The following is a 136,348-nucleotide window of genomic DNA, read 5'->3' as shown; positions in this document are numbered from 1 at the left end:
TCTCACTTACAAATGGTGTCTTCCCCTCATCCTTCAAACGTGCCTCGATGACACCCATCCTGAAAAAGCCCTCCCTCGACTCATCCTCTGTGTCTAGCTATCGCCTGATATCTCTTCTCCCTTATGCCTCAAAACTACTGGAACAGCATGTCCATCTTGAACTGTCCTCCCACCTCTCCTCCTGCTCCCTCTTTGACCGATTACAATCTGGCTTCCGACCGCATCACTCAACTGAAACTGCTGTAACTAAAGTCACCAACGACTTACTAACCGCCAAGAGCAACTGTGGACCATTCCCTCCTGATACAGATTCTCTCATCTCTTGGCATCACGGACTTGGCAATATCCTTGATCTTGTCATATTTAACAGAATGAACATTTTGTCTCCCTGTCTCACACCACCTCCTCACCACGCCCCCTGTTTGTTGGTGTTCCCCAAGGCTCCGTTCTAGGACCCCTACCTACTCTTCTCTATCTACACCTTCAGCCTGGGACAGCTCATAGAATCCCACAGTCTGTAGTATCATCTCTATGCCGATGACACGCAGATCTACCTATCTGGACCTGGCCTCACCTCCTTACTGACCAAAATCCCACAATGTCTGTCTGCCATTTCAGCTTTCTTTTCTGCTCGCTTTCTAAAACTGACAAAACAGAATTCATCACCTTTCCCCATCTCACTCTACCCCTCCACCAGACCTATCCATCAATGTCAATGACTGCTCACTTTGCTCAGTACCACACGCTCAGTTCCTTGGGGTATCCTCGACTCTGCCCTCTCTTTCAAGCCACATATCCAAGCCCTTGCCTCCTTCTGCCGACTCAAACTCAGAAATATTTCCCGGATTCGTGCATTCCTTGACCATGACACCATATAAACACTAGTACACGCCCATAGCATCTCCCGCCTCGACTACTGCAACCTCCTACTCTCTGGCCTCCCCTCTAGCACTCTGGCACCCCTCCAATCTACCCTACACTCTGCCGCCCGACTAATCCACCTGTCTCCCCATTATTCCCCAGCCTTTCCTCTAAGCCAAGCCCTTCACTGCCTTCCTATTGTCCAGAGGTTCCAGTTCAAAACCCTAACTATGACATACAAAGCCATCAACAACCTGTCTCCTCCATACATCTGTGACATGGTCCCCCGCTACTTACCTACACGCAACCTTCGATCCTCTCAAGATCTCCTTCTCTACTTCCCTCTTATACTTCTTCCCATGACTGCATACAAGACTTCTCCAGTGCTTCCCCCCATACTCTGGAACTCTCTACCCCAACATATAAGACTCTCGCCTACCACTGAAACCTTCAAAAAGAACCTGAAGTCCCAACTCTTCCAACAAGCCTACAACCTGCAGTGATCCTCAGTCTACTGAACCACCGCATGACCAGCTCTACCTTCTCCTGGTAGTATATCCTAACCCATCCCCTGTAGACTGTGAGCCCTCACGAGCAAGGTCCTCTCTCCTTCTGTAATTGTGTGTGCCTTGTTTAGCTTATGTTTGTTGTACTTGTCTGTATTTGCCCTTTCGTATGTGAAGCGCCATGGAATAAATGGTGCTATAAAAATTTATAATAATAATTTTATAAATGCATCCTATAGTCCTCCACTGCCACTAGTGGTTTTGATGTCTGTACTCTCTAATGTACACTTGGTCTCTTCCGGATCTATAATGGATCGCTCCCAGGACAGCCTCCAGATTTTCGTGGCCCCGGGCAAAAGAGTCTCAGTGGGCCCCTTTAACACATACCAAAATTCATGATACACAGATATGGCAGAGAAATATAGGTATAGTACAATGCCAAAGATTTCACGTCTTACATGAGTGACACCAATAGCTCAGAAACTGGACAGTATGGTCCTCCATACAGTGTTATGGGCACCACATAGTGCTCCATAGAAAATGAGCCCCATATATTGCTCCATACAGTATTATGGGCACCACACAGTGCTACATACAGAACAATGAGCCCCATATATTGCTCCATAGAGTATTTTGGACATCACATAATGCACTGTACAGAATAATGAGCCCCATATATTGCTCCATACAAAATTATGGGCACTGCATAGTGCGTCATACAGAATAATGAGACCCCTATAATGCTCCATTCAGTATAATGAGACCTATATAATGCTCTATAGAGGATATGATGGGCCTCATATATTGCTCTATACAGAATGGGCCCCATATATGTTGTGTTATACAGTATAATGGGCCCCATATAATGCTCCATACAGAATAAAGATCCCCATATATTGCTCCTTACAGAATAATGAGCCCCATATATTGCTCCATACAGAATAATGGACCCCTATAATGCTCCATTCAGTATAATGAGACCTATATATTGCTCCATAGAGGATATGATGGGCCTCATATATTGCTCTATACAGAATGGGCCCCATATATGTTGTGTTATACAGTATAATGGGCCCCATATAATGCTCCATACAGTGTATGATGGGCACCATATATTCTCCAAACACAATTGGCCCCATATAATTCTCCATATGTAATTGGCCCCATAAGATTCTCTATACAGGTCCTTCTCAAAAAATTAGCATATAGTGTTAAATTTCATTATTTACCATAATGTAATGATTACAATTAAACTTTCATATATTATAGATTCATTATCCACCAACTGAAATTTGTCAGGTCTTTTATTGTTTTAATACTGATGATTTTGGCATACAACTCCTGATAACCCAAAAAACCTGTCTCAATAAATTAGCATATCAAGAAAAGGTTCTCTAAACGACCTATTACCCTAATCTTCTGAATCAACTAATTAACTCTAAACACATGCAAAAGATACCTGAGGCTTTTATAAACTCCCTGCCTGGTTCATTACTCAAAACCCCCATCATGGGTAAGACTAGCGACCTGACAGATGTCAAGAAGGCCATCATTGACACCCTCAAGCAAGAGGGTAAGACCCAGAAAGAAATTTCTCAACAAATAGGCTGTTCCCAGAGTGCTGTATCAAGGCACCTCAATGGTAAGTCTGTTGGAAGGAAACAATGTGGCAGAAAACGCTGTACAACGAGAAGAGGAGACCGGACCCTGAGGAAGATTGTGGAGAAGGACCGATTCCAGACCTTGGGGAACCTGAGGAAGCAGTGGACTGAGTCTGGTGTGGAAACATCCAGAGCCACCGTGCACAGGCGTGTGCAGAAAATGGGCTACAGGTGCCGCATTCCCCAGGTAAAGCCACTTTTGAGCTACAGAGAAGCAGCACTGGACTGTTGCTAAGTGGTCCCAAGTACTTTTTTCTGATGAAAGCAAATTTTGCATGTCATTCGGAAATCAAGGTGCCAGAGTCTGGAGGAAGACTGGGGAGAAGGAAATGCCAAAATGCCTGAAGTCCAGTGTCAAGTACCCACAGTCAGTGATGGTGTGGGGTGCCATGTCAGCTGCTGGTGTTGGTCCACAGTGTTTCATCAAGGGCAGGGTCAATGCAGCCAGCTATCAGGAGATTTTGGAGCACTTCATGCTTCCATCGGCTGAAATGCTTTATGGAGATGAAGATTTCATTTTTCAGCACGACCTGGCACCTGCTCACAGTGCCAAAACCACTGGTAAATGGTTTACTGACCATGGTATTACTGTGCTCAATTGGCCTGCCAACTCTCCTGACCTGAACCCCATAGAGAATCTGTGGGATATTGTGAAGAGAAAGTTGAGAGACGCAAGACCCAACACTCTGGATGAGCTTAAGGCCGCTATTGAAGCATCCTGGGCCTCCATAACATCTCAGCAGTGTCACAGGCTGATTGCCTCCATGCCACGCCGCATTGAAGCAGTCATTTGTGCCAAAGGATTCCCGACCAAGTATTGAGTGCATAACTGAACATTATTATTTGTTGGTTTTTTTGTTTGTTATTAAAAAACACTTTTATTTGATTGGATGGGTGAAATATGCTAATTTATTGAGACAGGTTTTTTGGGTTATCAGGAGTTGTATGCCAAAATCATCAGTATTAAAACAATAAAAGACCTGACAAATTTCAGTTGGTGGATAATGAATCTATAATATATGAAAGTTTAATTGTAATCATTACGTTATGGTAAATAATGAAATTTAACACTATATGCTAATTTTTTGAGAAGGACCTGTATGTTATTGACCCCATATATAATTGGCCCAATATACTGCTCCATATGTAATTGGCCCCATAAGATTCTCTATATGTTATTGGCCCCATATATAATTGGCTCAATATACTGCTCCATATGTAATTGGCCCCAGAAGATGCTCCATGTATAATTGACCCCATATACAATTCATAATGCAGATACGGCAGATAAATATAGGTGTAGTACAATGCCAAATATTTCACTTTATACATTACATGAGTGATACCAATAGCTCAGAAAGCGGACAGTATTATGGACATCACATAGTGCTCCATACAGAATAATGCGCCCCATATATTGCTCCACACAGTATTATGGACACCACATAGTGCACCATACAGAATGAGCCCCATATATTGTCCCATACAGAATGATGGACCCCATATAATGCTCCATACAGAATAATGAGCTCCATATATTTCTCCATACAGAATAATGAGCCCCATATAGTGTTCCATACAGAGTAATCGACCCCATATAATGCTCCATACAGAATAATGAGTCCCATATATTGCTCCATACAGAATTATGGGCACAACATAGTGCTCCATACAGAGTAATGGACCCCATATAATGTTCCATACAGTAGAATGAGACCCATGTAATTCTCCATACGGTATAATGAAACCCATATAATGCTCTATGCAGGACATGATGAGCCCCATATATTGCTCCATACAGTATAATGGGTGTCATATAATGCACCATATATAATATTGGCCCCATAAGAAGCTCCATATATAATGGGCCCCATATAGTACTCCATATGTAATTGTCCCCATAAGATGCTCCATATGTAATTTGCCCCATATACTGCTCCATATATAATTGGCCCAATATACTGCTAAAAGAAGAAAAATGTCCAGCTCCACCGAATCCGTGAAGATAAAATTTCTTTATTCACAAACTTGTAACATAGAGGGTACAAACTTCAGCACAAACCATGTGGGTGTGAATCTCAATGTGTTTCTGGAGACTAAGCTCCCTTAATCATGACATTCTAAATAACCCATGTATCCCACTTAATCATCTGATATATTTTTATACTTATCTTTGTTGCTGTAAATTTTTTATATGTTCATGTTTTCTTAAGAGATTACTATGTCAAGCAATCTCTTTACTTGTCTGTTTTATGCCCACACCCCACATCACTAGTATTAATTACTTATTCTACAGGTGTGTTCACAGGTCTAGGGGTATTTAAGTGGGATACATGGGTTATTTTATCTTCACGGATTCGGTGGAGCTGGACATTTTTCTTCTTTTGGACTTTACACATTTTGACATAACGGGTGCGTGCTCCCAAAGCTCAACTAATCTATCACGGGTGAGCTGGTTTATTTTTCTTTCCAATATACTGCTCCATATGTAATTGACCCCATAAGATTCTCCATATTGTGATGCTGTGACAGCTAGGGGGTGCTGTGAGTGCTCTTTGGGATGTGCATGGAGGCATATCTATTGTGATAGTGGTGGTGAAACAGTGACTGGCTGTGTTGTGAATGGCCAGTATGTGTCGCAGAGGGAGTCTGCGTGGTAAGTCTGATGCAATGTTGTTGTTCTGGGACCTGTAGTCCCTCGAGTGTGTATATGTATGGTGTAGTTGTAAGGGAGACTTACTAGGCTAGTTGTGTGAGATGGGCGGGACAAACTAGCCACACATCCACATTCCCATCCAGGGGAGTGGTTAAGGGTATATAATGTGACCAGGGTGTGGGTCACATGTTCCTGTGTGGTTCCAGTGGAAGGTCCTGGAGAGCCTGTGTGTTGGGAGGTCCTGGGAGTAGGACCAGATCCCTGCATAGCACACTGAACAACCTGTGTTGGATTTCCTGGGAGTAGGAGTCCTGAAGAGCACGTGGTGGGGCTTTGGACCTTTTGGCCTGGGGTGTTGGATAGAGGTCCTGAATAGCACCTGGACAGGTCACATGCTGGTGTGTTGGATTTCCTGGGAGTAGGAGTCCTGAATAGCACACTGAACAACCTGTGTTGGATTTCCTGGGAGTAGGAGTCCTGAAAAGCACATGGTGAGGCTTTGGACTTGCTGGTGGCCTGGTGTGTTGGTCTGACGTCCTGAATAGCATCTGGACAGGTCATATGCCTGGGGTATTGGACTGATATCCTGAATAGCACCTGAACAGGTTATATGCCTGGGGTGTTGGACGAGGTCCTGAATAGTACCTGGACAGGTTATATGCCTGGAGTGTTGGACGAGGTCCTGAATAGCACCTGGACAGGTCCCATGTGCGGTTCATGTGAGGAGGAGATGCCAGTGTGTTGGATTTCCTGGGAGAAGGAATCCTGAATAGCACACTGGGCAACCTGTGTTGGGAGACCTGGGAGTAGGAATCCTGAAGAGCACATGCTGGTGTGTTGGGAGGTCCTGGGAGTAGGACCGGATCCCTGAATAGCGCATAGAAAGACTATGATTCTGGATGGTCTATGTGGGGGGAAGCTACCGTCCTTCGGTGGGTGTGGACTGACTAAGATATGCCGCCCAGGCAAGTTGGTGATCCCTGTGAGGCAGCTTTTCCGGAGGAGTGGACTGACAAGGAGTCAGCAGGTGGAGCAGGAGCTCCCGTCAGGTACCTATACAGACTGTTGGTGCTTGTAATGTTCTATGAACTGTGTGGTCTCCCACGGTGACTGAACGGAGTGAGGTTCGGCGTGTTTAGAGACCGCGACCCAGTGTCATAAGCACTGTATGTGACTTGGAACATTAGTGAAGTGTACGGCGTACGGACACCCATGGTAACTTGGCGAAGTGAGAGGTCCAGCATGTTTAGTGTCTGTAAAACAAAGCCGTAAACGAAGTGTTTAAGACAAAGCTGCAAGTTAATATCACCAGTTGCTGCCTGTTGTGTTTGATGAAATGTATAATGTGAACTGTGCACAACCCGGTTTATGACACTTTAATAAACCGTATAGACTGTGTCTATGTAAAAAATCGTGCCTGACTACATTAATCCCGTGCCAAGCGAGTGTCCCCCAATACACTTAGTGAGAGCAATCTTACAATATATAATTGGCCCCATGTGCAATTGGCTCCATAAGATGCTCCATATATAATTGGCCCCATATACTGCTCCATATACAGTTGGTCCCATATACTGCTCCATATACAATTGGCCTCATAAGATACTCCAGATATAATTGGCCCCATATACTGCTCCATATGTAATTGACCCTTTATACAAGTGGCACCATAAGATGCACCACATATAATTGGCCCATAAGATTTCTCAATATATAATTGGCCCCATAAGATGCTCTATATATAATTGGCCCCATATACTGCTCCATATATAATTGGCCCAATAAGATGCTCCACATATAATTGGCTCCATCAGATGCTCCATATATATTTGGCCCCATATACTGCTCCATATATAATTGGCCCAATATACTGCTCCATATGTAAGTGGCCCCATAAGATGCTCCACATATAACTGGCCCCATAAACTGCTCCAAATATAATTGGCCACATGTACAATTGGCCCCGTCAGATGCTCCATGTATATTTGGCCCAATATACTGCTCCATACAGTGGGGAAAGAAAGTATTTAGTCAGCCACCAATTGTGCAAGTTCTCCCACTTAAAAAGATGAGAGAGGCCTGTAATTGACATCATAGGTAGACCACAACTATGAGAGCCAAATTGAGAAAACAAATCCAGAAAATCACCTTGTCTGATTTGGCAAGATTTATTTTGCAAAGTATGGTGGAAAATAAGTATTTGGTCATTAACGTCTCCCGAGATCTCATTCTGCGCATACGACGCCTCCGACGGCCATTTTCATGGAGACCAACTCATTAGAGCAATAGAAGTACGGGGGCTCCAGCCTTTCACAAAATGTTGGCGGAGCCCCCGCCCTATCAAGCATCTACAAAAGTGCACGCACCAACCTGCAATGGATGTGTGGGGGCTCCAGGAGTTCCACAAATGCCGGCGGAGCCCCCGCATCACAGATCATCTGCGAAACTGCCGCACATCAGCCTGGGATGTGTCTACTGGTAAGTGCATCCGGCCTATAAGATGCATTTTCCCCAAAAAAATTTGGGAAAAAAAAAGAGCGACTTATAGTCCGAAAAATACAGTATGTGTTTACACGCAGTGACAGTTTAAATGCATGATGAACATAGCATGTCATTGTAAGCAGAAGACCCGGATCAGGCGTTCCTACTCCGTGACGGGTCCAGAAATGTCGGGGTTGTCACAAAAGTTGCATGGAGGAAAACATAAGGCCCCGAACCTACCTTTGCATCTGGGTGTAGGGGGCGTGGCTAAGTTAAAAGAGCTGCTGCGCGCGGGAAAGCAGTCAGAGCGCAAAGGAGGACAGTGTCAGGGCTCTTACTGTTGGACCTCCTGACAAGGCAGACCACAGTCAGACGGGTCTGTGAGCCGTGACCAGACACTGCCGACAAGGACGTAGCTGGTCCTTCTTGACAGCATTGACCGTGAGTGGCAAGCCCCATAGTCATGGCGTAGATGCGTGCACTTATCTTCGTTTAAGTTGAGACACCTGCTGTGAGTGGTTTTCCGTTACACCTGCTTCCAACCAGTTACTGTCTATGGCCCCTGACAAGACAAAGTACTGTGTTCCTTCCTGCTCATGGCTTCTAGACCCGCTGATCGCGGACAGGATCACAAAGATCACTGCCGCTGCCAGGATCCAGGACGCCATCTTCTCCAGGACTGCACCGCACCCCTCATGCTCCAGGGCCCTGGCGCCAACTTACACCGCTTGGAAACTGCATTCTAAAGTCGTTGGACTGTTAAGTTTTGCCTTACTTCAACTTACTATCCTATCCCCTACACCTATTACCCTGAGTTTCAAATCCCTTGTTCATATATTCTGTTTATTATATTTTCTCCCTGGGAGGAGTATATCTGTTAAAGTAAACCCCACGTTAACCCATGCTCTGCCTCCGACCCGTTACTGCATCCCGCAACCTGCTTACATCACGAAGCCAGAACTGACACCTGCTCATGACGTGCCATGTCTGTCATTAAGGGCAGATCTATGGCTTCTTCCTCTTAGGCGGCATGCAAGTCTCTTTCAACAAACTGTTGGGTCTTATTTCCATACTCTTATTGATACAGTCCTACAGAGGCTGTATGTAACGAACGACTGCAGGAGAAGGACTGTTGGATTTCAACCATTTCCTTGCTGGTGTCATTGTCTTGGTGCCATAGAAACCTGGGATTTCTGTGAACTTGTTGTACGATAAAACAATGGAGCATTTGTTTGATGTCAGCAGTAATAGCGACTGGATATTTTCTGACTCTCATAAACACTCCCACCAGGTGAGGAAAATGTCATTCAGAGATACACCATGATTATAAATGCCCAATAAACATGCCATCTTGGTAGTGGCATAATTGTGATTGACTGGCTGCATTACCACATCAGAAGTTATAAAAGGACAGGCGCCGCCACGCTCGTCACACTGATGGCACTGCAGGGAGAGAGCAGTTATTCAGGCCTGTGTGTTCACAGTTTAATCAGAGTCCTCTAGTGTCTGAACCTGATTCTGAGCCATTATAGTAACAGTCATTCTAAGGGCTAATCTTGTGTTTTGCTCTTTGTATCAGATATATTTTGCATTTAGCCTAGTGACAGTTGGAGAAGCAGGGAGAGTAAAGGTACCTTCACACATAACGATATCGTTAGCGATATCGTTGCTTTTTGAGACGTAGCAACGATATCGTTAACGAAATCGTTATGTGTGACAGCGACCAACGATCAGGCCCCTGCTGGGAGATCGTTGGTCGCTGCGGAAAGTCCAGGACTTTATTTCGTCGCTGGATCTCCCGCAGACATCGCTGAACCGCGCTTAGTAACCCGATGTTTACCCTGGTTACCAATGTAAAAGTAAAAAAAAAAACACTACATACTTACATTCCTGTCACGTTCCTCAGCGTCAGCTTCCCTGCGTCCCCCAGTGTCAGCGCCGGCCGGCCGTAAAGCAAATTACAGCGGTGACGTCACCGCTCTGCTTTCCGGCAAGCGTGCTTACACAGAGCAGGGAAGCTGAGGCCGGGGGACGCGACAGGAATGTAAGTATGTAGTGTTTTTTTTTTTACTTTTACAATGGTAACCAGGGTAAACATCGGGTTACTAAGCGCGGCCCTGCGCTTAGTAACCCGATGTTTACCCTGGTTATCCGGGGACTTCGGGATCGTTGGTTGCTGGAGAGCTGTCTGTGTGACAGCTCTCCAGCGACCAAACAGCGACGCTGCAGCGATCGGCATCGTTGTCTAGATCGCTGCAGCGTCGCTTAATGTGACGGTACCTTAATAGAATACAGCCTCTAGGCAAAGCTAAGGTCTTTGTAGTCCATTGCTTAATACACTGCTGAAAAAAATGAAGGGAACACTTAAAGGGAACCTGTCACCCCCAAAATCGTATATGAGGTAAGCCCACCGGCATCAGGGGCTTATCTACAACATTCTGTAATGCTGTAGATAAGCCCCCGATGTATCCTGAAAGATGAGTAAAAGAGGTTATATTATACTCACCCAGCGGCGGTACCGCTGCGGTCTGGGTCCGAAGGGCGTCACGGTCTGGAGCCTCCCATCTTCATAAGATGACGTCCTCTTCTTGTCTTCTTGCTGCGGCTTCGGCACAGGTGTACTTTGTCTGCCCTGGTGAGGGCAGAGGAAAGTACTGCAGTATGCAGGCGCCAGGAAAGGTCAGGGAGCCCCGGCGCCTGTGCACTGCAATATTTTGCTCTGCCCTCAACAGGGCAAACAAAGTACATCGGAGCCGCGGCAGGAAGACAAGAAGAGGAGGACCGGACCGCAACGCCCATCGGACTGGACCGTTCCCCCAAGTGAGTATAATATAAGAGACAAGAAGAGGACGTCATCCTATGAAGATGGGAGGCCCTGGACCGGACCGCAACACCCATCGGAGCGGACCACAGCGGGAGCGCCCCTGGGTGAGTATAATCTAACCTCTTTTTCCCATCTTTCAGGATACATCAGGGGCTTACCTACAGCATTACAGAATGCTGTAGATAAGCCCCTGATGCCAGTGGGCTTACCTCACATACGATTTTGGGGGTGAGAGAGTCCCTTTAACCAACAGAATATAACTCCAAGTTAATCAAACTTCTGTGCAGTCAAACTGGCCACTTAGGAAGCAACACTGATTGACAATCAATTTCACATGCTGTTGTGCTAATGGAATAAACAACAAATGGAAATTATTGGCAGTTATCAAAACAATAAAGGAGTGGTTCTGCAGATGGGGACAACAGACCACATTTCGGTACCAATGCTTTCTGGCTGATGTTTTGGTCACTTTTGAATGTTGGTTGTGCTTTCATACTCGTGGTAGCATAAGATGGACTCTATGGCCGGGGTCACACTATCGTATTGCATCGGATGCAAGAGCATCGGATGCGATATGATAATGACACTCAGCTCCTGCTCTGTCATGCATCTGTGCTCCGAGCCTCTCGCAGAGAGTGGATCGGAGCACAGCTGCGGAGGAGGCGGAGAAATTAATTTCTCCATCTACTCCATTGCCGGGGTCAGCGTATAACGCACATCACTTGGATGATATCTGAGTCATGTGCGTTGACTCACTCGCACCTATTGACTTATATGGATGCGAGTGAGCAGAGACTCGGCCGAGTGTCGGTGACAATCGCAGCATGCTGTGATTTCACTCGCACACTGAAAACGGCCGAGGAAAAAAAAGGGTTATGTGAGCTGCCCCATAGAAGAATACTGGTCCGAGTGCTATGTAATTTTTTTATCTCATAGCATTCATCCGTATTACGCCGTAGTGTGACTCCGGCCTACAACCCACACAAGTGGCTCAGGTACTGCAGCTCATCCAGGATGGCGTATCAACGCGAGCTGTAGCAAGAAGGTTTGCTGTGTCAGTGTAGTGTCAAGAGGCTGGAGGTGCTACCGGGAGACAGGCCAGTACACCAGGAGACATGGAGGTGGCAGTAGGAAGGTAACAACACAGCTGCAGGACTGCTACCTCAGCCTTTGTGCAGGGAGGAACAGGAGGAGCACTGCCAGAGCCCTGCAAAATGACCTCCAGCAGGCCACAAATGTGCATGTGTTTGCCAAACGGTTAGAAACCGACTCTATGAGGATGGTCTCAGTGCCTGATGTCCACAGATAGGGGTTGTGTTCACATCCCAACACCATGCAGGACGCTTGTCATTTGCCGCAGAACACCAGGATTGGCAAATTCGCCACTGGCGCCATGTGCTCTTCACATTGAGCACGTGACAGAGTCTGGAGACGCTGTGGAGAGTGATCTGCCTGCAAAATCCTTCAGCATGACCAGTTTGGCATTGGGTCAGTAAGGTGTGGGGTGGCATTTCTTTGGAGGGCCGCAAAGCCCTCCATGTTCTCGCCAGAGGTAGCCTGACTGCCATTTGGTACAAAGATTAGATCCTGAGACCCCTTGTAAAACCATATGTATGCTGGTGCGGTTGGCCCTGGGTTCCTCCTATTACAGGACAATGCCAGACCTCATGTGGCAGGAGTGTGTCAGCAGTTCCTGCAAGATGAAGGCATTGAAGCTATGGACTGTCCCGCCCGTCCTCCAGACCTGAATCCGATTGAACACATCTGGGACATCATGTTTCACCCCATCCACCAACGTCACGTTGCACCACAGATTGTCCAGGAGTTGGCAGATGCTTTAATCCAGGTCTGGGAGGATATCCCTCAGGAGACCATGCACTGTCTCATCAGGAGCATGCCCTGGCGTTGTAGGGAGGTCATTCAGGCACGTGGAGGCCACACACGCTACTCAGCATCATTTTGTTGTCTTGAGGCATTTCCACTGAAGTTGGATCAGCCTGCAATTTGATTTTCCACTTTGATTTTGAGCATCATTCCAACTCCAGACCTCCATGAGATATTAGTTGTGATTTACATTGATCATTTTTAGGTTTTACTGTTCTCAACGCATTCCACTATATAATGAATAAAGATTTACAACTGGAATATTTCATTCAGTGATATCTAGGATGTGGGATTTTAGTGTTCCCTTTATTTTTTTGAGCAGTGTATATAGCTGCTGCGCGTAATCTCATTATTATTTTGGGGTGAAAAAATGTACTATATTGTCATGCATACAGTTTAGCGTACTACTTATTGTTAAATTTCAGTGGTATGTAACACTCTACAAATGCGTTCAAAAAATTTTCTGCATTCAGTTTGTCAACCATAGAGTATTGCATACTTTGTGTTTCATTTTGGTGGTATATAACACTCCAAGAAAGGGTTCAAACATTTTTCTGGAGTAAATTTATTATCCATAAAGTATTATGTGCTTTGTGTTACATTTCGGTGGTATACAACACTCCAAAAAAGCATTCAAAACTTTTTTAGGATTTTGTCATCCGTAGTGTATAATGTGCTTTGTGTTACATCTTGGTGGTATTTAATAATCCAAAAAAGGGTAAAAAAAATGTTTCTGGAATCAGTTTCTTATCCAAGTATTATGTGCTTTGTTTTACTTGTCGGTGGAATATAACACTCCAAAAAAAATTGTTCCAGAATATTTTTGAATTTAATTTATTACCAATAGATGCTTTGTGTTGCATTACGGTGGTATTACACTCCAAAAAAGTGCTTTGCCTGTTGCAAATGACTTTTTTTTTAAATTAAAAATAAACTTGGTTTCCAGAAACTTAGCAATTAGAAAATGCATAAAGCATGAGGTAAGGGATGGAGAAGTGGAAGTGCTGATGATGGTGCAAGCAAACACCAAGGACATGGGGCAAGTGTGACTACAGCTGTTGCTGGAGCACAAGAATCACGCCCATCCATGACACATAGCTTCCTGTTCCACTTTGCTGGGAGGCAGGGTATACCACTTCCGAAGCCACATCAGTACAAACAGGTGGTTGGTTGGATAACAGTGTGGTATGGCGCGTGGCCATGTGGTTAATGGGCAGTATGTATCACAGAGTTGGGTGGCCCTGTGATGGAAGACTGGGCTTATTTTGCTCAGCAGATCTACTGCTGAGGGTTACTATACATTGGGAAGGCTTCCAGGTGACTTGGAGAGATGGGTAGGTCCAGTCACCTACATACCCCACCAAAGGGGGTGTGTCTGAACACTCGAGATGGAGTCTGTGTGTTTGTGTACGGGCAGGGCTGGCTAGGCTGAGCCAGAGAGAGGGGACATGTGGTATACCTCTGGAGAGGACGCCTCTGAGGATAAGAGGTATCCAGAAACCTGTGCGGTCGTCACAGACAGTTAACGGACACTAATCCGTGTTAGGCACACCAAGACTCATCGAGGACCGTGGGTACTGTGAAGCCAAACGGGGTCGGACGGTACACTGGGTGCTGAATGTCACCTAGTACCTGAGATTTGGTTTATGCTGTGTATTAATAAACTGGATGGACTTTTGTTATAAAGGGAACCTGTCACCCCCAAAATGGAAGTTGAGCTAAGCCCACCGGCATCAGGGGCTTATCTACAGCATTCTGTAATGCTGTAGATAAGCTCCCGATGTATCCTGAAAGATGAGAAAAAGAGGTTAGATTATACTCACCCAGGGGCGCTCCCGCTGTGGTCCGCTCCGATGGGTGTTGCGGTCCGGTCCAGGGCCTCCCATCTTCATAGGATGACGTCCTCTTCTTGTCTTCACGCTGCAGCTCCGGCGCAGGCGTATTTTGTCTGCCCTGTCTCTGACCTTTCCCGGCGCCTGAGCACTGCAGTACTTTGCCCTGCCCTCAACAGATTTTTCTCAATTCATGAGCAGTTATTTTGCGCCTTTTTTGCCCAACACACTTTTTGCGACCCTGTTGGCTATTTGCCATGAAACGCTTGATTGTTTGGTGATCTCGCTTTAAGGCCGGCCTCACACTCAGCGTTGAAAAATACGGTCCGTATTTTACGGCCGTAATACGCTCCAAAATTAGAAATACGGTGGTCCGTAAGAACTCCGTAGGCAAGGTGTGGTCGCGTATTTTGCGCATGTAATGTTGCGTATGTAATCCGTATGCCCACCGTAATGCGTATTTTTCACGCAACCTGACAAAATGGACATATAACGGTTTTGGCGGATGAAATTGATTTAAATTACCCTCAGCAACCCTATTTAAGGCCTCTACAACAGGTGTCTCACTCCCATATGGTCATTTTGTGGTTTTGCAACTGTTGGAGTGTTGTTGTAACATTTTGACCATGTCTGACCACCTGCAGTTCACCCCAACGCAGCGTGTTTTGTTTAACTGGCTATTGTCTCGTCGGTTTGGGCACCCATACCCTGTGATTGTGGATCCGTGAAGGAGGAGCAGAAGAATGTGGGTGCATCCTCTTCTGACTAAACGCCTCACTAAAGGCCATTTTCATCGGCTATATACAGCTCTGCGGGAACATCCAGACAAGTTTTATCTGTACTGTCGCATGTCTATACAAACCTTTGACAGATTGTTGGAGATATTACGCCCAGGAATAACATTTCAGGACACAAGGCTGCGCAAAGCCATCTCTGCTGAGGAGCGTCTTCTCCTCACGTTACGGTATGTATTCTCCATCCTCACATACTGTATGTTGATGATCTTTTTTATAAATGTTTCTTCTTTTTTAAATTTTTACCCATAATATGTGTACATTAAGGCCAAAGCAGATGTGACAACGTGACGTAACTGTTATATTTCAGCCCCTTAAGGCCATTTTTCCCATTTCAGTGTTAATTTAGTAGGCCACAAATGCAAATATGATTGTGCTTATTCATGTTTTGTGTGCACTCTTGAAACAAACCTAATTTATTGTGTTTGTTTCACTTACAGATTTCTGTCCACTGGATTGTCCTTTGCGGGTCTCCACCTTGAATTTTTGATTGGCCGCTCCACCATTTCTGGCATTGTGCGGTTAACCTGTCACCAAATATGGGATAGACTTAAGGACCTTGTGATGCCTGAGCCCAAACAGGCTGATTGGCTCAAAATAGCCCATGGGTTCAAGGTCAATTGTGACTTCCCAAACTGCATTGGAGCGGTGGATGGGAAACATATCAGGGTACGTAAGCCGCCGAACTCTGGCTCCCAATTCTACAACTATAAGCAGTTTTTCTCTGTAGTTCTGTTAGCTGTAGTTGACAGTAACTACAGGTTTATAATTGTAGACATTGGGGCCTATGGATGAACTGGAGACTCTAGGGTCTTCAATTCGTCTATAATGGGTCGGCGGCTACGTGAAAACCAGTTAGACCTCCCACCACCACAACAACTCCCAGGCTCCACTGCAGAAGCCCTGCCTTTTTTTTTTGTTGGAGATGAGGCCTTCCAACTCACCAGACACGTCATGAGGCCTTATCCCCGGCGCAACCTGGACCACCGTCGGAGGATATTTAATTTGCGCCTTTCTAGGGCGCGCAGACTGGTGGAGTGCGCCTTTGGTATTCTGGTGGCCAAATGGCGTGTCCTACAGACTGCCATGCAGCTCAGTGAGGCTACAGTCAATGAAGTCATCAAAGCATCTGTAATTTTGCACAACTATACCCGCATACATGATTGCTTCTCAGATGGTAATGATGAACACATGTTGCGTAGTGTCAGTAGTCCAACACCACATGGCCCACCTCCGCGCCGTCCCCTTTCTGGTATCAAAGTTAGGGATGTATTGACCAATTATTTTGTTTCTCCTCAGGGTTCTACTCCCTGGCAAGATTATGCTGTTTCTCAGTTGTGATTTTTGTTATTTTAAAGATATGTTTTTGTAATATATTATTATCAACCACTGAAAACGTACTGTGTGTGTTTTTTTCCTTAATTACCATATGTTTCTGTTCTCTGAATATGTGTGTGATGCAAAAATGATTAGTCTCCAAACATCAATTGGCTTTTTTGTAAACTTTTTACTAACTTTGCAACCCTTTTTTTTTGGTTGTTAACCCCATATTTTTGCCATATGGTTTTGAGAAGCCTTTTTTATGGGTTGCTTTATACCAAGGATCCACAACAAAGTAGAAATGTTTTGAAAACGTTAACATGGTAGCCAGCTACCAAAACAAAACACAAAAAAAAACAAAACTAAATTACAGATCCCTGTAAGTTGGTGGGGGAGATGTTGGCAGCTCTGGATCCTGGTCTGGTGGCCTTTGTTGGGCCGATGGCAGTTCATCCTGTGAGGATGCAGTGGCTTGCGGCCCAGAATACTGGCCTTGTCCATATTGGCCAGATGTGTGTTGACCAAAAGCCATTTGGCTCTGGGCATCATGCTGAGGTACAGATTGCCTTGCATCATACCCCAACCCAAAATGGCCATGTTGTCCAAACCCAGGTTGGGACCAGCCAACATCACTGGGTCTGGAGAAGTGGCCATATTGGGATTGGGGGTTGAAGCCTGCCATTTGGTACTCTAATGGCCTTTGTAGATTTTGGGATGGGAGGGGTTGAAGGGGAGGCATACGTGGAGTAGGTGCAGCAAATCCTGATTGATTTGGCTCCTGTTGAGGGAATTGAAGGCGCAAGAGGTTTGTTTGGCCAAGCTGCCTTCGCTCCAGGTATTCAAAAACCTCATAGGGGTTATTTGGAGGGGTGCTTAAATCAATCAGGATTTGCATACACCCTCTCACACGTAGCCTCACCTCACGGGGAAGGGGTCTAAGGTATCGGGCAAGGCTGCGGGCAAAGGCCTCCTCGCCATCATCTGTGGCTGCCCTGGCCAAATAGTTGAGGACCCCAGCATCAACTTCACTTCTTCTGCCTTCAAGCTCTCTCCTTCGCCGTGATCTCCATAAAGGCCCAGCTGCCTGTGGGGATGACACCAGTGGGCCTGTAGGGCTGCTGCTGTGCCCATGTTCCACAGGCCTTGGTACATGTGCTGCTGAGGGTGGTGGTGCAGCATCTTCATCACTTGCTGCTGCCTGCAGTGATGATGCTGCTGATGGGTCCTCAATGATGGATCCTGATGCAGCCACAGATGGTCCTGCAACCTCTTCCTCCACACTTACAGGATCAATGATAGGGTCTGATTCTGATCCGGTTTCCCTCTCTGTGAGGTTTGACTGTGTTCTGTAAAGAAAACAATAAAATAAAATTTTTATTTTTACATTGTTTAATTAGACATCGGTGTGCAATATTAAAACAAAAAAAAACAAAAAACACAACATCTCCTTCTCTACTCCCCTATTATCTCATATTCACACAAGAATATCCAAGATTTGTCTTGTAGAGCCCCACAAATGTACCAAACACTATCACGACACATCATAATGTGGCATACCATTTCAAGCTACACAAAAACCAGGCACAACCACCTCTTCAAACAATAAGATACCATGCAGTAACAACCCATACCACAAAACACTGCCTGAACATCTCTAAACTCGCATACTACATTCTCACCCATCCCTTGTTGAATCTTGGGATGCTTGGCGGCCAGGGTCCTCTCTCCTCCAGGACACTTTTGGAATTTATGCTTGTTTACATTATTGTTGGCACTATATTGACACATCCTTACATGGAACTTGCAATGTCATAACCCTAATCCACATAAAAAAAATTAAATTTAGCTTAATTACAAATGTCTAGAGTGGTTTGTACTTACTGCCTAAGATCCATACTGGCATCCAAAAAGGAAAGACGGTCGTAATATATATACTTCCTCTTCTTCAGTGGGGCTGCTGACCCACTCCTAGCCCGCTGCTGTCTTTCCCGCCGGTATTGGTCCCGGATGCTGCGCCATCTTGTCATAACATCATCCACTGCAATTACAAGGGCACAAATAATGTTCTATATCATTCTGAACATAGCTTAGTCCAGTTGTCAGACATATTTGTATTGTTAAAGCAAAAAATGGCTATAGCACAATAATTTCCATGGTGAGTCAGATGATAAAGGGGTTACATGCAGAGGTCTATATATCGCCCACAGTTAAGAACTTGACAGTATCAGACTGGTAGAGAGGGGAGAGAACCCTGTTCTTGCAAACATACATTAGGTAAGATATGCTAGGATAGGAAAGGAAAATGACTTGTGCTATAATGAGAATAATGCTCAAAAATATCTAAAAATAAGACAAGGGACAACAACCCTCTGGATGGAGTATGAGGCCAAGAAAAATAATTAGCAGGGCAAGATGAACATGAACTATGTCCAGAAACACTTTGGCATGTTACTCAGCTTTTGAAAATGACAAATAAGGCCATAAATGACATATAAAGATAAAAATGATTGCTCAAGTAATCATGTAGGGAAAGCATCTTTTAAAGTAAAATCTTGTGAATACATGAGTGTACTTACATAGACTTGTCTGCTCCGCACGTGGCCGTTGGGCATAATCAGGGAATAGTAGCCCACAGATGGCCCTCCAAGCTGCCTCTTTCCTGGCCCGGTTGGAGTAGTTGGGATCCCTCTGGTCCCATATTTCAGGCCTTTCTTGGACCAGGATGAGGAGCATATCAACATTGATGATGTTTGCCATGCTGCTTGGAACTCTGTGGAGGCGAGCACCAGACTTCCGGGATGTCTGTGTGGCTTTTTGAGCTAATTAGCATGTCTGAGTTTCATGATTGAGGGCTTGGCTCAATTCCTTGCACCTGGCGATGTCTGGAGATGTCTGGCGTATTTTACGCAAGTCACACTGTTGGTCCGTGTGTAATCCGTATATTTCTCGCCCCCATAGACTTTCATTGGCGATTTTTTTGCGCAATACGGTGACAAACGCAGCATGCTGCGATTTTCTACGGCCGTAGAAGACCGTATAATACGGAACCGTAAAATACGGCAGATAGAAGCTTGGCCATAGAGATGCATTGTACCGTGTGCAATCCGTATTTTCTGCACCTCTCTTACGTCCGTAAAACTCGCGAGTGTGAAGCCGGCCTAAAAGTTTGGCAATTTCAAGACTGCTGCATCGCTTTGCAAGACATCTCACAATGTTGGACTTTTCTGAGCCTGTCAAATCTCTCTTCTGACCCATTTTGCCAAAGGAAAGGAAGTTGCCTAATAATAATTAAGCACTCCTTAGGCTATATTCACACTTTGCGGATTTTGCTGCGGATCCGCAGCGGATTTGACCGCTGCGGATCCGCAGCAGTTTCCCATGAGTTTACATTTCAATGTAAACCTATGGGAAACAAAAAACGCTGTGCACATGCTGCAGAAAAATCCGCGCGGAAACGCTGCGGATTACATTCCGCAGCATGTCACTTCTTTTCTGCGGATTTTCAGCTGCTCCAATAGAAAACTGCAGTTGAAAATCCGCAGAAGAAAACGCAGTAAAAACCGCGATAAATCCGCAGTGAAAACGCGCTGCGGTTTTCACTGCGGATTTTGGAATTCTGCTGCGGAAAAATCCGCAGTGGAATCTGCAAAGTGTGAACATAGCCTCATATAGGGTTTTGATGTCATTAGACAACACCCCTCCTCATTACAGAGATGCACATCACCTGATTTACTTAATTGGTAGTTGGCTTACATGCCTGAACAGCTTGGAGTAGGACAACATGTATAAAAAGTATCATGTGATCAAAATACAACTTTCCTAATAATTTTGCACACAGTGTAGTGCATAGCCTAATTTGAACAGGATGTGTATGAAGCCCTCCTTTATGTCTAATACAGGGTGTATCTCTGCCCATCTTCCATCTAATTTTTGTCAGTTATTGCTTCCTTCATAAATTTCACTGAAATTTCCATTTTTTTTAAATAAACAATTAATAAAAATGTATTAAATTAATTAAAAAAAAATAAACTTTGGTTTACTTCAATGTATTATTTTTTATATCCTTTTTAAATGTTGCCTTATATACAAGTCATTATACAGGAAAAAATGTCTTCGATTTTGAATGTTTTATTGTCAGTCCTTAAAGTGGAGTAAAAGTGTGACACCATTGTTCTCAGCAGCGATCTGGGAGTCAAAGATGCTTCCAGGGTTTTTTCCCATGCTGTTCTTCTTCCATTCAGCTCTTTTTCCACCTGTTTCAACATTTTCACTGCCCTTCCGACCTCCTTGTCGGGTCTGCCAGAAAAATGCTTTGATTTCCCATTGATTCCCCTTCTACTCGTTACTCGAAACGAGCATTAGGAATTGCTCGATTTGAGTAACGAGCATCTGAGCATTTTAGTTTTCGTTCATCCTTACTTTTTATCTGAGCACACAAGTTATAGAACACTGAAAAGAATGATACATGCATGTATTAGAGGCCTTGTTACTGAGAAATCATCTCATCACTTTATATTAATGACCTCTTCCAGGCTATGGGAAGGATGTTGTATGGAAGATAACTCTGCCTCCAGAGCTTATTTTAAATATAAGGGGGAGTTACAAAGTGGGATATGTAATGGCCGCTCTCTGTTCTCCTCATCTCACTGCAGAGCTGTAAGTGGTTAAAACTATCACATACACAGGTTCCTCTCAGTTTCAGCTCCAATCTCACAGTCAGAGTTGCAATATTATAGCAATACAGTAGAGATTAAAGAGAAGCAAAAACTGTGTTTTTAAGAAGAAAGTTTAATTTCTCCTGTTCTGTGATAGTTACATGTCTAACTTCCCTTTTATTTAAAATAAGCTCTGGAGGCAGAGCCATCTTCCAGGAAACATGCTTCCCATAGCCTGTAAGCGTTCATTTATATAAAGTGATAAAAGATGATTTCTCAACAACAAAGCATCTGGTAAAAGGCAAAGAGGTAGGATTTTTTCAGCAGTCTACAATGTGTATGTCCATATTAATAGTTTAATGTCAAATTTGGTGACAGATTCCCTTTAACTGGGATTCCTTCCTTTTTTGTTGAGCTCCAGTTCCTGCATTTTTTTTAATTGGGCTTCCTTTTCCTGCTTTTTAAATTGGGCTTTTGCTTCCGGCTTTTTAAATTGGGATTGTGTCTCAATTCTTTGAGGTTCTGCTTCCATCTGGTTTCCATATGCTTCTACTTCAGCTTCCTTCCTGGCAAAGGAACTTCTAACTCTGGATTACTCTGCATGTCAGACTATTCCTAGTAGCCAGGGCCGGCGGTAGGGGCAGGCAACCAGGCAGCTGCTTGGGGCCCTGCTCGTCTTGGGGCCCCCAGCTGAGCCAGTGGCATGCTGCTAATAGCAGCACACCACACGGCTGCTGAGGGGCCTGGCGCCGCCCCCCATCACTAATTCAACTTATCGGCATCATAGACGCTGATACAGTTGAAAGCAGTGATGGAGGAGAGAGTGTCTGCTGGCGCTGCCTCTCCCATCACTCCCCCTGTGACTCAGTAGGCGCACGATGACGACACTTCATCGTGCGCCACGCTGTGTCAGCAGTGGAGGCGATGAGACTGGAGCAGCAGAGCCTGGAGCAGGCCGGGAAGCAAGGAGAGGTTAAGTGTTGTGTGAGTGTGTATGCATTATTGTGTGTGTATGAGAGTGCGGGGCCTGCATTATAGTGTGTGTCTACACTATACTGTGTGTTGGGGGACGGAGCTGCACTGTACTGTGTTGGGGGACATAGCTGCACTGTACTGTGTGTTGGCAGGGAGCTGCACTGTACTGTGTGGGGGAGGGAGCTGAACTGTACTAAGTGTTGTGGGAGCTGCAGTATACTGTGTGTTGGGGGGAGCTATACTGTGTGCTGGGGGAGAGCTGCACTGTATGCTGGGGAGCTGCACTGTACTGTGTGATGGGAGGGAGCTGCACTGTACTGTGTGTTGTGAGGGAGTTGCACTGTACAATGTGTTTGGTGGGAGCTGCACTATAGTTTCTGTTTGAAGGGGGTGCACTAGACTGTGCGTGGGGAGCTGCACTACACTATGTTTGGGGGGAACTGCACTATGTGTGTGGAGGGGGCTGCATTATTCTGTGTTTGGAGGGGGCTGCATTATACTGTGTGTGGGAGAGATGTACTATACCAAGGGTATCAAACTGCATTCCTCGAGGGCTGCAAACAGGTCATGTTTTCAGGATTTCCTTGTACTGCACAGGTGATAATTTAATCACCAACTCATTATTTGTGTAGGTGATTAAATTATCACCTGTGCAGTACAAGGAATTCCTGAAAACATGACCTGTTTGCAGCCCTCGAGGAATGCAGTTTGACACCCCTGTACTATACTGTGTGTGTGTGTAGCTGCAGTATACTCTGAGGGAGGCTGCAGTATACTGTATGTGGGGTTGCAGTATATTCTGAGGGGGGCCTCAGTATACTCTGAAGGGGGCTGCAGTATACTGTTAGGGGGGCTGCATTATACTGTATGGGAGCTCTATTATACTGTATCGAGGACTATGTGTCCCCATCATTCTTCCTCAGCCGATGTAAAGAAACTCGGGAACAGGTGTCTAACAACTTCAATGCCACTGATCACTGCTCCATACACCTCGCACACATGCGGCTCCGCTCCGTACACCTCGTACACACACGGCTCCGCTCCGTGCACCTCATACACACACGGCTCCGCTCCGTCCACCTCGTACACACACGGCTCCGCTCCATACACCTCGTACACACACGGCTCCGCTCCGTACACCTCGTACACACACGGCTCTGCCCCGTACACCTCGTATACACACGGCTCTGCTCCGTACACCTCGTATACACACGGCTCCGCTCCGTAAACCTTGTACACAAACACAGCTCTGCTCCGTACACCTTGTACACACACACAGCTCCGCTCCGTACACCTCGTACACACACGGCTCCGCTCCGTGCACCTCATACACACACAGCTCTGCTCCGTACACCTCGTACACACACGGCTCCGCTCCATACACCTCGTACACACACGGCTCCGCTCCGTACACACACGGCTCTGCCCCGTGCACCTCGTATACACACGGCTCTGCTCCGTACACCTCGTATACACACGGCTCTGCTCCGTACACCTCCTACACACACGGCTCCGCTCCGTAAACCTTGTACACAAACACAGCTCTGCTCCGTACACCTTGTACACACACACAGCTCCGCTCCGTACACCTCGTACACACACGGCTCTGCTACATCCACCCTGCACCTCCCTCCTGACCTCACACAGAAACTTCCCCTCATCCAGCACATAACAACCAGCACAGCAGAGTCCTGGAGACACTGAAGCCCCTGATCATGTGACCCCTGACTCCTCCCCTCCAGTGACCTCATCACAGGTCCTGTGTGCACACAGCAGCCATATATGTGGTGTGCGGCTCTGCAGGTGGAGGTAGGTGCTGGAGATTCCCCATTAGGCTTCTTTCACACTTCCGTCGGGACTCTCCCATCCTGCTGCGTCGCCGAGACGTAGCGACGGACGTGTTTCAAAATGTACGTGACAGGTGCATAGCCGTCAAGGCTATGTGCACCTGTTGTGTATGCGTTTTCGCAACACAAACCAGGTTAAAAATAATTAAAAAAATTAAAAATTGCAGTATCCTCACCTACCGGCGTTCCCGCGCAGCGATGCTCCCAGCAGCTAGCGTTCCTAGTAATACATTAGAAGTCGCGGTCCCGCGAGACCACGACTTCTCGATTTCGAGACTGTGACTTTTCGCAAGATTTCGCAATGTATTACTAGGAAGTGGAACGCTAGCTGCAGGGAGCATCGGTATCCTGCGCGGGACGCCGGTAGGTGAGAATATTGCGATTTTTTTTTAAAATTATTTTTAACATTATATCTTGTGACTATTGATGCTGCATAGGCAGCATCAATAGGAGAAAGAGAGCGAGCGAGAGATAGTTTCCCTGATGGGAAATTCTTCCACGCATGCTCAGTGTGAAAAGACTGGACCCGTCGCTGGATTCTTGCTTTTCACAGTCAGCGACGCATCCTGCACCCATAGGCTACTATTGTAGCCAGTGACGTCGTTGACCGATTTTCCGACATGCAGAAAAAACGTTCCTCTGAACGTTTTCTTTGCCCGACGGACCGTTTTTTTACGCAGGATCCAGTGCACGACGGATGAAACGGATGGCCATCCGTCACAATCCGTTGCTGATACAAGTCTATGAGAAAATGCAGGATCCTGCATTCTCAAAAATCGACGTATCGCGACGGGAGCTGGAAGACGAAGTGTGAAAGAGGCCTTACTGGGTGGGCGCAGGGAACATATGTATTTTTACTGACCTGAGCTGGAAGATGAAGTGTGGCCTTACTGGGTGGGCGCAGGGGACATATGTATTTTTACTGACCTGAGCTGGAAGGAAAATACTAAAACCCTATGTGTCATTTGTCTATACCTATGCCTATCGTAGATTTTGCCTATGGTAGATTTTTTTAGTCATATTTGTCTATACCTATGGTAGATTTTTTACAGTGTGCGGGAAATCAGCGATTCCGCAGAATTAATGAACATGTTGATTTTTTTTCCGCGATTTGTTTTTTTTCGCGCAAAAAAATCGCAACATTTGCACAAGTTTTGCGGATTACATTGAAATGATTGGGAACCATATGTAAGCGTTTTTTTCACGTTTTTATCGCATTTTTATAGAAAAAAACCGCGAAAAATACGGAACGTGTGCACATAGCCTTACAACTCCCTTCTCTGTGTACCTGAACTGGGAGAGGGAGGAGGATGTTTTGAGTGAGATAATATTAAGGCTAGGTTCTCATTTTGTTTTCGGGTGAGCGCTAACAGACAGCGTTGCACGGCGAAATTAACGCCGTGCAACGTGTCCGTTAACGCTCCCATTGCCAGCAATGTTAAAGCGCATTGCTAGTGCGTGCCATTTTCGGCACGCGCTAGCGATGTGCCGTTCTTTTGTGGCGCGCCTCGGACGCTGCTTGCAGCTAGCGCTAGCGGGGACATTTAACGTGACCCCTAAAAAGACATTGCGTTAGCGCAATCCACTAGCGCTTAGCGCTTAGCGCTAAACGGATTGCCCTGACGCAATGAGAACCTATCCGCCTAATATTGTTTACCTTGAGATAGTTTATAAACCCTCCTCTCACACATCCAGTACCTAGCAACCACAGAATGCAGAGTAAGTGGACATGCTGGCTGGGGCATATCTTAAGGTACCGTCACACTCAGCAACTTTGCAACGAGAACGACAACAATCTGTGACGTTGCAGCGTCCTGGATAGCGATCTCTTTGTGTTTGACACGCAGCAGCGATCTGGATCCCGCTGAGCCATCGCTGGTCGGAGCTAGAAGTCCGGAACTTCATTTGGTCGCTAGATCGGCGCGTATCGTCATGTTTGACATCAAAAACAACTATGCCAGCAACGTTTTACATGGAGCGAGAACAATAAGCGAGTCGCCGTTACGTCACTGGATCGCTCCTGCATCGTTCTGTTTGACGTCTCTACAGCGACATAAACAGCGACGCTCCAGTGATCGGCTCGTTGTCTATATCGCTGCAGCGTCGCTATGTGTGACTGTACCTTACTGAAGTCAAGCATCAACACCAGGCTCTCCCATCATCACTTTGGTAAGAATTACGAATAACGGTTTTAAGCTCCGTTTTTTTTATTGGAATAAGTTCATATTAGTACAACAACGTTATCTTCCAAGTTTCATTAAGATCATTTTAGGGATTCAGTCGTTATGCGCCATTTTCTGCCATACCTATGCCTACAGTGTTATCACGGTTGGAAACGGAAAAACGGTTTTGAGCTCCGTTTTTTTTATTGGAATATGTTCAAATTAGTACAACAACGTTATCTTCCAAGTTTCATTAAGATCTTTTTAGGGATTCAGTCGTTATGCGCCATTTTCTGCCATACCTATGCCTAGTGTGTTATCACGGTTGGAAACGGAAAAACGGTTTTGAGCTCCGTTTTTTTTATTGGAATATGTTCATATTAGTACAACAACGTTATCTTCCAAGTTTCATTAAGATCTTTTTAGGGATTCAGTCGTTATGCGCCATTTTCTGCCATACCTATGCCTGCAGTGTTATCATGGTTGGAAACGGAAAAACGGTTTTGAGCTCTGTTTTTTTTATTGGAATATGTTCATATTAGTACAACAACGTTATCTTCCAAGTTTCATTATGATCTTTTTAGGGATTCAGTCGTTATGCGCCATTTTCTGCCATACCTATGCCTAGTGTGTTATCACGGTTGGAAACGGAAAAACGGTTTTGAGCTCCGTTTTTTTTATTGGAATTAGTTCATATTAGTACAACAACGTTATCTTCCAAGTTTCATTAAGATCTTTTTAGGGATTCAGTCGTTATGCGCCATTTTCTGCCATACCTATGCCTACAGTGTTATCATGGTTGGAAACGGAAAAACGGTTTTGAGCTCCGTTTTTTTTTATTGGAATTAGTTCATATTAGTACAACAACGTTATCTTCCAAGTTTCATTAGGATCTTTTTAGGGATTCAGTCTTTATGCGCCATATTCTGCCATGCCTATGGTAGTTTTTTTTCTAAAGTTGAATGTTTTTAATCTATTTTTCCTTTCCACTTCACTATTTAAAAATAAATTAGCGGAGGTTAAACTTTAATTGCGTTTTCAACAAGGCAAACCCATACATTTCTATAGAGTAACTTTACATTTGAAATAAACACTGAATCCCTAAGTATATCTTTATCGAAAATTTTTGCCTTAGGCCGACCTCACACCTGCGAGTTTTACGGACGTATGAGCAGTTCATAAAATACGGATTGCATACGGTACAATGCTTCTCTATGGCCAAGCTCCTATCAGCCGTATTTTACTGATCCGTATTATACGGTCTTCTACGGCCATAGAAAATTGCAGTATGCTGCGTTTGTCACCGTATTGCGCAAAAAATCCACTAATGAAAGTCTATGGGGGCCAGAAAAATACGGATTACACACGGACCAACAGTGTGACTTGCGAGAAATACGCAGCGGTGTTAGAGAGAAAAGCTGGAAATTCAGTGCGGTGTACAGTAAAATCACACTGACAGCTTACAGTAGAATAGGTGGAATAAATGTGTACACATAGAATAGGCATATATATATATGTAGATATACTAGATGGTGGCCCGATTCTAACGCATCGGGTATTCTAGAATATGCATGTCCACGTTGGTTATTGCCCAGTCACGTAGTATATTGCCCAGCCACGTAGTATATTGCCCAGCCCACGTAGTATATTGCCCAGCCACGTAGTATATTGCCCAGCCCACGTAGTATATTGCCCAGCCACGTAGTATATTGCCCAGCCACGTAGTATATTGCCCAGCCACGTAGTATATTGCCCAGCCCACGTAGTATATTGCCCAGCCACGTAGTATTTTGCCCAGCCACGTAGTATATTGCCCAGTCACGTAGTATATTGGCCAGCCCACGTAGTATATTGCCCAGCGATGTAGTATATTGCCCAGTCACGTAGTATATTGCCCAGCCACGTAGTATTTTGCCCAGCCACGTAGTATATTGCCCAGTCACGTAGTATATTGGCCAGCCCACGTAGTATATTGGCCAGCCACATGGTATATTGCCCAGTCACGTAGTATATTGGCCAGCCCACGTAGTATATTGGCCAGCCCACGTAGTATACTGCCCAGCCACGTAGTATTTTGCCCAGCCACGTAGTATATTGGCCAGCTCACGTAGTATATTGGCCAGCCCACGTAGTATATTGCCCAGCCACGTAGTATATTGGCCAGCCCACGTACTATATTGGCCAGCCCACGTACTATATTGGCCAGCCCACGTACTATATTGGCCAGCCCACGTACTATATTGCCCAGCCCACGTAGTATATTGCCTGTGACCACAACGTCATCACAGGTCCTGCGCTCATACCAACCCTGGGACCGGAAGCTGCCGTGGACTACAAGGGGCCCTCAGAAAGGTGAGTATATTTTTATTTTTTTAAATGTGACAAACCTGGCTGGGCAATATACTACGTGACTGGGCAATATACTACGTGACTGGGCAATATACTACGTGGGCTGGGCAATATAGTACGTGGCTGGGCAATATACTACGTGGCTGGGAAATGTACTACATGGCTGGGCAATATAGTACGTGACTGGGCAATATACTACGTGACTGGGCAATATACTACGTGGCTGGGAAATGTACTACATGGCTGGGCAATATAGTACGTGACTGGGTAATATACTACGTGACTGGGCAATATACTACGTGGCTGGGCAATATACTACGTGGCTGGGAAATGTACTACATGGCTGGGCAATATAGTACGTGGCTGGGCAATATACTACGTGGACATGCATATTCTAGAATACCCGATGCGTTAGAATCGGGCCACCATCTAGTGTGTGTGTGTGTGTGTATATATATATATATATATATATATACATATACACACACACATACTATGTGTAGACCTTTATCTTAGCTATTCTATTCTAACCTGTCAGTGTGATTTTACTGTACACCGCACTGAATTGCCGGCTTTTCTATAGAACACCGCTGCGTATTTCTCATAAGTCACACTGCTGGTCTGTGTGTAATCCGTATTTTTCTGGCCCCCATAGCGGCCCTGCACTTAGTAACCCGATATTTACCCTGGTTACAGGTGAACACATCGCTAGATCGGCGTCACACATGCCGATCCAGCGATGACAGCGGGTGATCAGCGACCAAAAAAAAGGTCCTGATCATTCCCCACGACCAACGATCTCCCAGCAGGGGCCTGATCGTTGGTCGCTGTCACACATAGCGAGATCGTTAGCGGGATCGTTGTTACGTCACAAAAAGCGTGACGTTGCAGCGATATCCTTAACGATATCGTTGTGTGTGAAGGTACCTTAAGGCAAACATTTTCGATAAAGATATACTTAGGGATTCACTGTTTATTTGAAATGTAAAGTTATTATATAGGAATGTATGAATTAACATTGTTGAAAACAGAATTACATTTTTAAGCTCTGTTTTTCTTGCTGGAATAAGTTCATATTAATGACAAACTTATTTTCAAAGTTTCATCAAGATCTTCTTAGGGATTCAGTGTTTATTTCAAATGTAAAGTTACTATATAGAAATTTATGGGTTTGCCTTGTGGAAAACGCAATTAAAGTTTAACCTCCGCCAATTTATTTTTAAATAGAGTGAAGTGGAAAGGAAAAATAGATTCAAAAAATTCAACTTTAGAAAAAAAACTACCATAGGCATAGGTATGGCAGAATATGGCGCATAACGACTGAATCCCTAAAAAGATCCTAATGGAACTTGGAAGATAACGTCATTGTACTAATATGAACTAATTCCAATAAAAAAAACGGAGCTCAAAACCGTTTTTCCGCTTCCAACCGTGATAACACACTAGGCATAGGTATGGCAGAAAATGGCGCATAAAGACTGAATCCCTAAAAAGATCCTAATGAAACTTGGAAGATAACGTTGTTCTACTAATATGAACATATTCCAATAAAAAAAACGGAGCTCAAAACCGTTTTTCCGTTTCCAACCGTGATAACACACTAGGCATAGGTATGGCAGAAAATGGCGCATAACGACTGAATCCCTAAAAAGATCCTAATGAAACTTGGAAGATAACGTTGTTCTACTAATATGAACTAATTCCAATAAAAAAAACGGAGCTCAAAACCGTTTTTCCGTTTCCAACCATGATAACACTGTAGGCATAGGTATGGCATAAAATGGCGCATAACGACTGAATCCCTAAAAAGATCTTAATGAAACTTGGAAGATAACGTTGTTGTACTAATATGAACATATTCCAATAAAAAAAACGGAGCTCAAAACCGTTTTTCCGTTTCCAACCATGATAACACTGTAGGCATAGGTATGGCAGAAAATGGCGCATAACGACTGAATCCCTAAAAAGATCTTAATGAAACTTGGAAGATAACGTTGTTGTACTAACATGAACATATTCCAATAAAAAAAACGGAGCTCAAAACCGTTTCTCCGTTTCCAACCATGATAACACTGTAGGCATAGGTATGGCAGAAAATGGCGCATAACGACTGAATCCCTAAAAAGATCTTAATGAAACTTGGAAGATAACGTTGTTGTACTAATATGAACATATTCCAATAAAAAAAACGGAGCTCAAAACCGTTTTTCCGTTTCCAACCGTGATAACACACTAGGCATAGGTATGGCAGAAAATGGCGCATAACGACTGAATCCCTAAAAAGATCCTAATGAAACTTGGAAGATAACGTTGTTGTACTAATATGAACTAATTCCAATAAAAAAAACGGAGCTCAAAACAGTTTTTCCGTTTCCAACCATGATAACACTGTAGGTATAGGTATGGCATAAAATGGCGCAATAACGACTGAATCCCTAAAAAGATCTTAATGAAACTTGGAAGATAACGTTGTTGTACTAATATGAACATATTCCAATAAAAAAAACGGAGCTCAAAACCGTTTTTCCGTTTCCAACCATGATAACACTGTAGGCATAGGTATGGCAGAAAATGGCGCATAACGACTGAATCCCTAAAAAGATCTTAATGAAACTTGGAAGATAACGTTGTTGTACTAACATGAACATATTCCAATAAAAAAAACGGAGCTCAAAACCGTTATTCCGTTTCCAAAAAATTTGACCCCTACATTCATGTATTGCAACTTTATGTCAAATAAATACATATGTAAATAAATTGGTTACTCTGCTTCAAATGGAGTGAAGTGGAAAGGAAAACTAAATTAAGAAAATGAAACGGTAAAAAAAAATCTAAAATAGGCAGAGATGAATACGACTAAAATATCTACCATAGGCATAGGTAAATTTGCCACATAGGGTTTTAGTATGCACCGAGCTGGAAGACGAAGTGTGAAAGAGGCCTTACTGGGTGGACGCAGGGGACGAATATGTATTTTTACTGACCTGAGCTGTAACAGAATAGCATCCCCATACATGTGAAAATCCAGCAGCTGTCGGCTGTACACTATAGCTAACAACCTATGGCATCAGCCACAATCCGTGTTGGCACCAACCATGGCTTTTTAACCCCTTAAATGCTGCTGTCAATAGTAACTACAGCACCTAAATGATTGACAGAGTGTGGGGGCTCCCTCTGTGTCCCCATCACCCTGAGATCATGATTGTGTGGTCCTGATTTTTGCCTTGGCAGTTCACAGCCAAAGAGCAAGGTTAGAGTCTGCCGGCTACAGTGACCTGTTAACCCCTTCATGACCGTGGGATTTTCTGTTTTTCCGTGTTCGTTTTTCACTCCCCTCCTTCCCAGAGCCATAACTTTTTTATTTTTCCGTCAATTTGGCCATGTGAGGGCTTATTTTTTGCGGGACGAGGTGTACTTTTGAACGACATCATTGGTTTTAGCATGTCGTGTACTAGAAAATGGGAAAAAAATTCCAAGTGCGGTGAAATTGCAAAAAAAGTACAATCCCACACTTGTTTTTTGTTTGGCTTTTTTGTTAGGTTCACTAAATGCTAAAACTGACCTGCAATTAGGATTCTCCAGGTCAGTACGAGTTCATAGACACCTAACATGACTAGGTTATTTTTTATCTAAGTGGTGAAAAAAAATTCCAAACTTTGCTAAAAAAAAAAAAAAAAATTGCGCCATTTTCCGATACTCGTAGCGTCTCCATTTTTCGTGATCTGGGGTCGGTTGAGGGTTTATTTTTTGCGTGCCGAGATGACGTTTTTAATGATAGCATTTTGGTGCAGATACGTTCTTTTGATCGCCCGTTATTGCATTTTAATGCAATGTCGCGGCGACCTAAAAAACGTAATTCTGGCGTTTCGAATTTTTTTCTCGCTACGCCGTTTAGCGATCAGGTTAATGCTTTTTTTTATTTGATAGATCGGGCTATTCTGAGCGCGGCGATACCAAATATGTGTAGATTTGATTTTTTTTTATTGATTTATTTTGATTGGGATGAAAGGGGGGTGATTTAAACTTTTATATTTTTTTTTATTTTTTTCACATTTTTTTAACTTTTTTTTTTTACTTTTGCCATGCTTCAATAGCCTCCATGGGAGGCTAGAAGCAGGCACAGCACGATCGCCGCTGCTGCACAACTCGATCGCCTCTGCTACATAGCAGCGATCTGCTGATCGCTGCTATGTAGCAGAAATGCAGGTGTGCTGTGAGCGCCGACCACAGGGTGGCGCTCACAGCCACCGGTGATCAGTAACCATAGAGGTCTCCAGGACCTCTATGGTTACCATCCTGACGCATCGCCGACCCCCGATCATGTGACGGGGGTCGGCGATGACGTCACTTCCGGCCGCCCGGCCGGAAGCGGTAGTTAAATGCCGCTGTCTGCGTTTGACAGCGGCATTTAACTAGTTAATAGGTGTGGGCAGATCGCGATTCTGCCCGCGCCTATTACGGGCACATGTCAGCTGTTCAAAACAGCTGACATGTCCCGGCTTTGATGCGGGCTCACTGCGGAGCCCGCATCAAAGCAGGGGATCTGACCTCGGACGTACTATCCCGTCCAAGGTCAGAAAGGGGTTAAGAAGTTAGTGACATTTAGGTGGTAAAAATAAACTCCTTCATTCCTGTCATGTCACTTTGCATTAATTCCTGAAAGCAATTTTGAATACGTTGAGGGGTGCTGTTTTTAAAATGATATCACTTTTGGGGGTTTCCAATATATAGGACCCCCAAAGTCACTTCAAAACTGAACAGGTCCCTAAAAAAATAAGTTTAGTACATTTCCTTGAAGAAATGAAAAATTCCTGCTACATTTTTAAACCTAAAATGCTAAGAAAATAAAATAACAATTTACAAATGGCGCTGATGTCAAGCAGGCATGAGGGAAATTATATTTATTAATGTTTTTCTGTGGTATAACTATGTTAAAGGCATAATCATTCAAGGTTTGAAAATTGCAAATTTTATTTTATTTTTTACAAATTTCTGATATCATTATAAAACAAGGCAAAACATATCAACCTTAGTTTACCATTATCATAAAGTATAATATGTCACGAAAAAAAAAACAGTCTCAATCAATAGGATGTATATATATACTGCTCAACAAAATAAAGGGAACACTAAAATACCACATCCTAGATATTTCTGAATGAAATATTCCAGTTGCAAATTTGTATTCATTGCATAGTGGAATGTGTTCAGAACTATAAAACATAACAATTATCAATGTAAATAAAAATGAATAATAGGTCTGGATTTGGAATGATACTGAAAATCAAAGTGGAAAATCAAATTACAGGCGGATCCAACTTCAGTGGAAATGCCTCATGACAAGGAAAAGATGCTCAGTATTGTGTGTGGCCTCCACGTGCCTGTATGACCTCCCTACTGCACAACGCCTGGGCATGCTCCTGATGAGGCGGCGGATGGTCTCCTGAGGGATCTACTCCCAGACCTGGACTAAAACATCTGCCAACTCCTGGACAGTCTGTGGTACAACGTGACGTTGGTGGATAGAGCGAGACATGATGTTCCAGATGTGTTCAATCGGATTCAGGTCTGGGGAATGGGCAGGCCAGTCCATAGCTTCAATGCCTTCATCTTGCAGGAACTGCTGACACACTCCTGCCACATGAGGTCCCGCATTGTCCTGTATTAGGAAGAACCCAGGGCCAACCGCACCAGCATATGGTCTCACAAGGGGTCTGAGGATCTCATCTCGGTACCTAATGGCAGTCAGGCTACCTCTGGCGAGCACATAGAGGACTGTGTGGCCCTCCAAAGAAATGCCACCCCACACCATTACTGAGGCACTGCCAAACCGGTCATGCTGAAGGATGTTGCAGGCAGCAGATTGCTCTCCACGGCGTCTCCAGACTGTCACGTCTGTCACATCCGCTCAGTGTGAACCTGCTTTCATCTGTGAAGAGCACAGGGAACCAGTGGCGATTTTGCCAATCCTGGAATTCTGTGGCAAATGCCAAGCATCCTGCACGGTGTTGGGCTGTGAGCACAACCCCCATCTGTGGACATCGGGCACTCAGACCATCCTCATGGAGTCGGTTTCTAACCATTTGTGCAGACACATGCACATTCGTGGCCTGCTGGAGGTCATTTTGCTGGACTCTGGCAGTGCTCCTCCTGTTCCTCCTTGCACTTGCACAGAGATAGCAGTCCTGCTGCTGGGTTGTTGCCCTCCTACGGCCCCCTGTTATGACCTGGTGGTTAGGAGCACCCGGAACGACCTGATAGTTAAACTCACACAGGACAAGCTCTGGGATGTGGGAGCTCTGCTGACCGCAACCCCTAATCCTATCACAACAACTTGAAATAGCCGTGGAGCGTTCCTGACACTCCCTAGACGCCTCTTCACAGCCTAAGAGCTAACTAGCCCTAGAGAAAGAAAATAAAGCCTACCTTGCCTCAGAGAAATTCCCCAAAGGAAAAGGCAGCCCCCCACATATATTGACTGTGAGTAAAGATGAAAGTCACAAATGCAGAAATGAAACAGGTTTCAGCAAAGGGAGGCCAGACTTACTAAACAGATAGAGGATAGGAAAGGTATCTTTGTGGTCAGCACAAAAAACTACAAAAGACCACACAGAGTGTGCAAAAAGACCTCCGCACCGACTAACGGTGCGGAGAGGCCACTCTGCATCCCAGAGCTTCCAGCTAGCAAGGCAAAATCATGAAATCCAGCTGGACAAGGAAACAATGAACAAATAATAACTAGCAGGGACTTAGCTTCTGCTGGAGTAGACAGGTCACCAGAAAGATCCAAGAGCGAACTGAACCAATGCAGGAACATTGACAGCTGGCATGGAGCAACAATCTGAGTGGAGTTAAATAGAGCAGCCAGCCAAAGGATAAACCACGTCACCTGTGGAAGGAACCTCAGAAGCAGCAGCAGCACTCACAGCCACCAGAGGGAGTCCATGGACAGAACTCGCCGAAGTACCATTCATGACCACAGGAGGGAGTTCGATAACAGAATTCACAACAGCCCCCTCCACATCTCCTGGTGTACTGGCCTGTCTCCTGGTAGCGCCTCCAGCCTCTGGACACTACGCTGACAGACACAGCAAATCTTCTTGCCACAGCTCGCATTGATGTGCAATCCTGGATAAGCTGCACTACCTGAGCCACTTGTGTGGGTTGTAGAGTCCGTCTCATGCTACCACGAGTGTGAAAGCACAACCAACATCCAAAAGTGACCAAAACATCAGCCAGAAAGCATTGGTACTGAGATCTCACCTGTGGTCCCCACCTGTAGAACCACTCCTTTATTGAGTGTGTCTTGATAATTGCCAATAATTTCCATCTGCCGTCTATTCCATTTGCACAGCAGCATGTGAAATTAATTGTCAAACAGTGTTGCTTCCTAAGTGGACAGTTTGATTTCACAGAAGTTTGATTTACTTGGAGTTATATTCTGTTGTTTAAGTGATCCCCTAATTTTTTTGAGCAGTGTGTATGTATGTATATATATATATATATATATATATATATATATATATATATATATATATATATATATATATATATATATATATATATATATATATATATATATATATATATATACATATACCTTCCAGAATTATCCCAGTCACTAAAGGGGTTAACCCCCTCACTGCTGAGCCTGTGATAGATCTCTATGATAATTTCATAATAATATTCTCTATAATGGGACTGTGTGTTATACCGGGGGCAGGACGGGGCCATGACTAGATGTAGTGATCATGTGACGCCGGTAACAGCTCCGGAGATTTCTTACATGGGATCTTTATGATGTTACATCGTCATCTTCTCCCCATTCAGGTCCCTACAATATCGGATCCTCTCAGTGAAGATCTATATAAGAGAATTATCCTGAGTGACCCAACAAAGATGGATAGGGACAGGGACAAGATGGCGGAGAGGATATTACACCTCACCCTAGAGATCCTCTTCCGGCTGACTGGAGAGGTGAGAGATTCTGATGACATCACATTACATCATTCTTATCTATGGGAATAACAGATGGACAGAACTGGAGAGGTGAGGACTCTGGAAATGTCTGTAGTGAGATTTATTAATGTGTCTCTCCATAACCAGGATTACACAGTAGTGAAGAAGACCTCTAGTGAGCGCTGTCAGGCCCCTGTATCTGAGGAACCCCTGAGCCCAATCACAGTGCCTCCACCTCACCCCCCGATACATGAGAACATCAATGACCAGAAGATCCTAGAACTCACTTACAAGATGATTGAGCTGCTGACTGGAGAGGTGACACTGCTGGGAATGCTGGGACATTATACAGTAACGCTATGGAGGGATCAGGGGATGACGGTATCATTGTATGTGTCAGGTTCCTATAAGGTGTCAGGATGTCACCGTCTATTTCTCCATGGAGGAGTGGGAGTATGTAGAAGGACACAAAGATCTGTACAAAGACGTTATGCTGGAAGTTCCCCAGCCCCTCACATCACCAGGTAATAGACAGGACTAAATACACACGGACTATAATTATCTGTATGTAAAGAATGAATTCAGTCCTTTATGTGTTTCCTCCAGTTTTATCCAGTGAGAGGACAACACCAGAGGGATGTCCCCGTCCTCTTCTTCCACAGGACTGTAAACAAGAAGATCCCAATGTTCCTCAGGATCCTCAGGTAGATGGAGAGGTGTCATGAGATCTCCCCTATGATGTGTACAAGCTGTGAAGGTCTTGTGTTCAGTCTTGTGTTATCCACCAGTATAATACACTGAATGGACAATTTATTAGCCATGTCAAGTGCAGAAAGCAGACAGCACCGCCGACTTCACTGGATCTATGCGCCTTGAGTGTGATATACAGATTTGAGCTGTGCCTCGGGATCTCAGGTGCTCCTCCGAAGGAATTCATGTAAATACAGTCCATCAACAAAGAGAAAGGCAGGTAGCACTCACCGATCCTTAAAATTCCATTCTTTATTCAGTCACGATTAAAAAATCATCATGGCCTGGGAGTGTGAGGGCAGGAGTTTGCAGGTCAGCACCTGCACACTCCTGCCCTCACACTCCCAGGCCATGATGATTTTTTTAATCGTGACTGAATAAAGAATGGAATTTTAAGGATCGGTGAGTGCTACCTGCCTTTCTCTTTGTTGATGGACAATTTTTTAGACCCCCACCCTTTCTTAACTAGAACTATTCTGTTTGGAAATTGGACAAATGATATATAAATGAGTAAAATAAAGAATTTAAAAAATAAATGACCCCGAGTGCAGCATAAAATGAAGTGATCAATTTTTGTAGTCATTCCAAAATTTAGCAATTTTAAACAGTGCATTGTTAGTGATCGATTAGCTGCGGCCAATATTTAAAAAGAAAACAAGCAAAAAACTGTGACACTCATGTTTTTATGTGCAATCATATCCAGACTATACTGAGAATATTTAATAACATTTGTCCAAAAATGCAACACGTAGGATACTAGACACTTCCAATGAAGTATAAACACACACCGTCCCTGACAGCTATGAATAAGAGATTTTATCTAAACAATAAAATGATATTCTTTATTGATACAAAAATCATAAAAAATGGACAAAACAGGGTGGGAAAATATCTCCAATGGGGTTAGGTGCAAAGAGTAAGGGTACCATCACATTAAGCGACGCTACAGCGATATAGACAACGATGCCGATCGCTGCAGCGTCGCTGTGTGGTCGTTGGAGAGCTGTCACACAGACAGCTCTCCAGCGACCAACGATGCCGAGGTCCCCGGGTAACCAGGGTAAACATCGGGTTACTGAGCGCAGGGCCACGCTTAGTAACACGATATTTACCCTGGTTACCTAAAAAAAAAAAACACTACATACTTACATTCCGGTGTCTGTCGCGTCCCTCGCAGTCAGCTTCCCGCACTGACTGTGAGTGCCGGCCGTAAAGCAGAGCACAGCGGTGACGTCACCGCTGTGCTTTACGGCCGGCGCTCACAGTCAGTGCGGGAAGCTGACTGCGAGGGACGCGACAGACACCGGAATGTAAGTATGTAGTATTTGGTTTTTTTAGGTAACCAGGGTAAATATCGGGTTACTAAGCGTGGCTCTGCGCTTAGTAACCCGATGTTTACCCTGGTTACAAGTGAAGACATCGCTGAATCGGCGTCACACACGCCGATTCAGCGATCTCAGCGGGTGATCCAGCGACGAAATAAAGTTCTGGCCTTCTAACTCCGACCAGCGATCTCACAGCAGGATCCAGATCGCTGCTGCGTGTCAAACACAACGATATCGCTATCCAGGACGCTGCAACATCACGGATCGCTATCGTTATCGTTCTAAAGTCGCTCAGTGTGAAGGTACCTTAAGGGTTGATTACCTCAAGGTGCCGCTATACATGTGAACTAATTGCAGAAAAATAACTGACGAGTAACTGAGCAATATTTAGTAGTAGACATAACCAATATCTAGAGAAAAACTGATATTGCAGAAAATAAAGCGCATAGTGCCTAAAATATAAAACAGTCTCTGCCAATATTATTGCGCATATTAGAATATAATGAATGCTCATAGCACAGGATGAAATATATAGTCATTGTAATTGGACATAGGGGAGATGCTACGCCTAGTACAATGAATAATACCCAAAATTCTAAGGTATAAATACAGAATCCACCTAAGTGGTATACCACTCAATACATGAAGAGATATATGGTATCAAGATATACAGGGTGGGCCACTTACATGGATCCACCTAAATAAAATGGGAATGGTTGGTGATATCAAGTTCCTGTTTGTGGCACATTAGTATATGGGAGGGGTAAACTTTTCAAGATGGGTGGTGACCATGGCGGCTATTTTGCAGTCAGCCATTTTGGATCTAACTTTGTTTTTTTCAATGGGAAGAGGGTCATGTGACACATCAAACTTATTGAGAATTTCACAAGAAAAACAATGGTGTGCTTGGTTTTAATGTAACTTTATTCTTTTATGAGTTATTTACAAGTTTATGACCACTTATAAAATGTGTCTAAAGTGCTGCCCATTGTGTTGGATTGTCAATGCAACCCTCTTCTCCCACTCTTGACACACTGATAGCAACACCGCAGAAGAAATGCTAGCACAGGCTTCCAATATCCGTTGTTTCAGATACTGCACATCTCGTATTTTCACAGCATAAAAAATTGCCTTCAGATGACCCCAAAGATAAAAGTCTATGGGGGTCAGATCGGGAGCCCTTGTGGCCATTCAACTGGCCCACAACGAACAATGCACTTTCCAGGAAACTGTTCATGTTGGAATGCTCGGACCTGACACCCATAATGTGGTGGTGCACCATCTTGCTGGAAAAAAGGGTACAAAGATAGTGGGGCCATTCTTCATAAATGGAAACCTCAATGCCACTGGATATTTGAAATTGCTACATGATGATGTGTTGCCCTCTTTATGCACTGAAGATGGCACGTTCCATAAGTTTTTCCAGCAAGATGGTGCACCACCACATTATGGGTGTCAGGTCCGAGCATTCCTACATGAACAGTTTCCTGGAAAGTGGATTGGTCATCGTGGGTCAGTTGCATGCCCACCAAGGTCTCCCGATCTGACCCCATTAGACTTTTATCTTTGGGGTCATCTGAAGGCAATTGTCTATGCTGTGAACATACGAGATGTGCAGCATCTGAAACAGCGGATACTGGATGCCTGTGCTAGCATTTCTTCTGCAGTGTTGCTATCAGTGTGTGAACAGTGGGAGAAGAGGGTTGCATTGACAATCCAACACAATGGGCAGCACTTTGACCACATTTAATAAGTGGTCATAAACTTGTAAATAACTCATGAAAGAATAAAGTTACGCTAAAACCAAGCACACCATTGTTTTTCTTGTGGAATTCTCAATAAGTTTGATGTGTCACATGACCCTCTTCCCATTTAAAAAATATAAAGTTGGATCCAAAATGGCCAACTTTAAAATGGCCGCCATGGTCACCACCCATCTTGAAAAGTTTTCCCCCTCCCATATACTAATGTGCCACAAACAGTAAGTTGATATCAAAAATTGTAGAAAAAAGTGGGCACTCACCATCTGCTAATATTGACATCAAGACCCGAGGAAGCGCAGCAGCGCGAAACGATCGTCGTCTTTTATATCACGTTTCTCCCTGCTATTTCTGCATTTGACATGTGGCACAATAAGGACTGAATATTAGCAGATGGTGAGTGCCCACTTTTTTCTACAATTTTTGCTATTTCATGGATTATATTTCTGTGGCAGCACCCAAGTTCTGCAAGTGGCATATACACTGGATATCTGACACACACATGTACAGGTGTTTTCACTAGCGGTTGGTGCGGCAATCTGTTTTTCCTTTTGCTTTGAAATTGAGTAAGTTGATATCACCAACCATTCCCATTTTATTTAGGTGTATTCATATAAATGGCCCACCCTGTATAGTGAATACATCACCTATAGCAGTCACTGTGGCCAGGACCTTGCAGCAAACATATGGACAGCCAAACCTCCTCGACCCCTACGCCATTTCGCTTACACTTCTGGGGGTGAGCAGTACAAAACATTGCTCAGATGAATCCAGATTTCTATTGCACCATGCCGATTGGAGGGTCAGGTTTTCATGGTATCAGCATGATCCATGTTCCCTTTTTGATGTCACGTATCAACATTTCAGGCTGGTTGAGGAGGAGAAATGGTCCAGGGAATGTTTTCTTGGTACATCCTGGGTCCTCTGATATCTGTAGATGGATATTTGGATACTAAAGTTAACTTACACATTGTGACCTACCAAGTTTCTCACTTGATGTCAGCCATTTACCCTATGGTAGGAGGACAGTGCACCTTGTCACTAGGGTCATATCTTCATGGTTTGCTTCCAGGTACCTGTCAGGGAACATGTCAGTACCTCCATCTAATGTGCAGCAACTGCAAAAAAAAGCTATCCTGTCGGCATAGGCCAATACTTATGCAACATCAAGTGGAATCTGGCATGATGAATTCCTAAAGATCTGAAGGCAAAATGATATCCAACACCCTAATACATGGATGTTTTTCATAAGGTGGCCATTCAGTGTATGTTCAGTACTTGATGGAGATGATAGGATTAACGCTTAATGGTTGAATTCCTACAGGAAATCTACAGATATTTGATTACTGCTGTCTTGTTTGCTTGTAATATTAATTGATCTTTTATGTCTTTTCAAATACTTACTTACAACTTCTCCATTTTTTGTGACTTCTATAACATTTATTGCAGGGTAAAGATCTGCCCCATATTAATACTGCAGGGACATATGTGAGGGGTGATGAGCGGTGTAAAGAGGAGATTCCTACAGATAACCGCACAGGTGAGTAGTGACCACTAAATGCTGAGAAGTAGAGTGGAGCTTGAAAATTTGTGAACCCTTCAGAATTTTTACATATTTCGGCATAAACTTAACCTAAAATGACATCAGATTTTTACAGATATAGAATCAAATAAAACAAATGACTCAAACATTTAGACTTTTTCATTTTGATATGAGGAAGATAATCAATATGACAGTGGCAAAAGTATATAAACCTTTTGAGCTAGCAGATAATTTGGTGAAATTTGTCATTTTGTGTACTGAACACTCCTGACTATCAGGAGTGGGTGCATTGCTTTTGCTCTAAGGATGAGGATCAATCAAAGACAGATCTTCACATCATGTTTATGGAAGTGTGTCATGGCACAACATTGGAGATTTCTGAGGACCTCAGAAGAAGAGTTGAGGCAGGAAAAGTTATAAAATTATCTCTAAAGAGTTTGGACAGATTGTTTACAAGTAGAGTAAATTCAAGGCCATTATTACCCTTGAGAGACTGACCAACAAAGATCACTCCAAGAGAAAGGTGCAAAAGGTCACAAAGAAACCCAAGGGGTAATGTCCCACAATTCTGTACTAATATACCCCATCCTGGTATATGTCCTTATCATGATATAAATGTACCCCATCCTGGTATATATGGCCCCCAATTCAGTTATACATGGCCCACATCCACATCCTGGTATAAATGGTCCCTTATCCCCATCCTGATATACATGTTCCTCTCATCCCCATCCTGGTGTACATGCCCCCCTCCCCATCCCTATTCTGGTGTACATGGTCCCCCCATCCCTATACTCATCCTGGTATACATGGCCCCTATGATGGTGCACACATAAAAATAAAAATTCTACTCACCTTCCTTGCTCTACTTCGCAACGCTGCGTCATGTGCTCATGCCAGCACATGATTTCAGCATGTAAGTAGCATATGACATCACTGCCATGCGCCCCCACACTCCAAGATCAGCTGCCGGAATATTCACTGCTTCATACGCCCGGCACTATGGGAGTAGGCAGCAGTGAATATTCATTTTGTGTAAGGCGAAAGCCGGCTGCTGAAGCTAACACGTGTGCCCGCTATTAAGCAGAATGAATATTCACTGCTCCCTACGCCTTTAGTACCTCCCACCTCTCGACACTGGCTTCAGTGCATAGAGGTGGGAGGGTGTATGGGCGTGGGGAGCTGTGAATATTCATTCTCTTTAACAGCGGGCACACGTGTTAGCTTCAGCAGCCGGCTCTCGCCTCCTGTGACCCTCTGCTCGGACGCTGCTGCACTCCTCACCCCAATCCAAAGCCACACTATTAACGTACATCCGGACTATAAGATGCACCTCCCACTTTCCTCCAAAATTTTGGAGGAAAAAAGTGTGTCTTACAGTCTGAAAAATACAGTAAGCTCTGGGCTCAGATTTTCAGTGACATTTATGTCCGGCTGATAGATCTTAACAGCTAATTTACATATTAAGAAAAATGTGAATTTCTGTGGAATAAGACATCAGATCGCAGATATCAAGGTATCATTTTATTCAACTTTCCACGACTTGCATGCCCATATAGACTGTTTGGGAGGGTTATCCCCACTTATAGATGCTCATGAAACTATGGAGAAGACTGCTTCAACATCTGAGAAGTAAACAATTGATAGAGCACAACCTGGTGGCCTAATATTGTAATCAATTAGGTCCTGCTTTGCAGTGTACTGTCCTAGTCAGTTGATAAATGAATTACATTACAGTTTTGTTTGACAATACTATAAAATACGAATATAAATATCAATGTAATTTAAATGCAGTGAAAAATTATAAATTTTTTTTTTTTGGCAGATGACTGTACCAGGAGCTCGGTGACAAATCTGATATTTTCAGATTTTGTATCATATGATTATGATATCATACCAGATAAATGTGAAGAACATGCCATTGTCCTAGACGTACCTCCTGCCCTTCACAGAAAAAATGTATCATCTAATCTTTTACAAGAGGTCCTTTCTTCCAGTTCATCAAGGACCAATACAAAAAACAAAAGTCACATAATAGGTGTTGAATATCAAATAGCTCACACAGAGGAGAAACAGTTTTCTTGTTCAGAATGTGAGAAAAGTTACAGTTTTAAATCAAGACTTGTTGCACATCTGAGAAGTCACACAGGAGAGAAGCCATTTTCATGTTCAGAATGTGGGAAATGTTTTATGGTGAAAGCAAATCTTGTTACACATCAGAAAAGTCACACAGGAGAGAAGCCATATTTATGTTCAGAATGTGGGAAATGTTTTGTAGTGAGATCACAACTTATAATACATCAGAGAAGTCACACAGGTGAGAAGCCATATTCATGCTTAGAATGTGGTAAACATTATAGTGAGAAATCCAAACTTGTTAGACATAAAATAATTCACACAGGGGAGAAGCCATATTCATGTTCAGAATGTGGGAAATGTTTTGTAGTGAAATCACATCTTATTTCACATCAGAAAATTCACACAGGAGATAAGCCATTTTCATGTTCAGAATGTGGAAAATGTTTTAATCGGAAAACAAATCTTGCTACGCATCAGAGAATTCACACAAGGGAGAAAACCTTTTCATGTTTAGAATGTGGGAAATGTTTTAAATGGGAAACAAATCTTGTTACACACAAAAGAATTCACACAGGGGAGAAGTTATTTTCATGTTTAGAATGTGGGAAATGTTTTAATTGGAAAACAAATCTAGTTAAACATGAAAGAAGTCACACAGGGGAGAAGCCATTTTCATGTTTAGAATGTGGGAAATGTTTTGCAGAAAAATCAAAACTAGTTACACATCAGAGAATTCACACAGGGGAGAAGCCATTTTCATGTTCAGAATGTGGGAAATGTTTTACAGAGAAGTCAAATCTTGTAAAACATCTGAGAATTCACACAGGGAAGAAGCCATTTTAGTCTTTCACATATGAGAGATTTTTAGCATTAAGTTAAGTTTATTACCCAGCAGAATGCACATTAGGAGAAACCATTTTCATGTTCTGAATGTAGGAAATGTTTTACAGAGAAACACAGAGCAGTAGGTATTTTTAATTTTATTTCATTGACAATATGTACAAGACAAAACACAAGTTTTAGGCAAGTAAATCTAGAAGAAAAAGAGAAATCAATTTAGAGCAGTAAATGATTATTAAAAATATTATATAAATAATAATAGCCATTTGCTACTAAAAAGCAATTGGTATCTAAATAATATAAATGCGAAAAGGTAATCACATGCTCACCTATGTTTCCAAGTTTAGATTTTGGAGAGCCTGGAGCCGAAACCATTGCAAGGCATTGATCAATTATAAAAAGGAGTTGGGTTTGTCCAGTTCAATCCAAGTAGGTTAAAATTAGCACTTTGTTTCATTCATGTAAAATCTATAGAAGAGTGATGACTGGATACCGACCATCAACGTGTTTCAAACACTGTATGCGTTCTTACTCATGATGAAAAGTAATAACCTATTTTGATGGAGCTGGACAAACTCACCTATCTAAATAATACAGCGATATATGAATAGTTTTTCAACCCTTCAGAATTTTCCATATGTGTAATTTTAGCCAAAAACTACATTTTATTTTCACATAAGTCCTAAAAGTAAATGAAATTGTATCAAACAAATGAGAAATATTAGACTTTGTCATTTTGTTTTATTAAGGAAAATTATCCCACATCACATACACTCCCTGACAAAGCTTATCCATGTTATGTAAATAAAAGCTTATAACCTGACGTTAAATTCATCCATTGGTTGTATAAATTATTCTTTTGAAAGCTGAAACCCTCCGAAATGTGTTTTAGGTTAAGAAAATAAATTGGCATCAGTGCAGAAATATTGATCAGTTAAGCGACACAGGTCCAATATGACAATCCAACACAACATGACAATCCAACACCATGGGCAGTACTTTCAACACATTTTATAAGTGGTCATAAACTTGTAAATAGCGCATGAAAGAATAAAGTTACATTAAAACCAAGCACACCACTGTTTTTCTTGTGAAATTCTCAATAAGTTTGATGTGTCACATGACCCTCTTCCCATTGGAAAAATAAAGTTGGATCCAAAATGGCCAACTTCAAAATGGCCGCCATGGTGACCACCCATCTTGAAAAGTTTCCCCCCTCCCATATAGTAATGTGTCACAAACAAGAAGTTGATATCACCAACCATTCCCATTTTATTTAGGTGTATCCATATAAATGGCCCACCCTGTATAATTGGCCCCATATACTGCTCCATATGTTATTGGCTCCATAAGATGCTCCACATATAATTGGCCCCATATACTGCTCCATATATAATTGGTCCCATAAGATGCTCCACATATAATTGGCCCCATATACCGCTCCATATATTATTGGCCGCATATACAATTGGCCCCGTTGGATGCTATATATATTTGGCCCAAAATACTGCTCTATAAAGTGGGGAAAAAAGTATTTAGCCAGCCAGCAATTGTACAAGTTCTCCCATTTAAAAAATGAGACAGACCTGTAATTGACATCATAGGTAGGCCACAACTATGGGAGTCAAAATGAAAAAAACATCCAGACAATCACCTTATCTGATTTGGCAAGGTTTATTTTGCAAATTATGGTGGAAAATAAGCATTTGGTCACCTAAAAATATGCAAGATTTCGTGCTCTCACAGACCTGTAACTTCTTTAAGAGGCTCCTCTGTACTCTGTAGTAATGGTACCTGTGTGAACTTGTTATCAGTATAAAAGACACCTGTCCACAACCTCAGTAACACCCCAAACTCCACTATGGTAAAGACCAAAGATCAGTCGAAAGACACCAGAAACAGAATTGTAGCCCTGCACCAGGCTGGGAAGACTAAATCTGCAATAGGCAAGCAGCTTGGTGTGATGAAATCAACTGTGTGAGCAATAATAAGAAAATGGAAGACATACAAGACCACTGATAACCTCCCTCGATCTGGGGCTCCACGCAAGATCTCACCTCGTGGGGTCGCAATGATCACAATAATGGTGAGAAAAAAATCCCAGAACCACACGGGGTGTCCTAGTGAATGACCTATATAGAGCTGGGACCACCGTAACAAAGGCTGCCATCAGTAAAACACTATGCCGCCAGGGACTCAGATCTTGCAGTGCCAGAAGTGTCCCCCTGCTTAAGCCAGTACATGTGCGGGCCCATCAGAAGTTTGCTAGAAAGCATTTGGATTATCCAGAAGAGTATTGGGAGAATGTCATATGGCCTAATGAAACCAAAATAGAAGTCTCGTCATGTTTGGAGGAGACAGAATGCGGAGTTGCATCCAAAGAACACCATACCTACTGTGAAGCATGGGGGTGGCAACATCTTGGTTTGAGGCTGTTTCTCTGTAAAGGGTCCAGGACAACTGATTCGTGTCATTGAAAGAATGAATGAGGCCATGTATCGTGAGATTTTGAGTACAAACCTTCCATCAACAAAGGCATTGAAGATAAAACGTGGATTGGTCTTTCAGCATGATAATGATCCCAAGCACACCGCCAGGGCAACAAAGGAGTGGCTTCCTAAGAAGCATATGAATGTCCTGGAATGGCCTAGCCAGTCTCCAGATCTCAACCCCATAGAAAACCTTTGGAGGGAGTTGAAAGTCCGTGTTGCCCAGCGACAGGCCCCAAACATCACTGCTCTAGAAGAGATCTGCATGGAGGAATGGGCCAACATACCACCAACAGTGTGTACCAACCTTGTGAATACTTACAGAAAACGTTTGACCTCTGTCATTGCCAACAAAGGATATATAACAAAATATTGAGATGAACTTTTGTTAGTGACCAAATACTTATTTTCCACCTTAATTTGCAAAATAAATCTTGCCAAATCAAACAAGTTTATTTTCTGGATTTTTTTTTTCTCATTTTGACTCTCATAGTTTTGGTCTACCTATGATGTCAATCACAGGCCATCCTTTTAAGTTGGAGAACTTGCACAATTGGTAGCTGCCTAAATCTTTTTTTTCCCCCACTGTATACTTTATGCGATCTAATTATGTTTTATAACTGTCACGTGACAACTTGGATCAGAAAAATTCACGGATCGTGTGCAGGCGCTGTAGTCTTCTGTGACGTCTTCTATTCAGCAGCTGCGCGTTGATATTGATTTTTTTTTACACGTATCTGTTGAAATGTTTCTATGGGAATGCTGCTTGACGCATGCATACTTCTTTGTCTACTCACCGGAGACGCTCCCGGTAAGCCACACAGCTGTTCTGTACCCTATTTGTTTATCTTGGCATATATAAACTGGCACTTGTTAGCCGTAAAACAGACCCCAGAGGAAGCCAATCTGATCAGCTGTTATCAGTACCTTCGGACATCGGCCAGAAGAACTTACTTGTGGAGCTTGGCCGTCTACTTGTAGTGGTCGGGGCTTGTTACTTCACATCCGCCTCGTATTGAAATGAATAGGAGGGGGATGTGTAGTACCCTATGGCGACCACTACAAGTAGACATGCAGCTGCAAGGACTCGAACATTGTTTTCGAGCACGCCAAAGTCACTCGATTAGCACCCAAACATGTTCAGATTACACTTCCAAGCACGTTCGCTCATCAGTAATGACGGCGGATTATTTGATTACCTATCATGTGATATCTACTCTGTACAGGAAGATGACGCCACACGCTGCCATGCATTTTTGGCGATTAAAGTTAGTCTGCTTCCTTTAAACTATATGTGGGTCACTAGGGATAGATGTTTTGATAGATTAATATGCATCTTCATAAGGTATGTGTCTTAATATATGAAAGGGAGTAGATGTGATCGTGCATTGATGAACCTGACATTATAAGGGGATAATTTTATATTGACACTGTGGCATTGCTCATACGATTGTGCTATATGATGCAATGAATATGTATATAGTGTATGTAAATTTATGTATTTTATGTTGTTTTTAGAAGAATGAGTGTGGCAAAAATTAGTTTTACCTATGTGTCAGACTGCTACTTAAAGGAGCTCCTGGGAGGAGGAAGAAGAGGAGCCATTACCTTAGGGGGCATTCTTAAATAGTGTAATGTTGTCTCTATTCTAGAGCTGTATGAATTTTTGAAGTTTTTTTTTTTAACAAAAATTTGCTGTTTTGATGCATCAGCTTTCCTGAACTTCTGTACATTTTCCTGTGAGGAGGAGAGACACGAAAATTTGTTGACCACTTTTGTGGCTTCATACTGTATTGGTAGCCACAGCGGGTACATTATACTGTAATGGGGAGCACAATGGTGGCCTCATACTGTATTGGTACACACACTGGGCACATTATACTGTAATAAGGAGCCCAAGCAGCCTCATCATGTATTGGGAGAAATGTGGTGCCTTCATAGGGACATCAGACTGTGTGGGAAAGCCGAGGAGGCCTCATTGTATAAGGGAATAAACAGTGAAGGCATCATACTGTGCATGTTGGGGGTTTACATAGGAGTAAAATGTGTATGTGGAATTGTGGGGACATTATATCCTGGAGAGCCATCTTGCGGGTGTTATACTGGGTGACTGCCTTGGAAACTGTATCATAGTGGGTGGGACACTAAAAGGCATCACTATTTTGTGTGCATAAAACAATACATTTATCTTTTTCCTGTCTTTAAAAGGTGTGAGTGATTTGAAGGAATTTTTAGTTCAGACTTTTTCTTTGACAACTCATGATGCCTCCATTACACCTATCCTCAAGCCCTCTCTTGACCCATCCTCTGTATCTAGCTATCGCCCTATATCACTTCTCCCGTATGTCTCCAAGCTACTGGAACAACATGTCTACCTTGAACTGTCCTCCCATCTCTCTTCTTGCTCCCTCTTTGACCGCTTACAATCTGGCTTCCAGTCACACCACTCCACTAAAACTGCCCTAACTAAGGTCACCAATGACCTCTTAACCGCCAAGAGCAAGCAACACTACTCTGTCCTCCTGGACCTGTCGGCTGCCTTTGACACAGTGGACCATTCTCTATTATTACAGACCCTCATCCCTTAGCATCACAGACTTGGCCCTATCCTGGATCTCATCATACCTAACAGACCAGACATTCAGCATCTCCCACTCACACATCATCTCCTCACCTCGCCCCCTATCTGTCAGAGTCCCACAAGGTTCAGTCCTAGGGCCCCTGCTCTTCTCCATTTACACCTTTAGCCTGGGACAGCTCATAGAATCTCATGGCTTTCAGTATCATCTCTATGCTGATGACACACAGATCTACATCTCTGGACCAGATATCACCTCCCTACTAACCAGAATCCCTCAATGTCTGTCCACTATTTCATCCTTCTCCGCTAGATTTCTGAAACTTAACATGGACAAAACAGAATTAATCATCTTTCCCCCATCTCACGTGACCCCCCCAACGAACCAATCCATTACAGTAACTGGCTGCCCACTCTCCCCAGTCCCACAAGCTTGCTGCCTCGGGGTAATCCTTGACGCTGATCTCTCCTTCAAACCACATATCCAAGCCCTTTCCACTTCCTGCCGACTTCAACTCAAAAATATTTCACGAATCCGTTCATTTCTCAACCAAAAATCTGCAAAAACCCTAGTCCATGCCCTCATCATCTCTCGCCTTGACTACTGCAACCTCCTGCTCTGTGGCCTCCCCTCGAACACTCTTGCACCCCTCCAATCTATTCTATCTATTCTAAACTCTGCTGCCCGACTAATCCACCTGTCCCCCCGCTATTCCCCAGCTTCTCCCCTCTGTCAATCCCTTCACTGGCTCCCCATTGCCCAGAGACTCCAGGACAAAACCCTAACCATGACGTACAAAGCCATCCACAACCTGTCTCCTCCATACATCTGTGACCTCATCTCCCGGTACTTACCTACATGCAACCTCCGATCCTCACAAAACCTCCTTCTCTACTCCCCTCATATCTCCTCTTCCCACAATCGTACACAAGATTTCTCTCGCATATCACCCCTACTCTGGAACCCTCTACCACAACACATCAGACCCTCGCCTACCATCGAAACCTTCAAAAAGAGCCTGAAGACCCACCTCTTCCGACATACCTATAACCTGCAGTAACCACCGATCGACCAAACCGCTGCCTGACCAGCTCTATCCTCACCTACTGTATTCTCACCCATCCCTTGTAGATTGTGAGCCTTCGCAGGCAGAGTCCGCGCTCCTCCGATACCAGTTATGACTTGTATTGTTTAAGATTATTGTACTTGTTTTTATTATGTATACCCCTCCTTACATGTAAAGCGCCATGGAATAAATGGCGCTATAACAATAAATAATAATAATAATAATTTCTATGTATGCCCCGGGTCTCATCTTATTATCGGATCACTCATTGAATGAGACAAGTGGGGCATTGAATGGTTTCTCTTGCAATTGTCTGGATGATGTATAACATCTCTCCCTGGTCAATGTCAAATTGGATGGAAAAAAAAGCATCAGCAGACACCACTTTTATACTGTAGTTATATAAATGAAAATACATACTTTGTTCAAATATGGGTGTACTAGCTATTGATCCTGTTCTACACTTGAGTAGCAAACACTTTATTTGGTACATTTCCAGAGCCATTTTTTTTTTTTAAAACAGTGTTTGTGAATTTGCATATACAGTGTCTTCAATAAAATGGTGCCGATAGCGTGGTATGCTGACTCGGGCACCATATTATTTAAGTATTTAACACAGACAACGTGCTGCTGGAAAGCGAGGAAAAACTGAGCAGGAGTGTTTATTGTTTCTTTTGTTTGCATGTATTGAACAACAGCAGCGTAGGCAAGATGGGGGAGCAAATAATAGGATGGGGGAGCATATTTTGTTGAAGACACTGTGTGTGACTGTGTCTTCAATAAAATGGCTCCAGGGACCATGATATGCACTGGTGCTGACTCAGGCATCACACTCCTCCTCCAGCCTCATCCTCATGGTGCCACACTCCTCCAACCTTGTCCTCCTCTTTGTCACCTCGAGGCACTGGACCGCTGGTGTATTAATGTTGGATGCATCCTTCTGACTCAGGCATCAAGCAAAAAAGTAGAGGAACACTTAAACAACACAATGTAACTCCAAGTCAGTCACACTTCTCTGAAATCAAACTGTCCAGTTATGAAGCACCACTGATTGTGAAACAATTTCTCCTGCTGTTGTGCAAATTGAACAGACAACAGGTAGAAATGATAGGCAGTTAGCAAGACAACCCTATGGAGTGGTTCTGGAGGAGTGGACTGCTGCTGGAATGTTTGCTTTTTGTGAGAAGCACCTGTATATATTACACATACATACAAACCTATATACCCACACTACCTATGAACATGTTCTACGCCCAGGTGGCAAGTCTGTGTCTCTCTCTCCCCCTACTCCCACACACTGGTGAAGCTGCTGCTGCTCCAACCGTTATCCTGGCATTCGCTTGAGGCTCCGGACAGAAGGACACATCTCCGGTTATATAGGTATATTACTTTATTCTTATTAGTTGTCATTAACATAATAACAAATGGTAACTAGCAATTTTATACATTTTATAATCAATTAGTGAACCAAATTGTTTTATATTTTTTGCAGATGAGTAACTTCCTATAACTTATATGTTTTTATAGTACATATTGTCAATAAAACAATTAAAAAAAATAAAATGGCTACTTCCCTTTGTGAGTTCTCTGATGTATTCTAAGTTTTGCTTTCACACTATAACATTTACCACATTCTGAACATGAAAATGGCTTATCTCCTGTGTGAATTTTCTGATGGGTAACAAGAATTGTTCTGGTGGTATAGCATTTCCCACAATCTGAGCATGAAAATGGCTTTTCTCCTGTGTGACTTCTCTGATGTATTACAAGTCGAGCTTTTAATCGAAAACATTTTCCACATTCTGAACATGAAAATGGCTTTTCCCCTGTGTGAATTCTGAGATGTTTATCAAGACATGCTTTCCAATGAAAACATTTCCCACATTCTGAGCATGAATATGGCTTCTCCCCTGTGTGACTTCTCTGATGTGTAACAAGGCTTGTCTTACTACTATAATATTTTCCACATTCTGAGCATGAAAAAGGCTTTTTTCCTGTGTGAATTTTCTCATGTAGTGTTAAAACTGATTGCCGTTTAAATGATTTCCCACATTTGGAGCATGAAAATGGTTTTTCTCCTGTGTGAAATCGCTGATGTATTTTAAGGTTGGCTTTCACCCTATAACGTTTCCCACATTCTGAACATGAAAATGGATTATCTCCGGTGTGACTTCTCAAATGGGTAACAAGAGTTGTTTTCAGGTTAAAACATTTCCCACATTCTGAGCATAAAAATGGCTTTTCCCCTGTATGAATTCTCTGATGGTCTTCAAGTTTTGCTTTCACTCTAAAACGTTTCCCGCATTCTGTACATGAAAACGGCTTATCTCCTGTGTGAACTCTCAGATGTGAAAGTAGACTTGCTTTCCAATGAAAACATTTTCCACATTCTGAGCATAAAAAAGGCTTTTCCCCTGTGTGAATTATCTGATGCTTAACAAGATATGATTTTTCTGTAAAACATTTCCCACATTCTGAACATGAATATGGCTTCTCCCTTGTATGGCTTCTCTGATGTATAACAAGGCTTGATTTACTATTGTAATATTTTCCACATTCTGAACATGAAAATGATTTCTCCCCTATATAAACCATTTCATTTTCAACAGCACTTTTTTGACTTTCAATTTGCATATTTGTCTTTAATGAAGCAGTAGAGGAGATGAGTTGTTGAAAAGGATCAGAGGACAGATTTTTTCTCAGTTGATCTTGTTGTGTATCTGAGAAAATTACATGTTCTTCACATGTATCTGGTGTGCTACTACAATTATCAGCTGCAAAATCTGAGAATTTCCAATGTCCCTCAGAGCTCCTGGTACAGTCATCTGCCAAGAAAAAATCTGATTTGTATTATTTTAAATAACATTGCATTTTAATTATATTAATATTTTTTGTTATATACTTTATAATATTTTCATATAAACTAATAGAATTCAATTAACAACAGACTAAGGTCAGGTTCACATTGCGTTAACAGCAGCCCGTTCAACACATGCGTTAACGGGCTGCTGTTAGCGCAAGTGCCGGTATGTCAGTGCGCTAGCGCAGATAGAGCTAGCAGATGCTCTATCTGCGCTAGCAGTGACAGACCCGGAAACACTGCAGCCCGCGTCCCAGGGTCCGTCACTCAATGACTGCACATCGCTAGCGCACGCCCATTGTGGGCGTGCGCTAGCGATGTATCCGACATTGAACTAAATGGCGGCGTTAACGGACTACGTTAAACCACGTTATGCCGCGGTGTAACGTAGTCCATCTAACGGACACCAAAAGCGTAATGTGAACCTGGCCTAAGGCATAAGACCACAAAATAGGTGCTGATAGTTTATGGTGTTAGTCCACCAGGTTGTGCTCTTTCAAATGTTAACTTTTCTTCAGGTTAATGTTTCACTGTGTGTCACCAATCATTTCCAGATACATTTCAAGAAGAGATTTGTAAAGATTTCAGTAATTCATTAATTACTGTAGGTGATTTCATCTTATGCACACTGTGACTGGTACAAACACTCTACCATGGAGGAGAGCACATTGGAGGAGCAGTACTGGTCATGTACACATTGTTATTTCTGTCAGAGGAAACAGGCTCAATAATTGCTACCTTGGACAGACTTGACACAAGCCACTCCATTTGGCACATTCCACATCCCCCCCCCCCCCCCCTTATAGTATCATTTCTCCAGTCCTGTGTACAGGGTGCAATTCTAAGTATTCAGTAGCATAGCGACTGATGTGGCAGAGGGGGTGACCCTCATGCTCCGAGGGGCCCACCTGGAGCTACGCTACTGTAATTATATCGGAGTGGACAGCGAGCCCATACAGTTACAATTTGCGGCAGAGCAGAGAAACTCAATCTTCCTGCTTTGCCACCCGGCCGCTATGGGACCCCTGGATGCTGATACAGTTGACCGCATTGATGAGAGTGGGAGCATTACGCTCCCTCTCCCATCACCCCCTCTCAGCGTCTGAAATCTCTGACACAGACAGGGTCGCGCTGAAGTCACTACTCGGTGCTCGCTGTGCTGAGATGTGTGGGAACTCAGAGCAGAGAGGGAACGAGGAGGAGAGAGGAGTATTGTATTTATTTTTTATGGGGGTGCATTATGCTACAAGCCCTATGAGTAGTGCATTATACAATAGAGTCTGCCTATGGGGGTGCATTATACTATATAGAGTTTGCATATGGGGGTGCATTATACTATATAAAGTCTGCCTATGGGAGTCATTATACAATATTGAGTCTGACTAGGGGGGCTGCATTATACAACAGAGTCTGCCTATGGGTGGTACATTATGCAATGCAATAGAGAATCTGCCTATGGGGGGTGCATTATACAATATGGAGTCTGCCTATGAGGAGTGCATTATACAATATAGAGTCTGCCAATGGGGGGTGCATTATACTATATAGAGTTAGCCTATGGGGGTGCATTATGCTACATAGAGTCTGCCAATGGTGATTGCATTATACTATAGTCTGTCTATGAGGAGTGCATTATAACATATAGAGGCCTATGGGAAGTGCATTATACTATATAGAGGTCTATGGGAAGTGTACTATACTATGTTGAGGACTATCTGGTATATTATACTATATGGAGGCCATCTAGGGGGACCATCATGCAGTGTGGGGATTACAATGAGGGGGCATCATACAGTGTTGGAGCCATCAAACAGTTTGAGGGCTACTAAGGGGTTAGTATACTGTGTGGGTGATATTATACTGTGAGGGGGCATTATACTGTGTATAAGAGAGCATCATACTGTGTATAGGGGAGCTGTGCAGAGGGGAGACTCGGGACATTATTAAATGTAAATTGGACACTTATTGTAATAGGGGAACTCGGGTTACTGTGACTGTCAAAGGGGCACACAGGGTATTATTGCTTTCTAAGGGGCAAAATGTGGCCACTGTTTTCTCGGGCACTTGCACAGGGCATTATTATAATCTAGGTTTGTTTTACCATCTAGAGGGCACACAGTAGGTGCAGTAATAGGGACACATACGGCAGCAGTGGCTCAGTATTGGGGAATCAGCAGGATTAGAAGTTTGTACAGGTTGGGGATAGATGGGGACAGTGCGGAAAATATGAGAAGTGAGATGTCTCGCTGTTGTAATCTCTGCAGCAGAGGCCAGGCTGGAAGAAGTTGTCATGTCAGTCTAGGCCAGATGGAAAAGACGGGAAAAGTGAGCGATTCCATCAGAAAGAATTGACAAAAGACTGACTGGCACTTCCAAGCTAATGTGAACAGGTGCATACTAGGAGCAGGCATCTCCATATACAATAAACAAAAAAGTTGCACTCTGTAGTGCTAAAGCATGACAATATGAATAGCAATACTGCTTCTAGATACTAATAAAAAAATGAGACTCTTAGCACATAATTTGGTAAATTCATGCATGCATTCATGCAATTTGAGACCGCTATGTCATTGGTTGCTGGGCATGCATGAATTGGCCAAATTGTTTGCTAAGCGTCTCATTTTTTTCCTAGTATCCAGAAGCAGTATCGCTAATCATATGTCATATATTTCATATTGACATGCTTTAGCACTACAGAGTGCAACTTTTTTTTGTCCATCAGAAAGAACATCCTCTGTAAGTCACCATCTATAACTATGCAGTAGTCATTTATAGATTCCATAGGACTGGTATCTACCACTGACCATATGGTGGTAATATCAATGTTGGTCTTTGAATAGAGATTATTTTCAGCAACAGCTCTGTCATCTGCTGAAGTTCTCCTACATCCACATAAGGGTGTGGCACTATAGTTTTAATCAGGGTTTCCTGGTTAGGGGCCCACTCAGAAGTTTTGCCCCTGAACCAAAACCCTAGCTATGCCTTTAAGAATCTCATCTTATTCTGGACATTTTAGAGTGTGGAACACAAGAGAATAAAATATTGAAAATTACAACCAATTAAATCCTCTGAACTCCAGCAGTACTATATACAGTACATAGCAGGGTGCACCGTTCAGTTACATAGCTCCACTGGAACTGTATAGAAAACAGTATATATTGTGTGTGTGGTGCTATCACATCACCATACTTATTATAATATACAGTGGGGGAAATAAGTATTTGATTCCTTGCTGATTTTGTAAGTTTGCCCACTGACAAAGACATGAACAGTCTATAATTTGAAGGGTAGGTTCATTTTAATATTGAGAGATAGAATATCAAAAATAAAATCCAGAAAATCACACTGTATAACTTATATAAGAAACTAGCTGAAGAGCCCGGCGTTGCCTGGGCATAGTAAATATCTGTGGTTAGTTATAGCACCTCACTTCTCTTATTTTCCCATCACGCCTCTCATTTTCCCAATCACATCTTTCATTTTCCCCCTCACACCTCTCATTTTCTCCCTCACTCCTCTCATTCCCCCCTAACACTTGTCATTTCAACCTTACATCTGTCATTTTCTGATCACTCCATTATTTTTCCTCACTCCTCTCATTTTGCACTCACACCTTTTCATTTTCACCTCACACCTCTCATTTTCACCTCATCACCTCAGTATATACATGTTTGTCATCTCCCTTATATATAGTATACATCTGTATGTCATCTCCTGTATATAGTATATACCTGTATGTCATCTCCCCTGTATATATTATATACCTGCTGTGTGTCATCTCCCCTATATATAGTATATACCTGAATGTCATCTCCTTCTATATATAGTATATACCTGTATGTCATCTCCTCCTGTATATAGTATATACAGTTAGGGCCAGAAATATTTGGACAGTGACACAATTTTCGCGAGTTGGGCTCTGCATGCCACCACATTGGATTTGAAATGAAACCTCTACAACAGAATTCAAGTGCAGATTGTAACGTTTAATTTGAAGGGTTGAACAAAAATATCTGATAGAAAATGTAGGAATTGTACACATTTCTTTACAAACACTCCACATTTTAGGAGGTCAAAAGTAATTGGACAAATAAACATAACCCAAACAAAATATTTTTATTTTCAATATTTTGTTGCAAATCCTTTGGAGGCAATCACTGCCTTAAGTCTGGAACCCATGGACATCACCAAACGCTGGGTTTCCTCCTTCTTAATGCTTTGCCAGGCCTTTACAGCCGCAGCCTTCAGGTCTTGCTTGTTTGTGGGTCTTTCCGTCTTAAGTCTGGATTTGAGCAAGTGAAATGCATGCTCAATTGGGTTTAGATCTGGAGATTGACTTGGCCATTGCAGAATGTTCCACTTTTTGGCACTCATGAACTCCTGGGTAGCTTTGGCTGTATGCTTGGGGTCATTGTCCATCTGTACTATGAAGCGCCGTCCAATCAACTTTGCAGCATTTGGCTGAATCTGGGCTGAAAGTATATCCCGGTACACTTCAGAATTCATCCGGCTACTCTTGTCTGCTCTTATGTCATCAATAAACACAAGTGACCCAGTGCCATTGAAAGCCATGCATGCCCATGCCATCACGTTGCCTCCACCATGTTTTACAGAGGATGTGGTGTGCCTTGGATCATGTGCCGTTCCCTTTCTTCTCCAAACTTTTTTCTTCCCTTCATTCTGGTACAGGTTGATCTTTGTCTCATCTGTCCATAGAATACTTTTCCAGAACTGAGCTGGCTTCTTGAGGTGTTTTTCTGCTAATTTAACTCTGGCCTGTCTATTTTTGGTATTGATGAATGGTTTGCATCTAGATGTGAACCCTTTGTATTTACTGTCATGGAGTTTTCTCTTTACTGTTGACTTAGAGACAGATACACCTACTTCACTGAGAGTGTTCTGGACTTCAGTTGATGTTGTGAACGGGTTCTTCTTCACCAAATTAAGTATGCGGCGATCATCCACCACTGTTGTCATCCGTGGACGCCCAGGCCTTTTTGAGTTCCCAAGCTCACCAGTCAATTCCTTTTTTCTCAGAATGTACCCAACTGTTGATTTTGCTACTCCAAGCATGTCTGCTATCTCTCTGATGGATTTTTTCTTTTTTCTCAGCCTCAGGATGTTCTGCTTCACCTCAATTGAGAGTTCCTTTGACCGCATGTTGTCTGCTCACAGCAACAGCTTCCAAATGCAAAACCACACACCTGGAATCCACCCCTGACCTTTTAACTACTTCATTGATTACAGGTTAACGGGGGAGATGCCTTCAGAGTTAATTGCAGCCCTTAGAGTCCATTGTCCAATTACTTTTGGTCCCTTGAAAAAGAGGACGCTATGCATTACAGAGCTATGATTCCTAAACCCTTTCTCCGATTTGGATGTGGAAACTATCATATTGCAGCTGGGAGTGTGCACTTTCAGCCCATATTATATATATAATTGTATTTCTGAACATGTTTTTGTAAACAGCTAAAATAACAAAACTTGTGTCACTGTCCAAATATTTCTGGCCCTAACTGTACCTGTGTGTCATCTCCCCTGTATATAGTATATATCTGTGTGTCATCTCCTCCTGTATATAGTATATACCTGCATGTCATCTTCTATATATAGCATATACCTGTATGTCATCTCCTCCTGTATATAGTATATACCTGTAGGTCATCTGCTCCTGTATATAGTATATACCTGTGTGTCATCTCCTCCTGTATATAGTATATACCTGTATGTCATCTCCTCCTGTATATATATGTGCCTGTATGTCATCTCCTCCTCTATATAGTATATACCTGTGTGTCATCTCCCCTGTATATAGTATATACCTGTGTGTCATCTCCTCCTGTATTAGACCTCGTTCACACGTTATTTGCTCAGTATTTTTACCTCAGTATTTGTAAGCTAAATTGGCAGCCTGATAAATCCCCAGCCAACAGGAAGCCCTCCCCCTGGCAGTATATATTAGCTCACACATACACATAATAGACAGGTCATGTGACTGACAGCTGCCGTATTTCCTATATGGTACATTTGTTGTAGTTTGTCTGCTTATTAATCAGATTTTTATTTTTGAAGGATAAGACCAGACTTGTGTGTGTTTTAGGGCGAGTTTCGTTTGTCAAGTTGTGTGTGTTGAGTTGCGTGTGGCGACATGCATGTAGCGACTTTTGTGAGATGAGTTTTGTGTAGCAACTTTTTGTGTGTCGAGTTGCATGTGACAGGTTAGTGTAGCAACTTGTGTGCAGCAAGTTTTGCGCATGGCGAGTTTTGCGCGTGGCGAGTTTTGTGTGGTGCCTTTTGAGTATGTGCAAGTTTTGTGTGAGGCAAATTTTGCATGTGTTGCAACTTTTGTGCATGTGGCAATTTTTCCGCGTGTGCAAGTTTTGCGTGTGGCGAGTTTTCCATGAGGTGAGTTTTGCACTTGTGGCGAGTTTTGCAAGAGCCTAGTTTTTGCATGTGGCGAGTTCTGCGCGTGGCGAGTTTTGAGCGGCGACTTTTGTGTTTCGACTTTTATGTGGCGAGGTTGGAGAATGTGTGGTGAAATGTGTGCTGAGGGTGATATGTGTTCAAGCACGTGGTAGTGTGTGGCGCATTTTGTGTGTGTGTTCATATCCCCGTGTGTGGTGAGTATCCCACGTCGGGGCCCCACCTTAGCAACTGTACGGTATATACTCTTTGGCGCCATCGCTCTCACTCTTTACGTCCCCCTTGTTCACATCTGGCAGCTGTCAATTTGCCTCCAACACTTTTCCTTTCATTTTTTCCCATTATGTAGATAGGGGCAAAATTGTTTGGTGAATTGGAAAGCACGGGGTTAAAATTTCACCTCACAACATAGCCTATGACGCTCTCAGGGTCCAGACGTGTGACTGTGCAAGATTTGGTGGCTGTAGTTTCGATGCCTCCAACACTTTTCCTTTCACTTTTTTCCCCCATTATGTAGATAGGGGCAAAATTGTTTGGTGAATTGGAACGCGTGGGGTTAAAATTTCACCTCACAACATAGCCTATGACGCTCTCGGGGTCCAGACGTGTGACTGTGCAAAATTTTGTGGCTGTAGCTTCGACGCCTCCAACACTTTTCCTTTCACTTTTTTCCCCATTATGTCGATAGGGGCAAAATTGTTTGGTGAATTGGAACGCGCGGGGTTAAAATTTCACCTCACAACATAGCCTATGACGCTCTCGGGGTCCAGACGTGTGACTGTGCAAAATTTTGTGGCTGTAGCTGCGACGGTGCAGATGCCAATCCCGGACATACATACACACACACATTCAGCTTTATATATTAGATAAGTATTTGATCTCCTACCAACCATTAAGAGTTCTGGTTCCAACAGACCAGTTAGACACTGCTAATCAACTCGTTACCTGCATTAAAGCCAGCTGTCTTACATAGTCACTTTTATAAAAGACTCCTGTCCACAGACTTAGTCAGTCAGACTCTAACCTCTACAAACAAGCGTTATTTGCCCATGCTCAATGGTAAGCTTTGCCGAATGAAAAAAAAAAAAAATCACGGATGGTGCTTCTTTTCTGCCGCATCTGCTTTTCACGGACTCCCTGTAAATTTATTGACGGTTGGTAACCCAGTCTATATATCCCAGTGTGGATGGAACTAAAAGTGTACATGACCAGTCTGTGCTCTTCCAATGTGCTTTCCTCCATGGTTGAAATGTTGACATGGGTCATCTGCAACCAGAGCGTGGCACTGCCTGGCCACAGAAGCAAAGGTAAAAAGGGCAGGCTCTGATACAGATGTCACAGTACCTCCTCCTCTCTTACGAGGAGCCTTTGAACCCTTGGGTCCAGTCTGATCTGGAATGATCGGTTGTCCACATTAATGTTTGTAGCTGACACCCACGATTTCTCCTCTGGTCCATAACCCTTCCATTGAACGAGATATTAAAGAAATCTTCTCACAAACCGAGAGTCAAGGATCTTTTGTAGCTCAAACTCAAGACTGCCGCTGACCAGGACAGGAGGAGGAGGATTACTGACAGGGTGAACAGGCGAACATATAATAATTTTATTTATATAGCACCATCAAATTCTGTAGCACTTTACAATTAAGCGGGGACATGTACAAACAAAAATCACTGGAAAAAGGTAATGCTTACCTGCCCAGGCCCCAGAGCAAATGCACTATCTGGGTGCAGTGGACCCAACTAATTATGGCAGCAACACAGGTGCAAAAGCACAGAAAAATTCCAATCTGTATGTGGCATTATTCACACACGGGTGATGCAGAGCATCTGGCTTACAGCCTATTACCAACGCTTATACTGTTAGATCAGGCGGGCTGCCCAGTGCCTCCCAAATGCATCCTGTGTGAACACAGGCCACAGTTACAGAGCCATATGGACCCAACTGCACCCTGAAAATAGATAAAGTGCACAAAAACCTATCAAAATGCCGAATTTGCGGGCGGAATTTGCGGCGTGCTTGCGAGAAGCGCATGTTAACTAGTTAACAGCTGCGGGTGGATCGCGATTCCAACTGTGGCTGTTAGAGACACATGTCAGCTCTTCAAAACAGCTGATGTGCCGAAAAAGATGTGGGCTTGGCGCCAGAGCCCACATCAAAGGGAGGGAGTCCGACATCAGCGTAGTGTTATGCCCAATGTCAGAAAGGGCTTAACCCCTTTACCCCCAAGGGTGGTTTGCACGTTAATGACCAGGCCAATTTTTACAATTCTGACCACTGTCCCTTTATGAGGTTATAACTCCGAAACGCTTCAACGGATCCTGGTGATTCTGACATTGTTTTCTCGTGACATATTGTACTTCATGATAGTGGTAAAATTTCTTTGATAGTACCTGCGTTTATTTGTGAAAAAAACGGAAATTTGGCGAAAATTTCGCAATTTTCAAACTTTGAATTTTTATGCAATTAAATCACAGAGATATGTCACACAAAATACTTAATAAGTAACATTTCCCACATGTCTCCTTTACATCAGCATAATTTTGGAACCAATTTTTTTTTTTGTTAGGGAGTTATAAGGGTTAAAAGTTGACCAGCAATTTCTCATTTTTACAACACCATTTTTTTTTAGGGACCACGTCTCATTTGAAGTCATTTTGAGGGGTCTATATGATAGAAAATGCCCAAGTATGACACCATTCTAAAAACTGCACCCCTCAAGGTGCTCAAAACCACATTCAAGAAGTTTATAAACCCTTCAGGTGTTTAATAGGAATTTTTGGAATGTTTAAATAAAAATGAACATTTAACTTTTTTACACAAAAAATTTACTTCAGCTCCAATTTGTTTTATTTTACCAAGGGTAACAGGAGAAATTGGACCCAAAAAGTTGTTGTCCAATTTGTCCTGAGTACGCTGATACCCCATATGTGGCAGTAAACCACTGTTTGGGCGCATGGGAGAGCTCGGAAGGGAAGGAGCGCTATTTGACTTTTCAATGCAAAATTGACAGGAATTGAGATGGGACGCCATGTTGCGTTTGGAGAGCCACTGATGTGCCTAAACATTGAAACCCCCCACAAGTGACACCATTTTGGAAAGTAGACCCCCTAAGGAACTTATCTGGATGTGTGGTGAGCACTTTGACCCACCAAGTGCTTCACAGAAGTTTATAATGCAGAACCGTAAAAATAAAAAATCATATTTTTTCACAAAAATTATACTTTTGCCCCCAATTTTTTATTTTTCCAAGGGTAAGAGAAGAAATTGGACCTCAAAAGTTGTTGTCCAATTTGTCCTGAGTACGCTGATACCCCATATGTGGCAGTAAACCACTGTTTGGGCGCATGGGAGAGCTCGGAAGGGAAGGAGCGCAGTTTGACTTTTCAATGCAAAATTGACAGAAATTGAGATGGGACGCCATGTTGCGTTTGGAGAGCCACTGATGTGCCTAAACATTGAAACCCCCCACAAGTGACACCATTTTGGAAAGTAGACCCCCTAAGGAACTTATCTAGAGGTGTGGTGAGCACTTTGACCCACCAAGTGCTTCACAGAAGTTTATAATGCAGAGCCATAAAAATAAAACAAAATTTTTTTCCCACAAAAATTATTTTTTAGCCCCCAGTTTTGTATTTTCCCTAGGGTAACAGGAGAAATTGGACCACAAAAGTTGTTGTCCAATTTGTCCTGAGTACGCTGATACCCCATATGTGGGGGGGAACCACCGTTTGGGCGCATGGGAGGGTTCGGAAGGGAAGGAGCGCCATTTGGAATGCAGACTTAGATGGAATGGTCTGCAGGCGTCACATTGCGTTTGCAGAGCCCCTAATGTACCTAAACAGTAGAAACCCCCCACAAGTGACACCATTTTGGAAAGTAGACCCCCTAAGGAACTCATCTTGATGTGTTGTGAGAGCTTTGAACCCCCAAGTATTTCACTACAGTTTATAACGCAGAGCCATGCAAATAAAAATATTTTTTTTTCCACAAAAATTATATTTTAGCCCCCAGTTTTGTATTTTTCCAAGGTTAGCAGGAGAAATTGGACCCTAAATGTTGTTGTCCAATTTGTCCTGAGTACGCTGATACCCGATATGTGGGGGGGAACCACCGTTTGGGCGCATGGGAGGGCTCGGAAGGGAAGGAGCATCATTTGGAATGCAGACTTAGATGGATTGGTCTGCAGGCGTCACATTGCGTTTGCAGAGCCCCTAATGTACCTAAACAGTAGAAACCCCCCACAAGTGACCCCATATTGGAAACTAGACCCCTCAATGAACTTATCTAGATGTGTTGTGAGAACTTTGAACCCCCAAGTGTTTCACTACAGTTTATAACGCAGAGCCGTGAAAATAAAAAATCTTTTTGTTTTCCCACAAAAATTATTTTTTAGCCCCCAGTTTTGTATTTTCCCAAGGGTAACAGGAGAAATTGGTCCACAAAAGTTGTTGTCCAATTTGTCCTGAGTACGCTGATACCCCATATGTTGGGGTAAACCCCTGTTTGGGCACACAGGAGAGCTCGGAAGGGAAGGAGCACTGTTTTACTTTTTCAACGCAGAATTGGCTGGAATTGAGATCGGACGCCATGTCGTGTTTGGAGAGCCCCTGATGTGCCGAAACAGTGGAAACCCCCCAATTATAACTGAAACCCTAATCTAAACACACCCCTAACCCTAATTCCAACGGTAACCCTAACCACACCTCTAACCCTGACACACCCCTAACCCTAATCCCAACCCTATTCCCAACTGTAAATGTAATCTAAACCCTAACCCTAACTTTAGCCCCAACCCTAACTGTAGCCCCAACCCTAACCCTAACCCTAATCCTAGCCCTAACCCTAGCCCTAACCCTAGCCCTAACCCTAGCCCTAACCCTAGCCCTAACCCTAGCCCTAGCCCTAACCCTAGCCCTAACCCTAGCCCTAACCCTAGCCCTAACCCTAGCCCTAACCCTAGCCCTAGCCCTAACCCTAGCCCTAACCCTAGCCCTAGCCCTAACCCTAGCCCTAATGGGAAAATGGAAATAAATACATTTTTTTTTATTTTTCCCTAACTAAGGGGGTGATGAAGGGGGGTTTGATTTACTTTTATAGCAAGTTTTTTAGCGGATTTTTATGATTGGCAGCCGTCACACACTGAAAGACCCTTTTTATTGCAAAAAAATATTTTTTGCAATACCACATTTTGAGAGCTATAATTTTTCCATATTTTGGTCCACAGAGTCATGTGAGGTCTTGTTTTTTGCGGGACGAGTTGACGTTTTTATTGAAAACATTTTTGGGCACGTGACATTTTTTTATCGCTTTTTATTCCGATTTTTGTGAGGAAGAATGACCAAAAGCCAGCTATTCATGAATTTCTATTGGGGGAGGCGTTTATACCGTTCCGCGTTTGGTAAAATTGATAAATCAGTTTTATTCTTCGGGTCAGTACGATTACAGCGATACCTCATTTATATCATTTTTTTATGGTTTGGTGCTTTTATACGATAAAAACGATTTTACAGAAAAAATAATTATTTTTGCATCGCTTTATTCTCAGGACTATAACTTTTTTATTTTTTTGCTGATGATGCTGTATGGCGGCTCTTTTTCTGCGGGACAATATGACGCTTTCAGCGGTACCATGGTTATTTATATCTGTCCTTTTGATCGCGTGTTATTCCACTTTTTGTTCGGCGGTATGATAATAAAGCGTTGTTTTTTGCCTCGTTTTTTTTTTTTTTTTCTTACGGTGTTTACTGAAGGGGTTAACTAGTGGGCCAGTTTTATAGGTCGGGCCGTTACGGACGCGGCGATACTAAATATGTGTACTTTTATTGTTTTTTTTTTTTTATTTAGATGAAGAAATGTATTTATGGGAATAATATTTTTTTTTTTTTTTCATTATTTTGGAATATTTTTTTTTATTTTTTTTTACACATTTGGAAAATTTTTTTTTTACTTTTTTACTTTGTCCCGGGGGGGACATCACAGATCAGTGATCTGACAGTTTGCACAGCACTCTGTCAGATCACTGATCTGATAGGAGTGCAGGCTGCTTCACAGTGCCTGCTCTGAGCAGGCTCTGTGAAGCCACCTCCCTCCCTGCAGGACCCGGATCCGCGGCCATCTTGGATCCGGGGCTCGAGCAGGGAGGGAGGTGAGGAGACCCTCGCAGCAACGCGATCACATCGCGTTGCTGCGGGGGGCTCAGGGAAGCCCGCAGGGAGCCCCCTCCCTGTGCGGTGCTTCCCTGCACCGCCGGCACATCGCGATCATCTTTGATCGCGGTGTGCCAGGGGTTAATGTGCCGGGGGCGGTCCGTGACCGCTCCTGGCACATAGTGCCGGATGTCAGCTGCGATAAGCAGCTGACACCCGGCCGCGATCGGCCGCGCTCCCCCCGTGAGCGCGGCCGATCGGCTATGACGTACTATCCCGTCCAGGGTCAGATAAGCCCAGGGCACCTCGACGGGATAGTACGTCTAAGGTCACAGAGGGGTTAAACCAGAGATTTATGTCACACAAAATTGTTGATAAATAATATTTACTACATGTCTACTTTACATCTGAATAATTTTTTACCGTGAATGACAGCTCTGTCGCCCTATGGGATTGAAGGCTGACTGAACCGTAAGGATTTTAAGTGACAGCTCTACTGCCCTATCTGATGCAGAGGTGTGAGTATTGTGTTTGACAGCTCATCTGTCTTTTCTGGCTGGGTCTGTGGGATCTCCTCCAAGTGTCATTTGATCAGGGTTATTACAGGGTTATTTAGCACTCTGACAATTGTCAATCCTTTGCCAATTGTAGCTTTATTCAAGTGGTGCTTGCTCAAAGTTGTATTCTAATCTCCATTGATGATCTTGGATTTACATTTTTGACCATCCATTTGACTTACAAAAAAAAACAAGAAAAATGGGTAACCAAGGATAAAAAAAAAACAAGAAAAACCAAAAAGAACCTTGTATCCTAGTAAATCTTCATAAAGAGGCTTACCCTGCACATCAGGGCCTCCTAATGATCCTGATCGGTGATACGCGTTGAGGCGCTTTTCTTAAACCTCAGAAATGATGAGTACCCCTTTTTATACACCGGTTATCTTTTTTGATGCAAAATGAGACTACAGCCTTATATCTGTACTGTATAGTTGTTTGCCATAATTGTACCCAGCCTGCCCTAAATTATCCATTATGGCCATTTGCTTGGGCCTAATTTGTTATACCCTTCGAATGTATCAGTTTATCTTTAGGCTTTTTCCTAGGAAAAGCCATCGAGGAGTGGGGGTGCCGTTTCCGCTGAACAGTAGGGTGCCAACCCCCGCGGCTAGGTAGGCTGGAAATATCAGCAGAGAACAGTTGTAGTGAGGTACTATGTGACTATTATGCACTTTTGCACTTTGTATTATCATGTTATTCACTCTCTCTCACACTATTTAATGAAGGCCGTCTAGTACTTTTCAAAATCGGTAGTTACTGTCCATTTCATTTTCCTGTCATGCTTGAATGGTGGTTTATCTGATTCACGCTGTTCGTAGTGGATAGACAGGAGTTTTAAGGACAGCCGCCGTGGAGCAGGGGCGCCTATCTTGTGATTATTGCAAAGTGCCGACCTCCGCTGCTAGGCAGGTTTAATCAGTATCAACAGTGTGAGGGATAGATTTAGTCTAGCACGGTTGTCTGCATGTTGATTGTTTGTTATAAGGTTTTTAAGTGAACAATAAAATACAAAGTTTTATCTTTATGAAGATTTACTAGGATACAAGGTTCTTTTTGGTTTTTCTTCATCCATTTGACTTACCCCTTTATTTTGATCCACTACCTTCATAATACTCTGGCCTCGGACTGTTACCCAAATACGCTTTTGTCTTTTACCTCAGTCTATTATAAGCCTTTTTGGCACTGATCCCGGAACTCTTCACTATTCTGCCTTAGCAGTTCGTGAGTAGTGGCTAGCGTCACACCCAACACTAAGTATATTTAGAGGCAAAAATAGTGGCAAAATGTGTTTTTTTTATTTTTAAACAATAATACTCACCTGTGCGGTTATCTGTAGGAATCTCCTCTTTACACCGCTCATCACCCCTCACATATGTCTCTGTAGTATTAATATGGGGCAGATCTTTACCCTGAAAGAAATATTGTAAAAGTCACAGACACTTTATGTGAAAGTTATGGGAGAGTTGCAGAGGGTGAGCTCAGAGCTGCCACTAGGAATTTCAGGGCCCTATACTGGCAAGATATTCGGGCTCCCTTGGCACCCAGGCTCCATATCCAACCTTGGAACCTTCCACAGTCCCACCTCCCACTCTTGGAAAAACGCCACTTCTGCACCACGTCCTCACTAATGACACATTAACAGTTCCCATTGAACCCCATATCTCATACATATATCTTAAAACGCTCAATACTCTTTAGGTATATTTGTATTTAAGGGAATGAGTCATATAAATTTTTAAAATGACCATTAATACCACATACAAGAGAACTATACGTCACACAGTGACCAGACTACATATTACAACCACATAGTGACGGAATAATGCCACATACAAGGGACAAATACTGCCCACACCATGACCATGCCACATATTTCCATTACATAGCACCCAAATGCTACAATACTATTCATTAATAATAAAAAAAACAATACTAAGTGCCATTATACACAGAAGCTCTGTAAATGCTGTCAGTAAACAGATAATACAGTGACTCACTAGTGACATTATACTCAGGAGCTCTGCATTTAGTGTCAGTGAACAGGTAATACACCGATCATTGGTGACATACCCAGAAGATCTGCACATAGTATATAGTGTATAGTGTCAGTGTACAGGTAACACACTGACTCACTAGTGACATCTCTAACTGAAGTCCTTCAGCTTTGCTTTTCTTTTTCATCCAGCACAGACCTCCATTACTTCTTCCAGCCAGGACTCGTCTAAGCATAAAACAACTCACTTTTTCAATTTCTTCTACACCCACCATTAATATATAATTAGTTTTTATGCAACCCACTATTCCAAATATAAACTGCAATCCACCACTGTGCCCCTACCAACTTTAAATAGCCACTTTCCCCACCTAATATATAAATTATGCATCTGTACTTTTCCCCAAATTCAAAATCAGTCACTGCATCCTTAATACACTCCACTCTGTACCTCTCCCTCCCCCATTCATTATATTTACATGTCCCTTCCGTCCCAATTCATTATATCTTCTCCCTCTCCCACCTCACCCTCTATTATCAACTGCTCCCCCCACATTCAATACATCATTTACTCTCCTCCGCCCTCAATTTATCATTTGCTGCCCCATCCCCAATTCATCATTTGTTGTCCCCACCCTCAATTTAGCATTTACTGTCCCCACCCCCCAGTCTCAATACATTATCATTTACTCCCCCGACCCTCAAAATTCATCATCATTTGCTCTCCCTACACACACCTTCAATTCACCATTTGCTTTTCCCACCCCACACCTTCAATTCAATTGCTGTCCCCCACCAAAAATTCATCATTTGCTCTCCCCACCTTCAATTCACTTGCTGTCCCCCAATCACCCACCCTCGATTCCTCATTTTCAGTCCCCCACCCTCAATTCATCATTTGCTCGGTCAAGCTTATATTTCTACGGAGGTGTCAAAAGAAATAGTTTTCCTTTGTCTAGATACCTTCTGAAACAAGAGACACTGATATCCATGTCCCTTATTCATTATGGTCGATGCTTGTGTACTTATCATGCTCCATCGGCCCATCCATTGTGGTGATAATCACTCCATCTCCCCCCCTCACTTCATCATTTGAGGTACCCCCTCCTCCACTCACTTTATCATTTGCAGTCCTCCTTCCCTTAATTTTTTACAGTCCCCCTTCCCTTCATCATTTGCAGTCCCCTTCCCCCCACTCACTCCATCATTTGAAGCCCCCTCCCCCACTCACTTCATAATTTGCAGTCCCCCTAACCCACTCACTATATTTGCAGTCTCCCTCACTTAATCATTTGCATTCCGCTGCCCCCAACTCACTTCATCATTTGCAGTCCCCGCCCACACTTTATAATGTGCAGTCCCCCTCACCCACTCACTATATTTGCAGTCCCCCTCTCTTCATCATTTGTAGTCCCTCTCCCCCCACTCACTTCATCTTTTGCAGCCCCCCTCCCTCCACTCACATCATTTGCAGTCAACCATCCCCCTCACTTCATCATTTGTAGCCCCCTTTCCCCCTCACTTCATCATTTCCAGTTCCCCTCCCCCACTCACTTCATCATTTGCAGTCAACCATCCCCCTCACTTCATCATTTGCAGTCCCACTCCCCCATTCGCTTCATGGCTTGAAGCCCCCCCTCCCCTACTCACTTAATCATTTGTAGCCACCCCTCCCCCACTCACTTCATCATTTGCAGCCCCCCTCCCCCACTCACTTCATCATTTGCAGTCCACTTTCCCAACTCACTAAACCATAGGCTGCTTTCACACATCAGTTTTTTGCCATAAGTCGCAATCCTTTGAATTTTGAACAAAACGGATCCAGCGACTGATGCCGCCGGATCAGTTTTTTTCTTATAGACTTGTATTAGTGACGGATGGCCTCACGTTTCATCCGTCGTTCATCGGATCAGTCAAAAATTGTCGGTCCGGCGGCCGGAGACAACGCACAAAGGAATGTTTTTGTGTCTGTTGAACAAACGGACAGCGACGGATCTGGCGCCGTCCGTTGTTTGCTAGAATGGAAGCCTATGGTGCCGGATTCCGTTTTTATAAACTGAGCATGCTCCGATTTTTTTAGGATCCAATTAGCTGAATTAGCTGGTCGGATCCGGCTAAAAAACGGATCCATTGCATCAGTTTTTCACAATCTGCGACAGATCCGTTTTTTCAAAATTTGACGGATTGCGACTGATGGCAAAAAACTGATGTGAAAGCAGCCTTAGCAGTTCCCCTCCCACCACTCACTTCATCATTTGCAGTTGCCCACCCATCATTTGCATCCCCCTCACCTCCATCATTTGCAGTCTCCCACCGTCCATTCACTTCATTTGCAGTCCCCTGCCACCACTCACTTCATTTGCAGTCACCCACCCCCTCATTTCATCATTTGCAGTACCCCTCCACCTCCCCCTCACCCATTTAATTCATTTTATAAAGAAAAAATTTTTTTTACTGACAATCCCCCTGCAGGCGCAGCTCTGCTTCTGGTGTCCTCATACATGCTGGCACTTATCCGATGACGTAATCGCATTTGCGCCGTCACCTGACCAAAGTTCAGATAAGGCGGAGGGAGCTAGATCTGCAGCCGTTCAGGATAGATGGCCATGGAGCTCCGGGAAGCTAACAGCGCCGAGGTGTGCGTTGTGCACATTTTATTGCATGATGGGGCCCGATGAGCAGAAGAGCAATAGGGGGGGCCCAGACTGTGTCTGCTACCCCCTCTGTACTGCTGCTCACTGGGCCCCGAAGAGCAGTAAGGGTAGGAATGCCCTGAGGGTGGCCCTGGGTAAGTTCTGCAGCTGGGCAGGGGAGAGTTACAGTGGGTCAGCCCTGTAGCTGTGCCGGGGTGACTGAGGGTCAGCCCTGCAGTTAGGCAGGGGAGGGGTTACAGAAGGTCAGCTCTGTAGCTGGGCAGGGGAGAGTTACAGAGGGTCAACAATGCAGCTGGGCCGGGAAGAGTTAAGGTACCGTCACACTCAGCAACTTTCCAACGATCACGACCAGTGATACGACCTGGCCGTGATCGTTGGAAAGTCCTTGTGTGGTCGCTGGAGAGCTGTCACACAGACAGCTCTCCAGCAACCAACGATGCCGAAGTCCCCGGGTAACCAGGGTAAACATCGGGTTACTAAGCGCAGGGCCGCGCTTAGTAACCCGATGTTTACCCTGGTTACCATTGTAAATGTAAAAAAAAACAAAAAAAACACTACATACTTACATTCCGGTGTCTGTCGCGTCCCTCGCCGTCAGCTTCCCGCACTGACTGTGAGCGCCGGCCGGCCGTAAAGCAGAGCACAGCGGTGACGTCACCGCTGTGCTTTACGGCCGGCATTCACAGTCAGTGCGGGAAGCTGAAGGCGAGGGACGCGACAGACACCGGAATGTGAGTATGTAGTGTTTTTTTTTTTACATTTACAATGGTAACCAGGGTAAACATCGGGTTACTAAGTGCGGCCCTGCGCTTAGTAACCCGATGTTTACCCTGGTTACCAGTGAACACATCGCTGGATCGGCGTCACACACGCCGATCCAGCAATGTCAGTGGGTGATCCAGCGACGAAATAAATTTCCAGACTTTCAGCTCCGACCAGCGATGTCACAGCGGGATCCTGATCGCTGCTGCCTGTCAAACACAACGATATCGCTATCCAGGACGCTGCAACGTCACGGATCGCTATCGTTGTAATGTTGTTCAGTGTGAAGGTACCTTTATAGAGGGTCAACAATGCAGCTGGGCTGGGAAGAGTTATAGAAGGTCAACAATGCAGCTGGGCCGGGAAGAGTTATAGAGGGTCAGCCCTGCAGCTGGGCAGGGGAGAGTTAGAGTATGTGCAGTGTGTGCTTTGGATGCAGTACGTATCCGCTGAATCCAAAGAGCTGCCAGCTATTGAACGCAGGCGAGTCTGCATGTATTCACTGAACCTTGTGGATTCACAGCGACAAATACATTGTACGGGTGAAATAGACATGCTGTGATCTAAATAGACAAGATAAATAGACATGCTGTGGTCTGGAAAGATGTGCTGCATGTCAGGCTCCGCAGGTCATCTGCGGGCGTCGGTGCATGCATAGTGGGCATGGGATTTCTTGAATCCCATCCATTATGCTGTAACATCTGGCTACTGAGGATTGGACACTGTACAAGTATGCAGCATCCAACCTGCAGCATTTACTGACCGTGTGTACCTACCCCAACAGAGGGTTAGCTGGCACATCTTATATTGGGCCAATTATACACTGGAGCATCATATATGGGGCCCATTATACCCTGGGGCATCATATATGGGACCCATTATACACTGGAGCATCATATATGGGACCCATTATACACTGGAGCATCATATATGGGGCCCATTATACACTGGAGCATCATATATGGGGCCTATTATACACTGAGTCATCATATATGGGGCCCATTATACACTGGATTATCATCTATGGGGTCCATTACAACCTGGAGCATCATATATGGGCCCATCATACACTGGAGCCTCATATATGGGGCCCATTCTATATAGAGCAATATATGGGGCCCATCATATACTGGAGCATATATGGAGTCCATCATATACCTTTTGGAACATTATATGGGACCCATTATGTATGGAGCAATATATGGGGCCCATTATACAGTATGGTGCAATATATGGAGCTTATTATATACTGTATGGAGCAATATATGGGGCTCATTTTGTATGGAGCATTATATGAGGCCCATAATACTGTATAGAGCAATATATGTGGCTCATTATACTGTATGGAGCATTACTCGGGCTCATTATATTGTATGGGGCATTATGTGTGGCTCATTATTCTGTATGGAGCATTATATGGAGTCCATTATTCTGTATAGAGTAATATATGGGGCTCATTATACTGTATGGAGCACTATATGGTGCCTATAATACTGTATGGAGAAATATATGGCTTTTATTATTATGTATGGAGCATATGTGGTGACCGTAATACTGCATGGAGCTATATATGCTGCTTATTATTCTGTACAAAGTACTATGTGGTGCCGATAATACTGTATGGAGCAATATATAGGCCTCATTCTGTATGGAGCGCTATGTGGTGCCCATAATACTGTTTGGAGGACTATACTGTTCGGTTTCTAAACTATTGTAGAATTTACAATAGATATCACTCATGTAATGTAAGAAGTGAAATCTTTGGCATTGTACTACACCTATATTTCCCTGCCGTATCTGCACCATGAATTGTGGTATGTGTTAAAGGGGCCCACTGAGACTCTTTCACCCGGGACCCACGAAAACATGGAGTCGGCCCTGTAGGCACCTCACTGTCTATGGACATGGTATATATAGAGCCTGGTGTGGGTGGGGCAGCTTTTCAGATCTGCTTTATTGCTAAATCTAAAAGAACTAATTGTGTCAGAATGGCTGCACCCAGTAATCTAGGAGATACCTCCTTAGATTCAGCTTCTCTTTCCATACAAAAGGCTGCTCTCTGATGAAATAGCAAAAACCTACTGACAGATTCCCTTTAACAGAATCCTTTCTAGTCTATAGATTACATCTGGAGTATATGAGTCACCTGATTGTACAGTGTGTCCGTAAAGTCATGGTGCACTTTTTCCAGTCACAGGATCTGTTTATAGTTTACATTTTGGCGCCATTTCTCTGGCACAATCATATGAGATCTGTTCATGAGAAGAAATAACAAGAACCAATCAAACAACACAAACTCATTTAAGCTGTTGCTGAGCCCCCAGTCAGATTAACCCCTGATAAACTGAACTCTGATTAATACACTGCCAGGTCTGTGACATCATGCAACCACAAGCTTATGCCAGCTGTGTGGTTTTCCATGCCAGTCGAGATGTGGATGGTACAGAGGAAAGTTCAGTGTGTTCTGTGGCTCGCTAAATTCGAATCCGTGACCAAAGTGCTACGTAAATATCGGCGCTTTTATAACGAAGTGCCACCACATAGGAATAACATTACTCAGTGGGATAAGCAGTTGAAGGAAACTAGCAGTTTGGTGGAGAAACCCCGTTCTGGTAGGCCATCAGTCAGTGACGAGTCTGTAGAGGCTTTACGGGATAGCTACCTAAGGAGCCCTAAAAAATCTGTGCGTGCGTGTGCTCGACAATTACACCTAAGCAAGACTACAGTTCATAAGGTGTTAAAGAAACATCTCTGTTTTACGGGGTACAAATTGCGGCTGTTGCACGCTATCAAACTGGCAGATAGACCCAAACAATGCGCGCTTGTGGCACCCCAGGGTCCTGGTCGTCACAGTGGCATTGCTTTCCTCATGGGGAGAGTGATGTTACGTTTGGAGGCGATGAAGGATATCTTTTATGAGGAGCCGTGCAGCCACCAGAAGGTGCTGCAGCTCCTGGACAGAGATAATACTGAAAGCAGAACAGATTGTAGCGAGCGTGAAGGAGAGCGAAGCACAGGAGTGATATCAGGGTGGACCAGCTACGAAGGAGCTGCCTCCCTCTAAATCGCAAATAACCGGTAGCCGGAATACCGAGGTTGTAAGGGACTCTACGACTTACAGCAGAGACCGGCAGGACAGCTGAACTGCAAGTTACCTGTCCGCAACACACACCTGAAGACACAGTAACACATAGAGCCCGGGGCATGATAGAGTCCCTGTAAAAAGGCTCGAGTTACCTGTCATACAGGTATTGTCCTATCCTATATGGGGGACAGAGAGAAGAACTATGAGGACCTTATCTTAAGCCATAGGCAGTAAGGGACTACAACACCACCGCGCTAGAGGAAGGCTTTTAACTCCACCTGGTAAAGGGGAACTCTGGATTTGCTTCCAAGCCGGCCGGCCCCTGTTTGTACCTGTGATCTGGTGCCCTGGACTGTGGCTGCCTGAAGTCTTCAGTAAACCAGGTAAAGAGACTGCAAACCTGTGTCCTCATTCTTTACTGCACCATTCACTATCATCTTCCATCTACACACCGGGACCCCTGGGGTTATACTTCACCTGTGGGAAGTTATACCATCTAGCTGCCATAACATCACCCCAGAGGACCCCTTAAAGCAGCATCGGTCCCCACTGACCGAATACCACAGGTGGCATCATGAACATAAACTTTATTCAATACCCCTTTTACATGGGCGCCCAGGGACACAGACCGGGTCGCCACCGTGATATCCCCCTGTGAACACCGGACCCGGTACCGGGTACCCCACAGCCCTGGTGGGTGACTCACTTGCTACAGATAGGCTTCATGAGAACGACAAAGATGCAAGATTTTTGTAGAAGATTGTGTTTAGCGATGAGGCGACCTTCCATAAAACAGAGAATCACAGACGTTATTCACTCTGTTACACAAGACATCCTTACCCGTGTGTGGCAAGTACTTCACTATTGTTTGGATGTGTGTTGGGCAACAAATGGAGCTCACATCGAACTGCACTGAATAGGTATCAAACTGGGAGAGTTTTTCTTTAATTTGGAGCAGATTTCACATTTCTATAGTTTTTTGTTGCTTTCCAGTGACTGGTCAAAAGTGCACCATGACTTTATGGACACACTGTATATAGCCTAGCCATACTGGAAAACATCTGCAGAACTTAACACACACACTGAGGAACAAATTTCACTGGTGTTTAGGGTCGCAGAAAAACAAAAAGGACTGTGCGATCTATATACTGAAAGCAATCCATGATTACATGACCCTTGTGACCTAAGTCTTTGTATTTTACTGTAGAGTCAACAGCTAACATGAAGAGATGAACTTGGTCGGGCACAATAATTAGATAAGCCCTAGTGTCCAGACATCTATCCACAAATATCTGAGGACCAAGGATGTGCTCACACAATGTTCTCCATTGTTCCATCCGCCAGAAATGTTGACACCTTACAAGAAAGGAACATGGATTCATGCTGCTTGCATGAATTTCTGAAACTCCCATCAGCATGATACAACAGGAATGTCATCCGAGAAGATGATGCCCTGTGAAATGATTGTTGCTTTCTTTTGCCCAATGAAGTTTTTTTCTTTCTGTTTTGATGGAAAGCAATGGCTCTGGACCTTGTCATCTGCAGAAATAGCCCAGTTGTGCTAAGGAATTATGAGTGCATCCGGACACATTCACCTAAAATTTTATGACTGTGCACCACCTGTTCTCAGAACAATTCTTGATATCTTCATGGACGAGTTCGTTATATCCACAAGATCGAATATTACTAATGTTTTTCTTTTATCACACTATTCTCAGTAGACTCTTGACATCATTGCACATAAAAACCCCATAATCTAGCAATGATGACCTTATGCAAAGTATTTCAGATTGCTTAAGCTTCACATTTCGAAGACTGATCATTTCATTTCATACTGCACATCGAGGCCATGTGTCTAATATGTTTTAGTTAAGAAAGGGCCGGTGTTTCTAATAAATTGGCTATTCAATATATAGTACTGTTAGATAAAAGACTAATCACAAGATCATCACAGCCTTCTAAACATTATATAGAAGATTTCATGACACCTTCTCTCCATCTACCTGATGATCCCAAGGAACATTGGGATTTTCTTGTTTACAATCCTGTGGAAGAAGAGGATGGGGACATCTCTCTGGTGTTGTCCTCTCACTGAGCGGATCTGTAGGAAACACATACAGTGACTGAATTTATTGTTTACATACAAATAATTAAAGTCTGTAGGTATTTAGTTCTGTCTATTACCTGGTGATGTGAGGGGCTGGGGAACCTCCATCATGACGTCCTTGTACAGATATTTGTTTCTTTCTAAATACTCCCACTCCTCCATGGAGAAATAGACGGCGACGTCCTGACACCTTATAGGAACCTGATACATACAATGATACCGTCATCCCCCCATCCCTTCATACCATTACTGCAAAATGTCCCAGTAGTGTCACCTCTCCAGTCAGCATCTCAATCATCTTGTAGGTGAGTTCTAGGATCTTCTGGTCATTGATGTCCTCATGTATCAGCGGGTGAGGCAGAGATCCCGTGATTGGGCTCAGGGGTCTATCCCATCCCTCAGACACAGGGGCCTGACAGCGCTCACTAGAGGTCTTCTTCACTACTGTGTAATCCTGGTTATGGAGAGACACATTAATAAATCTCACTACAGACATTTCCAGAGTCCTCACCTCTCAAGTTCTGTCCATGTGTTATTCCCATAGATAAGAATGATGTAATGTGACGTCATCAGAATCTCTCACCTCTCCAGTAAGCTGGAAGAGAATCTCTAGGGTGAGGTGTAATATCCTCTCCACCATCTTGTCCCTATCCATCCTTCATGGGTGAATCAGGATAATTCTCTTATATAGAAGGTTTCCATTGAGATGATTCGATATTATAGGGAAGCAACAAGGGAAAGCTGTAAAGTTTAAGTAACAGACATACATGAAGGGTGGAAAAACAGTTGTAAAATGAAAAAGTGAAAAACACAGGAACGTTCTATATACTTAGCAGTCCTGTGTAAGAAAGTCCTTCCCTGCTCCCAGGTACATGGATTAGAATGTGCATAAGTCTATTTGGCCTGGGGCCCCAACTTGTGTAAATGTAAGGGAAATAATCCATTCAGTATATACAGCCCACCCTTGGGGATGAGGTGGAACATTATTTTCCTCCTTCCTGGGTCCACCTATGGGAGGGTCCTTCATTACCTATGCACCTCACATCTATCCCCTTCAACTATGGTATATGATATATTACACATATGATATGAATCTTGCCTGAAAAATGTTACAGTCACAGGATGTCGCTCATTTGAAGTAGCAGCCATGTACTCCCACTAGACTACAGGCTGAATTTACACAGTAAAGTGGTGTGTGAGGTGTCAGAGGTGTAAGGCTGGGTTCACATTAGTGTTCGGGCTGTGTACGTTCTCTGCTAAGCCACGCCTACTTCCGCATGCGTCCTGTGTACCCATCTTTAAAATTGGGTACGCAGGACATGCGGATGTGTCGTTTTGACGCGCCTGCTGTCTGCACAAAAGGCAACTTGTTGCGTTCCTGTGCGGTCGGCGGGCACGTCAAAACAACGCATCCATCTGCATGTCCTGCGTACCCAATGTTAAAGATAGGTACGCATGTAGAAGTATGCAGAAGTTGGCGGGGCTTAGTGGATGACGTACGCAGCCCTCCGCAAAGCCCCTGAATGCTAATGTGAACTTAGCCTAAGTCATGTGCTAATCGTGTTTCCCCAAGCAGGATGAAGACAGTCATAATATTTGCTTGAACCCCTTCCATTTCTGCCACTGGCTCTAAACCCTCTCAAAGATGGGGTGTTAAAACACTCAATATATAGGTTTCCATTATTTTCCAGTAGCCAATCACATTTGGGAGCCTCCCATTTGGAGGTACAGAAAACGGATCCATAAAAAAAAAAAAAATGGATGAAACAACGGATAAGACGGATGTAACGGATCCAGTTTTTCGAAGGAACCGTCTAGCGGATCCGTCGAAAAACTGTATCCGTTACATCCGTTTACACTATTTTTGACACATCCGTCCATACATAGCGCCGACGGATTGTGATGGCCGCCAGAGGACGGAACTGTGAAAGAGGCCTAACCCACAGCCATTCATTACATGCAATAAATCTGCATGGTTTAATGAACACATGCAGATTTACATGCGTGATTAGAATGCAGTTTTTTGGATACAGCGAAAACGCTGATCATGGGCACATAGCCTGAAAGTTTGTGAACTCTTCAAAATGTTCAATATTTTTGTAAAATTTTTACTTAAATCTTCATCAGTTTTTCAGTCCTAAAAGTAGATAAAGAAAATAATATGTGATAAAGTTAAGAAAATAATCCAATTTCACATGTCTGCAAGATGAAAAAGTGTGTGAACTGTTAGGCCGCATTCACAAGTTTCAGGATTTGACATCAGTATTTGTAAGCCAAAATCAGGAGTGGGTGAAAAATACAGAAGTGATGACGTGTTCCTATTATACTTAGTTAGGGTTGGCGGATTGCACTAAATAAAATCTATATATATAATTGTCTAAAGTCCACTTCCGTCTGTTCATGTGTCTGTAACGGAAATCCCAGCGGGCCGCGACCAATCAGCGACAGGCACAGTCCGGCCGCGAATTGGCCCCTCCCTACTCCCCTCCAGTCAGCACCCACATAGCGTTTTAGCAGTCCGTTAAACAGACTGTGTTACACTGCGGCATAACGCGGCGTAATGCAGTCAGTTAACGCTGCCATTAACCCTGTAAGTGTGACCAACTTTTTACTATTGATGCTGCCTATGCATTATATTTTCACCTTGAGTGTCCGCGGCAGCCTTTCCCGCTCCTCGCGACGCTCCGTTCCCAAGAATGCATTGCGGCAATGACCCCAGATGATGTAGCGGTCTCGCGAGACCGCTACATCATCACTAGTTATTGCCACAAGGCATTACTGGGAACGGAGCATCGCGAGGAGCATCGCTAAAGGCCTGGGATGGATCCTGGGGACGCCGGAAGGTGAATATATAACTATTTTTTATTTTAATTCTTTTTTAACAGGGATATGGTGCCCACATTGCTATATAATACGTGGGCTGTGATATATACTGCGCGGGCTGTGCAATATACTACGTGGGCTGTGCAATATACTACGTGGGCTGTGCTATATACTATGTGGGCTGTGCTATATACTACGTGGGCTGTGCTATATACTACGTGGGCTGTGAGACTCTTTCGCCCGGGGCCCTCAAAAACCTGGAGCTCGCCCTTGCTTCACTGGTTGGCCAGCCATGAACAATCAGCAACAGACTCAGTCCGGCCACGAATTGAAGCGGGATTTGAACCACGCTTCGCTAATTGGTCGCACCCGGCGGCCGAATCCTGTGTATTCATTGCATTATTCTGAAATCTTCATAAATAAACTACATACATGTTCTAGAATACCCGATGCGTTAGAATCGGGCCACCATCTAGTATAAACATAAAGTGCAATCGCAACCCAGGGTCCACCGTGCAGAGAAGAACCCTGCTGCTAATGTGAATAATGACGGAACACAACAGCGAGCGTTACCATGAACACACTGAGTTGACGCCGCTCAGTGTGAATGGAACACTAAGTACCAAGCTCAGTTACTTCACCGAGAGGTACGGTACGAGTATGTGAAGTGCTATACCCTGTTAGCATCACAGAGATAATAGCACATGGATTAGGCTAGCTCTGCAACTAAACTGTGCTAACTGCACACACGAATGAATAAGATGCTGCGCCAAGAGAGAAAGCCCTTTGAAGCTAGGTACAATACCTTGTTGCTTTCACCGAGAAGTATAGCATAAGGGTTGAGCTTGGTTTGTGACTGAACTGTGCTAACCGCACACAAGAACAGAACACATACTAAGCCAAGTGGCTAGTTACCCCAGTCCTGACACTACAGAACCTGCGCCTGACCGGCACCCTAAGCATGTAGCAGACTAGAGACTCAGGCGTTGATTCAAGGGAACAAAACCAAATATGTGTGCAACATGCCTGCCAACGTGTACAGTCTCTGAGCCAAGAAACACAGACAAAGACACACACAAACGTGCTGACAGAGTGGTAGAGTAAATCCAAAAAGAAAAAAAACGGAAGTAATGCTGGATCCTTAAGATAAAAAATATCCTTGTTTTTATTTTTAAAAAAAATCACATCGGGTAGTCAGTAACAGGTTGACACGTAACCAAACATATACCACAAGCCTGGTACCGACGTCTGTGCTGAGCAGCAAGCTCAGCAGCCGGACCTGAATGGGAGACCGCAGAGGCAAGTTCTGAGGTAAAAAAACACACCAAATACTCAATGTGTGAACGTGGCCTTAGGATTAGCAAATATTTTAAAGGTGAAATTAGAGTCTAGTGCTTTCAATCAATGAGATGACAATCGTGTGAGCGAGGGACCTTTTTGTTTGATGAACAGGGATCTATCAAGTCTTATCTTCACAATACGTGTTTGCGGAAGTGTAGTATCTTGGGACACGAATATAGGAAATTTCTCAGAAGAATAGTTGTTGAGGATCATCAGGTTGTAGAAGATCTTTAATCTTTAAAGAGTTTGGACACTACCAATCTAAAGTCAGATCGATTATGTATGAGTGAGAAAAAAATCAAGACCATTTTAACCCCTTTTTGCCATGGGACGGAATAGTACGTCCGATGGCAGAACCCGCGCTTTGATACGGGCTCCGGCGGTGAGCCCGCATCAAAGCCGGGGCATTTCAGCTGTTTTGAACAGCTGACATGTGCCCGTAATAGTTGCGGATGGAATAGCGATCCGCCAGTGCCTATTAACTAGTTAAATGTTGCTGTCAAACTCTGACAGCGGCATTTAACAAGCGCTTCCGGCCATCCAGCCAGAAATGCGCGCACCGGTGGCCCCCGTCACGTGATCGTGGGTCATCGGTGCGTTGGCTTAACAACCAGAGGTCTCCCTTGAGACCTCTATGATTGTTCATGCCAGATTACTGTGAGCACCACCCTGTGGTCGGCGTTCATAGCAATGCTGTAATTCTACTACATAGGGGCGATCTGAGCATCGCCCCTACGTAGTAGAGCCGATCAGGCTATGCTAGCCTCCCATGGCATGGCAAAAGTAAAAAAAAAAGGTTTTAAATATATGAAGAAAAAAAAAAAAAAAAAATCAAACCTACACATATTTGGTATCGCCCGATCAATAAAAAAAAAAAAAAAAAGAATTAACCTGATCGCTAAACGGCATAGTGAGAATTAAAAAAAAAAAAGACAGAATTACGTTTTTTTGGTTGCCGCCACATTGAATTAAAATGCAATAACGGGTGATCAAAAGAACGTGTCTGTACCGAAATGGTATCATTAAAAAGTCAGCTCGGCATGCAAAAAATAAGCCCTCACCCAACCCCAGATCATGAAAAATGGAGACGCTATGGGTATTGGAAAATGGTGCCATTTTTTTTTTTTTTAACAAAGTTTCAAATTGTTTCACCCATCAATTAGATAAAAAAGAACCTAGACATGTTTGGTGTCTATGAACTCGTAATAACCTGGATAATCATACTAGAAGGTCAGTTTAAGCATTTAGCAAAAAAGCCAAACAAAAAACAAGTGTGGGATTGCACTTTTTTTGCAATTTCACCTCACTTGGAATTTTTTTCCTGTTTTCTAGTACACAACATGGTAAAAGCAATGGTGTAGTTCAAAAGTACACCTAGTCCCACAAAAAATAAGCCCTCACATGGCCATATTGATGGAAAAATAAAAAAAGTTATGGCTCTGGGAAAGAGGGGAGCAAAAAATTAATACGCAAAACTGAAAAAAGCTCCAAAGGGTATGGGGTTAACCTCCTCAGGAGTGGTCAATCAAGAAAAGATCAACTAAGAAGTAAGGCCTATAACACTTGGTGAGTTCATATAGAAACTGAAAGTAACCTCTAAGCAGGGCCACAAGCCATGTGTGTTTTCAAGATTTCCTTAGCATTGCACAAGGTGCTGCAATCATTATGTGTGTAGGAGATTAAATTATCACCTGTGCAGTACAAGGAAATCCTGAAAACATGACCTGTTTGCAGCCCTTGAGGAATGCAGTTTGACACCCCTGCTCTAAGCAACTAAAGGCCTTGCTCACATTAACTATGGTGCGCATGGCAGGATAACAAGAAGAAATACACTGATTTCCATAAGAACATTGGCCAAGCAAGTAGGCACAATATTTATGGTCAGATGTGACCAAAATGGAGCTTTTTGGCTCAAAAGAGAAGCGTTATGTTTGGACAGAGAAACACTGCATTATAGCATAAAAATCTCATACTAGCTGTGAAACATGGTGGTGGAAGTATCATTATTTGGGCCTGTTTTGCTGTATCTGGGCCAGGATGTATGGCCGGCCTGAGCTAGGTACCAGCTAAGCGTGCACAGAAGGCACCAATTGTTAAGGTTTGTTTCCACGGTCAGTATTGGCAGTTTTTGGACGCAGCACATGTCCACTCCGTCCAAAGCGCTGCCCCCTTTTTTACACACGGTGATTCCACATGTGTGCATTGAACTATGCGGAATCACCGCATCCTATACATTGGACTGTGGTATTTACCTTGCAGAGACTCAGCGTCTCCGCAAGTTAAAATGACATGGTGCGGTCTAGAAAGACGCGCCGCATGTACGTATACGAAGGAAGCCGGAGGCGTCCGTGTACACATAGTGGAGGTAGGATTTCATAAAATCCCATCCACTATGCTGTAACATCTGGCCGCTGTGGATTGGACGCTGCGGCTGTACATAGCGTCCAATCTGCAGCGTTTACTGACCGTGGAAACATACCCTTAGACTACTGTGGAGGATGACGGACAAATGCAAGTTACTCTGTGCAATGCTTGCATGACTTACTATTTTAATCCTTCCATGTTCCAGCCCTCTGAGTAGCTGCTCTGGTATAATATTGCTCCAGCCATTCTGTCTATTCATTCTTAATGTTTTTTTTCTTAGCAGGCAGCGTGCGCTTGCTTTGGAATCAAGGCGTTCTGGTTTTCTTAGTGACGCATTTAGTCTGTGACGTGGTAATCTTTTTCCTATGATGTATCTGGATGCGGTGAATTAGTACTTCACTGAACTCAGTAGTATTCGGGAAGCACTGCTCGAGTGCCAGCACCATACCCAGATCACGCATCACAGGTATAATTATTTGTTCAGCCATTGGGCATTTGTCTCTGTAAAAACACCCCTCTTTTACACATTATTACAGCCCCTCTGAGGAAGCTGAATGCGAAACGCACATAACGATACCTCTGGTGTTACTGCATGGTCATCGGATTCATTCCTGAGTGTGTTTCGCAGCCTTGTTGTAGATATACCTATTATACCTGTATTTCTTCTCCTGTTTTGCTATGCTCAGGTGTGCGGCCTTCACTCCTCTCTGACACCGTAGCTGATCTATTGTACATATATTATGTTGTGTATTGCTGTCGCCTTTTTATCCAGTCTCTGTATCATGGAAATTCCCCTTAATTTATGTCTCCATAGACTTATGTAATGCAGAAATATGGAAAATACTAAACAGTTCCCGACCTTTCAGGCTCCGCTGTATGTTCTAGGGGTCAGAGAGACCCCGCCCTTCAGCCCATTAGGGTTTAGTCCTGTTCCCCCATCACACACTCCCTGCTCCCTCATTACCTGTCACCAGTGCAGACCTCTTCTCTCACATGGAGCAAAATGGAGACTGGCTCCTCCCCTCCATGGGACTGATCACATGACTGTGACATCATCACAGGTCCTGGAAGCACCGAACAGTCATATATCTAGTGTGGGGCTCTGCGGGTGGAGGTCTGTGGAGATTCCCCATTATGTTTCCCCTCGGATGTTCTCCTCCGTAATAATTATTTCATTGTTATATTACATGGGATCTTTATTCTGTTACATCGTCATCTTCTCCCATTCAGGTCCCTACAATATCGGATCCTCTCAGTGGAGATCTTCTATATAAGAGAATTCTCCTGAGTGACCCGTCAGCTGTAAGATAAAGGCACAGACATCGAAGGTAATATTTTTCTTAACCCCTTTACCCTCGAGGGTGGTTTGCACGTTAATGACCGGGCCAATTTTTACAATTATGACCACTGTCCCTTTATGAGGTTATAACTCTGAAATTCTTCAACGGATCCCGGTGATTCTGACATTGTTTTCTCGTTACATATTGTACTTCATGATAGTGGTAAAATTTCTTTGATATGTCTTGCGTTTATGAAAAAAAATTGAAAAATGGCAAAAATTTGGAAAATTTTGCAACTTTGAATTTTCATGCTCTTAAATCACAGAGACATGACACACAAATCTATATATATATATATATATATATATATATATATATATATATATATATATATATATGAAACTCAAAATCTGTAGTTTCCCGTTCTATACAAATCCACAGTTCTCGCCTGATTTGGGTGAAATTTTGCACGCCCCCTCTCCACCCACAGGAGCAGAATACTGCGCATGTTGAATCTCGCTAGCGTCCCACCGTCATGAGATTGGGGCCCCCGAAGTTAGGCCCTATACATATAATTCGGAAATGTGAAGGTGAAAGTAAAAGTGCTGAGGGGAAAACAACAGTTGTCACTGACGGATTATAGCGACGGCGCCAAAGAGTCGCTGCTAAAGGGGCCGCACTACCACACACAATATACAAACATCACACAGACAGCACACATACACCAATCCACAACACCACACAAATGCCACAACACACCACAAAAACACCAGACCACTCTAGACACACACAGCACAAACACCACCCCACAAATGCCACAACACCACCCCATAAATACCAAATGCACACCACACACACAAGGACCACACACATGCAAACACACTCAGATGGATGCACCCTACGCACACGGACGAACATTGCTGAGCAGCAATATTGGTCAGGCGAAAAATGCATCATAGTAAGATTGTCATTATTGCTTACTGTAATATAGCTTTCATCACTGAAGCTGCTGAGGTAAAGTGAAAGCTGAGCTCTGATTGGTTGCTATGAGCAACTAGACAAGTCTGCCTGTGAGGTGGTTTTCATTACTGAGATGTGAGCTCCTTCAGGTCATAGTAATACTGTGTGAGGGCTGCTCTGTATTTACTATTCATCCTATTACATCTCTTATCGGTGTCAGGTGGATACTACAGGGTCATTATCCTAAGGACTGTTTTTTAAAATGCCACCCAAAACACGACCATCTATTGGGCAAGTTCATCCAAAAGCTAAGAAAGCAAAATTGTGTCATAGAGCTGAGACAAGTGAACATTGTGACTCGCGGATTGAAAATAAATTTTTTTACTGTAGCACTCTGAAGATGTCAATTTCAGGGTGACACTGAAAATATTTCATTAGCTACCATAATCAACAATTTAACATATTTTCCACTAGCGAAGCCGCGAGTATTCTACTAGTCACAAATAAACATTTACATCCAGGTACTTTATAGGTCTTTTCTGGAGTCGTCTCTTTCTTTTCATCTCTATGCTGTCTAGATGCCATAATGACTTTTCACATCCACAGCTTGCCTCTGTATACCTCCCTCTTCACCAGTCTTCCGCAGCACATCCCCACACAATCTGTCCATATAGAGCTCTAAATAAGCCCCCTATGATATACGGCCTCCACACTGTCTCCCTAATGTGCAACACCTGCCATACTGTGCAACTTAATGAGCTTTAACCACCACACTGTCTACCATTATCAACTATAAAAGCCACATCTACCATCTTTGTGAACCATGGCCTGTACCATGGCTGTCCCCTCTCTAATTTTCCATTACACTTTCTATATCTCCACACATTACCCCACACCATGCTAACACCTCTCCATATTGTGCCCCCATTTCATACTCTCCCCTTTCCATATCTGTGACCCCTCTTCATATTATGAACTCATATTACCCACCATGCTGCCCTCTTCAAACTGTAACCATGCTTACACTGTCCCCATACACATTATGATGGTCACCACAAACGTCCATAAGGTATGATACCACAGCAAGCCGCCAACATAAACTGTGGTCCACACCACAGCCCTCCATATATAGTATGATGTTCATCACAGCCCCTATATAGTATGATGTCCAAAACAGCACCCCATGTATAGTATGATGGCCCACACAGCACCCACTACTGTATTATGGCCCACAACACACCACAAAGTATGCTAACCACCACAGTATGCTAACCCTATCCAGTAAGGTCACCATTACTCACAGTATTATGTTCTCCACAGCCCCATATAGAGTATGGATACCACAGCCCTTCAAATTCTTTGCTGTCTCCCGCACAGCCCCTCATTTGTTGTCCCCCCCACACAGCCCCTCATTTCATGGCCCCCGAGAACTGCCCCTCATTTCATAGCCCCCGAGCAGCCCCTCGTTTCATGGTGTAACTAGAGTTTGATAAGCCCTGCTGCAAAATTTTGATTTGGCCCCCACCTGCAGGTTGGTCAGATATATGGGTCCTTGTAGTGTTCTAAATCCTATAAAGACATTCCTGTTCACCCTCATTTATTTATGTCCCCCATCCTGGCCCCTTCCTTTAATAGTCTCCCACTCTCGGCCCCTTTGTGTAACAATATCCCCATCCTTGTACTTAATAAGTAACATTTCCCACATGTCTATTTTACATCAGCACAATTTTGGAACCAAAATTATTAGGAAGTTATAAGGGTTAAAATTTAAACAGTAATTTCTCATTTTTACAACACTATTTTTTCTTGTGACATATTGTACTTCACGTTCGTGGTAACATTTCTTCGATATGACTTGCGTTTATTTATGAAAAGAGCAGAAATATGGTGAAAATTTTTAAAATTTTGCAATTTTTAAACTGAATTTTTATGCCCTTAAATCACAGAGATATGTCATACGAATACTTAATAAGTAACTTTTTTTGTTAGAAAGTTATAAGGGTTAAAAGTTGACCAGCGATTTCTCAAAATTTACAAAACCATTTTTTTAGGGACCACCTCACATTTGATGTCACTTTAAGGGGTATACATGGCAGAAAATACCCAAAATTGACACCATTCTAAAAACTGTACCCCTCAAGGTGCTCAAAACCACATTCAAGATGTTTATTAACCCTTCAGGTGCTTCACAGTAATTTTTTTAATGTTTTTTTTTTTTTTTTTAAATGAACATTTAACTATTTTTCACAAAAAATGTAATTCAGACCAAATTTTTTTTATTTTACCAAGGGTAACAGGAGAAATTGGACCCCAAAGGTTGTTGTGCAATATGTCCTGTGTATGGTGATACCCAATATGTGCAGGTAAACTACTGTTTGGGCGCATGGCAGACCACAGGAAGGGAAGGAGCACCGTTTGAATTTTCAATGCAAAATTGGCTCAAATTGAGATCGGATGTCATGTTACGTTTGGAGAACCCCTGATGTACCTAAATGGTGGAAACCCCCCACATGTGACACCATTTTGGAAGCTAGACCCCCAAAGGAACTTATCTAGATGTGTGGTGAGCACTCTTAACCCCCCAAAGTGCTTCACAGAAGTTTATAGCGTATAGCCATAAAAATAAAAAATCAAAGTTTTTTTCACAAAAATTATTTTTCGCCCCCAATTTTTTATTTTCTCAAGGGCTACAGGAGAAATTGGACCCCAAAAGTTGTTGTGCAATTTCTCCTCAGAATGCTGATACCCCATATGTGGGGGGAAAACCACTGTTTGGGTGCATGGCAGAGCTTAGAAGGGAAGGAGCACCAGATTTTACTGTTATCGTTTGCAGGTGCCATGACCCACTGGGAGAGCCCATGAGGTGCCAAAACAGCAGAACCCACATAAGTGACCCCATTTTACGAACTACACCTCTCAATGAATTCATCTAAGGGTGCAGTGATCATATTGACACCATTGATGTGTCACAGAATTTTATACCATTGGACAAATTAACTACATTTTTACCACCGAAATTTTGTTTTAGCCAAAGATTTTACATTTTCACACAATAACTGGGTAAAAATGGCAAAAAAATTTGTCCCACAATTTCTACTGAATGTGGCAATACCCCATATTTGGCTGTAGAGTGCTACTTAGCCATGCGGAGAGACTCAGGAGGAATGGAGCACTATTTGCCTATTCAAGTTAACGGGTCTGTGCACATGTCAGTGTGTTTCCACGGACCGTGTGTCTGTGAGCAAAACATGCTGACATGTCCATTTTTTAATGTCAGCATGGGCCATAAAACATCCCGCACACATGCATACGCATAACACACATGGATGTCATCCATGTGACACACATCGGCGCTGGGGAAGAAGTGTTAAAGTAAGTGCTGTTCCCCAGCGCCGGGTGCTGAACACTGCTCTCCTCATTCTTCCCTGCTCAGCCGGGGATCAGCCCGAGCAAGGGATAATGATGAGAGTTAAATTTAAGTAATAAAAGAGACAACAGGTGGCGGCTGATGGGACCATTACTCTGATCAGCCTACCCCTGCTGCTGCTAATAAGTAACAGCAGAAGTGGCGAATGGGAGTATTCATACGACGCTCTTGCACTGTAAATAAATATGGCAATTAAAAAAAAAAAAAACGGCGTGGGTTCCCCCTATTTTTCATAACCAGACAGACAAAACTCACAGCTGGGGGCTGCAACCCTCAGCTGTCAGTTTCAGCAAGGTTGGATATCAAGAATAGAGGGGTTCCCACGCCATATTTTTTAATTATTTAAATAAATCATTTAAAAAAAATGGCATGGGGTCCCCCCATTTTTGACAACCAGCCTTTGTAAAGCTCACAGCTGGGGGCTGGTATTCTCAGGCTGGTAAGGGGCCATGGATATTGACCTCCAGGCTAAAAATGGCAGCCCGCAGCTGCCCAGAAAAGGCACACCTATTATATGTGCCAATTCTGGTGCTTTGCCCGGCTCTTCCCACTTGCCCTGTAGCAGTGGCAAGTGGAGTAATATTTGTGGGGTTGATGTCACCGGTGACGTCAAGCCCACGGCTAAGTAATGGAGGGGAAGACTGTGTAGATAGTGACCTGGGCTTAAGAAGTGAAAGTGATGGTGGCATTGGGGAAGGGGTTAGAAAAGTCCATACACAAAGGAGGAATAGAGGTACAGAGAAATACACTGATGAGAAAAAGGGTAACAATGTTTTGAACTTTTGACCTTCAGGCTCCATATCTCACCATCCACTACTGCTTTGACTACCATCATTTTACAGACTATTTTCTTGGCTATATCATACATAACTTTGACTTGCAACTCTTTAGCAAATGATTAGTTACGCATAATCTTGTCATGTCACTCCATTGTTACTGTTTTGCTCCTGGTTTTGGAAAAAAATGTCTTTCTGTAAACTACAAAATACAACCTGTTCTCAAATTCCCTAATAGCTCTGTGTGTTATTAGGTTGATTCCCTAGTTCGAATCGAGGAGCAGTCATGAAGAAGATTTCCCAAGAAAAGAGAAAAAGCATCATCCAGCTCATAGATAGCGGTCTCTCGGCCAAGAAAATTGCCAAACTGCATGATGTAAGTGCCATGACAGTTGGAAGAATACGAAATGAAGTCCGTCCATCAGTTAAAAAACCAAGAGGTGGACGTCCAGGGAAAATATCAAAGTCAACAAGTCGGCTGATCACAAAGTCTATCCGTTCTGGTGCAATAAACACGGCAGTGGAGGTGGCTCGTATGCTTCGTAATAGTGAGATTACAGACGTCCATGCTAGCACTGTGCGGCGCTCATTACACAAGTCTGGAATGGTAGCTCGAAAAAAAGTGAAGAAGACTCGACTTCAATATAAGAAGCGTCAGCCTGAGTTTGCCAAAAACTACAAACAGTGCACAGAAAGTGCATTAACTCTAATGCCAGCAGCCTCACCAACAAGATAGGGGAATTAGAATTAAAGAAGGACTCCCATCAAAATTGTTTTCCTCTTAACATATTACAATCATCAAATTATATAGTTTATTTTACCTTCTCTTTTCCATGAGGTCTATGCCATCATGAGATTAAAAACTGACTAGCTGAACCCTTCTACGCTGTATGTAGAAACAGGAGGCCAATTTTCTCTGCACAGGCTATGAGTCACTACAATAGTATATCAGAGGGAAGGAGCAGAGCAGCTGGGTCAGGAGTTGAAGAGGGACTGATAAATGGAGGGACAAGATATTTCCTGTTTCTACATAGAGCTGAGAAAACAGAAAATTAGCTGTGCAGAAGGGCATAATAAGCATTTGTGAGTACACAGTGCTGTATAATATTATTATTACAATGTATTATTAGGACAAAAACTTTGATGGGAGGAGTGCTTTTTTAAACAGGTTGTCTACTACAACATTGATGGCTTATCCTTAGGATGAATCCTCAATGTCTGATGAGTGGGTGGCATTTGGAACTGCTCAGTTATCTAGCTGCACAATGCAGCGCCTTTGACTGTAAAGTGGTCATGGCCGGGTACTACACTTCTTCCCCTTATTCAAATCGGATGTGCAGTACCCGGCCGCAGCCACTATACAGTTGCTGGAGCTGCACTGCAAAGTGACATGACATATGACTTCTCAAATGTATCATCAGCCCTTCACAGTAAAGATTTATCATCTGATCCTTTTTAGCAGCTCCAGCTCAAATCTTCTGATTCATCACAGACTGTTAAGCAAAACAAAAATAATAACCAGGATGGTGAACATCTAGTAGCTCACACTGTTAAAAAAACGCATTTTCATGTTCAAAATGTAGGAAATGTTTTGCACAGAAATCAAATCTTGTTAAACATTGGAGAATTCACACAGGGAAGGACCCATTTTCATGTCCAGAATGTGGGAGAGATTTTAAAGATAAATCACATTCTTGTTAAACGTCTGAGAATTCATGTGTATAAAATACTTCACATTTATAAATACACTAACTGTATTTTAAAGGGGTTGTTCGATGCTTCTGCCCGAAACAACATTGGTCGTGGAAAAAAGCTGCTATACTCAATACGGCCATTGGCAAGGTAGCAATATACAACCGTCTGGATCACTTACAGCATTGTCTTCCCATGACTCAGATCAGTTGGGAGAGTTGTTTGGACAAACCTTTTAACTATGTCTGTGTTGTCCCTGTCCCACTTTGCAGTGATGCTTTAAAACATTATTGCATAGTCCAGCAGCTGCGGGAGCAGGATGCTTTCAGACACAGCCAGACTCCTCAAGGGTGATACTAAACTCATATAGACTTATAGATTTTTTTATTTTTCAAATGCATTTCTTTACTTTGCCAATCACCTCACTTATCTAACTATTCCTGTTTTGCCCGTACAAAATTTTCTTCAAAATCTTGACCCTCATAGCATCTGTTCATAGCCTCCCTGCACTTATTAGCCCTCTGTGTTTGTACTGTGCATATACTGGCTGGTGACCGGTTCATGCGGCATTTTGTACATATGGTATTTGGCATCATATGGTCGGACCGTACAGTTTGAGCACAATGTATCATTTACCGTTCATTATCTCTCTATTTCCTCATAGATTGTAAGCACCTGAGTAGGACCCTCACTACTAGTATATGAGTTATGTGTTATTCTGTAATGTCTGATACTGTCTGAATACGTCCGTTCTGTAATGGAAAGTGACGCGGAACATGTTAGCGCTATAGAAATAAAATTAGTATTATTAAAAGAAAATTCACAAAAAGGTAAAATAAAAAAGTCCCTTGTGTCACCATTTTCCGAGATCCGTAAAACTCTCATTTAAATGACGCTGGAGTTGTTTGAGGCTTTCTATTTTCCGTGTCCAAATTATGATATGTACAGAAGGGAGTGCCGTGTATAAGATGTATACGGAGTGGAGCCGTGTGTATAAGATATGTACGGAGCGGATGTGTACGAGGTGTATGGAGCAGAGCTGTGTGTATATGATGTGTATGGAGTGGAGCTGTCTGTGTAGGGAGCGGATCTGTGCATGTACTATGTGTACGGAGCGGATCCATGCGTGTACGACGTGCAGAGTGGAGCCGTGCGTGTGCGAGGTGTGTGGAGCGGAGCTGTGTGTGTACGAGGTGTGCGCAGCGGAGTCGGGCATGTAGTAGTTGTACGGAGTGGAGCTGTGCATGTAGGAGGTGTACGGAACGGAGCTGTGTGTGTATGAGGTGTACGGAGCCACGTGTGGAGGATGTCTATGGAGCGGAACCGTGTGTACAGAGCAGTGGGTGTAGGATGTCGACGTAGGGGAGCCGTATGCGTACGGACTGGAGGGCAGGCAAACTAGGCATTTGCCTAGGTTCCCCATTCTGTGATGTCACCAGAGGTATTGTACTCATGTGTCCGTGGTGTCACCACAGGTCCTCAAATGTGTGGAAGTTTAGAAAAACTGAATACGAGGGAGCTGGTAAGCATTGTGTATACGATATACATTGCTCAATAAAATAAAGGGAACACTTAACAGAATATAACTCCATGTAAATCAAACTTCTGTGAAATCAAACTGTCCACTTAGGAAGCAACACTGTTTGACAATCAATTTCTCATGCTGTTGTGCAAATGGAACAGACAACAGATTGAAATTATTGGCAATTATCAAGACACACTCAATAAAGGAGTGGTTCTGCAGGTGGGGACCACAGACCACATCTCAGTACCAATGCTTTCTGGCCGATGTTTTGGTCACTTTTGAATGTTGGTTGTGCTTTCACATTCGTGGTAGCATGAGACGGATTCTACAATCCACACAAGTGGCTCAGGTAGTGCAGCTTATCCAGGATGGCACATCAAAGCGAGCTGTGGCAAGAAGGTTTGCTATGTCTGTCAGTGTAGTGTCCAGAGGCTGGAGGCGCTACCAGGAGACAGGCCAGTACACCAGGAGACATGGAGGGGGCCGTAGGAAGGCAACAACCCAGCAGCAGGACTGCTATCTCAGCCTTTGTGCAAGGAGGTGCACTGCCAGAGCCCTGCAAAATGACCTCCAGCAGGCCACAAATGTGCATGTGTCTGCACAAACAGAAACCGACTCCATGAGGATGGTCTGAGTGCAGACGACCACAGATGGGGGTTGTGCTCACAGCCCAACACCATGCATTTGCCACAGAACATCAGGATTGGTAAATTTGACAATGAAAGCAGGTTCACACTGAGCACATGTGACAGTCTGTAGACTCCATAAAGCGCAATCTGCCTGCAACATCCTTCAGCATGACTAGTTTGGCAGTGGGTCAGTAATGGTGTGGGGTGGGATTTCTTTGGAGGGCCGCACAGCCCGGCTTGTGCACACCAGAGGTAGCCTGACTGCCATTAGGTACTGAGATGAGATCCTCAGACCCTTTGTGAGACCATATGCTGGTGCGGTTGGCCCTGGGTTCCTCCTAATGCAGGACAATGCCAGACCTCATGTGACTGGAGTGTGTCAGCAGTTCCTGCAAGATGAAGGCATTGAAGCTATTGACTGGCTCGCCCATTCCCCAAGCCTGAATCCGATTGAACACATCTGGGACATCATGTTTCGCCCCATCCACTAACATCACGTTGCACCAAAGACTGTCCAGGAGTTGGCGGATGCCTTAGTCCTGGTCTTGAAGGAGATACCTCAGGAGACCATCCGCCGCCTCATCAGGAGCATGCCCAGGCATTGTAGGGAGGTCATACAGGCACATGGAGGCAACACACACACACCTGAACATCATTTCCTTGTCTTGAGGCATTTCCACTGAAGTTGGATCAGCCTGTAATTTGATTTTCCACTTTGATTTTGAGTATGATTCCAAACCAGACCTCCATGGGATATTCATTTTGATTTACATTGATCATTTTTATGTTTTATTGTTCTCAACACATTCCACTATGTAATGAATAAAGATTTGAAACTGAAATATTTCACTCAGTGATATCTAGGATGTGGTATTTGTGTTCCCTTTATTTTTTTGAACAGTGTATGTGTGTTCATGCATGTCTCTGTATGTATATGCAAGTGCATGTGACAAACCACAGTTTATGTTTTAAGAGGGACAATCACGTTTTCACAAAGGGCCCTGTAGGTTTGGATTTCTTTTTCCCTTAGTAACAAAGCCCTTCATTTACAAACGCATTTTGTGTTTACTTGTGTCAACTTTGACTAATATTTACATTTGTTTGGTGAACTGAAACATTTAAGTGTGACAAACATGCAAAAGAATATGAAATCAGGAAGGGAACATATGTGTGTGTGTGTAGCATACAGTGTTTGTGTCTTGTACTGTGTGTATCATCCTCATGTATAAATCCCGGCAGGGCAGATGAGAGTTCATAGGTGTAAAAATGTCTGACTGGGATGCAAAAGGCCCACCAGTAGCCAACTCTAGGGCCCCACTTTTCAACTACATGCAAATGTGACATCCTCAATCACAGATTTATGTAACAATTAACTTGGTAGATTGATATATGAATAAGATGTTGCCTTTGTCTGTAAATTGTGATTCAAGGATATAGTGCCAAGTGCTGCTCATATAAGAAACTGTTTGCCCATTTTTACAGTGGGACCCATCGGAAGATTCTCCAGGTCTCCTGTGGGCCAGTCCAAGCCTGGGTGTAAACATGTCAGCAATCGTCCAACAAGCAAGCAAAATGCTGCTTATTCATCGAGTGATTGGATTGTTTATGCGAGAATTAAATCATTGTTTTCAGCAGCACATAGCCATGTGTAAACTGTAGAAGTGCTGCTGATAAGATGATGCTGGGGACAAATTGATCTACTAGTGATTGTTCTGTGCCCATTGATCTTCCTCAGGAGGTGTGCAGAGTCCAGTAAACAAAGGCATGAATATTGTCAATGGCGCTCGTTTAACGCTCTGAACTCAGCGCATGTAAATGTAACCAAAGTGTTTCTGTGTGATGGTGCAATGTGAGCATTTGGGAACCCTCTTTAAACTTTTGCCCAGGGTCTCATTTTGTCTAAAACTGTGTGTACGGAGCAGAGTTGTGGGTATGTTGGGGTTAAGTCATGCCCTGCATACCTTCGCATCCCTTTCTCATAAAACGGGTATGTTTTACTTGTAAAGTGGTGTACTATGTGACAATGCTTTATTGTGAAGAAGGATGCTATATAATGTCTGTGTAAATTATACATCTTTAAAGACTAGGGATAGAGATAGGGAAATATAGTATAAGAGTAAGGGTACCGTCCCACTAAGCGACGCTGCAGCGATACCGACAACGATGTCGATCGCTGCAGCGTCGCTGTTTGGTCGCTGGAGAGCTGTCACACAGACAGCTCTCCAGCGACCAACGATCCCGAAGTCCCCTGGTAACCAGGGTAAACATTGGGTTACTAAGCGCAGGGCCGCGCTTAGTAACCCGATGTTTACCCTGGTTACCAACGTAAACATAAAAAAAACAAACACTACATACTTACCTTCCGTGTCTGTCCTCCGGCGCTCTGCTTTCCTCTGCACTGTCAGTGCCGGTCAGCCGGAAAGCAGAGCGGTGACGTCACCGCTGTGCTTTCCGGCTGGCCAGCGCTCACAGCCAGTGCAGAGAAGCACAGCGCAGGGGGACAGACACGGAAGGTAAGTATGTAGTGTAGTAACCCGATGTTTACCCTGGTTACCAGTGAAGACATCGCTGGATCGGCATCACACACGCCGATCCAACGATGTCAGCGGGAGATCCAGCGACGAAATAAAGTTCTGGACTTTCCTCAGCGACCAACGATCTCCCAGCAGGGGCCTGATCGTTGGTCGCTGTCACACATAATGATTTCCTTAACGATATCATTGCTACGTCACAAAAAGCAACGATATCGTTAACGATATCGTTATGTGTGACGGTACCTTAAGGTTTAGCAATAGTAAAGGGTAATATACTGTTTACTAGAGTGGGGGGCACGGTAGATTAGGAGATTAGATAAGGTTAGGATAAGAACTAGTTAACAAATAGGGGATTTCCAGGTTAGGAGGGGCCAGGGTAGTGATAGCTGAGACACTTTCTTGGTTCAGTCAGTTAGAGAGTGGGACAAAGAACACTAAGGTTGTTTCAAGAACAAGCTTAAGTGGAGCCCAGCAGTCCAGAGCCTCGGGTCGAAAGTCACACGAGCACGAGGGAACAAGAGCAGCATGAGCGTAGCAGCAGCTAGGTTCAGTGGGAAATCCCGGCACGTTCGAGGCCTACGGTCTGGAAAAGGTTGGAAAGCACCATCCTTGATTTCACCCTCGGAGGTTAAAATAGGCGGGGAACCCCAAGCATAAACTAGTCTGGCTAGTTGGGAAGCTGTGGTACCGGAGGGTACGATACACTCAAAATGGAGTGGCAACCCCCTCCCGTTGCTGAATGCCCGCCCGACGTCTTTTCTGGCACTGGCAGCATCTGGACTGTTGGTCTCCGGTCTCCCACAGTGCTTCTCCTGGGCACACTACCCATCCTCCTCTAATCTCAATCATCTTACCTGCCTGTCCTGGGCCCTTCGTACTGGTTGGGGGGGGGACTCCATAGTATTTCAGCATCAAATTGAAATAAACCATGATCACCTTCTCCATCATAAACAGCGGAGAGATCTGACCGCCTGGAGAACTGATGACGGTGGGAGAACGCGCCATTTGCTGGTCTACAAGCTTCTGTTGATTTAACCTTAAATTCTCCCCCCAAACGCGCAGCCTGCTATCGATGTGAACTTTTTACCTGCTATTTCTGGAGGTCAACGCCAAGCAGTGATTTTTGCTTTTTTATAACGGTGCTTGCCTACACATGCTTGGATACATAATGGTAAAGCCCTCTCCCATTGGAGCTCGCCTTCTGTATTACTGTTGACCCCAGCCCTACCTGGGATATATTTGTACCTGTTTGTGGCTTGTTATGTAGTTGCTTTAGCTAGATTCTGGCTGCAGTATCCCCCTCTTTTGTTACATACACACCTTGTGACTACATACTCCTCGCCTAATGAAAAAGAAGAGCAGCATCCATACCAGGTGATAAATATCCAAGAAAAGTCTTTATTCTGCCATCATAAAATACAACGTTTCGGCTGGAATGGCCTTTGTCAAGTATACACAATATCAAAAGTGGCCATCTTAAATAGTGTGGAGCCCACATGGGCACCAATCACCATCAAGGGGCGGCCTTTATTAAATATACATCAAATCAAATATTATATGCTTAAATATCTATTAACATATCTTTACACAGCCAATTGCAGCTAAACATCATACCTACTATCCGTAACGCTTAAAAATACATACACAGAAGAACATAACAACAGTCCACAGCCCAATGGTTGTATTTGTTGCCCTGTTGTCATGGGGATACCTCCACCAATCGCTAGATGTTCTCAGGCCAATCCCCTTCCTCATCCAATCACTGTATACTGGATGTCCCCAGTATGTCCCCAGCCAATCCTGTCTAACCTGCAGAGATGTGTCCAAGCGCCATAGAACGCCGGCGCATGCGCACAAGGTGCACCACACAGACGATCACCTGACCGCCCCATAATGCAACCAAGCGCGCACGCGCCAAGCGTCACAGGCCGGGCGTCAATGCCGGAGACACAAGACCCAGTGACACATCACATGACCGGACCGGAGACACCACAGCGTATACACGCCAGGATCCCCAGTCCGCCCACATGCAGCACTGAGCCTGCGCTCCCAGAGAGGACGCAGACACAGCCAACTCCATGGCAACCACCCCCACTAAACAGACAGAATGGTTACACAGCGATTTCACAGGCAAGGAACACAGGGAGGAACAAAGCAAATAATAAAATCTTTAAAAAATCACAACCAAGGCAAAACATAATATCCAATAGATATCCTCCATCTGTTCCTCGGATGTCAAATCTCAAACATTCTGTAAAATAGAAAAAAAGAAGAGAAGGAGGGGGGGAAAAAGGTTATAATAAGACAAAACGATAAATACAGACAAATATAAACCAAAATTACAAAACATAGCACAATAATAAAAATACACAAAGGGGAACACACTCAATGAGCAAGTAGGGGGAATCACGACATCCATAAGTGTTGACGCTAGATTCATATATAGCCTGTCAGACTCAAATATCATTGTCGCAATTATGTCATACAGATCTGCAAATTATAATCTATATTGAGCCCTTTGGGCTGTAGCGTTTCCAACACTGAGATCCACCTCAATTCCTTTTGTTTCAGTTTGAGTGTCCTATCACCCCCTCTCCTCAGAGCCGGGACCCCATCTATGACTCTAAAGCGTAGCTGGTTGATAGAGTGCCTACACTCACTGAAGTGCTTAGGGATTGGTAAGTCATGTAAATTCGTGCGTATTGTGCTCTTGTGTTTACTTATCCTTACTCTTACTTCCATTGTTGTTTCACCAACGTACATTAGTCCACATGGACACACTATTAGGTAAACAACGAATTTCGACGAGCACGTATACCGTTCCTTTATCAAAAAATTTTTACCGGTTCGAGGGTGGCAAAAGCTATCACCTTTGAGCATATTCCCACAACACGCACAATTGAGACAGGGAAAGTTGCCCATCCGAGGAGGACACAAGGTCCTCTGGACGGCAACCCTCTCTGTCCCAATATCTGACTTAACCAGTCGATCTTTAAGGTTGCGTCCCCGTCTGTATAAGAGAATAGGGCGTGAACAAAAATCTTGAATCTGAGGCAAACCCCTATGTAATATCCCCCAATGTTTGTTAAGGATATTGGCTATGCCATTGCTGGCCGGACAGTAGGTGGACACAAATGGCACACATTTTTGTTTGTCCCTATTATTATGGGTTTGTAAATCTTCCTCAGTCAATCTAATCGCCCTCTCCCTATGGCCCATCACCTTCACCTGTGGATACCCTCTCTGTATAAATTTATCGCACATTTCGTCCAGTCTTTTATCACAAACCTCTGTGTCCATAACTATTCTGCGTACCCGGATTAACTGGCTCCAAGGCAATGAATCCATCATTCGTCTTGGATGGTAGCTACCATAGCACAGAAGACTATTCCTATCAGTCACCTTGGTAAACAGATCAGTGCAAAGTTTGCCATCTTGCTTATAGACCGTAGTGTCCAAAAATTGCACCCTATCCACCGAGCAGGTCATAGTAAATTTCAATTCCGGATGTATATTATTAAGTTCCACCAAAAAATCAAGGAGGTCCTCATGGGTCCCCTCCTATATACAAAAAATGTTGTCGATGTAGCGCCACCAGGCCCGGACGTGATGCCAGAAGATGGATCTGTACACATGTTGGTCCTCGAGTACCGCCATATAGATGTTGGCATAAGTGGGGGCCACATTGGACCCCATGGCGGTACCCCGTAACTGCTGGTAGTAATCATCCCCAAAGAGGAAAAAATTCCTCTTGAGGATGAACTCCAGCAGTGTGAGGACCAACTGTGCACAATCCGGGGGCACGTCCGAGCCCGATAGCGCCACACCGACAGCATTCAAACCTCTTTCATGCTCGATGGAGGTGTACAATGACACAACGTCAAAGGACACTAAAAAAGTTGAAGCACACACAGAGACGGTATTCAATTTCTCCAAAAAATCATTTGTGTCCCTAATATAGGAACAAGCAGACGTCGAGAAGACTCGTAAAATTTTGTCCAAAAAAAAGCAACTTTGTTACACATGGAACCCCGGCCAATCTCAGCGGCAGAGCAGCGGATTTCCAATTTTGAGGATACTGTACAATCTTACGCTGCTCAAGTAAAGGACAGAGACCATGCAATAGAGCAGCTCCAGGGAAAACTCGATGATTTTGAGAATCGGAGTTGTCGAAACAATCTACGAATCATTGGCGTCCCTGAGTCAGTGAAAGACCTTCATCACTTTAATTCCTCTTGGCTACCACGGGCACTCAATTTTCCGGACTTGCCTGGCTCCATGGTAGTGGCGCGAACCCACAGGACTCGACCTGAATGTTCCTATCCAAAAGTCCAAAAGCCCGCCCAAGCCCTGTTATTTTTAAGTTGCTCAATTACCAGTACAAAATGCAACTGCTTCGGGCGTTTAGAGCCGCTTCATTGTTGAAATATGAGGGTCACTCCCTTCTCATGTTTCAGGACTTCTCCGCTTTGGTAGTGGCCAAGTGCCATGCTTTTCCATCAGTTTGTAGACTGTTACATGACAAGGGCACATGTTTTGCGCTTCTATACCCTGCACGCCTTCGGGTAATGTTTCATGGAAAACCGGTGTTTTTTGACGATCCTGATACAGCCTTGGGGGGAATAGAGCGTTCCTCTCTGGCACCTTCTCCGGTTACTTGACTTTGATTTCTGGTCATATATTCAATTATCTTTAACTATTGGGATCTGGGTGGTGATGTGATCTTATTGTACAATTATCACCTAGGTTTTTTTCTTTTCAGTTTGCACAATGTTTGCTCTTATTTTGTAAAATTTCTTTCTAGGGGTTGCTATTAGTCGGGATAATTTAACCTGATGTTCAGTATTTTGGTTTGTATGTTGTTTTCAAGTTCGTTTGGGATTTGGAGTGGGGGAGTGAGTTTCCCTTCCATAGGCACACTCTGTACTCAATCTTTTTGGTTATTTTGGGTATTAAGGTTTGCTCGCTGGGACAGTCCTTTGCCCATATGTTCTTTTCTTACTATTTCTATTTCCTGGCCCCCATGTTGTGTAGGCTAACATGGCTGCATTCAATGATGTAGCGTGTCATATCAATATAGACTCTCTCAAACTTTTACCCTGGTCTGAATTCGCCAGTAAAGTGTAGGAAGGTATTAAAAACCATATTACCTGCCTCCACCCGCATATCATCTTTCTACAAGAAATTCACTGGCTTTGCAGAGGTCACCCAGCACTCCGTAATAGACATTATTTGGAGTGGTTGGAGGCTTCCTTTTCACGGAAGAAGTGTGGGGTGGCCATTTTGTCTCATAAAAACCCTGAATACTCTATTCAAGATAATCACATTGATTATTGGTTATTCTCTGCCTCTCGTCTTTCCTTCTTAAAAACAGTTGATATACTCCCATCCGTTATCTCGGACCATTCTCCAGTTTTACTTACTTTGCAACTCCCCACTAGTAGAACTGTATCTTTTCGTTGGCGTTTTCCCTCATATCTTTACCCTTCGGATGATTTCAAACGCTATATAACTGGTTGGTGAGAGACTTTCCTGGAGGATAACTTGGAACAGTTGGACTATATCAACTTATTCGGGGCCACTGCTAAGATGGTGTTTAGGGGACATATTATCTCCTTTGTGTCTCAAAAAAAAAAGAAATTGTTGTCCTCCCTGCAGCCTCGTAGACTGGCTTACTCAAGCATATAGGGATTTTAAGTTACATAATGCACCCTCCTTCAGAGAGACTTACCTTACGGCTAAACAAAACTTAAACACCTTACTGCATGAACAGGCACATAATCAGTTAGCTCATCAACGCAACTCATATTTTCGATGGGGTAATAAACCAGGCTGTCTTTTGGCGTCTCTAACGAAGCGATTCAAAGCGGCCACTAGAGTCATTACATTACCCAATGGCTCTATTACCCATGACCCAACTCAAATCTGTGTGGTTTTTAGAGATTTTTGCTCAGATCTTTTTACTCAAGGTTGATCCGCCAAAACTTTCGCTTCCCAAAGGGAAACTTTAAATCAGCCGATTTCATCTGGGGAGATGGGATCAGTCATCAAGTCTTCAAAGTTGCTTAAACCACACGGCCTAGATGGGTTTTCGGTGGAAATTTATAAAGGGTTATAACCTTTACTCACTCTCCACCTAATTTCTATTTTTAATCATATTATTGATTCGGGTTCTACTGTATGCCTGACCGATTCAACGAGGCTTGTTTACTTTTGTTACTATAGCCAGGCAAGGACCGCTTCTCCCTGCCTCATACCGTCCGATCTCCCTCCTAAATGTTGATTTTAAAGGGACTCTGTCACCTGAATTTGGCGGGACTGGTTTTGGGTCATAAGGGCGGAGTTTTCGGGTGTTTGGTTCACCCTTTCCTTCCCCTCTGGCTGCATGCTGGCTGCAATATTGGATTGAAGTTCATTCTCTGTCCTCCATAGTACACGCCTGCGCAAAGCAATCTTGCCTTGTGCAGGCGTGTACTATGGAGGACAGAGAATGAACTTCAATCCAATAATGCAGCCAGCGGGTAAGGAAAGGGTGAATCAAACACCCGAAAACTCCGCCCATATGACCCAAAACCAGTCCCGCCAAATTCAGGTGACAGGTTCCCTTTAAGTTGCTTACCAAACTCATGGCTAATAGACTTCAGTCCATTCTTCCTGGAATTCTCACCTCATCTCAAATGGGTTTTGTCCATGGTTGGTCTATTACTTATAATATTAAGACGGCATTGGCTGCCATTACACATAGTTACCAGGCCAAAGCCAAGCAGCATATACATGCCACCCTTAATGCTGATAAAGCTTTTGATCAAGTGTCCTGGTCTCATCTCATTTGAACCATTAAGTATAGATTGTTTGGCTTTACTTTCTTTAACTTCGTAAGGACAGTTTACACCAACCCCCAATCTTCGATTTGGCTTAATGGTATTCAGTCAACCTCTTTTTCCATCTTCAGGGGTATGAGGCAGGGATGTCCCCTGTCACCTCTGTTATTTAATATTGCTCTGGACTTTTTGCTAAGATATCTGGAGATGATCCCTTCCTTCGGGGGTATTGAGATCGGCCACAATGCGCTTAAAACTTTGGCATTTGCTGATGATATTTTACTCATGATAGCCATTCCTAAGGAATCCATTCCTTCTATAATGGATGCCTTTAATGAGTTTGGAGCAGTTTCGGGATTTCGCATAAATTATGATAAATCTCATGCTTTGGCGATCTTCAAAGCTGCTCAGAAACGGTCGTCGTTCCTTTTCCCCTTTAAGTCGAGGAGAGATTCCTTGCATTATCTTGGGGTATATTTACCCTCAAAACCCCATGATATTTATAAACTGAATGTTCGACCCCTCATTTCTGCGGTTATACAGGAAATACAATCCTGGAAATCTCTTAAATTATCCTTTTCGGGGTAGGCCCATCTGATTAAAATGATCTCTTTCCCTAAAATACTTTTACCCTTACAGATGCTACCGGTTCTACTATCTAAAACTGATGGCAGGCTTTTGACAAAAGTCTTTCGTCAATTTATTTGGGGCTCAAATTGGGGCTCTAGAATTAGTATTTTTAAGTTGCAACAAATTAAATCCTTAGGTGGCCTTAATCTCCCTAATATACGCCTATATAGTATAGTGGCTGTCTTCTGTCATTCCCTGGACTGGATCTATGTCTTTATCCACTTTTTTTTATCAGATAAATTTTTATTGAACATAATAAATGTTATCTATTCATACAACAAAGTGCATTTGTGTTTTTCATTTTAACAAGAAAATATACCCCTTCTCCCCCCTCCCTCCTTCAGATAACCAACCCCAGCTTTCCCCCCTCCTCCCCAAGAAGATCATTTTTATTACAGACAAATTGTATTATTAACATTATTTACCACAACCTCTTAATCATTCCCATTTAGCCATGGCTGCCATAGCTTTTGAAAAAACCCCATCCTATTCCTCTTGGTATAAATGCTTTTTTCGAGCTGGACAATATGATTCACCTGTGCGGTAAATTCTCGTCTGGTTGGAGGTTCCTCCCTAATCCAGTATCTCGCAATCACTTTCCTTGCAACGAAGAGCAATCTAGCTATTGCCATTTTGGCAGTTTCATCAGCCGACAACTCCTCCACATACCCAAGTATACAAACCACTGGATCCCTGGGAATCGCACATCCATAAAGCACTCCAATTTGGTTCAACACTGCTACCCAATATGAAAAGAGCCTGGGGCACACCCACAACATGTGGAGCATACCCGCCTCAGTCTGAGTGCACCTAGGGCACTCAGAATCCAATCTCACTCCGGCTTTGAACAACAAGTCAGGTGTCCTATAGGCCCTATTAACCACATACAATTGCGAGAGCCTCCCAGGCTCACTCATTGACAATTTAGGTATGTATTCCAGAATAGACCCCCATTTGTCATCGTCTATTTCCCCCAGTTCGGCCTCCCATTTTCCTCTAGCTTTAATCGGGTAATCCTCCAAGAATGTGTGTAGTAAATCCCCATATACTTCCGATATAGCCCCCTTTGTTCCATTGTTATTTAGAATACAGTCTAACATGAGATCTTTCTGAACCACTATGGGCCCCCTCTTCCTCTGTGCCTGAAAAGCGTGCTGAACTCTCCTATATTGATACCATTTTAATCCCGGAAACTGAAATTCCTGCCGAAGCGCATCATAAGATCTAAGACTCCCACTGTGAATCAATTGTCCTAATAGCCTAATACCCTTTTCTCTCCATTCTCCCATTCCTTCCATATGGTTAAATTCTTGAAGAGATGAGTTATCCCAGATAGGTGAAAATTCCGTGAAGCCCCCAATTCCCCTAATACGCTTCAGCATCTGCCATACTCTATGAATTAAATTCATGGTGGGAAAGCCATTCCCCAATTTCCTAAATAGTCCTGATTCCAGACCCAAACTCAAGGGCCATACCCCGCTAATATGCACCAGACTACTGTGACCCATTTCTTCTACTAACCCTTTCCCCCATCCCCTAAGATGTTGGCTCTGTGCAGCCATAAAGTATAACCATGGGTTGGGTAACGCAAGCCCCCCCTCATCTTTGGGTCTCTGCAAAGTCTCCTGCCTAATCCTCGGGCTCTTCTTTCCCCACACCAACTCTCCAAATATCGATTTCAGCTTACGGAATGTTCTCATCGGGATCCATACCGGAGAATTATGTAGGACATACAGGATCTGAGGCATCACCACCATCTTAAGGAGATTTACTCTTCCTACCACTGACAAATTTAGCTTACTCCAAGCTGAGATCTTAGTGCGTATCTTAGTTACTAAAGGCTCGAGATTAAGTTCCTCAAATCTAGTTAAGGGAAGAGCTACCTGAATCCCCAAATATTTAAACTGAGTGACCACCCTTAATTTTGTATCTTCTTCCACCTCCCTTGTACAATCCACTTCTCTATCTATCTGCATAACGCTCGATTTGTCCCAATTAATAACTAGCCCTGAAATTTGCCCAAATCTCTCGATTAATGCTATTACATTTCTTAGTGGTTCCCCAGAGCTCTCAAGGAAAAGCAGTATGTCATCTGCATATAAGGCGATTTTTTCCTCCATCTTCCCATATAAAAACCCTTTCACCATTTGAGACCGTCTGATAGTCGCTGCCAGCGGTTCCACCGCCAAAGCAAACAGCAGCGGGGACAACGGGCACCCCTGCCTTGTACCTCTAAAAAGCTGAAAGCTGTCTGACATCATATTGTTCACCCTGATTTTGGCCACCGGAGAGGAGTATAGGAGTCTCACCCATGACACAAAGACTGGCCCAAACCCACAACGACTCAGCACCGACCACAGGTATTGCCATTCTATACTATCAAAGGCCTTGTGTGCATCGAGGGAAACCACCACTCTCTTGCCAGCATTATCAGCCGGTATTTGCATATTAAGAAATAGCCTTCTCAAGTTAATGGCAGTTGATTTATTAGGCATAAAGCCTGATTGGTCCGAATGAACCACTTTTTCTATCACCCGGGTCAGCCTGTTCGCCAGGGCCTTAGCCAGAATCTTGACATCTGTCGTTAGGAGTGATATCGGCCTATATGACTCCGGCAATCTTGGGTTCTTGTCTGGTTTGGGGATGACCACAATAATGGCCTCCCTCATGGAATCAGGCAATATACCCCTCTCCAGTGACTCCTCAAAGACCTCCAACAACTGAGCCATCAGCTCCTCAGCAAAGTTGCCGTATATTTCGACAGGAATGCCGTCCGCCCCCGGCGCCTTCCCTCCCGCCATGGACCTCAAGGCCCCCTCCAATTCCTCCACCGTAAACGGCCTATCCAACCAGTCTCTATCCTCTGTCTCTATTCTAGGCAAGTCTGCCACCTCTAAGAACCTGTCAATTTCTTCTTCTCCCTGTTCCAATCGTGATGTATATAGTTTGCTGTAAAAACCCTTAAATCCTTCCATAATTTGGGCCCCCTGTGTAACAATACTGCCATTTTCCAATTCTAGGGCATGTACATGTGCCGATTCCCTTTGCGCCGATGCCACCACCGACAGCAGATGCCCCACTTTCTCTCCCTCCGCATAAAATGCCTCTCTTTGGAAATTCCTTGTCCTTTCTGCTCTACGTAAGTGTAACTTATTCACCTCCTCCTGAGCCTTCTTCATACGTTTTATGGTGTCCTGTGAGCGCAGATCATTCAATGCAGCCTCCGCTACCTTCAATTCTTCCATTATCGCTTTATCAGATTCCCTTGTTCGTGTTTTGTGCCTAGATATCTCTCTAAATAATATCCCCCTCAAGAATGCCTTCATGGTATCCCACACCACATATTTCGCTGCACTACCTTTATTAATTAGAAAGAACTCCTCCAGCTCCTCCCCTATCTTTCCCATATCCAGAATTTGCAACCAGAAAGGGTTAATTTTCCACCCCCGCTTAGCTATCTCCCCCAGGCTTTCAATTTTCAGTGTTACCACAAGCGGACTATGGTCCGAGACTACCCTAGCCATATACGCCACCTCCTCCACTAGCCCGTCCATTCCTTCATTGCCCAGGGCCAAATCGATGCGAGACAACGAGCCATGTGTCGCCGAATAGCAGGAAAAGCAGTACGTGTCAGTGTTACGGACTCTCCACAGATCCCTCCATGCTACTTCTTTCAAATAACTACCAAACGCTGTCTCATTCCCTTCCGCCCTCAGCTGTGCGTGTTGACCCTTATCCCAGTGATCGTTAATAATGTTATTGACATCTCCCAATATAAGCAAAGGAACTCCTCCCCATCTACCGGCTATATTAAGAATTTCCTGCAGTTTTTTCCCCGAGTACGGTGGAGGAATATATACCGACACTACACATATCAATTTAGCGAATACTTTACACACTAGGAATACATATTGTCCATCACTGTCTATCGTCACCTCCACCTCCTCAAACGGTACGTTCGTGTGCACCAGAATCGACACCCCTCTAGCATAGTTCGAGAACGTCGCATGGTACGCCCTCCTCACCCATCTTTTATGCAGTATATCCACTTTTTCTTTTACTAAATGGGTTTCCTGAAGGCATATCAGCGAGGGCCTCTGTTTCAAGATATATTGCAAAATCGCCGTACGCTTTGTATTGTTTGATAGACCTCTAATGTTCCAGCTCAAAATTTTAACTTTATCTCCCATCATATTGCCAAACAATGAAAATATTCTTCTCCCATCCTTTGATCTTCTTCCCCCCTCCCCTAAACTGACCCCTCCCCCCCCAAACCTCCCCCCCATCCCTCATTATTACAAATTAACCTAAACCTTACCTCTCCCTCCCTCAATAACCTCCTCCCTCACAAAACTCCTACTCCCTCTCTATATGAGAAAAAGGGGAACGTACTAACACTCCTACCAGTGACTTAGAAGCCGACACTCACCCACAATAAATTTCCCACTATCCAACAGTCGTTCCCCTCCCCCCGCCCATCTGAAACATAATGTAAAAACAGTTGCGCCGCCGAACACAACCAAAGCGCACTAGTCCTTCAAAACAAGTTACTCCAGTATTCTGTCACAGTGAACCCGTAGCTCAGTTAATTCTGTCAGATGAACACTTTAGACAGAAAATCACTCCTGATCCTCCTCAGCGGTTCCCTTTCGCTTCAATACGCTTCGCGTTCAGATCCAACCAGTGTGACACTTCCTCAGGGCTCTGGAAAAAGTGGACCTTATCCATAGCCACCACGCGTAGTTTTGCCGGATACATCATAGAATAAGCCAGGCCCAGTTCACGCAGACGTCTTTTAGTCTCTCCAAACTTCATCCTAAGCCTCTGCACAATTGTGGAATAGTCAGGATAGATGGATACTCGATTTCCATCGATGGTTAATTCCTCCATATTCCTGGCCTTCCTCATCAGAATATCTCGGTCTCTATAATTCAGGATTTTAGCCAGAAAAGTCCTTGGAGGGGATCCAGGGGGCAAAGGTCTGGACGGCACCCTGTGCGCTCTTTCAACCGCGAATAACTTAGTGAGACTATCTCCTCCCACCTTAGTTTTCAACCATGTTTCAATAAATTCCGTGGGGTTGTTTCCTTCTGCCTTTTCAGGCACACCAACAATTCTCAAGTTATTCCTACGTGAGCGGTTCTCCAGATCGTCAGTTTTAAGCTCCAACTCTGAAATGCGCTGGATGTATTTTTTCTCCCTTTTAGTCATTTCGGCAATTTGGTCCTCCGCTCCCCCTACACGTTCCTCTAACAGTTCAACTCTCCCCTCCATTTTGTGCATGGCTGAGCGAAACGAGGAGACCTCCCCCTTCAGGCCATCCACCTGAGCAGTTAGGGTTGTTAAAGCAGTCTTGCAAGACAATATAGCAGAGAAAATGTCCCTCAGGGTCGGCTCCGCAGCCTCATCAATACATACAGTTCCCAGCTGTGCTGCACAATCCAGGGCCAGCCCAGCCCCCTTATCTAGTGGGGCATTGCTTATGGCTGGTGTTATGGTGGGTGCTAAGCAGGATTCGCTCTCCACCACCTCCCTCTGTGCCCCAGCCTGCTCACCCGTCTGCTCCACTGAGTCCACTGCTCCTCCTGTCACCTCTCCTTCAGCTCCTTGCATCATCCGTCCTGCCTCCTCTGTTCTGGCAAACTGCTCCAGCTTTGCTAGTATTTCTAGCCGCTTCTGGTAAGCAGCGCCTGCCTTTGCCGCCTCCTCCGCTGCGCTGTCGGCGCCATCTTGGGAGCGCGTGCAGCCGGCCACCCCGGCTTCTTTCTGCCTTTTGCGCGTCATTTTCCCCCGGCTCCTGCAGCGCGCTTTTCGCTCTCCCTGCTCCCCGGCCACTCAGGAGCTGCTCCTCCGGTGTTTGGCGTTCGGCGGCGCCTTCAGAATCACTTAAATCTCCGTTCGGGCAGCGGGAGAGGTCCGGCAAGCGTCCTCTCACATCTCCTGCTAGGCCACGCCCCGTCTTTATCCACTTTACTAATACTCCAATAGATGAGGCGATGTGTAGACCTTTTAGTCTCCCTGGTCTGCTCCACCTAAGGTACCTTCACACATAACGATATTGTTAACGATATCGTTGCTATTTGTGACGTAGCAACGATATCGTTAATGAAATCGTTATGTGTGACAGCGACCAACGATCAGGCCCCTGCTGGGAGATCGTTGGTCGCTGAATAAAGTCCAGAACTTTATTTCGTCGCTGGACTCCCTGGAGACATCGCTGGATCGGCGTGTGTGACACCGATCCAGCGATGTCTTCACTGGTAACCAGGGTAAACATCGGGTAACTAAGCGCAGGGCCGCGCTTAGTAACCCGATGTTTACCCTGGTTACCATGCTAAAAGTAAAAAAAAACAAACAGTACATACTTACCTACAGCCGTCTGTCCTCCAGCGCTGCGCTCTGCTCTCCTCCTGTACTGGCTGTGAGCGTCGGTCAGCCGGAAAGCAGAGCGGTGACGTCACCGCTCTGCTTTCCGGCTCCCAGACAGTACAGGAGGAGAGCAGAGAAGCAGAGCACAGCGCTGGAGGACAGACGGCTGTAGGTAAGTATGTACTGTTTGTTTTTTTTTACTTTTAGCATGGTAACCAGGGTAAACATCGGGTTACTAAGCGCGGCCCTGCGCTTAGTAACCCGATGTTTACCCTGGTTACCGTCATCGTTGGTCGCTGGAGAGCGGTCTGTGTGACCGCTCTCCAGCGACCAAACAGCGACGCTGCAGCGATTCGGATCGTTGTCGGTATCGCTGCAGCGTCGCTAAATGTGAAGGGGCCACTACGTCAAGATGAGGTCCCAGTGGAGGTTAGAGATAACCCCCTACTGTGGTCAGTAATCTTGGGATAGTGTCATGCTAGACGAATTAGTGGACTAGCCCCCATATCTCAGTGTTTTTTCACTTCGGAGGCAATGCCTCCTTTCTAAAGGGCAGGTCACCTCCCATCTATCGTGTGCTTGAGAATAATGGTTGTCGATTGGTTGGTGACATGTTAGCAGACTATCATTGTCCTCTCACTTTGTAAGACACTGTCTGTAAATACCTAATCCTGGTAACTTTACTATTACACAATTTAGACATTATGTAGGCTTGGTACTGCGGGATATACCGGACGACGTTAGAATACACCCTCTAAACTTAATCTCCATTAAAGCCCATACGGGGAATTACTCTTTGAGTTTTATATACAAATCACTGAAACCTTCCATACAGTGGTCAGACTCTTCACCGGGTCCGGGGAGATGGGTATGTCAACTAACTGACTGTCAGGTAAAAGACCTCTTGAAAGCTACATTCTGTAATACCTCTATGTTACTGTATTATAGTTACACAGCCATGACTCTCATGATATTCCATAGAGCATATGTCTCCCCAGAAATTAAATCTAAAATGTCCCCCTTAGGTGATTTTCCCTGCCATAAATACTTACATTCTCCAGCTGATATTTTCCATTGTCTCTGGGACTGTCCAAAAACACGGGTGGTCTGGGATACACTCTTGCAACATCTCACTAATACCTTTGGTTTATCTATTTCTCTTTCTCCGGAGTGGGCCATATTCAACATTCTCCCAAAAGATCAGATGGTGGTGCTTTCTGTTCAGCAGTGACATATTTTATTTGTTTGGGCGGCAGCCACCCGCAAAAGTATTGTACATCTATGGGTATGGGGTAGTACTCCCACTTTGATCTTAATTACTGCGAAGGTAGCCTATCTCTTCAAGATGGACTGGATAGAGTTCATATTGAATAAAGAAAAACACACTGAACGGTTTTTCCTTACTTGATCTTCTTTTATCAAAGCCCAGACATTATCTATATGCCATGCAATTCATGGTTGCTTCCAATTTACAGACTGGTACATGAGAGAGCAAATTATCGGCAGAACTCCTGTTAGGCTTGATTGATGTTATTTTATGAGGATGCGGGAGTGTACCCTCATTCTCATTTTCTCTTGGCTTTGCACTTTATAAAAGCAATTATCAGCATAGCATACAGTGCATCAATTACACTTTTAAAATACTTGAATGAGGCCCACAAGTTGTTGCCTTCAAGGGTATATAACTGACTGGATGACCCTCCTTATAATTTTTTTCCTGGTTTTATACTTTGTGCAAAGACTTTATATATGGAAGTGCAACAATTACACTTTAATATTTTATGGGGCACTCCATTTGGTACCTTCAAGGGAGTATGTTCCTTAATATTTGAATGAGGTTCTACAGTTGGTGCTTTCAAGGGAGTATGGATGACACTGCTTGTAATTCTTGGCAGGTTTTGCACTGTGTGCATAGCCTTTATAAGTGTAGGAGTACCACTACATGACAATTTGAACAGAATGTATATGAGGCCCTCTTTTTTGTGTAATATGGGGTGTGTTGGAGTCTCACTTCCCTCTACTTTTGGCTGTTATTCCTTCATAAATTACATTGAAATTTCCTATGTTTTGTTAAAAAAAAATTCAGTTTTGGTTTATGTAAACAATTATTTTTTTTTTAAATCCTTTGAAAATTCCTGTAAAATTTCCTTCAAATTTCTTGTTGATTTTGAATGTTTTATTGTCAGTCCTTAAAGTGGAGTAAAAGTGTGAAACCATTGTTTTCAGCAGTGATCTGGGAGTCAGAGATGCTTCAGGGGTTTACCCCATGCTGTTCTACTTCCATTTAGCACTTTTTACATCCATTTCAAGATTTTCACTGCCCCCCAAACCTCTTTGTAAAGTTTGCCAGAAAAAATGCTCAGATTTCCCATTGACTCCTATTATACTCATTACTCGAAATGAGCATTTGAGTATTAGGAATTGCATGATTTGAGAAATGAGCATCCAAGCATGTTAGTGCTTGCTCATCCCTAATAAAACATTACAGGAAGATAAACAATCATATTTAATGTCAATATTTACAAATTGCAGTAAAAATATATGTAAAATAGAGCAGATAATGACTTGTTTACTTTATCAATAAAAAACAATAGATACAGTTAGGGCCAGAAATATTTGGACAGTGACACAAGTTTTGTTATTTTAGCTGTTTACAAAAACATGTTCAGAAATAAAATTATATATGTAATATGGGCTGAAAGTGCACACTCCCAGCTGCAATATGATAGTTTCCACATCCAAATCGGAGAAAGGGTTTAGGAATCATAGCTCTTTAATGCATAGCGTCCTCTTTTTCAAGGGACCAAAAGTAATTGGACAATGGACTCTAAGGGCTGCAATTAACTCTGAAGGCGTCTCCCTCGATAACCTGTAATCAATGAAGTAGTTAAAAGGTCAGGGGTGGATTCCAGGTGTGTGGTTTTGCATTTGGAAGCTGTTGCTGTGAGCAGACAACATGCGGTCAAAGGAACTCTCAATTGAGGTGAAGCAGAACATCCTGAGGCTGAAAAAAAAGAAAAAATCCATCAGAGAGATAGCAGACATGCTTGGAGTAGCAAAATCAACAGTTGGGTACATTCTGAGAAAAAAGGAATTGACTGGTGAGCTTGGAAACTCAAAAAGGCCTGGGCGTCCACGGATGACAACAGTGGTGGATGATCGCCGCATACTTAATTTGGTGAAGAAGAACCCGTTCACAACATCAACTGAAGTCCAGAACACTCTCAGTGAAGTAGGTGTATCTGTCTCTAAGTCAACAGTAAAGAGAAAACTCCATGACAGTAAATACAAAGGGTTCACATCTAGATGCAAACCATTCATCAATACCAAAAATAGACAGGCCAGAGTTAAATTTGCAGAAAAACACCTCAAGAAGCCAGCTCAGTTCTGGAAAAGTATTCTATGGACAGATGAGACAAAGATCAACCTGTACCAGAATGATGGGAAGAAAAAAGTTTGGAGAAGAAAGGGAACGGCACATGATCCAAGGCACACCACATCCTCTGTAAAACATGGTGGAGGCAACGTGATGGCATGGGCATGCATGGCTTTCAATGGCACTGGGTCACTTGTGTTTATTGATGACATAAGAGCAGACAAGAGTAGCCGGATGAATTCTGAAGTGTACCGGGATATACTTTCAGCCCAGATTCAGCCAAATGCTGCAAAGTTGATTGGACGGCGCTTCATAGTACAGATGGACAATGACCCCAAGCATACAGCCAAAGCTACCCAGGAGTTCATGAGTGCCAAAAAGTGGAACATTCTGCAATGGACAAGTCAATCTCCAGATCTAAACCCAATTGAGCATGCATTTCACTTGCTCAAATCCAGACTTAAGACGCAAAGACCCACAAACAAGCAAGACCTGAAGGCTGCGGCTGTAAAGGCCTGGCAAAGCATTAAGAAGGAGGAAACCCAGCGTTTGGTGATGTCCATGGGTTCCAGACTTAAGGCAGTGATTGCCTACAAAGGATTTGCAACAAAATATTGAAAATAAAAATATTTTGTTTGGGTTATGTTTATTTGTCCAATTACTTTTGACCTCCTAAAATGTGGAGTGTTTGTAAAGAAATGTGTACAATTCCTACATTTTCTATCAGATATTTTTGTTCAACCCTTCAAATTAAACGTTACAATCTGCACTTGAATTCTGTTGTAGAGGTTTCATTTCAAATCCAATGTGGTGGCATGCAGAGCCCAACTCGCGAAAATTGTGTCACTGTCCAAATATTTCTGGCCCTAACTGTATAGTGGGTACAGAAAGTATTCAGACCCCTTTAAATTTTTCACTCTTTCTTTCATTGCAGCCATTTGGTAAATTCAAAAAAGTTCATTTTTTCTCATTAATGTACACTCTGCACCCCATCTTGACTGAAAAAAACAGAAATGTAGACATTTTTGCAAATTTATTAAAAAAGAAAAACTGAAATATCACATGGTCATAAGTATTCAGACCCTTTGCTCGGACACTCATATATAAGTCACATGCTGTCCATTTCCTTGTGATCCTCCTTGAGATGATTCTACTCCTTCATTGGAGTCCAGGCGTGTTTAAAGGTACCTTCACACTCAGCGACGCTGCAGCGATACCGACAACGATGTCGATCGCTGCAGCGTCGCTGTTTGGTCGCTGGAGAGCTGTCACACAGACAGCTCTCCAGCGACCAACGATTCCGAGGTCCCCGGGTAACCAGGGTAAACATCGGGTTACTAAGCGCAGGGCCGCGCTTAGTAACCCGATTGTTCTGCCCATCTTAATGTGCAGAGAGTTAATTATCATGTTATTCAAGTTGTGGCCACTGGAGGTCATCAGTTGCCTACTTTTCATGTTGTTTACCAACCTTTCCCTCCTAAGAGCAATGTCTTATGGGTTAGTTCCGCCCACATTCTTCTTGTGAAGACAAGCTTCAGTAGCCATTTTTCCTCAGATCTGCAGAGAGGCACACGTGCTCCTGTCTCGCTTACTTTCTTACCCCTGTCCTAACGGATCTCGGTACGTTTATAAAGGTTTAATGCATCTTATGTTTGTGTTAGTATTTAAGCCTTATGCAGCTCCTATAGTCAGATATAGTTAGGCAGATGTGCTTTGCAGCTTGCAGTTAGGTTAATGTGTACTCTGCATTTAGATAGATGCATTCTTGTATAGAATAGGGCAGTGCTGTAAGAATTACTGTGTAATGCACTCTGTATAATTCTTGCTGTTATGTCCCAGTTATTTATGTGATTGCACCCTGTATGTGCATATACTGAAATGCTGTTATTCTTTACAGTTTTTCACCAGTCATTCACTATGATCAGTCATCCACTATGATTATTCACTGAACATCCACTTTGTACATCAACATCATTCACTATTCGATCATCTACTATGAATACTGTCCACCATTGTTGTTCAACGTTATAGTTTTGGTTATCATCACCCTAATAAATAAGACTTAAGCATCAACACAGTCTGTTTACTGGGATGTGGATGAAGGTTTAGCCGTATGTTGGAATCCACACAGCATCCTACATGGAGGAAGACAGAACACCGATGTTTACCCTGGTTACCAGCGTAAAAGTAAAAAAAACAAACACTACATACTTACCTACCGCTGTCTGTCCCCGGCGCTCAGCTTCTCTGCACTCCTCCTGCACTGACTGTGAGCACAGCGGCCGGAAAGCAGAGCGGTGACGTCACCGCTCTGCTTTCCGGCTGACCGACGCTCACAGCCAGTGCAGGAGGAGTGCAGAGAAGCTGAGCGCCGGGGACAGACAGCGGTAGGTAAGTATGTAGTGTTTGTTTTTTTTACTTTTACGCTGTTAACCAGGGTAAACATCGGGTTACTAAGCGCGGCCCTGCGCTTAGTAACCCGATGTTTACCCTGGTTACCAGTGAAGACATCGCTGGATCGGTGTCACACACGCCGATCCAGCGATGTCTGCAGGGAGTCCAGCGACGAAATAAAGTTCTGGACTTTCCTCAGCAACCAACGATCTCCCAGCAGGGGCCTGATCGTTGGTCGCTGTCACACAGAACGATTTCCTTAACGATATCGTTGCTACGTCACAAAAAGCAACGATATCGTTAACGATATCGTTATGTGTGAAGGTACCTTAACCCCTTAACACCCAAGGGTGGTTTGCATGTTAATGGCTAGGCCAATTTTTACAATTCTGGCCACTGTCCTTTCATGAGGTAATAACTCTGGAATGCTTCCATAAATCCCAGTGATTCTGACATACTTTTCTCATTACATATTTTACTTCATGTTAGTGGTAAAACTTATTTGATATAACTTGCGTTTATTTGTGAAAAAAACGGAAATTTCACGAAAATTTAGCTATTTTCCAAATTTGAATTTTCATGCCCTTAAATCGCAGACATGTGTCACACAAAATAGAGGGGTCTATATAATAGAAAATACCCAAAAGTGACACCATTCTAAAAACTGCACTCCTCAATGTGCTCAAAACCATGTTCAAGAAGTGTATTAACCCTTCAGATGCTTCACAGCAATTTTTGGAATGTTTAAAAAAAAATGAACGTTTAACTTTTTTTCACAAAAAATTTACTTCAGCTCCAATTTGTTTTATTTTCTCAAGGGTAACAGGAGAAATTGGACCCCAAATGTTGTTGTACAATTTTTCCTGAGTACACCGATACCCCATATGTGGGGGTAAACCACTGTTTGGGCGCATGGCAGAGCTCGGAATGGAAGGAGCGCCGTTTGCCTTTTCAATGCAAAATTGGCTGGAATTGAGATCGAACACCATATCGCGTTTGGAGAGCCCCTGATGTGCCTAAACAGTGGAAACCCCCCACAAGTGACACCATTTTAGAAAGTAGACCCCCTAAAGAACTTATCTAGATGTGTGGTGAGTAGTAAAGAGCGAGTGTACTAGTTGCTCGGGTTTTCCAGAGCATGCTCGAGTGACCTCCGAGTATTTGTTATTGCTCGGAGGTATAGTTTTAATTACCTCAGTTGCGTGATTTTCAGCTTCCAGATACGCTGAATACATGTGAGGAATGCCTGTTTGTTAGGGAATTCCCATATGTATTCAGCGTATCTGGAAGCCGTAAATCATGCAACTGAGGCGATGAAAACTATATCTCTGAGCAATAACAAATACTCGGAGGTCACCCGAGCAACGAGTATACTAGCTCATCACTAGTGGTGAGCACTTTGAACCCCCAAGTGCTTCACAAAAGTTTATAATGGAGAGTCTTAAAAATAAAAAATCATATTTGTTCCACAAAAATGATCTTTTTGCCCCCAATTTTTTCCCCAAAGGTAACAGGAGAAATTGGACCCTAAACGTTGTTGTGCAATTTATCCTGAGTACACTGATATCCCATATGTGGGGAGGAACCACTATTTGGGTGCATGGCAGTGCTCGGAAGGGAAGGAGCGCCGTTTTGGAATGCAGACTTTGATGGAATGGTCTGCGGGCGTCACGTTGCATTTGCAGAGCCCCTGATGTACCTAAACAGTAGAAACCCCCCACAAGTGACCCCATATTGGAATTTAGACCCCCAAGGAACTTATCTAGATGTGTTGTGAGAACTTAGAACCCCCAAGTGTTTCACTAAATTTTATAACGCAGAGCCGTGAAAATAAAAAAATATTTTTTTTCCACAAAAATGATTTTTTAGCCCCCAGTTTTCTATTTTCCCAAGGGTAACAGGACCATAAAAGTTGTTGCGCAATTTGTCCTGAGTACGCTGACACCCCATATGTGGGAGAAAACTACTGTTTGGGCACACGTCAGTACTCAGAAGGGAAGTAGTGGCGTTTTGGAATGCAGACTTTGATGGAATGGTCTGCGGGCGTCATGTTGGCTGGAATTGAGATGAGACACGATGTCGCGTTTGGAGAGTCCCTGATGTGCCTAAACAGTGGAAACCCCCCCGATTCTAACTCCAACCCTAACCCAAACACACCCCGAACCCTAATCCCAATCATAACCCTAACCACACCCCTAACCCAAACACGCCCCTAACCCTAATCCCAGCCCTAACCACACCCATAACCCCAACACACCCCTGACCATAATCCCAACCCTAACCATAACCTTAACCACACCCCTAATGCTATCACAACCTTAACCCTAATCCCAACCCTAACCCCAACCGTAAACATAATCCAAACCCTAACCCCAACTGTCATGCCCTCAGCCGCAGGTTCGGTCTCCGCTGTGCAGGGAGACCGGCGCCTATCACAGCCTTACTCACCCTGTCCGTGGCTCCAGACGATCTGCGGCTTCTTTCTCTGCTAAGAACCTGCATCCTCTTGGCAGGTCTCCTGGAAATGCTCTTAGGAGCCGCGCCCCGCTTCCTGCACATACTTGAAACAGCAGGACACCTGTTCGCTATTAGGGTCGTCTGTGTTATGATGCTCTGTGCATAAAAAGCACCCTCCCCTTTAGGGAGGTGCCTGGGCTATGTGTTCATTCTTTGGATTGTTGCCGCAGCTTCAGGCCACGCTCTGCTGTGCTCTGCACTTTACTTATGTCTCTATTTTCACAGAGTCCTCTTCTGGTGAATCCCATTCTGGACTTCTCTGGTCTCTCCGGTTCTCACTCCAGGTTGTCTTGCCTCTCCTCACGGAATCCTCCAGACCCTGCTACCAGTGGAAACTACCTTGCTGGATTTCATGGAGCTTCTGGGATTGTTCCCACCAGCTGGCCCAAGTATTCTACTGTGTTGCTAGTTTGTCAGTATGGGTCGTCCTCTGGTCCTGGATTCGTAGCATTCAGGCCACCTGGTGTTGTGACGGGGGAATCCCTGTATAGGGGTACACCTTGCCCGGTGCTCCACTACGTGGTACAGTGCTGTGATCCAGAGGTTCTTTCCCTCTGACACCTGTTTCCTTTTTGTTAATAAATATCTTGGTTTCGGTTTATGAGATCTACTCTCCTGTCTTTTGAGTATCGGGTATACAGCCGCCACTGCACCATCAGTGGTCTAGTGAGTCCACTTTACCTTGTCACACCCTGTGGGCGTAACAGTTAGCCCAGGCCATGGACTCCGCTGATACCCGATTCTCAGTCCAGAGAGAGCTAGCTGCGCTTTGTCAAAGCCAGGATCAGCTAGTTTCCTTCATGCAAACTCTGGATACCCGCTTATCTACACTACAGGCTACAGAGTCCACCAACGTGACCCAGCTAGCAGAGCTCCGTCTGGAATTCAATCGCCAACATGAGACGCAGGCCCGCTTGTTGGACTACATGACCTCTGTGGATGACCGGTTAACTAAGGTACAGCATCCTACGCTTGAGCCCACCATGAGACACTGTCCTCCTCGTCTCTGCAACCCTCCTCGTTACTATGGTGACCCCAAGTTGTGCAGAGGATTTCTTAACCTATGCTTGCTGCATTTTCATTTTTTGCCTCAGCATTTTCAGACAGACATGGCCAAGGTGGCTTTCCTTGCCTCTCATCTGGAGGGAGAGGCTTTAGCTTGGTTCAACCCCCTAATGGAGCGGAATGATCCCATCGTGTCTGATCTGCAGGTATTCTTGGACACGTTCCGCAAGATATTTGATGAGCCTGGTCGTGTCACATCTGCCATGGAGTCTCTCTTTGATTTGCAACAGGGCTCTCTCTCTGTCGGTCAGTATGCCATCCGTTTCCGTACCTTGGCTTCGGAGCTCCAGTGGACCAATGAGCCCCTGGTCGGAGTCTTCCGGCGAGGGTTGTCTGGAAGAGTCAAGGACGAATTGGCAGGCAGGGACCTACCCGAGACCCTGGATGATCTCATATCCCTCGCCATTCGGATTGACATGCGTCTTCAGCAGCGCTCCAGAGAGAGGCTTCTCGAGAAGCAATTTCCTCATCCAGCGTCTTCTTCGCCGAAACCTCGGTTTCCGTGTCCTGCTCCGGTCTTTAAGGATGTGCCCATGGAGCTTGACCGCGTGAGGGTGAAGAGGAATCAGCAGGAGGAGATTCCCACTAGGAATCCATATCGTTATGGTGGACGCTCCACTTCCGGTCAATGCAGTGGAACTGAGAGGTCAGAAGAACTTTTCCGCCTAGGACAGGTAAGGGAGACCTCCCTAGGTGAGAATGACTCTTCTCTCCCGCTAACCATATCCATACAGGTAATCTTCGGGAAGGTGCGGTTCTCCGAGACGGCCTATCTGGACTCTGGATCTGGTGGAAATTTCATCCAGCAAGCTGTGGCCAGGCAGTTCGGGATTCCAATTGTTCCACTGCAGCGGTCCTGGCGCATCATCTCCGTAGATGGTAGACCCCTAAAAGATGCCATTATCGGTATCACCGAAGAGGTGGAGCTTCAAATCGGAGCACTACACAGGGAAAAGATTACCTTCTATGTGTTACCGAATCTTTCTCCACCATTCCTTCTAGGTCTTCCGTGGCTGCGCCTCTACGAACCTGTTCTGGATTGGCGGTCTGGAGATGTCCTTCGATGGGGTCAGTCTTGTCACGAACACTGCCTCATACCAGTACGGCCTGGTTCTACCCCACGGCCTCCGGCAGCTTTACCTGGGTTACCGTCTGCCTACTGGTCCTTCGCAGATGTATTCAACAAGAGGGAAGCCGAGACACTTCCACCGCACAGGCCTTACGATTGCCCCATCGATCTTATCCCTGGATCTACTCCGCCTCGAGGTAGGATCTACCCTCTTTCTCCTACTGAGACTCAAGCCATGTCCGATTACATCAAGGAGAATTTGGCTCGAGGGTTTATCCAGAAGTCCTCCTCCCCAGCTGGAGCTGGGTTCTTCTTCGTCAAGAAGAAAGATGGGTCTCTTCGCCCATGCATCGACTACCGTGGTCTCAACCTAATAACGGTAAAGAACAGATACCCACTTCCCTTAATTCCTGAGCTCTTTGATCGGCTTCCAGGTTCCAGGATTTTCACCAAGTATTGGACTCCTGAGGCCGAATCAGCTTTCGCCTCCCTCAAACAAGCCTTCTCAACCGCACCAGCTCTTCATCGGCCTATGATCAACAAACAGTTTTTCCTTGAAGTGGACGCTTCGTCATCCGGATCCGGCGCAGTCCTCACACAAAAACTGCCTACTGGTAAGATGGTGACCTGTGGTTTCTTCTCCAAGGCATTTACACCCTGTGAACGTAACTACTCAATTGGTGATAGAGAGTTACTAGCAATTAAACTAGCCTTAGAGGAATGGCGATATCTGCTTGAAGGCGCAGTTCATCCAGTCATCATTTACACTGATCATAAGAATCTGTCCTATCTTCAGTCTGGTCAAAGACTCAATCCTCGCCAGGCTCGTTGGTCATTGTTCTTTGCTCGGTTCAATTTCTCTCTCCATTTACATCCTGCAGAGAAGAATATCAAAGCCGATGCGCTTTCCAGGTCCTTTTTGTCTGACGACCTTGAAGAGGAGCTTCAGCATATCATTGAACCGTCCAAGATGATCACGGTGGCTCCAGTCAGGCTGTCGCAACTCCCTCCCGGTAAGACCCTAGTAACTGAAAGAGACAAGAAGCGAGTTTTACTCTGGGGTGATTCTTCTAAGCTTGCTGGACACGCTGGTCAAAAGAAGACGTTACAACTAATTTCTCGACACTACTGGTGGTCCACTTTGCGCCAAGATGTTCTGAACTTTGTTGCAGCCTGTTCCTCCTGTGCTCGTAATAAAACACCCAAGAAACTGCCAGCCGGTCACCTCCTCCCTCTCCCGATTCCGTATGCTCCCTGGCAACACATTGCCATGGATTTCATCACAGACCTGCCAGCATCATCTGGTTGTACAGTAATCTGGGTTGTTGTAGACCGGTTCTCCAAGATGGGACATTTCACTCCACTGTCTGGTCTTCCTTCCGCTCCTAAACTCGCAAAGCTCTTCATTCAGCATGTCCTTCAGCTTCACGGACTTCCACTCCACATTGTTTCCGACAGAGGAGTCCAATTCATTTCCCGATTCTGGCGGTCCCTCTGTAAACTGTTGGATGTCACTCTGGACTTCTCCTCGGCCTATCACCCACAATCTAATGGCCAAGCGGAGAGAGTGAATCAAGTCCTCACCAACTATCTGTGACACTTCGTGAATGGTCACCACAGCGACTGGGCCGACCTGCTGCCATGGGCTGAGTTTTCCTACAATAATCATGTCGGTGAGTCCTCCTCTAACTCCCCATTTTTTATTGTTTATGGACAGCATCCTAAGATCCCGACTCCACTGCCTCTTGCTTCCAGCAATCCAACAGCTGAGTCCCTGGCCAAGGACTTCACAAAAGTCTGGACTGAGACAAGGACCTCACTGGAGCAGGCATCTGTTCGAACCAAGGAACATGCGGATAAGAGACGTCTGGATCCTCCACCTTTCCATCCCGGAGATAAGGTATGGCTGTCTTCCAGGCACATCCGACTTAAAGTCCCTTCTTATAAGCTGGCTCCTCGTTTCATCCGGCCCTTTTGAAGTACTCCACCGAATCAACGATGTGTGCTATCGTTTGAAATTGCCTGCCTCCTTACGGATCCATAACTCCTTCCATGTATCCCTGCTGAAACCAGTTGTCCTCAGCCGCTTCACCCAGGATCCTGGTAATTTTCCTTCTCCTGTTGGTTCCGAGGACGTTTATGAAGTGAAGGACATCCTGGCCATGAAGAAAAGAGGGGGCAGGTCCCTCTTTCTGGTTGACTGGAAGGGATACGGTCCTGAGGAGAGATCCTGGGAGCTTGTGGAGAACATTAATGCCCCAGTTCTTCTTAGAAGGTTCCTGACAGGTTTGAAGAAGGGGGGGCGTAAGGGGGGGGGGTACTGTCAGGCCCTCAGCCGCAGGTTCGGTCTCTGCTGTGCAGAGAGACCGGCGCCTATCACACAGCCTTACTCACCCTGTCCGTGGCTCCAGACGATCTACGGCTTCTTTCTCTGCTAAGAACCTGCATCCTCTTGGACTCCTGAGGCCGAATCAGCTTTCGCCTCCCTCAAACAAGCCTTCTCAACCGCACCAGCTCTTCATCGGCCTATGATCAACAAACAGTTTTTCCTTGAAGTGGACGCTTCGTCATCCGGATCCGGAGCAGTCCTCACACAAAAACTGCCTACTGGTAAGATGGTGACCTGTGGTTTCTTCTCCAAGGCATTTACACCCTGTGAACGTAACTACTCAATTGGTGATAGAGAGTTACTAGCAATTAAACTAGCCTTAGAGGAATGGCGATATCTGCTTGAAGGCGCAGTTCATCCAGTCATCATTTACACTGATCATAAGAATCTGTCCTATCTTCAGTCTGGTCAAAGACTCAATCCTCGCCAGGCTCGTTGGTCATTGTTCTTTGCTCGGTTCAATTTCTCTCTCCATTTACATCCTGCAGAGAAGAATATCAAAGCTGATGCGCTTTCCAGGTCCTTTTTGTCTGACGACCTTGAAGAGGAGCTTCAGCATATCATTGAACCGTCCAAGATGATCACGGTGGCTCCAGTCAGGCTGTCGCAACTCCCTCCCGGTAAGACCCTAGTAACTGAAAGAGACAAGAAGCGAGTTTTACTCTGGGGTGATTCTTCTAAGCTTGCCGGACACGCTGGTCAAAAGAAGACGTTACAACTAATTTCTCGACACTACTGGTGCTCCACTTTGCGCCAAGATGTTCTGAACTTTGTTGCAGCCTGTTCCTCCTGTGCTCGTAATAAAACACCCAAGAAACTGCCAGCCGGTCACCTCCTCCCTCTCCCGATTCCGTATGCTCCCTGGCAACACATTGCCATGGATTTCATCACAGACCTTCCAGCATCATCTGGTTGTACAGTAATCTGGGTTGTTGTAGACCGGTTCTCTAAGATGGGACATTTCACTCCACTGTCTGGTCTTCCTTCCGCTCCTAAACTCGCAAAGCTCTTCATTCAGCATGTCCTTCGGCTTCACGGACTTCCACTCCACATTGTTTCCGACAGAGGAGTCCAATTCATTTCCCGATTCTGGCGGTCCCTCTGTAAACTGTTGGATGTCACTCTGGACTTCTCCTCGGCCTATCACCTACAATCTAATGGCCAAGCGGAGAGAGTGAATCAAGTCCTCACCAACTATCTGCGACACTTCGTGAATGGTCACCACAGCGACTGGGCCGACCTGCTGCCATGGGCTGAGTTTTCCTACAATAATCATGTCGGTGAGTCCTCCTCTAACTCCCCATTTTTTATTGTTTATGGACAGCATCCTAAGATCCCGACTCCACTGCCTCTTGCTTCCAGCAATCCAGCAGCTGAGTCCCTGGCCAAGGACTTCACAAAAGTCTGGACTGAGACAAGGACCTCACTGGAGCAGGCATCTGTTCGAACCAAGGAACATGCGGATAAGAGACGTCTGGATCCTCCACCTTTCCATCCCGGAGATAAGGTATGGCTGTCTTCCAGGCACATCCGACTTAAAGTCCCTTCTTATAAGCTGGCTCCTCGTTTCATCGGTCCTTTTGAAGTACTCCACCGAATCAACGATGTGTGCTATCGTTTGAAATTGCCTGCCTCCTTACGGATCCATAACTCCTTCCATGTATCCCTGCTGAAACCAGTTGTCCTCAGCCGCTTCACCCAGGATCCTGGTAATTTTCCTTCTCCTGTCGGTTCCGAGGACGTTTATGAAGTGAAGGACATCCTGGCCATGAAGAAAAGAGGGGGCAGGTCCCTCTTTCTGGTTGACTGGAAGGGATACGGTCCTGAGGAGAGATCCTGGGAGCCTGTGGAGAACATTAATGCCCCAGTTCTTCTTAGAAGGTTCCTGACAGGTTTGAAGAAGGGGGGGCGTAAGGGGGGGGGGGGTACTGTCAGGCCCTCAGCCGCAGGTTCGGTCTCTGCTGTGCAGGGAGACCGGCGCCTATCACACAGCCTTACTCACCCTGTCCGTGGCTCCAGACGATCTGCGGCTTCTTTCTCTGCTAAGAACCTGCATCCTCTTGGCAGGTCTCCTGGAAATGCTCTTAGGAGCCGCGCCCCGCTTCCTGCACATACTTGAAACAGCAGGACACCTGTTCGCTATTAGGGTCGTCTGTGTTATGATGCTCTGTGCATAAAAAGCACCCTCCCCTTTAGGGAGGTGCCTGGGCTATGTGTTCATTCTTTGGATTGTTGCCACAGCTTCAGGCCACGCTCTGCTGTGCTCTGCACTTTACTTATGTCTCTATTTTCACAGAGTCCTCTTCTGGTAAATCCCATTCTGGACTTCTCTGGTCTCTCCGGTTCTCACTCCAGGTTGTCTTGCCTCTCCTCACAGAATCCTCCAGACCCTGCTACCAGTGGAAACTACCTTGCTGGATTTCATGGAGCTTCTGGGATTGTTCCCACCAGCTGGCCCAAGTATTCTACTGTGTTGCTAGTTTGTCAGTATGGGTCGTCCTCTGGTCCTGGATTCGTAGCATTCAGGCCACCTGGTGTTGTGACGGGGAAATCCCTGTATAGGGGTACACCTTGCCCGGTGCTCCACTACGTGGTACAGTGCTGTGATCCAGAGGTTCTTTCCCTCTGACACCTGTTTCCTTTTTGTTAATAAATATCTTTTGGTTTATGAGATCTACTCTCCTGTCTTTTGAGTATCGGGTATACAACCGCCACTGCACCATCAGTGGTCTAGTGAGTCCACTTTACCTTGTCACACCCTGTGGGCGTAACACCAACTCTAGCCCCAACCCTAACCCTAACTTTAGCCCCAGCCCTAACCCTAACTTTAGCCCCAAACCCTACCCCTAACTTTAGCCCAAACCCTAACCCTAACTTTTGCCCCAACCCTAACATTAGCCCTAACTAGGGTTGAGCGAAACGGGTCGGCCATTTTCAGAAGTCGCCGACTTTTGGCAAAGTCGGGTTTCATGAAACCCGACCCGACCCCTGTGTGGGGTCGGCCATGAGGTCGGCGATCTTCTGAATCTGGTATCGGAATTCCGATACCGAGTTCCGATATGTTTGCAATATCGGAAATTGGTATCGGAATCCATATTTAAGTGTAAAATAAAGAATTAAAATAAAAAATATTGCTATACTTACCCTCTGACGCGCCCTGGTACTAATCGGCAGCCTTCCTTCCTTAGAATCACCGCGTGAAACACCTTAGATGACGTCGCGGCTTGTGATTGGTCGCGCGTCCGATCACAAGCCGCGACGTCACCGAAGGTCCTTCAAGCGCTGATTCTTAGGAAGGAAGGCTGCCGGAAAGAAGCAGGGCGCGTCCGAGGGTGAGTATATGCCTAATAGGAATGAGCGGTCACATGGGCGGTCGCGCGACCAATCACAAGCCGCGACGTCATCTAAGGTCTTTCACGCGCTGATTCTAAGGAAGGAAGGCTGCCGGTTAGTACCAGGGCGCGTCAGAGGGTAAGTATAGCAATATTTTTTATTTTAATTCTTTATTTTACACTTAAATATGGATCCCAGGGCCTGAAGGAGAGTTTCCTCTCTTTCAGACCCTGGGAACCATAGTATCCCATTGCACTGCATTGGGTTTCGTGTTTCGGCCGACCCCGACCCCAACTTTTCTATAGGATCGGCCAATTTCACTCGACCCAACTTTTGAGAAAGTCGGGTTTCGTGAAACCCGACCCAATCCTATAAAAGTAAAAGTCGCTCAACCCTAGCCCTAACCCTAACCCTAACCGGAAAATGGAAATAAATACATTTTTTTATTTTATTATTTTTCCCTAGCTAAGGGGGTGATAAAGGGGGGTTTGATTTACTATTTATAGCAGGTTTTTATGTTTGGCAGCTGTCACACACTAAATGACGCTTTTTATTGCAAAAAATTTTTGCATCACCACATTTTGAGAGCTATAATTTTTTCATATTTTGGTCCACAGAGTCATGTGAGGTCTTATTTTTTGCAGGATGGGTTGACGTTTTTATTGGTACCATTTTGGGGCACATGTCCTTTTTTTATCCCTTTTTATTACCATTTTTGGAAGGCAGAATGAACAAAAACCAACAATTCATGAATTTCTTTTGGGTGGGGCGTTTATATTGTTCCACGTGTGGTAAAAGTGATAAAGCTGTTTTATTCATCGGATTAGTACAATTACAGCTATACCTCATATATCTTTGTTTATATTTTGGCGCTTTTATATAATAATATTTATATAAAAAAGAATTATTTTTGCATCGCATTAATCTGAGGGCTATAACTTTTTTATTTTTTCACTGATGACGCTGTGTGGTGGCTCGTTTTTTGTGGGACAAGATGACATTTTCAGCGGTACCATGTTTATTTATATCTGTCTTTTTGATCGCGTGTTATTCCACTTTTTGTTCACCGGTATGATGATAAAGCATTGTTTTTTGCCTCGTTTTTTGTTTGTTTGTTTTTTACGGTGTTCACTTAAGGGGTTAACTAGTTTTATAGAAAGCTGTAGATAAGCCCCTGATGGCGGTGACCTTAGCTTATAGGCGAAAATTGAGGCGACAGATTCCCTTTAACTTAAACTTTGCTAAAATATTTGCCCTCTGTAAACAAAAAATTATATGCATGGCAACATGGGAAGTAAACTTACCTCCAAATTGTTAAAGAAACAAAAAGAGAAACACTTTATTTGGCAGATCCGGACAGACAGCGGCGTTAGGGTGGGTAGGTCAAAGGACATAGCTGAAGCCTTTCGACACTATTACCACTTCTTGTATAATTTGGACTCACCCGACTCCATGAAAGACCATACCACGGCTACTCTTCATATCCATAACTTCCTTGCTTCACTTTCTTTGCCTGAGATTTCCCCCTTGGGTCAGGCTATACTCCTGAAGAAAGTCATGGCTCAGGAAGTGAAAGATACGTTGACTGCAATCCCGAATGGAAAGACTCCAGGCCCAGACGGCTTCCCAATTATGTACTATAAAAAAATTTGCAGATGTTTTGTTACCCCGTCTAGTAGAGGTGTTTAATTCATTTCTGCTAGGTACAGTCCCCCCTCTACAGTCTCTAGAAGCATATATTACCATTATCCCTATGGAGGGGAGAGATGGCTCTCTGTGCAGCAGTTACGGTCCCATCTCAATGCTTAATGCATGTTATGGGTCGAGTTCCTGCCTCTGCACAGGGGGAATCTCGAACCATCTCCGCTGCAGTCTCCCATTCTTCTCCTGCCACAGTGGAGCCTGCTCAGTGGAGGCGTCGGTCCCAGCGTCATGCTCAGTCTGACACTGTGCGAAGGGTTACTGCTGTCCTTCCAGCTTCTGCCATTGTAGCCAGTACTGGTCAGCAGCGAGCAGACGTCTTTGGGACTAAGTCCTACTTTTCCCCTTCTGAGCATGCCCAGGGTAAGATCCCTCATTGGAGATCAAGGGTCACATGCTCAGGTGCTGCAGCAAATCCTATTGATCCTCTAGGAGGGTCCTGAAGGTGTTCAACGTCTGTGGCAGCCTCTCATTGGTCCTTCTAGAAAGGTCCTATACTTGCTGCAGCTATAAGAGGTGCGCATGACCGCACGGCCATGAGCTAGTAACAATTTATGTATGAGCTCAGCGCCAGTGTGGTCATGTTTGTATGCAGTCAGGGACCCGGCTGAAATAAGCCCCTAGAATGCTGGCACCTCCGGCGAGGAGTTTCGTATGTGTGTATTCAGGGACCCGGCTGAAATAAGCCCCTAGAATGCTGGCACCTCCGGCGAGGAGTTTCGTGTGAGTGTATTCAGGGACCCGGCTGAAATAAGCCCCTAGAATGCTGGCACCTCCGGCGAGGAGTTTCGTGTGTGTGTATTCAGGGACCCGGCTGAAATAAGTCCCTAGAATGCTGGCACCTCTGGCGAGGAGTTTCATGTTTGCATTAGACTGCATGACCACCATCTGCTCTACTAAGTAGCTGTGTTCCTCTGTGAGCCAAACAGGGCACAGCGTTATCTTTGCTAACAGACTCTGTGAAGTAACAGAGTCTGTTTATACTACTTTATTGTACCGCCATATCTAGCAGCAGGTGCTTTCCTGCATGGTGGATCCCGGGTTGCGAACGCACCAACTTTTTCTAATAAATATATATTCGGTGCGTTCCGCCAACCCTAACAGTATACTAGCGCCAGGGTCTGGCTGGTCATGGCGGACACACAGCAATCCATGCGGTACATCCAGCAGCTGGAGGGTAGGTTGGTGGCTCTTGAGCGCACAACTTCAGCTGTGGATGTAACCGCAGTTGCTGTTCAGGCTGCTAGCGTGGCTGCAGCAACCATGTCCACTGCCACCCCTGTTCCGACTCCATCTCGCCTCCCGCTGCCAGAAAAATTTTCTGGTGATAGTAAATCTTGTAGGGGTTTCGTGAGCCAGTGCTCTATACATCTCAAGCTTCTGGACGCACGTTTCCCCACAGAGCGGGCTAAGGTGGGATTTATTGTGTCTCTCCTGTCGGACAGGGCGTTGGAATGGGCTACGCCGCTGTGGGAGCATGGCAATCATGTGGTGCAGAGTGCTCCGTTGTTCCTGAGCACTCTGAAACAGGTCTTTTTAGGACCTTGTGTCACCCATGATACTGCGCTCCAGCTTTTGGCATTGACTCAGGGCTCGTCCTTGGTCAGCCATTTTGCCGTCCACTTTCGCACCCTAGCATCTGAGCTGGAGTGGGCGGTTAAAGTCCTTATTCCGATATTTTGGAGGGGGCTGGCTGACCACCTGAAGGACGCTCTGGCCACTAGGGAGATTCCCGCCACACTGGAGGAGTTAATAACTGTATCCACTCGTATAGACCTCAGTTTTCACGAGCAGAGGTTAGAGCGAGCCCAGTGTAGGCAGAGGTTTCGGCTGGCTCCCACCTTTGCCAAACCTTTGGAATCTCCAGTCCTGGTCCCTGAGTCACATGAGGCTATGGTAGGGTCACAAGCGAGATCTAAGTCCCGGACCGCTCATGCACTCCAGGTTCGTTATGTTTGCCAGCAGTCAGGACATCTTGCCACCAGATGTCCTCAGCGGTCGAGGGAACGTCAGCGTCTAGTGGTAGTAGGTGGAGGTATACTAGACACGGGGACAATTACTATAGGCTCATTTACCTACTCGGTAGAGCTCTGCGTGGATTCTGGGGCAGAGGGCAATTTTATGTCTTCTGCCTTCACCCAACGTCACGCAATTCCCCTGGTAATGTTAGCTCAACCAGTAACTGTACGAGTGGTAAATGGGTCGATACTGCCCTCACAGATAACACACCAGACCATCCCTTTTTCTCTGTCCATGTCGCCATCTCATCAGGAAATTATACAGTGGGGCAAAAAAGTATTTAGCCAGTCAGCAATAGTGCAAGTTCCACCACTTAAAAAGATGAGAGGCGTCTGTAATTTACATCATAGGTAGACCTCAACTATGGGAGACAAACTGAGAAAAAAAAATCCAGAAAATCACATTGTCTGTTTTTTTAACATTTTATTTGCATATTATGGTGGAAAATAAGTATTTGGTCAGAAACAAAATTTCATCTCAATACTTTGTAATATATCCTTTGTTGGCAATGACAGAGGTCAAACGTTTTCTGTAAGTCTTCACAAGGTTGCCACACACTGTTGTTGGTATGTTGGCCCATTCCTCCATGCAGATCTCCTCTAGAGCAGTGATGTTTTTGGCTTTTCGCTTGGCAACACGGACTTTCAACTCCCTCCAAAGGTTTTCTATAGGGTTGAGATCTGGAGACTGGCTAGGCCACTCCAGGACCTTGAAATGCTTACGAAGCCACTCCTTCGTTGCCCTGGCGGTGTGCTTTGGATCATTGTCATGTTGAAAGACCCAGCCATGTTTCATCTTCAATGCCCTTGCTGATGGAAGGAGGTTTGCACTCAAAATCTCACGATACATGGCCCCATTCATTCTTTCATGTACCCGGATCAGTCGTCCTGGCCCCTTTGCAGAGAAACAGCCCCAAAGCATGATGTTTCCACCACCATGCTTTACAGTAGGTATGGTGTTTGATGGATGCAACTCAGTATTCTTTTTCCTCCAAACACGACAAGTTGTGTTTCTACCAAACAGTTCCAGTTTGGTTTCATCAGACCATAGGACATTCTCCCAAAACTCCTCTGGATCATCCAAATGCTCTCTAGCAAACTTCAGACGGGCCCGGACATGTACTGGCTTAAGCAGTGGGACACGTCTGGCACTGCAGGATCTGAGTCCATGGTGGCGTAGTGTGTTACTTATGGTAGGCCTTGTTACATTGGTCCCAGCTCTCTGCAGTTCATTCACTAGGTCCCCCCGCGTGGTTCTGGGATTTTTGCTCACTGTTCTTGTGATCATTCTGACCCCACGGGGTGGGATTTTGCGTGGAGCCCCAGATCGAGGGAGATTATCAGTGGTCTTGTATGTCTTCCATTTTCTAATTATTGCTCCCACTGTTGATTTCTTCACTCCAAGCTGGTTGGCTATTGCAGATTCAGTCTTCCCAGCCTGGTGCAGGGCTACAATTTTGTTTCTGGTGTCCTTTGACAGCTCTTTGGTCTTCACCATAGTGGAGTTTGGAGTCAGACTGTTTGAGGGTGTGCACAGGTGTCTTTTTATACTGATAACAAGTTTAAACAGGTGCCATTACTACAGGTAATGAGTGGAGGAAAGAGGAGACTCTTAAAGAAGAAGTTACAGGTCTGTGAGAGCCAGAAATCTTGATTGTTTCTGACCAAATACTTATTTTCCACCATAATATGCAAAAAAAATGATAAAAAAACAGACAATGTGATTTTCTGGATTTTTTTTCTCAGTTTGTCTCCCATAGTTGAGGTCTACCTATGATGTAAATTACAGACGCCTCTCATCTTTTTAAGTGGTGGAACTTGCACTATTGCTGACTGACTAAATACTTTTTTGCCCCACTGTATCTCTGCTCATCATTCCTGAGGGAATTGATGAGGTCCTGTTGGGGATACCTTGGCTATGGTACCACTCTCCTCATATTGAGTGGTCCACAGGCAGAATTTTGGGATGGGGTGAATCTTGTGGGGGTAGATGTCAGACGGAATGTGTTCAGGTTGCTACTTCTGAGGTACCCGCAGATCTATCCTCTCTCCCCAAGCAATATTGGCCCTATGCGGACGTGTTCTCCAAAAGAGCTGCGGAGACCCTTCCGCCTCACCGCCCCTATGACCTCTTGCCTGGTGCTGAGCCTTCCCGGGGTCGAGTTTATCCGTTATCTCTCCCGGAGATGGAGGCAATGTCACAGTACATCCAGGAAAATCTGGCAAGAGGATTCATTAGGAAGTCAGTGTCACCTGCAGGGGCTGGGTTCTTCTTCGTGCAGAAGAATAACGGGGAACTACGTCCATGGGCAGCACGGTGGCGCAGTGGTTAGCACTGCAGCCTTGCAGCGCTGGGGTCCTGGGTTCAAATCCCACCAAGGACAACATCTGCAAAGAGTTTGTATGTTCTCTCCGTGGGTTTCCTCCGGGTACTCCGGTTTCCTCCCACATTCCAAAGACATACTGATAAGGAATTTAGATTGTGAGCCCCAATGGGGACAGTGATAGTAATGTGTGCAGACTGTAAAGCGCTGCGGAATATGTTAGCGCTATATAAAAATAAAGATTATTATTATTATAAAGATTATTATGCATTGATTACAAGGGTCTTAACGCCATCACCGTTAAGAATAAGTATCCTCTGCCCCTGATATCTGAGCTCTTTGATAGGCTTCGGGGAGCTAGGGTGTTTACTAAACTAGATCTGCGGGGTGCTTACAACCTGAGTCGCATCCGTGAGGGGGACGAATGGAAGACGGCTTTTAACACCAGGTATGGGCACTATGAATATCTGTGATGCCCTTTGGGCTCTGTAATGCCCCAGCCGTTTTCCAAGACTTTGTAAATCTTGAAATAAAAAAAAATGATGGATCTATTTCTATTGATAAATATAGGATAAACACTACTGTAAACTCTCTTCTCAATGCTATATCCTCTCATTCTCCGCAGGTAATTAAATCAATTCCAATGGGACATTTTCTTAGAGCTTGACGCATTTGTTCTACCGATGAATCATTCTACAGCCAAGCCACTGAACTAAAAAATAGATTCAAGGCAAGAAATTATAACAACGATGTCATTCAACAAGGATACGACCAGGCAAAGATGACCCCAAGAGACCACCTTTTTAAAACGCAAGACTAATTACCCCATATCATGCTCAATGGAGGGAAATTTTTAGAAGGTATTGGCCAACACCGAAAAGAGCTCCAACACTTAATGACATGTTAGTTTGCAGTCACTACATCCCTTTTTCCCCTTCCCAATCTCTATTTATAGGCCAACAAAGCCAAAAATGGGGTTGCTACCCCTCCGGATTGTATGGTGCATGCCCCCAAGTAGATAGAGCCTTTGACTTCTCGGACTCATCTAATGAACTTAAGATCAAAATCATGCAATTCATTAACTGTTGTTCCATTGGCATCATATATTGGTCTATATGCCCATAAAAATTAATATATGTAGGCCTGACATCACGAGAGTTCAGAGTAAGAATTTTGGAACATATCAGAGACATAAAAAATGCTGCTAAAATTGTGGAACCGGAAAAATTGTTGAAATTAAAAAACATCCCCAAGCATTTTAAAGACTATCATGACTGCAATTGACAGCTACTCCAATTTCAGGATGTAGATAAGGTCCATGTTAGGGCAAGGGGTGGTAGCTTTGTTAGGATGCTGCATCAAAGGGAGATCACATGGATCACCACACTTGATACTGTTAAACCAAAAGGCCTTAATGATTTAGTTTTTTTGCTATGGGGGGTCTTGATTTACTCATTATATTTGCTGTATATAATAATAAAGTGGCTGTATTCGTCTGAATTAACTCTTATAGCGGTTACCCTCACATGATACTATTTTCTGATGTACTATTGGTCTGCAAATCCTTTTCATTGTATTACATGAAGGAATACATCTCTGAAAGTCTTGCTAAGGGACATATTAGACCCTCCTCGTACAGCGGCGGTGTTCTTCTTTATTAAGAAGAAAGATGGGGACCTGTGTTGCTTGTTAGATTTTTGTGAGTTAAACCGGATTACTATCTAAGACCTTCAGCTGTCAGCTTTATCAGGGCTGGTTATCAAGAATAGATGGGTCCCCATGCCATTTTTTTAAATTATTTAAGTAAATAATTTCAAAAAGCGATCTGGGTTCCTCCCATTTTTGGCATCCGGACAATCTAAAGCTGGTATTCTCAGGTTGGTAAGGGGTCATGGATATTGGCCCCACAGCCTATTAGATGTGCCAATTCTGGCACTTTGCCTGACTCTTCCCACTTGCCCCGTGGCGGTGGCAAATGAGGCTCATATTTGTGGTGTTGATATCACCATTATATTTTCTGGTGACATCAAACCTAGCAGTTAGTAATGGATAGGCATCTACAAGACACCTATACATTACTAACCCCATTGTCTTATTTTCATAGTCTTATCGTCTGTAAAAAACACGCAGAATAAAGTCCTATATTTAAAATAAAAAGACACATTGTTTTGAAAATTTATTTAAAAATAACAAACACTATCATATACTTGGCAGGACTGGGGAAAAGTATTGTAAGTATTTGATACACTGGCAATTTTGCAAGTTTTCCCACCTACAAAGAATGGAGAAGTCTGTAACTTTTATCATAGGTACACTTCAACTGTAAAAAACAGAATATACTGTAAAAATGAAAAAAAAAAACTGAAAATCACATTGTATGATTTTTATATAACTAGATTGCATTTTATTGCATGAAATAAGTATTTGATCACCTACCTCCCAGCAAAATTTCTGGCTCTCACAGACCTGTTAGTTTTTCTCAAAGAAGCCTCCTACTCTGCACTCATTACCTGTATTAATTACACCTGTTTGAACTCGATACCTGTAAAAAACACCTGTCCACGCAATCAATCACATTCTAATCTCTCCACGATGGCCAAGACCAAAGAGCTGTCTAAAGATACCAGGGACAAAATTGCAGACCTGCACAAGGTTGGGATGGGCTACAGGACAATAGGCAAGCAGCTTGGTGACAGTGCAACAACTTTTGGCACAATTATTGGTCTGAGGCTGCATGCAAAATCTCACCTTGCGGGGTAAGGATGATTCTGAGAAAGGTCAGGAATCAGCCCAGAACTACATGGGAGGACCTGATCAATGACCTGAAGAGAACTGGGACCACAGTCTCAAACATTAGCATTAGTAACATACTATGCCATCATGGATTAAACTCCTGCAGGGCACGCAAGGTAAGTCTGCTAATGCCAGCACATGTGAAGTTCACCAATGACCATCTGGATGATCCGGAGGCATGAGAGAATGTCATGTGGTCACATGAGGCCTAAATAGAACTTTTTGGCATCAACTCCACTCATCGTGTTTGGAGGAAGAAGGATGAGTACAACCTCAAGAACACTATCCCAACCCTGAAGAATGGTAGGGAAACATCATACTTAGTGGGTGCTTTTCTGCAAAGGGGGCAGGATGACTGCACCGTATTGAAGGGAGGATAGATGGGTTTATGTACAGTGAGATTTTGGCCAA

At 44.1% G+C, this 136,348-nt stretch overlaps 3 protein-coding genes and 1 long non-coding RNA gene across 6 annotated transcripts; 2 read left to right on the top strand and 2 right to left on the bottom strand.

The window, feature by feature from the left end:
- Positions 1-17,164: 17,164 nt before the first annotated feature.
- Positions 17,165-19,966, bottom strand: LOC138664137 (uncharacterized). Its single transcript, XM_069750578.1, has 3 exons — positions 19,396-19,966; positions 18,701-18,857; positions 17,165-18,165 (listed from the first exon to the last, which is right to left on the bottom strand). Exons 1-3 carry the CDS (start codon positions 19,574-19,576, stop codon positions 17,187-17,189), a joined length of 1,317 nt encoding a protein of 438 aa, XP_069606679.1. The 5' UTR covers positions 19,577-19,966; the 3' UTR covers positions 17,165-17,186.
- Positions 19,967-24,198: 4,232 nt separating this feature from the next.
- On the top strand, positions 24,199-45,897 carry LOC138667019 (oocyte zinc finger protein XlCOF22-like). The gene is made up of 7 exons (XM_069755261.1): positions 24,199-24,258; positions 36,638-36,784; positions 36,914-37,084; positions 37,167-37,290; positions 37,373-37,470; positions 42,051-42,141; positions 43,970-45,897. The coding sequence occupies exons 1-7, from the start codon at positions 24,232-24,234 to the stop codon at positions 45,064-45,066; spliced, it is 1,755 nt and encodes a 584-aa protein (XP_069611362.1). The 5' UTR covers positions 24,199-24,231; the 3' UTR covers positions 45,067-45,897.
- Positions 45,898-52,569: 6,672 nt separating this feature from the next.
- Positions 52,570-85,327, bottom strand: LOC138667014 (oocyte zinc finger protein XlCOF22-like). Of its 3 annotated transcripts, none has more exons than XM_069755246.1 (7): positions 85,280-85,327; positions 78,371-78,528; positions 78,062-78,241; positions 77,865-77,988; positions 77,684-77,781; positions 68,505-68,595; positions 52,570-54,022 (listed from the first exon to the last, which is right to left on the bottom strand). In XM_069755246.1, exons 2-7 carry the CDS (start codon positions 78,440-78,442, stop codon positions 52,764-52,766), a joined length of 1,824 nt encoding a protein of 607 aa, XP_069611347.1. In that variant the 5' UTR covers positions 78,443-78,528; positions 85,280-85,327; the 3' UTR covers positions 52,570-52,763. The 3 variants fall into 3 exon arrangements, with proteins under 3 accessions (XP_069611347.1, XP_069611348.1, XP_069611346.1); XM_069755247.1 differs by lacking the exon at positions 85,280-85,327 and adding an exon at positions 85,175-85,270; XM_069755245.1 differs by lacking the exon at positions 85,280-85,327 and having other exon boundaries at positions 78,371-79,079.
- A 45-nt stretch (positions 85,328-85,372) lies between these two features.
- Positions 85,373-93,309, top strand: LOC138667055 (uncharacterized). The gene is made up of 3 exons (XR_011318590.1): positions 85,373-85,429; positions 85,546-85,643; positions 91,013-93,309. It is a non-coding gene; the product is annotated as an uncharacterized lncRNA (long non-coding RNA).
- Positions 93,310-136,348: the final 43,039 nt, after the last annotated feature.

The sequence above is a fragment of the Ranitomeya imitator genome, chromosome 2, assembly GCF_032444005.1.
Source record: "Ranitomeya imitator isolate aRanImi1 chromosome 2, aRanImi1.pri, whole genome shotgun sequence".
Lineage (NCBI taxonomy): Eukaryota > Metazoa > Chordata > Amphibia > Anura > Dendrobatidae > Ranitomeya > Ranitomeya imitator.
Note: the sequence above shows the minus strand (reverse complement) of the source record. Positions and strands in the feature narration are given on the sequence as shown.

What these genes read in the sequence shown, in the direction of transcription:
- LOC138667014 (XM_069755246.1), bottom strand. Translation starts at nt 78,442, where the DNA reads ATGGATAGGGACAAGATGGTGGAGAGGATATTACACCTCACCCTAGAG. An exon ending in TCTTCCAGCTTACTGGAGAG is followed by an intron (nt 78,242 to 78,370) that starts GTGAGAGATTCT and finishes CTCCATAACCAG; the next exon opens with GATTACACAGTAGTGAAGAA. An exon ending in TTGAGATGCTGACTGGAGAG is followed by an intron (nt 77,989 to 78,061) that starts GTGACACTACTG and finishes TGTATGTATCAG; the next exon opens with GTTCCTATAAGGTGTCAGGA.
- LOC138667019 (XM_069755261.1), top strand. Translation starts at nt 24,232, where the DNA reads ATGTGGTGTGCGGCTCTGCAGGTGGAG. An exon ending in TCTTCCGGCTGACTGGAGAG is followed by an intron (nt 36,785 to 36,913) that starts GTGAGAGATTCT and finishes CTCCATAACCAG; the next exon opens with GATTACACAGTAGTGAAGAA. An exon ending in TTGAGCTGCTGACTGGAGAG is followed by an intron (nt 37,085 to 37,166) that starts GTGACACTGCTG and finishes TGTATGTGTCAG; the next exon opens with GTTCCTATAAGGTGTCAGGA.
- LOC138664137 (XM_069750578.1), bottom strand. Translation starts at nt 19,576, where the DNA reads ATGGCAAACATCATCAATGTTGATATGCTCCTCATCCTGGTCCAAGAA. An exon ending in TGCGGAGCAGACAAGTCTAT is followed by an intron (nt 18,858 to 19,395) that starts GTAAGTACACTC and finishes TTGTAATTGCAG; the next exon opens with TGGATGATGTTATGACAAGA. An exon ending in GCCAGTATGGATCTTAGGCA is followed by an intron (nt 18,166 to 18,700) that starts GTAAGTACAAAC and finishes TTTTCTTTACAG; the next exon opens with AACACAGTCAAACCTCACAG.